Source organism: Schistocerca piceifrons, chromosome 3, assembly GCF_021461385.2.
Source record: "Schistocerca piceifrons isolate TAMUIC-IGC-003096 chromosome 3, iqSchPice1.1, whole genome shotgun sequence".
Taxonomy (NCBI): domain Eukaryota; kingdom Metazoa; phylum Arthropoda; class Insecta; order Orthoptera; family Acrididae; genus Schistocerca; species Schistocerca piceifrons.
The window spans coordinates 268736867-268881045 of NC_060140.1; the positions used below are offsets into that span (position 1 = coordinate 268736867).

The 144179-nt window shown below is 38.4% G+C and overlaps 2 protein-coding genes across 2 annotated transcripts; both read left to right on the forward strand.

Annotated features, from left to right (window-relative positions):
* Positions 1 to 29430: 29430 nt before the first annotated feature.
* Positions 29431 to 105172, forward strand: LOC124789599 (RNA-binding protein cabeza). Its single transcript, XM_047257009.1, has 11 exons — positions 29431 to 29530; positions 49675 to 49887; positions 59483 to 59782; positions 66742 to 66829; positions 78814 to 78842; positions 81549 to 81667; positions 81752 to 81881; positions 81996 to 82196; positions 95860 to 95988; positions 97726 to 97930; positions 104895 to 105172. The coding sequence occupies exons 1-11, from the start codon at positions 29518 to 29520 to the stop codon at positions 104926 to 104928; spliced, it is 1461 nt and encodes a 486-aa protein (XP_047112965.1). The 5' UTR covers positions 29431 to 29517; the 3' UTR covers positions 104929 to 105172.
* A 35642-nt stretch (positions 105173 to 140814) lies between these two features.
* On the forward strand, positions 140815 to 142657 carry LOC124789351 (protein FAM102A-like). Its single transcript, XM_047256678.1, has one exon. The coding sequence runs from the start codon at positions 141344 to 141346 to the stop codon at positions 142493 to 142495; it is 1152 nt and encodes a 383-aa protein (XP_047112634.1). The 5' UTR covers positions 140815 to 141343; the 3' UTR covers positions 142496 to 142657.
* The last annotated feature ends 1522 nt before the right edge of the window (positions 142658 to 144179 follow it).

Here is a 144179-nt window from a genome sequence, read left to right on the forward strand (position 1 = left end):
CCATGCGCTGGCAACAGGAAGGAGAAAGGCTGCGGGTATTTCCAATGTGACAGAAAGTACACCACCACTCCTGCGGCTACTACATGGCTGTGCTGTGAGCCCACCATGTAGCCCCTCTTCCAGTTAAGCACGCACACCAGAGTGAACGTTGTAAGGTGCCTATTACGCGAGGAAGACATTTTTACCAGTTTTAATAAATTATTGTCTCTTATTGATGTATTCACGATAGTTAGGAAGTGCTGTAGTCCGTAGCCAGCCTTGAGTGGGAGAGCATTTCCCACGCTGGCTGGCTACGTGACGAAGCGTCCATATGTCGCGCGTAGTGTGGTGGGGCTCGGCTCTGGACCGTAGCAACAAGCGTCAGTCTGGGAAATATACATGACGGGAAGTACCGTCATCTTGGCGCCAAAGTCACCGATTTTGTTTATTTATATTTAATAATTAAAGTCATTTATGACAACATGAATACTAGGAGGAGCCTCTGGATGTTTAAAACTATTTATCATAATTTTGCCTCGTTAAAATTCACACCCGTTCATTAACAACTGCATATCTTAGTTAAGTACGAACTTGATCGGAAATCCACGAACTGTGACGAAACTAGTAAGAGATACGGCCTGCGCGCCAAAGTCAGCAGTCGGCGTAAGAGCTCTTCCTGTCTTGTTCGATGGTAGCGATGCTCTCGGTTAGGAGTAGTTTGTGACATGAGTGTTTCATTATTGATCTAATAGGAATAAAAGTGATATTACGGCATTCTGAATGTTAATTTCGAGTAAATAGATACCCCAAAGTTGATCGACAACAATTTCAGATAATTAGCTTCCACCGACAGAGACATCCAATGGGCAAACGAAGAATCTGCACGGCACGACATTTACGAGAGCTGCACCGCGCACAGGTAGGAGGAAATCCGACAACACGACCCATCAAGGCGGATCTAGGAAGGTCCAACTTACACTCGCAAATTCCGGATGGAAATGATGACCAGGTATACTGTACGTCACATATACCACCCTCTACGGACTCACGGCTGAGTAATAACAGTATCAGTTTAGAAGCGAGGGGATCTTGCAACGTCTTGCCTCTTGCGCTTCAGAAGACAGAGGACTTTTATCAAATGATTTACAGTTACAGCACACACATTTATCAGCATGTATTGTGATGTGTAACTTCACCTCATCCTGCTGCATCTTCATAATTTGTTTAAGTGTATTCGTCTTCATTGAATATCATTGTTATCGACAAAGTCCTCAGATGCATGGTTACAGTTAATGTACTCGTTAAACTCCTCCTTCTCCAGCACAGACATCTCATCCACTGAAGACAGTACACAATTACGTCCGTCCTGCCAGTCCAGCAGCTAGATATAGACGGAGTCCTTTTCCCACCACTTTTCCCCACAATGCCATCTTGAATTACGTCATGGGAGGGGTGAGGGGGAGTGTGAGCAGCGTCCTTTAGTGGCAGTGTTGTGAACTAGTTCAGTTGGGCTGTGGAAGCCAAAGAGAGAGGGATAGGGGTCTTCATTGAGAGACAATGTTAGTAAAAGAGAAAGAAAGATGGTTGGAGACTTCAAATTGGTTCATCGATGGGTAACTTGCTCTAAATGTTCAGAAATGTAAAATTTTGCACATCACAAAACGAAAAAAATGTAATATACTGTGACTATAATATCAATGAGTCACTGTTGGAATTGGCCAACTCACACAAATACCTGGGTGTAACACTTGAAAGGTGGCTACACTGAGCCACTGCGCCAGAGATTGCGCCAAAGAGTATTATTAAGCCGCCTCCACAGTGCTTGTTGAGAGCTCGTAGAGTCAGTGCCTGTTAAGAACTCGTAGAGTCAGTGCGTGAGCAGAGCTCATAGAAGACAGTTCGTGTTGAGATGTGCTAGTGGGCAAGGCTTGTCGAGATGTTGTAGTAAGGAGTGCTTGTTCCATGTTTTATGCAGTTGTTTGATGGGATAGACAGCAGATGGTTCGAATGGAAACACTGTAACGATCAGAGTGCTTTTTGTCAATATATATGAAGGTAAAATATTGCGTGTTTTTTCATTATTTCCATATTTCAAATAATGCATCATTACAGGTTCAGTCAACAAAGCATCCGGCTTGTGTTCTTGTATTAGAGTGTAATTCTGGTTTTCTTGCATAATTATAGTTTTTCTAATTTCCTTTTATCACGTCAGTATAATGGTATTTAAAATTACTTGTCTTGTTGAAGAAGAACCGTGCCAGATGTGTACGTTGAGTCACACTACCACATACAGAACAGCTACACTTGTGCTTTGTTGGCTTCGTAGATTTTATAGTTGCTGGGGACTTAATTAATTAATTGTGTTAATGAAAATTTTCATTTCATTCTTTGTTGTTGTTCTAAGCAGTCAGATTGCGTAATAATAATAGTCAGGGCCAACCGTTTACGAGACTTGCGTAATCGGACATACAGCTATTAAAAACTAAAAAAAGTATATGCAAATTTATTTAATTAAGCCCCCACGCACACTTTGTAGGGATACGAAATTGAATGAGCTCATAGTTTCAGTCGTGGATAAAGCTGGCCGTAGACTTTGATTTATTGGTAGATTATTGAGGAAGAGCAATTAATCTACCAGTTCAGAATATTGCTCAAGTGGGCGGGACACATACCATATAGGACTAACAGGGGATATTGAATGTATACAGAAAAGGGTAACATGAATGGTCACAGGTTTGTTCAATCCGTGGGAAATTCTGACAGAGATACTGAAGCAACTGAACAGGAAGACCCTTCAAGGTAGACGTAAACTATCCTGAGAAAGTCTACTAACGAAATTTCAAGAACTGGCTGTAAATGATTACTCTAGGAATATACTACAACCCCATATGCATCGCTCACATAGGGGTCATGAGAATAAGATTAAAATAATGGCTACACGCACAGAGGCATTCAAACAAGCATTCTCCCTGGTCTCCATACGCAAATGGGACAGGAAGGAACCCTAATAACTGGTACAATTGGATGTACCCTCTGACATGCACTTCACTGTGGTTTGCAGAGTATAGATGTAGATGTAGAGATAGTTGCAGTGAGAGCAAAAGAGGTGGAGACAATGTGAACGAAAACGAGAGATGAGTGGAGACTGTATGTACGCTTGGGATGTCTGGACTCCTTGTCCAGGCCTGAGAACTTTAATGCGAAAAAATTTGCCCATTTTCCCACATCTCCTGTAAACATGTGTTAAAGTTTTCCGGTCTATGGGTCAAAATCCCTAACAAACCATCCCAACGACATTTATGGAGAGGAGACTGTTGGTTGAAGGGAAAGATAGCAGACTGTAAGACAACAATGGGAGAGAAAAGGAATAGGACAAAGACAATGGCAGTGGGACAGAGAGACAGTAAAAGTGGCAGAGAAGGAGATAGTGATAAGGAAGAGGGAGAAAAAGGGATGCAGACTGACACTGGGAGAGACAGACAGGAGAAAGTTCAACAGGAGAAAAAGTAGACAGTGGGAGAGAGTCATATCAAGACAGTGGCAGTGAGAGGAAGATGTTTTGTATGAAGAAGACTTCACTACATGGAGGTAGACTGGGTAAACGGATTTAGAGTGTTACAGAACAGAAGAGTGCAAATATGTTCGAATGCCAAAAGTTCTGGGGAGGAAGGCAGGATGAGGAAAGGCTGTTGGTTCCCCACTTTTCTGTCAGAGTCTTTTAAAGAGGAGCATCTTCGTTTTTTTGTGCTGCAACAGGAGCCTTTTTCATTTGGTTTCAGAATGAGAGCACTTAATGATTTGCAGCAAACTTTACAAATAATTTGAAACTTCTATGAAGCTTTTTACTTCTGAACCCACCCACAAAATGATAAAAAAAATGTTCATCGCTTAGTGCATTTTCGCTGTTCGTACAATCAGATAAGTGCATAAGGTATGACTTCTTATTCCTTCTTTACTACTAACATGTATTCGAAACACGTTATGCAGACAATATCTACATGTAGCACTGAATGTACAAGCAAAATTATTTCATTTTTCAACACATTTCAGGAGATATGAAGATTTAAACATTAAGATGCTTGGAAAACTAGTCTTTGCTTAAAAGAGGGTAAAATTTACCCATCGTTTGAATTCAGTGATTTCTAACAAACCTTAAACGTAAGTTCAAACCTTTTCTAAACTTTTTCTCGCTAACACACTCAGTGTCAAATATTTAACACTTTAACTCATTTGTAAAATAATCAGAAGTTTGAAGCTTATACGTGACTGGTAGGTTCTTTAAAGAACACTGAGTGTTATTGTGCCCAGAAGTTAGCACATTCAATTGATTTCGCCTTCATCTGAAGAAATGTCAGTTATAACATGAGTTTGAAGCATTCGAAATGCTGTAATAACGCTCTTGTTGACACTCTGAGGCCAATGGACGACATGGAGGTTTCCAAGAAATTTTAATCTTGCCAAACTATATCTGTAAGCTGTATGGATTCTATACTCTGTTTTGTGTCATACAACAACAAACAGTTGTGGTAATATCAGTGTAAATTTTCTAACGGATTCTTACAAGAACAATTATCTTGAAATCCTACTCCTACAGTTTGATCTTAATAATCAGCTTTCCAGTATGTGTGGAAGAAGACTGTAGAACTCTGATCGATAACGTTTTATTTGATGAAGCTTATAGCAAGAAAATAACTGCTAATGCAATACCAAATGCTGTCTCTGATCATGTTGCACAGTTAATAATGATATATAATACAATGTCTTATAGTACATATTTCCCTCAGAAGAAATCAGAGTAATTAATGATTCCAGGACCAACACTTTTAAGATTATTTTAAAACACATGGCATGGGATTAAGTTTACAGCAAACCAAAAGCTGACATAAAATTTAATCTATTACATGACAAACTGATATCAGTATGTGAAAATAGCTTTCCACACAAACGAATCAGAAATGACATTAAACAGCCATGTAAAAGCCATGGGTTACTAAAGGACCTCTAGTATCTTGCAAAAGGAAAACGGAACTGTAGGTCATCTATAAGAGAGCTCCTGCAGTTGTTACCACAAAAAATACACATAATTATCAAGAAGAGTTATTAAAAAATCGAGAAACGTTCGCATTTTGTTGTGGTTTCTAGTAAAAAAATTTATCTACTTCGCACCACGCAAATGAAGCTACCAAGAATGTACATATAACGTTTTAATAATAGTTCAATGGAAACAGTAAACAGATATGGATAAAAGACTAATTATTCCAGTGTGTATCTGTGTCCTTCTCAGCCAAATATTATTCCCTCCTGAGTAATAACACTGATATATTTCTTTGGGAAGTGCATTGTACTACCAGAATGTGTAGTGCATTCGGTTGGTTGATGACACTGGACTTTTGGTGACTGGACCTGGTTGTTTAAATGGAACTGGCATACAAGACCCAGAATTCATATTCCTCAGTAAGGAGGTCAGCTTGAGTGTATTGTAGAGAAGGAGATTAGTGCTTAACGTCCCACCAACAATGAGGTCATTACAGATGGTGCACAAGCTCGGATTAGGGAAGAATGGGGAAAGAAATTGGCTGTGCCCTTTCAAAGGAACCATTGGCAGAAGCAATTAAGAGAAATCATAGAAAACCTCAATCAAAATGGCCAGATGCAGGTTTTAACCATCATCCTCCTGAATGTGAGTCCAATATGCTAGCCACTGCACCACCTCACTCGGTGTGGGTCAGTGGAGACGGTCCTCTGATCATGAAGTGTCTCAGTAACAAAATGTTTTTCAGAGTGTTAATCTGCCAGATATGGTCCATCATACATAGGACGTAGAGATTTCCTTTGTGCATCACATCTTATGAATACATGTGAAGAGGTCATGAGTTCAGGATTGATAAAGACAGATTTTGTACCATGATGTCGTGAAGTCGAACATTAATTGGATTAGATTAGATTAGATTAGATTAGATTAATACTAGTTCCATGGATCATGAATATGATATTTCGTAATGATATGCAACGAGTCGAATTTTCCAATACATGACATAATTAGGTTAATTTAACAACATACTTAAGTTAATATAACAACTTTATTTTTTGTGTTTTTGTTTTTCTTTATTTTTTATTTTTATTTTTTTATTTTTTTAATATTTTTGTTTTGTTTTCTTTTTTCTTTTTTTTTCTTAATTTATATCTAAAAATTCCTCTATGGAGTAGAAGGAGTTGTCATTCAGAAATTCTTTTAATTTTTTCTTAAATACTTGTTGGTTATCTGTCAGACTTTTGATAGTATTTGGTAAGTGACCAAAGACTTTAGTGCTAGTATAATTCACCCCTTTCTGTGCCAAAGTTAGATTTAATCTTGAATAGTGAAGATCATCCTTTCTCCTAGTATTGTAGTTATGCACACTGCTATTACTTTTGAATTGGGTTTGGTTGTTAATAACAAATTTCGTAAGAGAGTATATATACTGAGAAGCTACTGTGAATATCCCTAGATCCTTAAATAAATGTCTGCAGGATGATCTTGGGTGGACTCCAGCTATTATTCTGATTACACGCTTTTGTGAAATAAATACTTTATTCCTCAGTGATGAATTACCCCAAAATATGATGCCATATGAAAGCAATGAGTGAAAATAGGCGTAGTAAGCTAATTTACTAAGATGTTTATCACCAAAATTTGCAATGACCCTTATTGCATAAGTAGCTGAACTCAAACGCTTCAGCAGATCATCAATGTGTTTCTTCCAATTTAATCTCTCATCAATGGACACACCTAAAAATTTGGAATATTCTACCTTAGCTATATGCTTCTGATTAAGGTCTATATTTATTAATGGCGTCATACCATTCACTGTATGGAACTGTATGTACTGTGTCTTATCAAAATTCAGTGAGAGTCCGTTTACAAGGAACCACTTAGTAATTTTCTGAAAGACAGTATTGACAATTTCATCAGTTAATTCTTGTTTGTCAGGTGTGATTACTATACTTGTATCATCAGCAAAGAGAACAAACTTTGCCTCTTCATGAATATAGAATGGCAAGTCATTAATATATAATAAGAACAACAAAGGACCCAAGACTGATCCTTGTGGAACCCCATTCTTGATAGTTCCCCAGGTTTAAAGGATGCCATGTGCTGTTTCAAGTTGATAATGCAAGTTAGAATGTAACTTTCCACTCATGTAGTATCTAACAAATCGACTGAAAATCTAGTTGTCATGCCACAAGTCATTTCTGCGGTGGTCATGTTATATTCTGGAATCACTTAGGTACAGAGACACATTAACATTGTTGGTAAGCTATCAGTCAAGTCACTGGAAAGTCGGGCCCTTAATGCTGTCTTGATGTTGCAATGCTACCATTCAGCTTCGCCTTTCAATGCTGGGTAGTAAACAGTGGTTTTGATATGTATATCTAAGGTCTTTGTGAGGTAACTGAACAATTGACACTCAAACTACCGTCTTCTGTAAGTGATGATGATTTTTGTGACTTCAAAACGTGCGATCCACGATAACAATAGGATGTTTTCTGCAGGGTCGTCTTTCAATGGAACTGCCTCTGGCCAACATGTAAACCTGTCAATCACTGTTAAGAGATAGGTGAAGCCTTGAGAACGGGGTAATGTTCCCACTAGACCAACATGTATATGTAAGAAAGACTGTCAACTTCACTGAAAGCACCATAGACATTCCCCATACATTTTGAAATTTTGGTCACTGACAATGAACACACATTTTTGTCCATGGCTTTAGATCTTGTTTCAGTGAAGGCCAAATAAAGTACTGTCGAATCATGTCTACTGTGCCTTTGATGCCATGGTGAACCAAGTCATGTTCTGCATGGAAGACATGTTATCAGTAGGATGCAGTAAGATATGGCCAGAGCTTACCCGTAGAATTATCACAAAATAGCTGTGATCCATCAGGTAACTATATTGTTACATTTAATGAGGAACAGAAGTTTGAATTCTTCATTTCGATCAGTTCTGTGTCAAATGGTTCAAATTGCTCTGGGCACTGTGGGAATTAACATCTGACGTCATCAGTACCCTACAACTTAGAACTACTTAAACCTAACTAACCTAAGGACATCACACACATCCATTCCCAAGGCAGGATTCGAACCTGCGACCAGAACAGTCGCGCGGTTCTAGACTGAAGCGCCTAGAACTGCCTTTACAATGCTTTCATGTGAAATACTGGCTGGTAACATGATGTCCATAACTGTGGAACATCAGCAGGAATGTTCTTCCTCCAGAAAGGTATTGAATAACTGTGGTGAACTGACTGAAAAGTTCCAAATGGTGCCATTGCCTAGGTGATGCTTTTTCTGGGCTCTCTTTAAATGCACATGTTAATTGCTTGTGTCTGTAAAAATTGTGAACTCTCGGCCTTCCAAACAATAAAGAAATTATATGACTGCCAAATATGATGCCTACAATTCATGGTTGTACATATTACAAACATGACATTAATACATCTTCCATAGATCATGAATACAACATTTCATAACAATGAGGAATGTGTCAGATTAACACAAGTTTTCTTTATACAACATATTTAACGTTTTTTTGCAGTTACTACTTCATGTCTAAAAATTCATCTACTGAATAGAAGGAGTTGTCATTCAGAAATTCTTTTAACTTGTTTTTAAATGTTGGTTGGCTATTTATCAGACTTTTGATGCTATTTGGCAAATGACCAGAGATTTTTCTGGCAGCATAATTCACCCCTTTCTGTACCAAAGTCAGATTTAACCCAGAATAGTGAAGATCATCCTTTCTTCCAGTGTTATAGCTATGCACTTTGCTATTATTTTTCGATTGGGATGGGTTACTAATAACCAATTTCATAAGTGAATGTATGTATTGCGGACGTGGCGTGAATATCCCATGTTCCTTAAATAAATGTCTGCGAGGTTATCTCGGGTGGGCTCCAGCTATTATTCTGATTACACACTTTTGTGCAATGAATACTTTTTCTCTTAATGATGAATTACCAAAAAAAGATGCCATATGAAAGCACTGAATGAAAATTGGCATAGTAGGCTAATTTACTGATTTGTTTGTCACTATAAGGGGTTCAGTCTGTATTGTTGCCCCAGATGATGATTACACGAATATTTTCTCCGGATTTGTAAGCGGTGGGTCCTTGAGGTACAGCAATACACAAACACGCGAAGTAAGTTTAAACAGTTTTATTAACAAAGGCGGATTACAAAACACGCACGCATCACTGTGTCTGACATCCTAACACTGGCTAATTACGGTCGTATCGAAAGGCTCCATGGTGGGCTAAGAAAAGAGACACATTCGCGCCCCAGGCCGCGCTCGTTAATACTGCCCGCTGCGGACGGCGGACAGTTGCGTACTCTCCGTCGCAGTGTGGCCTGACGCGCGTCTATTGACCAAGCGAATCGTCAGCATTCCAGACAGGTCGGCTGGCGAGCGCATGTTAACGTCCTGCACAGCTGCGTGCAACCCGTAGACCCTTACATCACCAAAATTTGCAGTAACTCTTATATCATAAGCAGCTGAATGTAATCATTTCAGTAAATCATCAATGTGTTTCTTCCAATTCAATTTCTTGTCAATGCACAAACCCAAAAATTTGAATATTCTGCCTTAGTAACAGACTTCTGTTCAAAGTCTATATTAATCAATGATGTTATGCCATTTACTGTACAGAATTGTATGTACTGTGTTTTCTCAAAATTTAACGAGAGTCCATTTGCAGAGAACCACTTAATAATTTTCTGAAAGACGTTATTTACAATTTCATCATCTGATTTTTATTTGTTTGATATAATTACTATTCTTGTATCATCAACAAAAGGAACTAGGAACGTCCGGCAGATTAAAACTGTGTGCTGGACCGAGACTCGAAATCGAGATCTTTGCCTTTCGCAAGCAAGTGCTCTACCAACTGATCAACCCAAGCCCGATTCACAACCAGTCCTCACAGCTTCAATTCTACCAGTACCTCGTCTCCTCCCTTCCAAACTTCACAGAAGCTCTTCTGCGAACCTTGCACTTCTCGAGGAAAGGATATTGTGGAGAAATGTCTCAGCCACAGCCTGGGGGAAGTTCCCAGAATGAGATTTTCACTCTGTGGCGGCGTGTGCGCTGATATGAAACTTCCTGGCAGATTAAAACTGTGTAGTGGACTGAGACTCGAACTCAGGACCTTAGCGTTTTGGGGGCAAGCGCTCTAACAACTGAGCTACCCAAACATAACCGATGACCCATCCTCACAGCTTCAATTCTGCCAGTTAAGTTTTAACTACATTCAAACACACCCACATAAACGTATTATAATATTTCTACATTTTCAAAAAATTCTATTGAGCAGGATTTGTCAAGCAAAGAAAGGGGTTCATGTTCATGTTTTTGCGGCGTGAAGACTGTTCCATAAAATTTCAGGTGTGTAGTCACATAAATTAAGCTTCTTCTTTTAATATTTCGGCTGAATACCGTCCAACCATCTTCAGAGTCAGCCGAGGTGACTAATGCTCCATCACTTGCTCCGTCCTCAAGTTTAAAAGCACTTACTCCGTCCATTTAAACCCGAGTACGGAGTAAGTGCTGGGGTGTTAGTCACCTCAGCTCACTTCGAGTCTGGCTGGACAGTATTGAGCGCATATATTAAAAAAAGAAGCTGAATTTATGCGGCTGCACGCCAGAAATTTTATAAACAATGAGTTCAGTTTGTGTCTGAAGTTAAGTCTATTATCCATTAGATTCTTCACTTCAAACAATGGACATGGACATATTGTTAGATTCTTAACTTCGATGATGAAGTTATGAAAGACTTTTGTGGCAAAATATCTTATTCATTTCTGTACCCAGCATTATGGATCATTGATTAGTGTAAAGAATTTATCTTGTAATGATGAATGCTAGCCTACTGTTGTTTTCGAACTTCAATGGATCGTTGAAAACAATTGTGTAACGAGCTGCCTTCAACAAGTTCTAGAGTAGACATTACGTAATATCCTTGTAACAAGTTTCTGTATGACAAACATTTTCTTCCTTTAGGAAAAGTTATCAAAAGCTATGATGCTATTGCAAATTAGCGAACGAAAGTAGAAAAATTAAGTCAGCTCTTTGAAATTGCAACTGCATTTCTGCTGTTACCCATAATGGGATAAGTTGCAGAGGTTGGACGCTAAAGTTTTGTGACCTGCGAATTTCGTTTTCTGTTTTTATCTACAGGCGACTGTGTATTACAGTTTTACTTATAACCACACCAAAATGACAAATATTGTAAGCAGTCTCGATGGCCTTCTCACTGGACAATCGTCTGTTTGAGAAAAACTGTACTTGAAGTGTGCACAAAGCTGTGTCGGTTGTTCTTGCCTTTCGACATTATGCAGAATAAAGCTGTTGAGTACCTGATGCAGCACGTCAACATTTGAATTAAGATTTCGCTCATACAGATGACTGATCGAATCAGTTATAAAAGTTATTGTGCTCCTCACAGATTTGAATGTATAATAGGAGGCACGGTACGCAAATGAATCTCATTCTTCTCAGCACTGACACGGTTTGGCAACGCAGACTTTGTTTGCCTGTCTCTGGCGCCATGCTAACACAACTCTCATCCTTGCTACACTGCCCTACTGCTCTGCCTCTATGTGCAGAAACGCAGCCCTGCGTGACGCCGGCTATAGCTGTGCATCATGATCAGAAAGAACATTCTGAATTGGAAAAGTTTTATTTGATTAAATTTATCTTGGTCTATAAAAACATTATCTATCAGTGTGTTGCTTTCCTGTACCACCTGTGAAGGAAAATCAATAATTGACACTGAATTGAAAGAACCAAGTAATACGTCAATATCAAACTTTCTACTGGACTCTTTCAGAAAATCTAAATTGAAATCCCTGCAAACAATAACTTGCTTTCCCCTACCCAACAGATTGCTCAACAAAGAATCCAAGTTTTTCAAAAATAGCTGAAAATTTCCCAATGGGGCTTATACACAGCTACAATTATAAAAGTACCATTATTTACAAATGGCTCTGAGCACTATGGGACTTAACTGCTGCGGTCATCAGTCCCCTAGAACTTAGAACTACTTAAACCTAACTGACCTAAGGACATCACACACATCCATGCCCGAGGCAGGATTCGAACCTGCGACCGTAGCAGTCCCGCGGTTCCGGACTGCGCGCCTAGAACCACTAGACCACCGCGGCCGGCTACCATTATTTAGTTTACGCCTACATGCACATGCTTCTATATGTTGCTCTACACAAAATTTTTAGTTTCTGAATTTTTCACACTATGACAGATTTTAACATATATGGCAACTCCTCCTCTCTCCATAGTGTTCCTACTTACATATGCTGAGAGCTTATATCCACCTACATTTACTTTTTCCTGATCTGTGACCATATGAAGTAGTTACGTTGCGTATCAGTGAGAGACACAAGTGGTTCAGGCGTTCCTTAATGCAATTCGTGAAAAGAAGCACCTATAGCTTAGTCTGAAGCATAAACCATCAAAATTGAGAGACGATCTGTTGAGGGACAAGCAACCTGAGTTCTTTTAACTTCTTTAACAATTTGAATGTTTGGTCAGTGCATGTAACAGGGCGATTATCATTCCTCTTGGTGTTCGTACACAAGTTAAATGATGATTGTTGGATTTCTGCAGTAGGTGGTAGCATACATCTCCAGAAATTCACCAGTCCTGAAAAACGATGTAGTTCTGCCACTGTTTTAGGATGAGGGAAGTCCTTGAGTATTTTAACTTTTTCTTCCAATGGTGAAATTCTTTAATGTGACACACGATAACCCGAGAATGATATCTCTTTCTCTCCATAAAAGCATTTTCCCGCATCAGTGTTAACATGGAATTTATCCAGCCATTGAAGAAGCTCTTGGAGGTGCATTATATATTCTTCATCTGACGCTGAAGGGACAAGAAAATCATCTTAACAGGAATACACAAGAGTCACATCATTCAAAATGCTATGCATAAATCGCTGAAATATTTGTACTGCAATGTGTAAAGCAAATGGCATCTCAGAAAATTCGAAAAGTCCAAATGCTGTCATAACAGCTGTTTTAGGCACATCTTCTGTCACAGCAGGAATGTGGTGATAAACTCAGAGAAGTTCAATTTTATAGAATATATTTTAGTTGGAGAGTAAAGTTGGCAGTTTAAATCTTGTAAATACAGTATTGGATAGTGGTCTTGCACCATGACAGCATTTAAGTCTATACAGTCTGCACAGGATCGCCAAGTGCCATGTTACTTTGCACCAAGATGGAGAGGATTGAGCAGCAGCTTTTAGAATTTTTGCGGCGGTGTTCGTAGCGACAAACAATTCGCGGTAGAAACGGCTTACGAAGTCACCGCCACACTTTTAATAGCGGGCCGACCGGTCCGCTGGAACAGTGAACAGAAAGATGAAAACCCAAACACTCTGATTAAATAAAAGTCGGTACTTATCTTTATTGGCGAAGATACAGAAACACAATAGTGAACTCCGTGTCTACAGAGATCTGTCTAGTTCGAGTCGGAGCGGCTAGGTCAGCGTCGGCTGACGACAAACAACAACTCTGCTGCGATGAACACACAACTGACTAGCAAGTACACAATTCGGTGGCGAGTATACAACTGAGCGGCGAATACAGAACTGTCCTAGCGCTCGCGACTCCAGCGCTTAAGAAGCCAGAAGCCAGCGGTGGCGCGCGCAGACTTGCGGCGATTTGCTGTCTCGCTGGCGCTGCTTATGCGGACGGCGTCCGGACTTTGATGCTGCCAACCTTTTGGCAGCGGGCTCGGGTGGCATTACTGGCTAGGACATAACAAGAATGATGACATAATTTATCCCAGGGTTGATCATCTCCTGAAATTCAAGTTTTGCTTTCGCTAATTTTTTTGGTGACAGGCGTCTCGCTCATACATCCACAGGAGATCTTGTTTTTGTGATTGTGTGTCGCACATTAACGTCAGAAAAATGGTAATTAGGTTTCCTTGTGAGAGTTTTAGGATATCTCATTAGCAAGTCACCATATTTATGCCATGGTCAACCAAAAACACTTAACTGCCATTAGGCACACCCATAGAGCCTGAACTAGCGATTAACCAAAAGACAATGACGGCTCAAGAAATCGGCATCAGTAATTGGCTGGCGAATATCTGCGATAAAAATGGCCATAGAGATCTTAGCTGAAGGCCTGTTTCGAGGTTCAGTAGTCTTTCACCATAAGTGTGTTATACAGAATATTTTACAGCGTAGAATTGGCGTTTCTGAACATTTTTGTGATCTAATACGTCTGCTCCAGACTCGATCAAGGATCGAAGTGATGTGTTGTCATATGTTATGAACAGACGGCGGGATAATTAATTGTTAGCCTCCGCACTCTGTTCCACACCAAATGATGAGCATCCTAGTTTTCCATCTGAGAGTTCACAGACTATTCTGAAATAAGTGTTCATAGGGATGTGCATTTATTCACCTTCTAATACCAAGAGATGGAATGTTTCTGTGCATGCTGCGATGACTTCGGTCTGCTTCTCGATCATGTCCCAGTTCGTAGTTCCTCAACCTGGGTCGTTGGCTCAGAAAGCTGTATTTACAGATGGGAAAGTCTGTCATCTTGAGATGGAGACAAAACAGTTTCTCGTTTATATACGAATTGGCTGGGGGTCGTAACCTAAACGATTCTATCGGCCATAGAAACCATTGCTTCGAGATTTACATCCTGACTAGCTGCTGGTATAGATGGCGCATTAGTTGTTAGCAGGAGAAGAAACTTAGTTCTTAAAAAGTCATCAGTTCCCCGCGATCCAGCAAGAACACATATCTCTCGGAGCAAAGTAGATTGTTTTTTGTGTTCTAGTTCTACTTTGGATAGCAATTTTTTAACTTTGTGTGATTCTGATTCCTTAAATCCCACTGTAAGACGCGTTTTTAAGTCCGTATATGGGAACCAGGTAATGGTTGGGACATGAAATCTGAAATCAACTCAGTAATATCGTTATCCAGCGATTACAAAATGTAATGATAATTAATGAATTCGTTACAAATATTTGTGGTAATAAATTGGGACTTCATTTGCAAAAACCATATCCTTACGTTTCTATGCCAGAAATGTGGTATTTTCACTGTCACACACGATAATTCCACACTGGTGTCGTTTGATGATGAGTTTTCCATTGAAAAACATATTTAAACTGCCACAGTAAAATTGAAATAACAATTGGAGGGATTCTTCTGCAGTCACTATCACGTCAGGGTTATCAGTTGTGGTTTCTTATAAACATAATTATCTATTTCACATAACACAAATGAAACTACCAAGAACACATATACACATATAACTTCTTAATAACACATAACCGTCCATGGTGGTCGAGCGGTTCTAGGCACTTCAGTCTAGAAATGCGCGACCACTATGGTCACAGGTTCGAATCCAGCCTTGGGCAGGAGTCTGTGTGATGTCCTTAGGTTAGTTAGGTTTAAGTAGTTCTAAGTTCTAAGGGACTGATGACCTCAGATGTTAAGTCCCCTAGTGATCAGAACCATTTGAACAATATTTTTAATAACACATACAATGGAAACAATAAACAGAGATAAACAAAAACCTAATTATTTCAATGTGTAGCTATAATCACAGAGTTCACATTTCACTCTGTCTCTTTCAGCCACAATGTCATAGATCAGTGATTCTGACAACAGAGTCAATTCAGTGTCGAATATAAAGATATGAGAGATGGGAGAACAGGTCACAGAACAGGATAATATAAAGCTCATAGATAGCAGATATCTTAAATGATCATTTACAAAAAGTGGGAGATGTTGGGACAGTCAGTTCAAGAGAAAAATCAAAATAGTGTGTTAAAAAACAGTTCTCATAAAACAAAATGTGCATCTTTGTCACTACCCTTTCTGAAATTCAGAAAATTATATATTTTCCTGAAACAAATGGCACCCTCGGATTTTATGGTGTTTCAATAGTGCAATGAAGTATTGTTTCTACATAATAAGCACTGTTTCTTCTGAAATACGTAATGCACCATTAACTAACTGCTTAGTCTCCCAGAGAAACTGAAGTGTGACAATCTAAGCTCATCCATAACAAAGGTGTTGGGAGAGATATTCATAAATACTGACATATTCCACTATTTACATAATTTTCCAATTTTTTTTAGAAAGTGATTTATCCCAGAATAATACTCTTCCTCTGAAACAATGATCCGTAACAAATCAGTTCATGTTTCAGGATAATTGCTCAATTTAGTTATCAAATTTTATAAGCAAATAAATAAAAAATAGTACATATCAAAGGCATTTGACTGTGTGAATCACAGTTTCGTCCTAGATAAACTTATGTTTTTGGAATGTGAGGTGTTACCAACAAATGGATAATGTCAACCTAGCCGAAAGAATGTAGAAAGTTTTACATAATTCATCCAAATAAGGAAGGGAGATTCTTCATTCTGATAAAAATCACTTATGGGGGCCAGAAGGCTCAATCTTAGGACCATAATTGTTTCTCAGATATGTAAATGACATTTGATACAAAACACAAAATGTAGGATTATTTGGTTTTTGCAGATGACACTACTATTGTCATGAATGTAATCATATATACAGCAACAGAAACAATGTTGAACAATGTTCTTAAAAATATTATTGAGTGGGCTTCTGCAAATGGCCTCTAGCTCAATTACAAAAAGACACAACTTACTTACTTCTGTCCATCTATATGTGCTACACCAGTGATAAATGTAACACTAGTTGGGAAATTTCAAAATTCTGAAGTAACCATAGTGATGAGAAATAAAGCTTTCATTGCTGAGATTATGCTGTAAGAATGAAATATGGTGTTCACCTATAATATTATTTTAGATATATCTTAAGGAATTTGACATTTTGACTACAGCTTCATGGTATATGTGTTCCCTCATGATATGCGCTGTACACAAACGAAATATGTTGCACACAGTTACCATACCAGAAAAAATTTGACAGATGTTACAAGCACAAAAAGTGGTGTACTATGCTGCCAAAAATTTTTTGGTCACTTACACAATGGTATAAAATGTCTGTCAAAATCCATAGTTAAATTTGAAAAGAAAAAGAATTTCTCCTTGGCAGTTCCTTTTATTCGAAACAAGAATTTCTATTGCATAATATGTAAAACCCGATAGGCAGGAATTACTAATTCATATTTACATTAAAAGGAAGCTTGTAAATGTTCAACATGTAGCCATGTAAACATCTGAGTTTGTATATGAAAATAAAATGTTTGTTTCTACATCATTGTGGTACATTAATATATGGAACAGTAAATTAATTTGAAATATCTGTAAATGTAAATTAGGCCATTTTTCTTGTTCTTAAATTGTAATACTATGAAATGTTCAATATCTTTATAAAAGACATCCAGGAATAAAAGAAATCGCTACTATTAGTACTACAATCATCTCTAGAAGCCCCAGTTACTAGAATATGTGGTACATATCACATGCAAATTTCCTGTAAGCAGTGATGTAACACTTGATTAATTCATACAAAACTGTGATTATGTTCAGGATATTTCATAGTGTATTACAATGATTAAATTATTTATTAGTTAAATAAACAAACAAAAATGCCTTCTGAATATTTTTCTCTGTGTAATACTTTGTTTAAGGTAGTTTATTTTCTAACATTCATCTATGTTATTTTTTCTGTGATTGGTTAAATGCTAGTATAAAAGCCTCTGAAGAATGTCAACCAATTTCACCACTGTAGGTAAAATCTTTTAGGATGTTAGGCAATGTTATGTTCTGTTTCTTCTCAATAATCCACATTTCGAGCCCTCTCTAGGGATCCCAACAGAGGAGTAGAAGTGTCAATGGTGTGGAAGAAATCTAGATTTTGACCTTCAATCACAATATCCATGAAAGCCCGTAGACTTAAATATCTTTGACCATCTTGGGGGACAGATTATCAGTAATATTTATAACAATGATACAAATGGTGTTTTCTAATTACACATTAAAAACATTAATTATATTAATGGGCTTTCCTTCCTTTATTCTAGAAAGATATGTTGTAACTTTTCTAATAGTGAATGTTTTTCTTACTATTAATTTCTGAAGTCGTTGGTAATATATCTACTGCTAAAATCTCTTCTACTTCTTTATGGTAATTTCGATTTTGTGCCTGGTTTTTCTGTCTTAATAACAGCTCGTTACTACTCCCTAAATCATTCATTTCCCTTGGGCCTTTTCCCACTTCATTGCGGGGTCGGCCTTGTTACTATGGATTTGGCGGTGTTAATCGCAGAGGGTGGAAGGATGCCCTTTCTGTCGCCACCCCGAACCCCCTGGTATGGAGTTCGAGTACCCCAACTGTTGACATCTAGTCTAAGCCATGAAATAGTGCAAACGTTTTTTAAATGTCTGCAAGTGGTGTAACTGAGGTGGAATGTGTGGACCAGCCTGGTATTCACCTAGTGGGATGTGAAAAACCGCTGGCTGGCATTCCGGCTCTCATCGTTAATCCTCCATGCAGATTCAAAACGGGTCCAGTGTGCATACCGAGTCCAGGAAGCAGCACATTAGTGCTCTCAACTTTCCTGGTGGGTTACTACTCCCTAAATCAAGTCTGGAAAATGGGAAATATAGAGGTTTAACAGCATCATCTTTCCACTTGCATTTCTCAGAAGGATTCAACAGTTCCTTTTTCAAGCCTCTCTTATAATTTTACAGAAGGATTCCACAGTTCCATTTTCAAGTTTCTTTCATAATATACTGAACACATGTAAGCACCATCAACTGAATACAAATCAGCATGTTTACAGTATTTATCAATTTTTGTGTTGTTGCTTTGTTCTTAAGAAATATATGAAACTTGATTCCTAAATTTTATTGTTGTATGCAGTGGTTAGTACAACTGGCCATCACACAACAAAATTGTTTTTCACTGAAATGGATTGAAACAACACATTGCGTAGTGGAAGTGGTAGGCTACTGAATGGTGACAGAATGAGCTGTGCCGTCAACTAACAGCTTGAAATTGTGCATACTCCCCATGAATGTATGTTCTAATAACCATAACAGATCTGGGTTCCCATCATTGTTGCCATACTCTCTATAACAAGAATAATAGAAGCTAGTTCACAAATATTTGGATTCATTCAACTGTAGGACATTATAAATTTATTATCCATTGAAAAAATATTGTAATTTCAAAGTTAGAAAGTCTGGTACTTATTTCTCTTAAGCTGTAGGACAGCACAGAACGTTTTCTAATACTTTATTTATATTTGTTTACTTCTTTCATCCATCTTTAAGCATTGCATTTGCATACAATTGGTATCATTATGAGTAACGTACAATAGCTTTCGTAAAATATGACTGACATGTTATAAAACCTACTTATGTACACTATGATACTACACATGAAATGAAATGATCATATGCCATTAGCAGCTGGGAGACAGCAGCTAGGGTTGTCCAGTCATCTAGAGAAAGTCTTTTTATTTGACGCCACTTCAGTGAGTTGTGCATCAGTTATAATGAAATGACATCAGGACAATGCAACATCCAGCCTGAAAACGGATAAAATCTTCAACCTAGCTGGGATTCGAGCCCAAGACCTCTGCATGCACTCAGCTAGACTGACCACTCAGCTATGGAGGCAGACGTAGTACACGTAATTAAAGTATGTTAAATAACAGAATATACATAATGTAACAATATAGATGATACATAAAGCTTTCCATATGTGATTAATAGATATATATGGAACAAAACGTTGTTAAGATACTTACTAAAGTACAGACAATAAAAAAAAGGGATACAAAAAAAAATTCCCAATATGGTTCACAGTAAAATACTAGCCAAACATTATTTGGTGTCATGCATATTTATTATGTGCATAAGACAAGATACCAGAAGAAACAAAAATGCATAGAAACAAGTTACAACCAAACAGTATTATGAGTTATTTGGTAAATCAAGTGAACTTTTAAAAAGTTATGAAATCATTTAAAAGTGTTTAATGCCTTATTTTTCGGCCATTTTTGGTCTTATCTTTAGGGAAACAGAGAGAGGTAGCATTTGCCTAGACAGGTAATGTGTTGAGGTATTTTATACAGACATATTTTTAACTTTCTTAAAACTGAATTGCAGGTGTATCACTTTTAATTTTCCACAATTATTATGATTATGAACAGACTACTTTTATTTAGAAAAGGCACTTATATATAAGAAGAGGTAGGACTGTCATTATTTATAATTCTTTGAAAGAAGGACTATATGATATGTTACTATTGGTAACTCCAGAGATGCTCCCGCTCACTTTATTTGGTCACATAAAAATTTTCCTGGCCCCTCGGAAATAATCATATGGGAGAATGCCATATCTTAGGTGATAATGAAAAACTTTTAAATAGTAGCTTTTCAGCAACAAATTTGCATACTTTTTTGGTAGATAGATAACTTGTGAAAGCTTTTGGGATATGTAGTCTGTGTGACTCTCTCTAGTTATTTTGGTCTTTAGATATATGCCAAGGAGTCTGATTGCAGTGGCCTCAACATCAACATTAGAAAAGCTGAAAGAAATGTTCATAGTTAATAGGTAACTCACTGCCTTCAAGCCACATATGAGAATACATTAGGTAAATCTTCATTGTGCTCCTTCAGTTCGCTTATATCCTTTCCAGAACTGATGGAAGTTCTATTAGCTTCGTAATGTACAGATTTACAAGGCACGATTCTGGTCAGGTCATTTACAAATATTATAAACATTACTGGTGCAAGCGCTGATTCTCGTGGGACACTGCCAGTAAAATTTAGAAGCTGTGACTTTTGATCATATTAGCTTACACTTTGTTTGCTGTTACTGAGATAGAATTTAATGAGGCAGAGTTCCAGGTTCCTAAAGCCACAATACCGTAGTTTCTCCAGTAATATTTGGTGATTTACAGAACCAAATGCCTTCCTCATGTCCACTATTGTGCTTTCAGCAGATACTTTTGATTCAGAAGAGCACTGCACAAATTAAATAATATTCTCAACAGCTTTAACTGTTGGTAGGTGGGACTTAAAACTATATTGAGACTTAGTCAATAAATTTTTTTGTTTTAGAAAAATACAGGCAAATTTTCTTTTATAAACAATATTCAAATATTGTGCATAAAATGTGTACCAGAGAAATTGGACGATAATTATTAGGATATATCACTCATTTTTGTGTACTAGAATGATTACTCTCTGTTTTAGACATTCTGGAAAAATATCATTAACAATCTTTCAGTTTATAAGTGTGTAAAGAAGGAATGATATTAATTCCATTACATTCTTAGTCACAAAAATTTGAGTCGCCATAAACATAGCTCCTGAAAAATGGAATTACGTTGTTGTATGTAGTGCTTTGTGCTTATGGGAATAAATTGCGAAATTATTTTATCATGTATTAGGTTTTATGTTTGTGTGATAATATCAACTCAAAATTAAACTGTGAGAAATTCATTGAGTTACACTCTACAGTGAGTGCCATATATAGCACAAAGTGTATTGTTATATTTACTGCAGATGAAACTACAATTGCAATGCAAATGTTTATCGGGTGCCTGCAGATTATAATTCCATTTTTTTAACTTCCTCATGTTTCCTAAAGTACTATTTTTTTAAATAAGGTGTGTCTCATTCCAGAAGGTCTTTGAAAATTTTAAGGAGTTCTGTATAACATGCTTCAGAAGAAAGTGGAAGTATGTTAAACACATCTGCTCCTGGAAACTGTCTTCACATTCTGGGTAAAGTTATCTTCTCTTTGTATTCTCTCATACTGACACCATATAGAGACTTTTATTATCATATAAGGGCAGAAATCTGTTCTAGAAAAGAGAAAATTTTGATGCTTTTCAGCATTGATTAACGTGGAATCATAATAATTCCACTAAACAAGAAAACATACTCCTGAGCTATTGGGCTGTTTAAACTAAACAGAACCCATAAGGAGAAAGGTTGGAATAATATACTGTCTGCTAAAAGAACAGGATATGGAAAACGCCTCCAATTTCAGGGAGAATAAAATTAATTTTGGGTGTCCTGTCTAATTATTCTTGAGAGATGAGTATTTTTTGCAGTATGGCTTAACCTGTTATGGTTCTGCTTTTGACACATAAATAAAAATTGCTCTCTAATTCTGTAGCAGTAGTAATACAGGAATACAAAAATTGTGAACTGGAGATAAATTTGAAGTTCTTTCAGCTCCCATTTTATTTACAAAATAGAACTACTCTTACAGAGAAGTGACATGAATGTTTGAAGTAAGAAAAAAAATTAATCCCAGTTAATGTCATGTGTTACAAATATGCCCTCCGCCACACACCGTTGGGTGGCTTGCGGAGTATCAATGTAGATGTAGATAGTAAAGAATGGAATTATGCTGAGACACAGGTGCAGCTCACCAGTCAATCATATGCTAAAATTTCTTACTTGTAAGATTAAAATGACTGGATACAGCAACCTATGGCAGGTGAGATCCATTTATAAATACAGGTTCAATATGTTATTTGAAATAATGTGTCTATTTTTGATTTTCATTTCCTTTTCCAGTCTGCCATTAAGAGGCATAAAATCTCATCACCACTGTCTGATTCTAGAGTTATTCTTTTATGCTCAACAAACTTATTCTTCTGGTCACCTGTCTAACCCAACCCAAAGTCGTCAAACAGCGTATTTAGAGTTTATATTTTAGTTAGATACTATTCCATGCTGGTACAATGTAGATCCCACACTGTTTCGAGAATAAAGGCTGACCAACAGTTTGTGCAACTGGTTCAAATTAACATATGACTGTTTTACTGAATTCATTGTATTTTTCATTAATACCGAGATTGTTGTGTACCTCTTTCCAGCTTGTATTTACCAAATACTTCTGTAATACCTCATTTCGCAATTCGTTTTTCATTTACAACCCCATCAGTTTAATTCCTCTTATTTATGTCACACACATTGATTTTAAACATTTGTAGTTCTTACAACTCCTGTTGAAAATTATGTGTGCAGAGTTAGATGAAATGAAATGACAAAAGGTTGAAATATAACGCTAGAATAGGCATACACTAAAAATTTGAAATTGCAATCTCAGTTTAGTGCCACCACATTTTACTTGAAAGTTAACAAGCTTTGTAATGGGTCAGGCTGCTTAATAAATAATTAAAAATTGTTGTGTGATCCTCATTATTTTCTGTGCACATCTCTGTCTGCTGCACAAGCTCCAAAATGCTGGTTTCTGTGAAATCTGTCAGTTTTTTCGTAATCGTGCTTAATGCAAGTGAAAGCTGCAATTTTTCCCAAGTTTAAGATACAGTGACCAGATGCCTCGATAATATATCAATCCATGTTCAATATTCCTATGTCAGTGGTCAAAAACTACTCAGAAACACATTTTACATCAGCATGACCTGCAAGCTGCAGTTCATTTAAACATATCACAAGTTCATTGACATTATTTTTTAATCACACGATGTTTTCATGCATTAATTTTACTGTAAGATCCTTTTTATCTTCACAGATATAAGGATTAAAATTTTCTATTATGTTTACCACTTTTAATACTATTAGTCTGAATCTGAGTTTCCCTAAAAATGTCCTGCATTTTGCAAACTGATTACTATTACTGAGAGTGCCAATTTTATCAATTTCCCTTTCCCATTCCACTGACATATAGTCCAAGTCTTGTAAAACAGCAATAGTAATATCATCAAAAGCAGCCAGAGCTATATGTACTGTGGTGAAAAAGTCAGATCTTAAATATGAGTATTGCATCCTGTGTCCATACTCCAAACACTAACTTAACACTGCATTTGTACTGCACATTAAAAATGACTGAAAATTTAATATCCATTTGTCAGTTTAAATGAATTTCACATATGAAAAAACCATTACCCCCTCTCAATCGCCTTCGACATGACAGTATTTTATAATATGTTTCACTGATACCTTGAGTATTTACTATATTTTGTGCGAAATTTATCTAGCCATATTGTATCTTTGATCAGTCCTGACAGTTCATAGCTTTACTATTTTCAACAGATGCTGCAGTCTAATATTTGAAACATTCACTAATGACCCGAAAGGCAACGGCCTTGCCGCAGTGGATACACCATTTCCCGGGAGATTAATTGCCATTTTTCGAGGTGCACTAAGCCTCATGATGCCAATTGAGGAGCTACTCGACCGAATAGTAGCGGCTTCGGTCAATAATACCATCATAGCGACCGGGAGAGCGGTGTGCTGACCCTACGCCCCTCCCATCTGCATCCTCCTCTGGGGATGAAACGGCGGTCGGATGGTCCCGGTAGTCCACTCGTGGCCTGAAGACGGAGTGAGTACTGATGAGTCAAAACATTATCACCACTTGCTTAACAGCTTGTTTGTCTGTCTCTGGAACGAAATACATCATCACTGAAACTGCATATCGGGGATCTGATAGTTTGGTGGTAGGTTTGTGGAGGTATGTGGCATTGAATGTCTATACTCAGGTCATATACTTCACATAAACAATGGACCACTGATTTGCGTACACGATGATGGCGTTCGATAGCGATACGGATGTGTTCCATAGGATTTACATCAGGCGAATTTTGTCGCCGAGACATCAACGTGAGTTCAAATGTTGCTTCTCAGTTCAATTAAGCATGGTTCTGGCATCTAGCCAAAGACAGTTATACTGCTGAAAGATGATATCGCCATAGGCGAAGACATCAAGCATGATGGGATGCAAGTGGTTGCAGCTGTCAGTGTGTCTTCGATTGCTACCACAGATCTTATGCAAGTGGAGGAGAATGTCTCCCACTGCATGATATTATTTCCACCACCCTGCATTCGTGGCACACTGTACGTTTTGAGTCATCTTTCACTTCAGTGATGGCATTTGTTTAGACTGTCATTGACCTAGTGTAGAAAAAATATGATTCACCCAAAAAGCCTAAACGTTTCCATTGATTGACGGTCAAATCCTGATAGTCCTGTGCCCACTGCAATCGTAATTGACTCTGTCGTTGGGTGGTCTGCTGTAGAGCTCCATGTTCGACAATGTATGGTGAACGGTGTGCACCAAAACACTTGTGCATGTACCAGCATTGTGCCCTTTTGGCAGATATGCCACAGATCACTATCTATCCTGCTTTACACAGCAGACAAGCCTCTGAACCGTATGTTCTGTGAAGAGTCGCTGATGTCGAACCATTTGGCGCCTAGTGATAGCTTCATTATCCTTCTACCTCTTGTAGAAGATGCGCAGGACAACAGCACGTGAATATTCGACCAATTTCGCCGTTTTAGAGATACTCGTTCATAAGCTCTGCGTAATAATAACCTGCCTTTGTCAAAGTCGCTTATCTCAATGGATTTCCCATTTGCAGCAAATATCTTCGTTAGGGTGATCCCCTTCCAATGTCCGCTCTGCTTACATGCTTTTGTTACTACATCACATGCCCATAACGCCACCAGGTGACATCCAACAGCACAGTCGGCAGTGGTCATAATGCTTTCGCTTATTGGTATATGTATGATAATGTTATGTGTCTGAGTAAAACAGTGACAATTGTAGTGTTTGATAGTGAATTAGCTTGTTAAAATAATAAGTGGGCTAAAATGCAAATTTTTTCAGTTTGGTCTCATGTTGCTTCTGTATTTACTGTGATGGTTCACTGTCAACCATTGTTTTTAAGCAGCTCTCACCCACACAACATTTACTGTTTTACTTCACAGTCACCTCTCATATGTTTCATGCAATTTGATATCAGTCCCTTATCTTTTGTTTTAAATTTTTTTCTCGTTCTCTCAGAATTCAGAAGCAACAGTCTCTCTGCGTAAACACCTGTCCACAACACATTTGCAGTAAGAGATATAAATCACTATCACAATATTAAAAGTAAACCATTTCGTATGGACTCTGAATCCTTATCTAGAGCTGTGAATAGAGTTTTATATTCTGATGCCAAGACTTATTATGCATGCTAATATCATTCAGTCAAAAAATTGCAAATTCCCATATTTTCAGAAATAAAATGAAACATAGCACTCTCATATAATTTGTTAGAATATATGTAGTTCAAAATATGTTTAAAATATAAAAACGTTATCTGTAACTTGTAACAACTGATGTATTATGTAATTCAAATGCTTTATTTGTCTTCATGAAATACTTATTCAGCACAGTTATATAGCTTCTCATGCATCAGGTATTGTTTACTAGTGCTTGTCTGGACATCGCCGTCAAAAATTCCAAATGACTTCTTTTTGTTGATAACAATCGCAATGTCGCTACCAACCTTTGATGTGGCGAAATTACCCTACTCAGACAAGTGTTTTTCCACATTACATGAAGAGTTCAGAGCATCATTAGATAATTAAGGTGGATTCACACTTGACAAAACGTCGCCATCACGTCCGTTGCGTCAAAAGATTCTCCTCTATAGTTCAAATGGTGGCATTCACACACACCATCAATGGAACGTCATCGACACGTCACATCATGTGAGCGTCACATCAAGATTTCTCAGCAAAAATATTGTGACAGGTCATAGTGTAGCCCACTTGCCGAGCAGCTGTGTGAACTAATACGATGTAGTCTCCACTGACTGTTAAGGCGAAAAGGTCTTAATCTGTACTGGATGACAGTACTAAGCTAAATTATTTTATTTTATACACTGAAGGAATCCGCTGCAAAGTAAACGATATACATCTTGTTCAATGTGCTTTACTCACGATTTTTCCTCTGGAATATCGAAAAGAAAAACTGGGAATGAAGCTGATGTGGCATGTGGAAGTTTAAAATAAGAACTGTAATAAATTGATGACGAACATCAGGTAGTAGAAATATATGTAAACATTGTTGAGGTACACAAAACTGTCCATCTATACATACTGTAGGCAAACCATTGGCTTCTGTCAAGGTGATACTGGACGCCTAAATTTTGAATTTCCCTTCGTCATTTTTATTTGTAACTTGCTTGACAGGTAAAAAAACTGTTATTTAGACATTCTGAAATATTTACAGAACGATGACTCCTCTTCTAGCAGTACCTTGTAAAGAGTGTGGAACTCTTATTCACAGTCTCAATTTTTTAACATTTTTATAACCCAGACACATTTTGCTCTCTGCTCCTAATCATCAAGTACAATAGCAATCGTTGCAAACTGCTTTAAACTAAATTTCGACATTGTATGACGATCTACCATGGATTACGAAATATTGCCTCTGGCGACTATGTTATGAATCAGCTGCAGCGTCACGACATTCTTCGACTTTGACATGCCTTGTAATGTGAATGCTCAGGAGTTCCTCAGACCATCGACGTTAAAAAACGTGACGGATACGTGGCGGTGACTTTAGAGCAAGTATGAGTCCACCTTTATGTGCCTCCATGTTCATTTGCTAATAATTTAACCAATCATTGGTCTTTTTTTGTAACCCACAAAGTAATTAATATGTGAAAACTGCCATGACTTAATGAACTACTGTCTTGACTATTTACATTGTCTTTTCTGCCTCTAACAATTTATTTAGATTTTTAAGGTTAGTTGTGAACACAAACCACAGAAGAAATTTTTACATTATCAGTTAATTTCCTGAAAAGAACTGTCCCTCACAACAGAGTAGCTGCATACAAGTGAAAATTGTTTAGTAGACCAACTGTTTGTGTGCTAGCTTTAGACTGAAACTGCATTGTGTAAACACAAGAGATTTTCAGCGATTTATTTCAGCACAGACATTTCTACAGATATTTGAACAGGCAGGTCGTTTAGTGTGGCCAGGCCTTAAGTACTTGAAAGTTCTATTTTTTTCCTATATATATTTGTTCATCTTATTTCTAATCTTAATCCTGCATTAACCTGAATTTCAGGTCTGTGACAATTTTACAAACGCAGATGTCTTACTCATCTCATGATTGCTAGAGTCCGCATACTGGTTTCGTGTTGCATCCAGTGATCTCTGCTGCATCCATCGGGAAATGCTCTCTAAGGGAAAAAAACGACAAATCACGAATGAGTTATCTGAATGGGATGGGAATGTGTAGATATCATGTACATATATGGTACAGGTAAACAAATAATTACAATTTCAGAGGAGTTGACGATTTATTCAAGAGAAAGGGTTTTAAAAATTAACGAGGCAATAACGAATTGGTCCATCTCGGATCCTTATGCAAGTAGTTACTCGGCTTGTCATTAATTGATAGAATTATTGAATGTTCTGCTGAGTGATTTCGTGCCATACTCTGCCCAACTGACCTGTTAGACGGGTAAAATCCTGAGCTGGTTAGCGGGAGCTGCCCATAATGTTCTATACTTTCTCGATGGGGAGAGATCCTGCGACTTGGGTGGCCAAGGTAGGGGTTGGCAAGCATGAAGACAAGCTGTAGCATCTCTACTCGTGAGTAGGCAGGCATTATGTTGGTGAAAGATAAGTTCAGGATGATTTACCATGCATGGTAACAAAACGGGGCATAGAATGTTGTCGACGCATCATTGTGCTGTTAGGTTGGCGTGGGTTACGAGCAATGTGGTCTTGCTACGAAAAGAAAGAGTACCACAGACCATTACTTCTGGTTGTTGGGCCATGTGGCAGATGACAGTCAGATTGGCATTCCACCACTGTGTGGGGCTCAAGTCGAAGCGTGACTTATCACTGAAGACAATTTTATTCCAGTTAATGAGATTTCAAACCGAATGTGCAAGACACAAATGCAAAAAAGCTAATTGGTGTACAGCTGGTAAGGTTACTTTGCATAAAGGGCACTGTGAGCTCATCCTGCTTTCTGCGAGCCGCCTATTAACGGTCCTTGTAGTCTCTGACCACCAGTTGCATGCCGAATGAATGATAAGGATGAATCTGGGGCTCTGAATTCCTCCCCCTCTAACGATTGCACAGTCCTATCGTTCTATCCTGTCTCTAGGTCGACTGCTTCCTTTTCAACACTCTGTTCGGCCATGGACCATTATTCTTGCCAATATCGTCGAATAGTAGCATCGCTCCTGTTCAGATGTCGAGCGACTTTCCGATTACTCTAACCGGTTTCTTTGAGTCCAACTACATGTCCTGTCTCAAGTGCTGACATCTGCGAATATTTTTCAGGCGCCTATCTACGAGTTACTGTCCAGCTGAGTACACGGAATGAAATACTCAAAGCTCTCATATCGACATGTCCCCTGATTACTATCCTTGCCAGCTACATGGTGAAATTACGCTGCAGCATCGCCCAGTGATGTATCGGCCCCCTAAGATCATAATTTTACATTTTCCGTCGATGCCTGTATGAATATCAATTTGTGAACAATTTGGTAACTTCTTCATGGTGCGTCCATTTTTTTCTATCTGTAAGTACATTCCCTATGTCAGAAGGAAGAAATCGCGTGTCTTCTAGTAATTCCACTGGGCAGAAAATTTGTACTCTACGAGTATTTCGATACAGGGTTTCGATTCCCTTTGCTTCTTCCGGTCAGAGACTAATGAAGTGAAGCCCTTACACTGACGCTTCCCGCCTGTGGAAGGACGCCATTCTGTAAAGATGGGTGATAATCGTAAGTAAAATGTGATCATCAATAAAACTTAGATAAATTTACTTTGAAAAGAGTTTTCTATATCTGTATGTCATTCAGAAATATTTTGCTAAGCGTGGAATGTGGTAAACCAGCAATGTGTGTATTAAAGTTCTTGTGTTAACGACGTATTCCGAAATAATACTACTTTTACAACAAAATGGACGCAGTTTTGTATATATTTAACGTTAGGATGTAAATTAAAAGTTGCGCTGGAATGTTTGTATATTTTTCTGGTTGCTGGAAAGTTTTGTCCAAATTTAAATATTATGATCAATATCAAGACAGCCGGTATTAAGGTGTGGTGTCCGTTTACCTTCAAGCTTGTTGGACTTTTTGTATTGATGGGAGAGAAAGTTGATGGTGTAGTTCCCGAAAAGAAACGAATCTATACACTTTTTAACAGTAATGTGTATTTTCTTAAAACTACGCTTATTCCTGATATATGTTCGTCTGAAAACAGTTCACTTATTTTGATGACTTAGTAATTTTTGCAGTTTCATTGAGTAAAACTGCCGACTTATTTTTCATAATTTTGCAAGTATATCGTATTTTCCATTTATTTGTATGTTATTGATGTAAGTTTGTTAAACGTAAGGCCTGTGTCATGAGTAGTTTGCTGGGTGATTGTTCTCAAGATGATTAAAAGTTTTGACGAAAGGTATTTGAAGTAATGGCTTTGTATGTATTAGTGGTATAGTCTTACAGACTTGATCATACGTCGTTTTATCTTTTCATGCATCCTTTTCGTCACCTAACGTGTAAGAAAGATGTAGGGAAGGTTGTAATGTTTCACTGTGTGTATGTGGTTTGGGACAGCAAATTTCTAGCTGCAACAGATAGGGAGGCATGTACATTACCTTCAGTGGGAAGTTGAAGTCCTTTCTGTCTAAAATACTTTTGATTATTGAGGCACATTGAAGTGATTTCAAGTCCATATTATATAATGTAGTCTTGTACTTTGTGTGCTATGTTATGTTGGATAGTAATATATTTGTGTGTGGTGCCGCATGGTAGTTCTAGACTGTTTAAGCAATAAGGAAACTGCATTTGATGTTGTGATTTCTGTAACTTTACTAAGGTGTCATCATCACTTACTTTGGCAAATGTGGTATGCTAATGGTGTAAAAAGACACTGTAAAAAGCAGTTCTAGTTAACCAGAGGTGTCCTTTTTCTCCTGCCCTAATCGAAGATTCATTTTCAAGGCTAGTAAGCTTTTCCTGTTTCAAAGCTAGCAAAATCTCAAGTAGTAGACGATGTTATGGGGGCATTTATGTAAGTCATGGAGAATTAAGTATCTTTGTAAAAAAAAAAATTGTGTACTATTTGGTAACAAAGCAGAAATGAGCCAAAGTGCACTTCTGGTGTTGTAGCTTTTTTTGTGTGCTGCTGTTGACCGTTAGTCACTCATAGCCAAATATGTGATGGCATATGGTAGCCAGTGAGAAACAATCTAATACTCTTTCCCCCCCCCCCCCCCCCCCCCCCCCTGTGAATATGGCTCATTTGGGATCCGGTAACCCATATGAGTGAAACAAACAGCTAGGCCTATAACATCATCAAATTGGTTGTTTTTGTGTAATATATCAAGGTTTATGAGGTTGTGATTAGGGTGGAACTTAGTGGCACAGCTTATATTGTCGCAGGTGAAACCATATAAGCCTATACTTCGTTGGTGAAATGTGTGTGTTTGTTGTGTGTGTGAATGTGTGCTTCTGCTACAGAAAGTTAGTATGAATACTGTTTACATGTTCTTTAATGTGCCACATGTGTCAGCTATTGGTGAGTGGTTGCCTTTCCTTCGTTTTATTTATTCTCGGTTCTTTAAAATCTGCCCTGAGAAAATGTCATGAATCAGTCACATACTTATACATGATCAGGTACACTAACCAGTATATTACACTGTTTCCTAATATGGATGAAGTTGGTCAGCTAAGCCAAGAAATAAAATCCAAGAGACTGTAAAAATTGATACAAACTCTCATCAGACAGGAATCAAAGAAATGGGGTATGAAAATTTAAGGACAGTTAAGTGCCCCAAATGAAATGAAACATTTTATTAGTACACTTACTTATCACATTTTCTATTTGCTGAGGAACACTTGAAGTGTTCCATACCTATATTTCATGAGCAGCTTTCATAAGGATAAGTTTAATCAAAGTCAGCCAAAAAAATAGGTACTTCACTCATTTTACTAAGGTTTGTGTCAGATTTTACTTCATTGTCAAGTATCGTGTAAATTTTGGTGAAGCTCATAGCAGTCTCTTGACCCCCCCTGCCTTTTTGTTTTTGAAAGGATAAATGATACATGTTATGTAGTATTTTCAGCAATTCTTTATTGTGCAATGTTATTGATGCACTTATTTAATTCCAGTTTATAGTATAGTGTGTTTTGTGTTTGCGTAATTTGAGTTGGCTTTCAAAGTGAGAACGAGCATGTCCGTTGCCATAGAGGCCTTGCCCCATAGCTGTACAGCAGCAGCCACATGGTTTCTGTAAGCCTGTTCATGGTTTCTTTACACAGGATCCCAAGCTTGGTATCAGAGGCCAAAGCAAGAAGTTTCCTCTGATCTGAAGTTTATATTTACTTAAAGTACTTAGAATTTTTTTACAGGTTTCATTAATGTGCTGTAGAACGTTGTGAGGAAAACTACAGCCTGCCAGACCATGTCACTGATGGTGCTGGAATAACTGTATTAATGTGCTTTTTAGGAACCCAGCACCTTTCATCCCTTGATGGCCAGTAAAATGAATTTTCTGGGCTATTTGGTTGCATCAAGCTTATTGAAGCACCCTTCTGTTCAACAGAAGTCTCTTATATTTCCAGTCCACCTCCCCTTTTTTTTCTAAATTTAATTTTTTAATACACATATTGTGTTGTGCTGGTTTGAGGTCAGGCATTAATATACACCCTTCACTAATTTTGGCCAGGAAAGGTGATGCATCATTCGAAATCAGAGGCAATTGTCTGCTCGTGTACAGTAGCAATCGGCAACAGATCACTATATTTGTAAAGACCTGATATATTTCTGATATGCATCCTTATTTCCAACACAACAAAAAATAAAATTATGCTTGTTTTGTATCTTAAATTGGGCAACATCCATTCTGAGAAACAAAAACAGTACAAAAATGGCCAGTTTATTGCAGACATTATTTTGTATACTATAATCTGTATGCACAGATTGAATTCTAGGTATGTACTTTCTTTGGAATTAATATTTGATAATGCCGCCATATTAAAATTTCAAAACTTAGTGTGGATTAATTTTGTTATGCCAGTATGTAAAAGTGCAAACTGCACACTCCAAGCGTGTAACTGAATCCGTTTGTGCTGCACCTCTATGTGGATAATGGTAAAACTCCACTGACGTCACTCTCGTCGCTATCACAGGCACTAGAAGTTTCGCTGGAACTGTTGTTGTTGTTGTTGTCTTCAGTCCTGAGACTGGTTTGATGCAGCTCTCCATGCTACTCTATCCTGTGCAAGCTTCTTCATCTCTCAGTACCTATTGCAGCCTACATCCTTCTGAATCTGCTTAGTGTATTCATCTCTTGGTCTCCCTCTACGATTTGTACCCTCCACGCTGCCCTCCAATACTAAATTGGTGATCCGTCGATGTCTCCCGCTGGCACTATTGTCATTTAAAGTGATAATCATCTCTTCCACTGAAGTCTCCAAAGCACCTTCATCCTGCCATGCTCTTTCCATAATGTTATGTGTGTGTCTGACGGCTTTCTTCCAGTCTTCAGAGGTAATGTGAGTAATAGCTTCTTTAGTGCATGCTTCTACTGCGGAGAGCGTAAATATTTGGTTGTTCCTGGCAACGTAAATTTTAATTTGGGCTCATATCAACTCTATAGGGTTGAAGTGGCAGTGAAGATTGCAAGCCCCCCAGTTCGTCGACTTCATATTTTGGAAATTGCTGTTTATGGAAATTTACTTTTTCCATAAGCTCGACCTTTTATAATGTCATGAGATACATTTACGTTACGACGCTCAAGCCAGTGAATCATTTCCTCCTTTTGCTTTGCCATGGTAGTTGCTTCAACAACTACTGAATGATATGAAGCATTGTCTAAAACAATTGTTGACAGTTTATCTAGATTATTAGAGCTTCTACGAACCACTTTGTGAATGTAATGTGGTTCATATCTAAATGATGATCTGTCTTCTTCGTTTTAAAGAGAAGAAGACAGTTTTGTACGAAACCTTGCGAGGTGCCTGCATGCAGTAGAATCAATCTGCCCCACTTACCAGATGGCATCTGCATTGTTCTTTTTATTATTTTTTCCGTTTGTTCCCTGATTAACTATGTGACCAGAATTAACCCACATTTCATCGAGCCAAACAACTTCATTAACATTTATGCTAAATATTTGTCTTAAAAATCGCCATCGCCATGCAGCAATATCCTCCCTTTGCATCAATAGCTTAAGACCCTAAAATTGTTCGTAGTGAAATCTATGTTGTGCAGAACTGTGAATAACGATGTTCGACTGCCCTGAAAAAGTCCTGATTCTTTAAGTGTCACCAATAACTTTGGGAGTGTGGGATATTCCTTTCTGCACTAATAATTGTAAACATGACGATGAATTGCATCCTCTGCAAATGAATCTAAATTCATAACACACCTATCCATAGAACGTTTCTTCCCGGGAGTACGAAGTTGGATGGGTCTCCAACCTCCTTTTCTGTCTCAAACAGTTCCTTCCCAATTTTTACGACATTGTTTTTGTTGATATTCAGGGCTGCTGCTGTTCTGTCTACCACCTTGCTAAGGGAGAGTGGGCCACCATTTAATTTTTTCAATCTCAAAGTAAGCTCTTAACGAACAAACCATTTCTCTATACTGGCCTTGTAAAGCAACTCCCTGTCCACGAGAACGGTGTTGAACTTTTCCACTTCTGTCTTTTTATGTACTTTCTTCTGAGATGTTAAATAAGACACAACAAATAGCTGTCACAGAAACATTACGGTAACTTCTAAATTGCAATGAAACAAACACAGCATGCAGCAATCACAGACTTACTGCAACTAAATCATGGCACAAGCAATAGTGTTGTGGACTGAGATTTGGCAACTCAGGGTGTACGTGGCTGCTCGTCTGCGGCTACAGACATCACGGGATTGGCTGAATCCGAGCCGTGCCTCCAGTGTGACCTTCTCCCTTTCCGTTCCAGCTGTTAGTACTAAAGTAATATTGAATAGAGTATACAGCAGATTTATGAAACCTGTAAAAAATTAAACCATCCTTAAGTAAACATAAGCTTGGGATTGTAAGAAACCTATTCTACCTTTGGCCTGACACTTCAAGAATTGTATCATTCAACTTTGAATCCTGTGTAGAGAAGCCCTAATCAATATCTGGGTTTAAGGAACCTATCTTTAGCAACTTCTGAACTGCGATTGGGCAATGTCCCTATGGCAATGGAGATGCTGGTTTTCTCACATTAAAAGAAATCTGCAGTGCAAAAGCCACCAAGGACCATGGGCACATAGCAATAGATTTATACGATTTTTCATCAGTACACAAATCTTCCGCACAAACTATGCAAGCTCCAAAATGTGCCGTACTTTGAACTGGAATTAAACTAGCACATTGATAGCTTTGAACAGTAAAGAGTTACTCGAAAATTCTCTAACATGAATCCATTCCAAAAATAAGTCAGGCAGACTGCTGTGAACTTCGCCAAAATTTGCATAACATGATAGTGGTGTAAAACTTCAACTTGTGTTGTTCATATATATGACGTGTTACTGCTGTTATGCAGCAATTTTACTATTGTAATCTCTGGTGTCTTGGCAGTACACAGTTAAATTTTGAAGTTTATAATCACTTTTATCCTGTGGTATAGCATAAAAGCAGGCTGAAATGTCATCACAAGTTGTGGCAAAGGACACCCCTGTTTTGAATTTAGTTCTGACTCACTTCCTAATCAGAGCTTCTGATTTAACCTTCCTTGGAAAGCTCTAAACAATTTTAAAACATAAAATATGTCAGAATTAGAGTTTAAGCAGAATCTTGGCACATTTTCAATGACACTACTTTGTCATTCAGTTTTACTTCCCTATATGCCCACATTGCTAAACCAGATAGTTCATGGTTTGGAACCTGATGAAGTGTTTTAAAAGATTTTACTGAAGACTCTTCTGCAAAAGTGGGCTAAGAATATCAATTTTGACATTTTACAAAATTAAAGATATCCAGTGATCTATTGTCCTATATGACAAGTTGTTTATTTAGATAGAAGCCTATGGGGCCTGAAGATGGTAAAATGAAATGCCAAACCTGGTTGCTTTCAAAATAAAATATCTTAAAGTATACGGCTGTTACTGAGTTTTATAGACATTGAAAATCTTCCATTTCTAGTTTACAGCTGCTTCATTGTAGGAAAAAATATGACAGGGAGCTGTAGTGCCATTAAGTCTATCACAGGTGGTACCACCTTTAATCTCCTAAGCAGTTTATCTGCTTTCCCTGAAGAGTTAAGACAAATTATGCAACTTCATATTTTTAAGTTACATGGTACATGAGAGTCTAGCAGCACAGTGATACAGCCACACTTCCGTATACAATTTTCCTGCATTGTTCAACTCCTGGTCAGTTATCTTCAGACACAAAGTACAAATGTTGCCAACTTTTAGAACTTGTCCCACCTCTCCCCAAGCTTTGTATTTCATCTTAATTTCCATTCATGTTAGTTGTTTCTAATTGTGTTAAGTATGAGACTGTGAAATCAGAAACAGCATAAGTGTGCAAATCTTAATTTTTGCAATCAAAAGTAGTTAATTGCTCATTTGTGGATTGGGATTTTTGCATACGGAAACAATGTGTCAGGTGTGTCAATTTTAATCATTATTTTCACTTAACAAAAATGTAAGTAACACAGATCATAACCTTTGAAGCTAACATGAGCAATTAGAATGTCAAAACAAAAAAAATAAAATGATCACTGATCTTATCTTAGCCCGCATCTCGTGGTCGTGCGGTAGCGTTCTCGCTTCCCACGCCCGGGTTCCCGGGTTCGATTCCCGGCGGGGTCAGGGATTTTCTCTGCCTCGTGATGGCTGGGTGTTGTGTGCTGTCCTTAGGTTAGTTAGGTTTAAGTAGTTCTAAGTTCTAGGGGACTTATGACCACAGCAGTTGAGTCCCATAGTGCTCCGAGCCATTTGAACCATTTGATCTTATCTTAGTGATAAGAAGGTGCATTTGTTATAAAACAATTCTACACCCCTTCATAGTCAACATATCAACATAAGAAAGTGGTCAAGCCTTGAGAAAGATTCACCGTAGTCACTGAAGAATTTAGAATCACAAAGTTATTTCAGTTGAAGCATGACATCTGACCTTCCGGAAAGAAAGGTACAGATTCCGATCAGAACATCCATATACTAATTTCAATATGATTGTGTTCGAATGTTCGGTTAGTTTCGTTCTTTTGATGCTGTTTAACAGTGTTTCTGAATACGGCATTGTGCCTTGATTGTGTTATGCTTTGAAGTACTCTGGAAAATCAATTTTGTGAAGTGGTATTTCAGTAATCATGAAAACACAGTTTTTAGGTACTTTCATTTCATATGCTACAGTATAGCTGGGTCAAATGGAATGTGCAGTATTAATCGTCAGCTTTGACCCTTATGTAACCAGGGTTGCCACAACAGGCTGTATACGATCCGGAAAAAACCTGGGAATTTTTCGGAATTCCAGGAATTTTTCATTGTTTCAGTTTTCAGTTTAATTAACTGGTAAAAATTGAGTCTCAAGCAAAGCTACTGGAGAATGATACTGCACCAATAAAATATAAACAAGAGGAGAAGAAATAATAAAACTTTGGTGGCAAAGGAAATGTGCCATTTGCAATAACAAAACACCATGCATGCACAAGCGTTTGCAAACAGCAAAAACATGTCAAAGGCCTTAGGGCGAAGACTATGCAATACTTCGTAACAATAAACTGCTTTCTATGAGCGTGATGACACAACTATTTACATTAGGTTTGTTTAACCAGTTGCCAGCGGGCTCATGCGCATGGACAGTTGACTCTCGTTTGAGTACAGTACGTTCTCTCGCTTCCTGCTAGTTGAAGTGTGGCTGTTAGCTATATCAGCAGTAGCAGCCAGATGCCAACAAGAAACATTTTTCTCATGCGCTGTAGCTGCCAGATTCACGCATGTATAGGGTTGTGTTGAGTTGTAGTGGGGAGGGGGTTAGTCTCCACGTGACCCGTGTTTTTGTCAGTTTGCTAAAGAAATTTGGCTTTATTAATTTTTCAGCTGAGGCAATCAATTTATTTCAAACAAAGTGTTTCATTCCACAGTATTGGCTAGTTCCAACTGTTCGCTGAATTTCAAGTGCACGTTTTCATCTTCTGCCGTGTATGGCATTATGCCATAATAAAGAACCAAATATGAGTTAGTACATTGTTGGTACTCCCAGAAAATTTACGTCCCAAAAACCGTACTGAAAAGCTTATGTAGATGTAGATCATATGGGACCTACTTCGTTGTGAATCTGGAAAAACCAATGTGCACATAAAGCCGAATTATGCATTTTAGTATGGTTACGAAATTCTGATACTCTTGGAGTATCCTCTAATGTCATGTTTCTTTTATGGCGTAATGTAAACTTTCTTAGTGCTTTATACATACGAACAAGCGGGCTTCCTACACCACTGCAGCTGCTCACGCACAATAGCGCCTGTTTTCTGGTGCGCTCTGGCAACTGTTAAATCGAACCTATTTCTAACAGTCTCGGGATAGTGTGGAGATGGTGGTTGGAAAAGCGTCACTTTCAAAGTAAATTTCTTTTTATGCAACATGAATCGTGTTACGCTTGAGAAAGTTGGATAGATTTCTTGAATCAGAGAGTTTAAAACTTATCACTTTGAAGACCAGACAAGAATTTCGAGCCCAGAAGACCAGACATGTATGCCTCTATTTTAAATTTATTGGCACTTTTGTGTGCAAAAAAACATCAATATTACATGTGAAAGCTTAGCAGTTCTTGTTGCTATACCCTGTATATTAATGTGAACCATAAATTTTCCTCTGTGTGTTTGCATTACGTAACAGTGATCTTGCTATTGACTGAATATAACATGTGTCTTATGCTCTGAATATCTGCTGTCATCGGCTGGCGAAATCACGTGGCATGAGATACGACTGGCTTACTAAACGACATCGCAATCTCGATTTCAACGCCCCGGAAACTAACGTAATGTGTTTGCTGCAATTTGAATTTACACTTTCGTAATACGAAAATATGCAGCGTATATGTTGCTGCACGTCAAAAGTTTTTCCAAAACTTCTCCTTTTTCTTCATCATAAGTATTTCCAAAACTTTTAACCATTCAAAGGATTGATAAGTTTTAGAGTTGCAAGGAATAATCTATGGAAAACCTACTGTCACTTTGTACGGAAAAAGTGTATTTTCGCCCGGGAAAAAGTGCCCATTTTTTGAAATGGGATATCAGGGGAAAATTTGGGAATTTTTTTTCCTTGTCCACGTATACACCCTGCACAAGTTCTGAAGATTTGGGAATATCTGGAAAATTTGAGAAAAACACTGGTAAAATCTCGTTTTTGTCTATATAAATGAAATGGTTTGTTTACTGAAATGTATTGCATCATTGCTGGCTGGGCACAGATGAGTATGTGTGTGCTGCTTCCCTACTCCCTCATTCTTATTGCTTCTCCCCTTCCTACCATTCGCCTCAGCTTGCAGTCAGTGCTGCCACCATTTCTTGCCACTGGCATAGCAGCTGCCGACGAGAGGCAGGGAGATCTTGAGGAGTGATGTGTTAAAATCTGATTCTCGGAGGTTGTTGACACAGTGGCCAGACAGTGTGCGTGAGTTATGAGTGACTGTGTGTGTGTGTGTGTGTGCGCGCGTGCACATTCGTTTTCTGACAAAGGCTGCGGCCGAAAATTTAGTTGAGTGTGATTGTAGTTTCTGTGTGCCTATTGCTGGCTCAGCGATCATCTTTTCGATAAGTTGCTACCTATTCTCGTTAGTATTGCTTATTAGAGTGTTTGCGCAAGTTATCTGTTGCATGGGTTGATCACCGTGGACTTGTTTCATCAACGTGGTGTCTGTGACATGAATAGCTGGCCACGTGATTGGACTCCCATGACTGGCTAAAACTGCAGGCCATTTCTGCAGATATCTTTAATGGATTGGTCCTTCTGATCTGAAGCCTGTCATTTCCCACTAATGTGCAAGCCCTGCCCATCGGATCTAGTCTCACCAATCTGCCTCCGTCCAGGTCGGTTTGTGTGTGGCATAATGCAGCGGATTTTAGTGGTGTATCCGAGGACCCAGGACTGCAGGCCAGAGGCTACAGGCGATGGATTTCAGGAATTGCGACTGTCTCACCACCAAGTACATTGTACAATGCGTTGTTTTATAGACATTTTATTTGTTCTAGTACATTTTGGCACATCAAAAATAATTTAATATTTTAGAAAGTATGGAAAATAAGAGGAAAATTTTGACAGTCACTGGTGGTTTGTACGCTACATGCTCATATTTCTCAAAAGAAAAATTGCACAATACCTGTAATACAATAAGACATAACACAGTGGCTAATAACTGACAAAAACGAACATAGTGGAACCAAAATTTTATTGGGGTCGTCTATAGTGTTGGCTTGCACACCTCTTCCTTGCCTTATATACACTTCTTTCTAGAGGCCTACTTTTTTCTGAGGTTATTTCTGAAATCAGTGAATGTATTTTACACACATCTTGCAACTCCAAGGAAAAGTGTATTTTTGTCACCAAATGTGTGTTGTTTTATTGACGTACAATAATAACCGTTGTCTTAATGAAATGCATATACCATTTGGCTTGCTTTCTCCATCTAAAAACAGTTCACTACAAAAGATGTTGATGTTAGTACTTAAGATTTTTGCTCACATGGAGATAAATACACAAGGCTTTACATTTTGTCACCTTATGTTTTTACTTACACTTGAGATCTCAAAATCTGCAGGTGAAAAAAATTTGTCTGAAAATTGGGGAATTTCACTTGGGGAAACTTGCGACAAACCTGGTAATTGTTTTACGTGACTTCCTGGTTGGGCGTACTTGAAATTTACTGTGTTTGAAGAGGGTGTTTTGTAGCCTTTATTTATGTAGTAGCTTTCTCTGGTGTATATTTCGGGTTGGCTTTTGAATAGTGTTAGTGTGATTGGTCTGGTGGAGTGTTGTGACATGTTGTGTATGACTTATGTGCTTCATATAGGAAGTACACATAACAATATCCATATTGAACAAAAATTGCAATATATGAAACAAAATTACATATTATAGAATATAGGGCAATTTGTACATAACATGGCATATGAACACTTTCTTACCTCTAGCATAACCAAACTGTCAGTGTAAGAAAATTTTTGTCTAATATTTAAGCCTTTTGTCAAAGCCAATATTGTCAACACTTCACAAAATATTTTTTTGTATGAGAACCACTTTTTTCCATCATCTTTTGAGGACTCATTGCTCAGAGAATAAGTATGGCTTGTTGCTGTGGTGATATCAACTTCACAGACTATGAGAGAAATATCATTATCAGGCTAATAGAAGGATGGGGATGGTCCATGAGGATGCATAAACCTTACTGTAACATCTCCTTTGCAGTTCACCTTCTCAACAATTCCCAAATACCAAGAATAGTTATATGTACGTTAAACAAAGCAGTTGGGCTGCACAGTGCACTCTAGCATTTGTGGCGGAAGTGCATCTGAGAAATCATGCACTATACTAAAATCCATACCACAGCTCAGTCTTTTTGCTCCAATCTTGGTTGGTGATACTGGTACATTGTGATGCCAAGATCGGTTCCAGGAATTGTTTTTGCACTTGGGAAGTGCTGAAAAAGATGTCTGACTTGTACCATTTCAGCTTTTGAAACAAAGAGAACTGAAATGCTTTGCTGGTTCCCATGACAGAATTCAAATACCTGTGAACCTGGAAGTATTTGATCTTTATAAACTCTTTGCAAACTTGTTCTTGTGACAAGTCTTAACAGTGCCACCAATACCATCACAGTGGGATTTGCCATGGCGGGTAGCAAAAAAGGACCAGCTGCACTTTATATTGAAGTCTTGTTCATCGTAGCAGATATTTCTGAAATTCTTAAAATTTTTATATTGTGCAACACAATGTACGCAAGATGAATTTCTGGAAATTCACACTTTAAAAATTCGGTACTATCTTGAGTCTGGTACACCAAGGCAGCAACATGTTCTACATCATCAGACACAATAAAAATACTTTTGTATAAATGTATAAAAATCATTTTGTGTTTATGTTTGTGTGTCTTATCAACCTGCCAGTGCTTTCGTTTGGTAAGTCACATCATCTTCGTTTATATATATAAAAACAAAGATGATGAGACTTACCAAACAACAGCGCTGGCAGGTCGATAGACACACAAAATTCTAGCTTTCGCAACCAACGGCTGCTTCGTCAAGAAAGAGGGAAGGAGAGGGAAAGACGAAAGGATGTGGGTTTTAAGGGAGAGGGTAAGGAGTCATTCCAATCCCGGGAGCGGAAAGACTTACCTTAGGGGAAAAAAGGACAGGTATACACTCGCACACACGCACATATCCATCCACACATACAGACACAAGCAGACATATTTAAAGCAGACATCTTTTGTTCGGTAAGTCACCTCATCTTTGTTTTTATATATAATTTTTCCCACGTGGAATGTTTCCTTCCATTATATATATATATATATATATATATATATATATCTAAAAAGAAAGATGATGAAACTTACCAAACAAAAGCGCTGGCAGGTCGATAGACACACAAACAAACACAAACATACACACAAAATTCTAGCTTTCGCAACCAATGGTTGCCTCGTCAGGAAAGAGGGAAGGAGAAGGAAAGACAAAAGGAAAGACAAAAATGTCTGCTTGTGTCTGTGTATGTGTGGATGGATATGTGTGTGTGTGCGAGTGTATACCTGTCCTTTTTTCCCCCTAAGGTAAGTCTTTCCGCTCCCGGGATTGGAATGACTCCTTACCCTCTCCCTTAAAACCCTATCCTTTTGTCTTTCCTTCTCCTTCCCTCTTTCCTGACGAGGCAACCATTGGTTGCGAAAGCTAGAATTTTGTGTGTATGTTTGTGTTTGTTTGTGTGTCTATCGACCTGCCAGCGCTTTTGTTTGGTAAGTTTCATCATCTTTCTTTTTAGATATATTTTTCCCACGTGGAATGTTTCCCTCTATTATATATATATATATATATATATATATATATATATATATATATATATATATATATATATAGAGGGAAATATTCCACGTGGGAATATATATATATATATATATATATATATATATATATATATATATATATATATATATATATATATATATATATATAAAATGGACAGTGTGTGCAGAGTGCAGCTGCCATTGTTTCAATGGTACCCCTGTACTTACCTTGAAAAACAAAATTGAGATTTTCACTAATCCATTAAAATCAACACTGATCCTCCAGTGTTTCTGTCTTGATTTTCAGATAATCAGATTGGTTGAGGAATAGCAGTGTGGAGTAAGTTTTTTCAATTTTCTTAGTGTGTCAGTATTCTGAGAAAGAAGTGATTTGAACACACAGTCATTCTATCAGTTGATAACCATTGAGTGTACTGAACCACCTCATTGGGATCATAGTCTTAATGGGTTTGAAGCAATGAACCAGTGGGGCATTTTTCACACAGACAAAGCATACAGGCTTGGTTATTCATGTCACATGTTGTTATGTTTCTTTAGTAGAAATGGAATTTAAAAGCACTTCAACTTTTTGGTGGTAAATGTACACACATACAGTATGTGTTCTTGTTGATCCTGCAAGTATACACTGTTTTGGACAAAGAGAAGCAAATGTTGAGGATCTTTGTATTCAGGATGCTTTTTTTATAGAGAGAATACAGTTCATTTAAATTACTTCAAACAAAATGCTTTTGTTCATAGGTATTTTGCTGGTCTCACTTTGTCTTTTTTCCCCCGGATTATTCTTGTGTTTTTGTCATCCATGTAAACACTTTTTTTGCACTGTATCATGTGGCAGTGTCTTTCCTCTTTTCTGCTCAGTCAGTGATAATATACCCTTCTCCATTATAAGAGCTCTTGCTTGTTCTACCAAATATTCAGAAACCTGAAATTTGGAACTGACTTTGTCGAGATCAAGTTGACTGCACAAAAGTAATTGAATTTCTTCACGATTACTTGCATATTAAGTTTCCTGTTTGATGTTGTCTGTGAGTTTATGATGATGTTCTGCCTTTTCTTCCAGTTCTGTTAAATCACTGTCAGGGATAGTGCTTGCATCAGCAGCCAGCTCAATTCATGTACGTGAAATTTTAGTTTTCAGAGCCCCAGCTGCTGGTTCCAATTTTTGTTTGGCTGCTGCATACCGACTATGCCGAGCAACTAAATGCAGCTTTGCAGGAGATACTACTAAGCTAGTATTGAGCACAGATTTTTCAGGAGTCTGCGCCTTCACATTTGTCATTTATATAGTCTGTTGCTGAGTCGTCACTTCCTTGTTTTTCACTAATAAGTTGGGCTCATTTTCTCCTGAGGTATAATGCTAAAGCCTCTCATTTTGAAGGTCTTTGCCTTTTCTAAACTAATTTCACTAATTCCAGATGCAACAGATTGTTTATGGCGCTTGAAGGGATCACAGCAAATTTTCTTATGTAGAGGGAATCTGGAAAGGTGCCTGTATTTTTGTTTTACACACACACACACACACACACACACACACACACACACACACACCACAACACAACACTTAAATCGTAGTATGAATGACTGTTTCTTCACCATAACAAAAGCCCTTGTTCTTCACTGGTCAGTTCATTGATACAGGGCATTAACATATATATTTTGCCGATACTGTCCAAGAAAACACTACCTACTTGTACTTTCCATACTGCTTCAGTCAGAGAACCAAAATTTTCTGTAAATAATTCAAAAGATGATTGGTTAATTAAATAATGAAAAATCATTCTGTCCCATTGTTTCATTACAAAAGTATTTCACATTATTATTGTAACATCAGGGGACTTAATTTTGTTTTGGAATGAGTAGTTAAAACTGCAACAATTGAATTTTTAACCAGTAATTGACTGTGTACACAACTCGGTACAAGAGCTCAGAACTGCATGCTCAGTGAACACACGACTCAAAACAAAGGAACTGGATGATGCAATACATGTAGTGGCAATAAAATAGTGTTCTCAGATATGATTTGCTCCTTGGGAAATCCAGTGTAGCCAACATCAGCAATTTAGTGGTGACATGGTAGTCATGTATTAGCAACTTCAGTATTTCTTTTACAATAACATTTCTACAAATTGATTCTTTTTGTGTGACATAATGGAATATTTACAATAAGTATGTAAATTTTTCAAAGGTATCTGAGGGGGCAATACCTTAAAAAATTAAAATGTCCTTTCATGGATTTTGTTTAAAAGAAATTATTTGCAATTTTTTCTGAGATGTAGATGATTGATATTCACTACAAGAAGCATGACTATAAAAATATTCATCTTTAAGTTACAAAAATCAAGCTTCCAAACTATTGCATTCTTAAATTATAAAGGATCTTGTCTATGAAACCCTGAATTCCTGACTGTACAACTTCTTTTTAACATAGGTGAAAAAGTAATTGACCTACAACATTTGTTTTGGAAATGTGAATATATCTAGGTAAACTTCCATTACCCAAATATTTCAAGGATTTGCATGACAATATGTCATTTCCTAAAATTTCTGGGTGATGTGATGTAGAATGACCCCTAACTGTTGTGGTTAGTGAGGCTTTTGATGAGTTGAAAAGAGGATTTTGATCTTGCAGAGTTTGTTCTAGCCATAAAAGTGAAATGAAGTTTCGGATATCGACTTTTGGAGCAAGTTGCTGTAATGTACTCTTAATTTGAACTATTTAGTTAAAGTGAAATTTCCATTACCAATGTTGTGTAATGACAGTTTATTGGATTTTTGACCAAGTTTTGTTCAGTTATGTTAGGAATGTTATTTTGTTTGTCCCAGTCAAATCCCACTGATTCCCCCATGGCCTTCCTTTAGTTCCATGTTATTTTTCGAATTTTTTGGTTATAGTTTGTATAGCTGGTTTGTTTTTGTCTGTTTGCTTCTTAAACGAATGACGTGGTAGCCCGATTGTATAAGGCTTAAATGACAGTGTCCAGTATTTTGATAATGTCACAAGTCAAAGCTGACAAACCAGTATCAGATGCTTGTTATTCCAAACAGCTGGTATACTCCGCATTTTGAGGATGTGGCCCTGGTAAACTACCAATAACAATCATGTTTTTCAAAGAGCTTGTACACCTCTGGAAAAGAATGAAGCAACTGCAAGGTTGTTGCTATGGGTTTGACCTCTAGGCAACCAAGCCAACCAGAATAGTAGAATAATTTTTAGTGTGTGTCTTAGATTTACCCAAAACTGTCATATAATGCCTTCAGTGACGTACTGTAGCAGAATGTTGTCATTTGATATTTCACAAAATCCAAAGAACTTCTGGTCGTATGTAAAGGCTGTTAAAGTGGCACCAAAGTCCTTAGGGAATGAAACAGGAACTGAAATTGAGGGTAGCAAAGAAAAAACTGAAATACTTTACTTAGTTTTCAAATGTTCCTTTACAAAGGAAATCCCAAGAGAATTGCCCCAATTTAATTCTCATACCACTGAAAAGATGAATGAAATCGGTATTAGTGTCAGTGGTGTTTAGAAACGCTGAAATCATTGAAATTCAACAAAACTTGATGCCATGATGGAATCCCTGTCAGATTCTATACTGAATTTGCAAGTGAGTTAGCCCCTCTTCTAACTATAATCTGTTATAGAACCCTTGAACAAAAACTGTGCCCAGTTGTTGGAATAAAGCACAGGTCACATCCGTCTACAAGAAGGGTAGTGGAAGTGACCCACAAAACAACTGTCCAATATCCTTAACATTGATTTGTTGGAGGATCTTAGAACATATTCTGAGCTCAAACACCATGAGGTATCTCCTCAATGCCAACTAACTTGGATTTTGAAAACATTGTGTGAAACCCATCTCAGGCAACCAGGTAGATACATCTTGATTTCCGAAAAGCATTTTATCAGTACTGCACCTACACTTACTGCCCAAAGTACAATCATATGGGGTATCAAGTGAAATTTGTGACTGGATTGAGGATCCTTTGGTAAGGAGGACACAGCATGTTATCTTGACTGAAGAGTAATCGTCAGATGCAGAAGTAACTTCGGGTGTGCCTCATGGAAGTGTTGGAACCCTTGCTGTTCACGTCATATACATGATGGTGCAGACAATATTAATTGTAAAATCAGGCTTTTTGCAGATGATGCCGTTAGTAATGAAGTATGATCAGGTAGAAGTTGCATAAATATTCAGTCAGATCTACAATATCAGTGAGTTGCTGTTGGATTTGGCCAACTCGCACAGATGTGTGGGTGCAACACTTTGTAGGGATATGACATGGAATGCACATAGATATTCAGTCGTGGGTACAGTAAGTGTGGTTTATTGGTAGGATAGTGGAAAGTGCAATCAGCATACTAGAGAGATTGCTTACTAATCACTCGTGTGATCGGTTCTACAGTATAGCTCAAGTGTATGGGACCTGCATACAGAGGACAGCATGAATGGTCACAGGTTTGTTTAAACCATTGGAAAGAGTCACAAAGATACTGCAGGAACTGAACTGGCAGACTTTGAAGACAGGCATAAACTGTTCTGACAAAGTCTTTACAAAGTTTCAAGAAGTAGCTTTAAATGTTCACTCTAGGGGTATACTACAGCTCCCTACATATCACTGACAGGGATTGTGAGGATAAGATTAGAGTAATTACTGCACACACAGTGGCATTCAGTCAGTCATTCTTCCCACACTCGAATGGAACAGTAAGAAATCCTAACAACTGGTACAGTGGGGTGTACCTCTGCCATGCTCCTCACGGTGGTATGCAGAGTGTATTTTGTCATGAATAAAGGGAATTATGTTGTACTGTATAACTTGACATGAAACATTAATATCCAGTTGTGTGAAGGATAGCGGAGGATGTCTTAAATTGTGTGAGGCAATTTATATTGTAATTGATAAAGCTAGCCTATAGCAGGCACACTTACCAGAGGAAGCAACTTACCACAATAATTAGAAAACTGACTACTGGTGTAGCAAAACTGGGAAGAATGATTGGGGAAGTACTCATGAATTAACACATTCGACATTCTCATATATGAAAGATTTAAGTTTTATCTGAATTATTTTCTTAGGGTATACCATCTATTAGGTGTACTGTAATGTTCTTGTGCAACCCAACCCTATGTCAAATGTGATATCAATATAGTTTTCTGAATTGTGATGGATTTAAGATAAAGAAATATATTTTGGTTTGGTTGGCACAGCATATGAAGAGTGGAAATGGAAAGCATTCTAAGTGCCTTTTTTTCCCCACAGAATGCATTTTCAGTGCCACTGTGTTTTTTGTACACTGTTGTACATCCCTGGAGTTTGATGTAGGTGCCAAATCGTGGAGAAAGTCCATCAGACATTGTACAGGGTGGCACAGTTAAAAGTAGCCTTCCCTTTGAATGCGAATGCAATATTTAGACTTACAAAATAAACAACTATGACAATGGGCAGTTTTAAACAATAATTGTTAGTGTTCTTCTGTCAGCAGTTCAGTTTATTTCATCATTCTCTAAGTTAAACATTTCTCTTTGTGGTGTGCAAAATGACTCTCGTGTTAGAAGAAATAATTGAAATTGTGAAAGCATATGTGAAAACAGGTTCAGTTAAGGAAACTCGCGAAATTTTTGCTCAACTACGGAACTCCGGCAGAATGTACAACCTCAAATAATTCCTTCAGTTAGCACACCAGAAGTTTTTGCAGACATTTGCCAAAGACTTATTCAGAGCCCAAGGAAGTCTACATGTAAATTGGCCGAACAGATGGGTATAAGGAAGAGGAGTTCCCAGCGGATATTGAAAAGTCTTTTTACAAGAGGATGACAAACATGTAGAGCACTGGACATGGCTTTTGAATAATGTTAATGGTAGTTTATTAGCTGCTTCTCATTACAACATGAAGCACAGTTTTATCTTTCTGATCATGTGAATTCACAGAACATGGTCACTTTCAACCTCTTGCATAAATATATTTTTCATTGTAAATAAATAAGTCCATTCCAGCTCTTCATTTCTGTAATTTCACTGCATTTCCTTTATACTTAAAGACTACTACTATCTGTGCCACCCTGTATTAGCAGATGGCACATGATCTTTGTGCACCAAGCCATGCTTGCCTCGGAGACATGAGGGTGGTTTTTGTTGACTACTGTTGTACCAATAAAAACCAAATGCATGCTGTGTTGCTGTACTTATATTATTTTTATATTATCACAAATAGTCAAACATAATGTTTTAGTATTAACACCACTTGGATAAAAACTTTCCGCTGTTTTGTTGAAAACTGGTGTTACGAGATTGATTCTTGCAAAGAAGATAATGGCAACTGACCACTGTTTTCACACAGAGTGCTGTTACTCATATTGAAATGACAGGTTCATATTCTGACAACTGTTTACATTTATATTACAATATTTTTTTTTTATGTTAGTTATTGGAATAAAACCTACAACTAATCAAGACAATAAATGAGCATCCATGTACAGCTGTCGGAAGTCGAATGTCAGTACTTTACAAGAACCAACTCGTAAAACTTTCTTATTGGCACTTTGAACTGGTCAGTTTCCTGGTATGGCATTTAGAATGTTCTTAATAAAGTATTTACTTTGTAGTTTATCTTACTTTTTGTGATGATGGGGTGAGCAGCATAGTTAAATGATATCAAGAATACAAATGATTACAAATCATTAATGTGCAAACAATATACGTGTAATTTTTTTCTTCCGGCATGTCAGATTTTGAACTAAAAACATTTTCCATTTCCACTCTTTGTATGTTTATAGTCCATTGCTTCTTTTATTGAACATTATGAAGTCATTATACTGAATATTTGAAAAAGGATGTGTACTTATTAAAACAAAACACTTTCTTTGTGCAGAATACGGAGGCTATGGGGGTGGTGGCTCATACGGTGGCTACACACAGGCTGCCCCTCCACCTGCCGCAGGTGGAGGTAATGCTCCAGGCTACCAACCTCCTGGGCAAGGTTACGACCAGGGTGCATACGGCAATCAAGGATCTTGGGGTGGTGGGGGTGGGGGTGGTGGTGGGGGAGGTGGTCAGCAGCAAGGTTATGGAAATTACGGATCAGGTAAGCCAAGATTACTAAAATTTATGTATCAATACTGGTTATATTATTTGTACTGTACATAAGGGCAGTAGTTACTGTAATTAAGACTATACCGTTTTGTAGTTGTCTTTGGATTGTTAGGCATAGGTTGAAAAGGTTGTGTAGAAATCTTTTTAGTGGAGTTTCATTGGCCATCAAAAACATATAGGCTGCTGAAGGTGAACAGCTAGTAAATAATACAAAACATCATTGTGATAACTGATGTATAATGTATAGATTGAAATTTTCATGGGGGTTCAGAAACATCATATATTTAATCAGACTTACCAAGTGAAGTTAGAAAGGTGTTCTAGAATTGCTGATAAAGAAAATCAGTGATGAAGCCAGCATATGGCTATAGTTGAGATGCTATAAGACACGGTGTACACAACCCGGGAGATCTGGGAAAAACCTGGGAATATTTTAGAATTCCGGGAATTTTTCATTTTAGTTTTTGGTTAAATTTTTGTGACTGACTGGTAAGAATCAATACTCTAACAAAGAATATTACTGTATCTCACTACTGCTGAATAATACTGCAGCAATAAAACGTGAACAAGAGAAAAAGGAAAATAAAACTTAAGTTGCAGAGGAAATGCACCATATACAAGAATAAAACACAGTGCTCATGCAAGCGTCTGCCAACAGAAAAATGTGTCAAAGACTTTAGGAAGACTATGCAATGTTTCATAAAAACAGATTGTGTCTTATGAGTGTGACGTCGCAACTGTTTGCATTACATTCGTTTGAGCGGTTGTGAGCGAGCTTATGCGCATGCAGATGAGTCGGATATGAGTGGTACCTTCTCCCGCTTTTGGCTAGATTCACGTATCTGCAACATGCCCGGAACTAGGGGGTAGGGGCAAACTGGGGTATCTGTCCCGGGCGGCAGTTTCATGGGGGAGGGGGGGGGGTGCCAGATTCATACTATTGAGGAAAAAGACATTGTTTCACAGTGCCTAGCATCCAGTGCACATTGGTCTGTCAATTACTCATATGATTTTTATCGCATCCCTGTTAGTTTTTGAAATTTTTGATCAAATTCTAAGTGGATTTCTGAATGAATCATAAGTTGATTTTTGAATGCACGCATAGTGTACACGATTTGTCTGCCAGGGGAATCCCCGTCGCATCTAGAAATAAACTTTCCTGCAGACTGAAGGGGACGGGTCTATAAGAGCTGAGCAACTAAAGCTGAAACGATGAATGACAATCGCTGTTTGTGGTTGACTGGGTTTGCAAATGATCTGTGTTAGAATTATTAGTAAATTCCATAGTTTCAGACTAGCAGAGTGGAAATAAACGACTAACAGGAATAACAGCAACAAAGATTACGTATTGCCTTCTCCGTGAAACTTTGACAGAAAATTTTTGGCCTGTCCGCTACACTACTAAGGGCCAGTTACAGTTCCCGGCTAGCAGCCGCTAAAGTTCTATTCTGGGAGTAGTGCGGAAAATGCGTTGTACAAACAGGTAATAACGCCTAAATGGAGAATAAATGCGGGATAACTGAACCGGTGATTGTGGCAGTGTTAGTTATGTTAACGAGAGAATAAGTTTTGACACTGGCAGGAATAGTTACAGAATTAGTGACAAGATTGTTTGTTAGAACAAGGAAGGAGAAGAAATGGGGACTCTCACAAATTACGGAAGAATACAATGGTTCCAAATTTATATAAAAATTTTGTACTACTACTTTCTGGTTTCATGCTTCAGAAGCCAGAGAGTATGAATGAAATGTGAAACTATTTCCTAACATAAAACTTTTTGCTTGTAGGAGGCCCAATAGGCATTTGATATTGACACTTCGTGAATTATGTTCTGTCGTGTTATAAAAATGACCATTTGTACCAAAACAGTCTTGTTTATTTGGTTTGTTTAACAATTGGTGCAACATTAGGCAGGCAAGCAGACCGAGAAACCACACCAGTCTTGGGTACTATTTGTATTAACAGCTTTTGTAGTATTAGAGAATAACATTTCGTTTTTTCATGTAGCAAAATGTTGACTAACTTTGAGGTAATAGATCCTTTCCCAGAAAGGAAAGTACGTCATATAAAGCTGTGGCAAGATTAGAGAAGAAAAAAAAGCTAGGACTTAAGGATTAAAGAAATGTATACTGTCTTGTTTGTCTCTTGTCTTTAATCTTTTTGTGTATCCTATATTTAATTTTATGTCACACACAACCGCAAGTTATTAGCTAATAGGCAGTAAAGACTGCAGATTCTCTGAAGAGTTCTTGTTATGCCGGTTACAAATAATCGCATCCAGTACTTATTGCGAGATTTTTTAAAGAGGGGCAGGATGTCTAACCGGCCAACTGGGAGCAGGAGAGGCACCACAGGACATTTCAATTTCCACTGACCTGAATATAGTTTGATGGCACCCACTACAGAATATTAAACGTTTGAATTCCAGAGAGCGAAATACAGAGATGTGCAATGGAAGAATTCTGTGTGAAGAGGCATGGCACTGCACTTCGTCACACTTAAGACCAAAGAAAATGTCTTATATTCCCTCGAACATATGTTTTGTGTATCGGACTCTTCAGAAAGACGTGCACTACAAATGAAGATATTTTTGAAAAGTCGATTTTTAAAATTTTTGGCATCCTACCTCAAACGTTCGAGGGAGGGGGAGCGCCACTACCTAATACTGCCATGGTTCGGAAATATCGTTGATCCGGACCTGATGCACAGAGCAGTCAGAGTTGTGGGGAGGTGGCAGTCTCCATGTGACCCGTGTTGACGTTAAGTGATTTTGCCGTTTCCACTTTGTTTATTGCTCTCTCATCAAATGGAAACAAAACGGATTTCTGTGGTCAGGAGCTATCAAGTGAATTAAGATACATTCACATAATTACGGAAGGCTAAAATATGTTATTGGTTTCAGATTTTATTTTGTTTCTACCTTTCTGGCAGACAAGCGTTAATTGCGTTGCAGAACAATGAAGTTATTTTTGTCGGTTTGTTAAATAAATTTGACTTTCATTAATCTTTTCTGCTGAGGTAATCAATTTATTTGAAAAGAAGTGCTTAATTACACACTATTGGCTAGTTTCAACTGTTCGCTGCATTTAAAGTTCACGTTTTCATCTTCTAGCATGTATGCCATCATGCCATAATAAAGAACCAAACATGAGATTATACGGTACTGGTACCCCAAGAAAATTTATGTCTGAATCTGGACATACGAATGTGCACTTTAAGCTGAATTATGCATTTTAGTACGGTTCATAAAATTCCCATGCTCTTGGGGTATCCTCTAATGTCTTGTTTCTTTTATGACATAATGTAAGATCTTTTAATGTTTTACACCTATGAACGTATAGGCTTCCTGCGTCATCGTAGCTGCGCAAGTGCGGTGACGCCTGTCATTTGGCGCAACTGCTGAAACGAATCTATTTGTAACAGGTTGTGGGAAAATATTCTGAATTGTTTGAAAAGTGTTACTTTAATTGAAAGTAAATTTCCTTTTGCACAAGATGAACTACTCTGTGCGCAAATGTCCAGTGAATTTCATAAATCAGTGTGTTTGACTCTCATTCAAAAATAAAATCTTTCAGGACGACCATTTAGAATATTTTCGAGCCCAGTAGATAAAATTTATGTCGTTGCTAAAAAAAATTTACTGGCACATTTGTGTGATGTATCTTAAAGTGTATCACGCGCAAAAAAGATCAACATTATATGTGGAATCTTAACTTCTCTTCCAGCTTATTAACCTTCAAGACCAGTATTATATATGAATGCTATGTATATTAATTTAAACCATTAACTTTTCGTATTTGTATGTTCGCGCTACTTAAGAATGATCTTACTATTGGCTGACCATATCACGTGTCCTGTGCTGTCATCAACTGGCGAGATCATGTGACATGAGCTATGACTGGTCTACAAAAGTGCATCATAATGTGGATTTCAATGCTTCGGAAAGTGACATGCATTGTTTGGCGGAATTAAAGTTTATACCTTCGTAATACGAACATATGTAGTTTACATGTTGCTGCACATCAAGGGTCTTAAAAAACAAGTCTCGTCCCTCCTCCCGTGCTTTTTTCTAAAGTGCCGGGAAATTCTACGTCGGTATATAAAACCATAAACATTCAAAGGATTGATGAGTTTCAGTGCCGAGGAATAACTTAACACTGAAAAGTGTATTTTCACCTGGGAGAAAGTGTATTTTTAACCGGGAAATCGGGGAATTTTTTTTCCTTGTCCACGTATACACCCTGTATAACACTCACAAAAAAGATCAACATTATGTGTGAAAGCTTAAATTCTCTTGCAGGTTATTAATCTTAAGAGACCAATATTATAGGTGAAAGCTTTTCTTTTCTTGTAGCAACACTATGTATATTAATTTAAACCATTACCGTTTCCTATTTGTGTGTTCACACTACTTAAGTGATGTTGCTATTGGATGACTACATCACGTGTCCTATGTTCTGAATATCCGCTGTCATAGGCTGGTGAGATTGCTTGACATGAGCTACAACTGGCTTACAAAAGTGCATCGCTATCTCGATTTCAGTCCTTTGGAAAGTAACATGTGGTGTTTGGTGGCATTCGAATTTATACTTCGGTAATACGAAAATATCCAGTGGGCATGCTGCTGCACATCAGACATCTTTACAAAACGTGTTTTTCCCCTGAGTTTGGTTTTCTAAACTACTGGGAAATTTTACACTGGTGTGTAAAACCACAACCATTGAAAGGATTGATAAATTTTACAGTTCAGAGGAAAAGTATACTGTTACTTAACAAGGAAAAAGTTTATTTTCATCCGGGAGAAAGCATATTTTTAACCGGAAAATCTGGAGATTTAAACAGTAGTTATCTGCAGATACGTGAAAACACTGAGTTATTGCCATAGAGGTGTTTACAGAACCATGTTGCATTATTGGTTGAGGGAGCCATGCAAAGCTACCGTGCCCAGCCTGCTGCAGGTGTCTGGTCAACTTAACATGAACTCGAGCATAGAAGCATGTCATAGGGCAGGGATTGTGAATGTTAAAGACAGTTGTGCGTTTTTGGTTATGAGCTTCACAAAGAGCATGGGGCACTTGGTTAAGACATCTCATTAATTGCTTATATACAGTCTCTCAATATATTAGGTAGGAAATAAAGGACCTACAAATTGGAGAATCCAGAGCACACCTCACACAGTTGTTTGTTGTTCATTTTTGCCAGCATTATGGTGAGCTAGAAGCTTATGCAAGACTTTTATTCCACTCAGACGAAAGGGGATAATTGTCAGTATGACTGCCAGCCATTTGTGATGACAATGTCCTGCATTGTATTCTCGACATCTCCAGTCCTAAATTGGAGTGGAGTGATTGGGCCGTGTTTCAACTCCAGTTACAGCATGCTCTAAGAAACCTTCCTTCCATTAGCAAAGTAATTCCATAGAAACCCTTGCCATATTGGATTGTATGAAATCAGTGCTGTAGGATTTTAACCAATGTTTCTCCCCTAATGACAATCTGCACATACTTACTCCTGTAACTAGGTAGCAGGTAAGTGATTATGTTGGTGGTAATCATTAAAGTGTGGAACAAGTTGAGTTGCAGATTGGTACAGCAGAAAGACTGTCAAACATAGCCTTCACCCAAAGAGGCCTTAATCAGAATTGGACAACATACAAATACACACTCACACAAATACAACTCACTCATACAACAGTCTGGTTGCCGAGGCCACAGTGTCTGTTGTTGTGGGAGGGGGGGGGGGGCTGTGCTTCTGATGAAAAGCTTGTTGACCGAAAGCTTATTTGTTTGTTCCACAGTCTTTTTTTGTACATATCTGCCACTCAACATCTCCGCTATATGGTGAGTAGCGATCTATTCTTTTCGTAATATTGTAATTCAATCCTTGATTTTTCTTAGTGTGGAATAAGGTTGCACAAATCTTAAGATTTCTTTAAAATGAACGTGACATCCTACTAGCTATTTACAGTTAACTGACATCTTTATCCCACCTGGTTACTTTTTTGGCAGGGTGTAACTGATTTTAAGAGTATTCATGATGTCTGTGTCATTTTTATATCCCTGGGCAATCTGCATGTGCTTTGCTATGAGCAAAGGATAATTGAGAAATGTGGTTTGCATTGTTTGCTGCTTTTTCCTAATTTACACAAATACGGCAAAATTTCTGACTGTTGAAAATTGTAAAAAATTCTACATCTGCATATGTACGCTGCAGCCACTGCATAGTGTGTGTTTGGGGTACCTTGTATCACTGTATTTCTCATTTCCTTTTCTGTTTCACCAACAAATGGAGCAAGTAAATAAGACTATCCATATGCCTCTTTATGAGCTCTAATTTCTCTTATCTTTGTGGTCCTTGTGTGAAATATGTAGCATCATTTTGAACTGCCTACAAATACTGGTCTTTAAATTTTCTCAATTGTGCTTAGCAAAATGAAGCCATCTTCCCTCCAGGGATTTCCATTTGAATTTACAAAGCTTCTCTGTAATACTTGTGTGCTGGTCACACCTACCAGTGACAAATCCAGCATCCCACCTCTGAATTTCTTTGATCTCTTCCTTTAGTCGACCTGATAGGATCTCCTACACCTCTAGCAATACTAAAGAATGGGTCACACTAGAGTTTCTTACACTGTCTCCTTTATAGATAAGCTAAATTTTTCTAAAATTCTTCCAATAAACCAAAGTCTGCTATTTGCATTACCTACTACCTTTATGTGCTTCATTTCATAACACTTTGATACGTTACACCTAGATAATTAATGTTACTGTCAAGTAGCACAGTAGTAATGTTGTATTCTAACATTGCAAGAGTGTTTTTCCTACTCACCAACAATCACTTACATGTTGCTGCATTTAGAGCAAGCTGCCATTTGTCACACAAATTAGAAATTCTGTCAATCATCCTACAGTCCCTTAACGACAACATCTTCCTGTGCACCACAGTGTTGTCAGTGAACAGTTGCAAATTGCCATTTACCATGTCCATATCATTTATGTACACAGAGAGTAAGAATACCCCAATCACATTTCCATGGGGCAACGTGGCAATACCTTTGTATCTAATGAACTCACTGTCAAGGACAACGTACAGGGTTCTATCACTTAAGAAGACTTCGAGCCACTCACGTATCTGGGAACAGGATTGATATTCTTGGACCTCGATTAACAATATTTGCGGTTACATACTCTCCGAATAGGACCATTAAGTGCTGCTAGTTGTATCTCTTATTCTTACAGAAACAACTGGCAGGTAGGTTTCTAATGATTCAAAATTCAGAGTGGTTATAATTAAAGAGCAGCTACTCACAGAGGTCCAGTGTGGGCTATAATTATTGAATGGCAGCAAAACTTGGTAGATATACTGTTTGGGTAAGGTGGAACTGATTCATGTTGGAAAACAATTAGTTCCAGTTTTGGCCTCCAGGTGCAAATCCGGCACTGTGAATGTGAGAGGTGTATAGAAAAGTTTCCATACCTAGTTGATTAGGAATGTGATGAGGGCAGAATAGGTCAAACAAGTGAGAAAGGCATAATGTTAATTTTATTATTAACTGGCACCTAAACAATTTGTTCAATATGATCACTGGAGACATTGATGACATACTGCATCCACAAAACAAATGTGATGAACAATGCCTGAGATGCATCTGGTGGTCAAAATTAGAACTAATTTTTTCCACTGGATACGGGTTCCCCATGAATGTGTTAGCATATCTACAGTCTTGTTGTCATACAATACTTACAACCCACATAGGAGCTCCGTGAGTAGCTGCACATTAATTATAACCACCTGGTACGATACAGGGTTGATGTGGCAAATATGATGCTGTACAGTCAGCAGACCCAATTTTGTCATCACATTGGCATACAAGATATGGAAATAGCTGCCTCAATGAACTAGTGCCTTGCAAATACTTACCACATGAAATCTTTAGACTCGTTTGCTGAATGGGTTTAATATTTAACAAAAGTGGTTGCTACTCTGTACTGGTATGGAGGTGTTGTCTCTTACCTGTTTGCAGAATAAGACAATAATTTAATTAGCGTAAACATTCATGGATAGAATCTCGTGTTTCTATTAATTGCTGCAGATGAAATGTAAAAGTTTTCTGGTGCCTGTACACCAATAAAGTCATATGGTGACATGTAGTGCATGGAGTTCATTAGATTATAACTCATTCAAATGCTCTGAAGGTGGCTATATATATGTAGCATAAAATCTGGATATGCGAGAATAGTGAAAAACCAATGGGATTGCAACTTACTGCTGTATACCTGTCCAGAATAATATACAGACACGGTGGACAAAGGGTTTCACACGGAGTCAGAGTTGGTGCTGCAAAACACTGCTAGACATGAAACCAGTTGCTGAAAATAAATATTTGCTGTTCCTCAGATCTTAAATCTTTGTAAGGACATTGCTGTGCGAGGAAACTTTACAAACCTGCTACCTCTGAACATTTTTTATTTGCCCACTGTATTACATAGCCTTCACTTCCACTTTCAGATGCTAAAAATTTTATCTTATGATGATATTAATGTAAACATCTGTATTGCCTTCACTTTACTTGTAGCATACAACATATATGAAGTGGCAGAATTCATAACAATACGTTTTGAAACTGATATTATTGGTTCCACAGTAAATAATATGAGGTGATTAATGTTGCAGGATGTTTGGTTATGTCGGATCAGCTGAACTTAACCAATACCCAGATGTCCCGTAATGTAATGATGTCGTGTGAATACAGAAAGACAATAAAATGTGAATAATATTTCTTTTGTGTTTGTATTACTTTTTGAAATATAGTTTGTGCTGACAGACTATATAGCATATCCCGAAGTCTAGGTTAGGTTGCGAAATGGCTATTTGCTTGGAAGTTGGCGAAACCAATGAATTTGGTGTGGCAACTTTGAACTGTAGTATAGATGTCTGTAGAGATCTGTTAGGTTGAAAGATGGCTATGATTGTGAGTTGGTGAAACACTGTCAGAAGCTTCAGGTAATCCATCATTTCTGCAGTTGCTTTTGCATTAGCACATTTTTATTTTGTCCCTGTAATTGTTTCCACTAGTTGATTTGTGTGTCTTCAGTGCATTGTGTCTGCACTTTTTTGGTGGGAGGAGGTGTTTTTTGGAGATTTGTGTTGTGCAGTTAGTATTGAGTTAAACTGTTTGAACCAGACACATTCCTGGTTTTCTGCATGTGTTAAGAAACAGATCGTTCCAGTGACCCCTTCCTCTGTTGCAAAAATTTTACTTCTTGGTAACTGCCTCAGTTCCTTGGCAGTGAAATTATTAGTCTTTGAACAATTAACTCCTCTGACAGAGGTGTGTTTCAGGATTCTCACCAGCTTTTCAATTTACTTCCTGTTGCTGACATATTGGATTGAATGAAAACATTTTTAAAGTTGTGGCTGTTATGTGGGTTCTTCTGTTAATTAGGAGCAGTAATTCAGTTGCATGTTTCTTCCTGGAAGTTGATTCACTTTGTAATTTGATTCCACTTAGATAAAAGCTTAGCACAATTTTCATACAGCCAGATGGTGAGAACAGTTTGTAGCTTCTGCATCTGATGATGTTACAGGTGGCAGCTATCCGTCTTATGACCAATCAGGGGGATATGGTTCAGGACCGGCTTCCCAACCAGGCGGTGGAGGCAGTGGTGGAGGTGGTTACCAGCAAGGTGGCTATGGTTCACAGCCGCCCCCTTATGACAGTGCAGGAAGTGGAAGTGGAGGAGGAAGTGGTGGGGGTGTGCAGTATCCCAATTACAGCCAGCAGTCCAGTGGTTACAACCAGCCATCTGGTGGTGGAAGTGGTGGTTATGGTGGAAGTGGGGGCGGTGGCAGCAGTTACGGAGGTGGAGGTGGAAGTTATGGAGGAGGTAGGGCTAATCTCTGAACTTAAGTACATTTAATCACCTGTAAACTCCTCTTCAGGTGGATTTCGCTGTCAAGTCTGCAGTAATGCTGTGCTTTCTATATGCAAATACTAGATAATAATTAACTCTGAAACTGCCACTGTTAAATCCCATGAACCTATGTGATAATAGTGAATACCTACAAAACTCTGAACTTCGGGCAATGTTTTGCATACTCCTGCTACTGGCGTTTTTCTCTGTGTGAGGGTCGATGAAGTTATTGTATTGCAGTCCACAGGCTTTCAGCCTTGGCAGCAGCACAGGAAATCTTACTACAGAGCATAATTGCACAACAGTTGAAGGAAATTTTAATTGGTGTACATGGACCATCTCAGTTCTACTTTACCATATAGTGAAATAGGTTTTTGATGTATGGTAGGAAGAGGTACATTATAAAACATAGTATTGCATTTGACAGTGGTAGTTGCCTGGAAAATCTCAAGAAAAAACATTTTTACGTGGAAAGGTTGAAAATTTCAGATGCTTCTTTAATGAAATAATAATGTCATTGTTTCAAATTACTGAGAAATTCTCCATTTTAGAACAGTTTGTAGAGAGGAGATAATGCAGTGGTCCTACTGTTAGTGTTTGCCTTTGACTTGCTTGCCAACCTCGAACATTTTGTTATAGTTGATGGGTTATTGTGCTGCCGTGCATGTTTCCCATGAGAGAGTAAGTTTGTGATTCCTCTGAAAGGGCTGAGCAAGTTTTCTTCCTCTGTCTATCCAACCCCAAGCTTGTACCCGATCTCAAATGATAAACCATGTACTTTTGTTGTTCCATTCATGATTGAGAGAGCAGTACATAAGTTGCAATATATCTCGCATCATCCATGTAGAAACAAATCTGGGGTCGTTGAGTCATTTAAGCTTTTATTCCATTGTACATATAGCTATATATGTTTTGTAGATCAACATTGAGAAATCTAGATTTGTGTTTTTTAATTTGGTAATTCCACTTGAAACGAGGACTTCACCAACTTCATTGTAATGTCATATTTCCAGAGAACAATGATGTTTGGAGCAAGATCTAGCACTGTGAAATGGCAGTTTGTGACACGTTTCTGCAGGGATTTGTCATTGAGTTAAGGTCATTAACACACTGGCAGGTTGGTCCAAAGCAGTGATGGCTGGCAGTAGGATTGGATCTCTTAAATGTGACAGAGTGAAAAAGCTTACCACAGACATAATTGTTGATAAAACTGTGGATAAATTTGTACCTCCAAAGAAGTGTCTTACAGATACTTTGTTCTGCTAGTCTGAAAGACTGAAAATTGTTACTGTGAAATAAATTTCTCATAAAAATCTAGCAATGTTAACTGCATGTTGCCAGTTTGTACTTGAGCTCCCATCAGTTTGTTTTGAGTATTGTGGTCCTGATATTATTCCGAAGTGTAGTTCTATCGGGAGGTTGGAGGATTCATATGTTATCCAAAGAGCAATTTTAATTACTTCGCATATCAAGAAGTTCAAAGAAGATGCAGATGGGCTTGAACCCAGTTTCAAGAGAAGAATAGTAGTCAGCTAGCTAGTGAACCTCTATTTGAAAAGCTCTCTTTTATTCTGTTGGCGTACTGTGCAGAAGTATTACAGTTATTTGTCTGGTACTCCTTTAGCTCTGTTTCTATACAACATGCTTACCTTGATTTTGAAAAATTTACTGGAACCATTTATGGAGCTTGAAATTTTAAAAATGCTGAGTCAATAATGCTTAGCTTTCAGAATTATTGTACTTTTACTCCTTGAAAGTTTGGTTATTTGGTGCTTGAAAGACATTGAGAGGATAAGGCATGGTAGTGAAATATTCAGTGTGACCATGGCTTACCTCCTTCTGACCATGAAGAGCTGATAAAGTACTCTTTACAAAACTTAATGGGACATTGACCTTTGACGTGGCTTTCAAATGCAGAACACAGTCTGCATCCAGCCTGATTGGGACTAATCCTGATTTGATACAGAAATAGTTTATCAAGAAACCTATTTTAATTTTGTGGATGACCATTTCTAACATTGCATAGTTGATGCAGTCATTGCAGGTTCTTTAAACTTCTAATAGGTTCACAAATGACACATTGTAATTAAGGTTTTTGTTTCATTGGATCTTTGAAAGTTTATAATTTTATTGACCTCAAAACTTACATGTTCTTAAATAACATAGTTCGTTAAAACTTTTCAAAATGCCTTCAACTAACCAAATTAATATAGTAATATATGCAAAAATTACATACAGGTAAGTAATGAAACAGTCTTGATTGTGGAAAGTTACAAACAGCTTCAATATTCAGTGTAATAATGTATGGTTTTTCTCCTCTGCTTCTCGGTGTGGGTCACATTCCCTTATCAGTCCTGAGATATTAAAAGTTTGCATTCATCTTACTGCCCTTGGTATCTTTCAGAGTTCTGCAATGTCTTCAGAAAGCACTTACGCTGTTACTCTATCTGCCGTTACTAAACTTTAAACACATTTCTATAATAGGTAGCATACTTCTCATGAATGCATTGTCATGGATTAGCCAATTCGTTTAGGGACTTACCTGATATTGAAACTGAAAATTTTTGTCTCTGGAATTCTTGAAAAAACTTTTTCAGGCGCTCCTCGCTTCTAGAAGCAGAATCTGGTGCCTTGATGAATCAGAAACAGTCGGTATTTCATTTTTACTTCCAGCTGATGAACCCATTTGTAGGCTAATTAAAGCTGTTGTGCCACCACTATGCTTGCTATCCTATAAGTCGTGAAAGTGCATATATTATTTTAGCCACCTTGTAAGCTCCTAAATCACGTGACCAGTTTGGCTTCAACTAAAATTTTCCCACAGGTATTCCATGTGGTTTAGCAGTTGCAAATGATCATTCTGTAACCATCTTGTGTGTTTATAATTGGGGATGGACGATTATGATCATCTTAATCAGTTGACTTTTGTGATTATTTAAACAAATCGACTAATCATGTTGATTGTTCCCTAATATTAGATTATTTGAGTACTTGTTATATGTTTTTATTTTTAGTTCTATTAAGCATTCTCTTAAAATTATTTTTTGTGATAAAAAGATTTGTCCTACAAAGAATAGTGATGTTGTGACATCTACGTATTTACATAGACCTTTGTCATCTCCCAAAATATATCCATGCTGTAGTTGATTTCTTGGTTTCCACGATTTTAGTTTAGCACATATCCACACACAATAAATTGAAAAGTGAACACAGTGATAAGGCTTGATTGCAGATGGAAGTCATACTGGATTGTAGACAGGTGGGGGGTAGAGGAAGAATGACATGGCCTCCATGTGGTGAGGGAACATGGAAAGAGGGAATATTTACTAACTTTTGTCCTGTGTTTGCAGTTCATGGGTCAAAGTAGCTGATATTAACAGCAGTGGCATAATTTATGACAGAGGAAACTAGGCTTGGTAAAAGCATGTCATAGGGATGTTCATGTTCACACACACTTTGTTACATTATGTATTTCTGAATCAACATATACAAGACTTTGCCACTGTTAGATCACTGATGTTGGCAGCCATCATCACAGTGTGTTCAGATTTGTGTCATTACACAATGATTACTAGGGATAGTTGGGATTTCTTCCCATAACCAGACTATAGACAACAAGGCTTTAAAACAAAAAAAAAGAAAAGAAATGGAAAGAAAACAGAAAGATGGTGTAGTGGTTAGCACATTGTACTCTCATCTGGGAGGACGATGGTTCAGATGCACGTCCGGCCATTCTGATGTAGGTTTTCCACAATTTCCCTAAATTGCTTCTGGAAATTGTTGGGATGGTTACTTTGAAAGGGCATGGCAGACTTCCTTCTCTATCCTTCCCTAATCCAATGGGACCAATGACCCTGCTGTTTGGTCCCCTTCCCCAAATCAACAAACCAAAAAAAGAAAAAAAACTGAAATAATTAATTGTGAGGGTAATAGATTGCATAAATTCCTCTTTAAATAAATATTTGATCACTCGTAATAGATTACAAGGATAGTTGATTGCTCAATTAATTGCCAATCCCAAGTCGGAATATTGATGTATTTGTTGCCATTATGTAAGAGAACAGTGTTTAATCTGTCGAGAGCTATTGGAGCATAATTGTGTTAAGATTGTAGGGGAAACCTATTTCTTTGCATAAGGTTTCAATAATAACAGTAGTGGCACATCTAAGCATGAAATAGGGACCTGTGGCTTAGTTCTGTGTAAAGAAATTGGAATTCTCATCCAGGAAGTTCCAGTCTTGGGTTTTTGATGTTTATTAGCTGTAGAACCTGTATTATGCCATTCAGTTCCTGTTTGTTTGTAAAGAGAGATCCTCATGAACTTACATCGTAGTGAAACTTAATCGTCTTCGATTCACTCATCACTTGATTTGAAGAAAATGGTATAATCTGTAATGTAATGTTTTCAGTATATAACTGTGTGCAACAGGCCTCAAACAAATATGATGGAAAGTAGTTGAGCACACATGTCGCTGCATATTTACTTACAGAATACAACGCAACTTATCTTCACAAAGAGACAGAACATTTGGCCAGTACTTGACCCATGTGAGGTGAATACCCTAATAGAGGGTGTGGCAGAATAAATTCAGCAGTTTTGAGGAGTTATAAGTTTAAAATGTCAAGATGGCAGCTTGTAGCAGCATAAACTTTTGGAGACAAACTGTCAAGTTCTGAACAGCTCATTTGTATTGCAGGATATGGCCTTCATGTATTTAATAATCGGCTCCCATAGCTTAACAATAGCTGTCTTTCCTTCCATCGATGTGGAGGTGATGTTAAAACACCCTTTCCTATAGATATGACCAAAAGTCACAAATACTCAAATCTGGTGACTGCACAGGTCACCTACATCAACCCTCAGAGCCTAGAAAAATTCTCTCAAAACAACATATGAATGTTGGGCTGTGGCCCTCTTCTGTTGGAGCCACAAGACCCCCAATATCTCTGCTTCGACAATCTCTCCGATTGTGGACTGCAGAAAATTTCAAACATAATGTCTGGAATTGGTCATGCTTCCTTTCTCAAAGAAGAGTGAACCTATCATGCCAAATTGTGATGTGGCACATCATTCCATTAGTTTAGGGGAGTGTAGCAATCTTAGTAAATAATTTGGGAGTTATTTTCATTCCAGTAAGGTATCTTAACTGAGGGGTTTACATCTGAAGACGCCTAAGAAAGTAGGTTGGTGTAGCCACAATTACTGACATAGTACAATCTGGAACCAGATAGGCTTCCACTCTGCTGACAGATGAACCAGAACTAGATTTACCGGTGCTACATTCCAGATCTTTGAAACTCTGTAATGTACTATTTGATTGCACAAATGAGTGTCATGTGAATTGTAATTATTTAATATAACTAAAACAGTTTTCTTTGAAACATTTACCACATTCCAAAAAGTCCCTGTAAGGTCCAAAATTATCACCAGTCATTCAGACTGGGATACAGTAAGGTTCTAGATTCTGAATGCCAGTCATTTAGCATGTGGGATATGCTATGAATCTAGATCTTGCAGATGCACTTTTGGTTATGCCAGCACACCTACTCTTGGATACGCAAGGAAAGGTATTGCAGTTCCAGTAACATATATGCTACAACAAACAGTGAAATGTGCCTCTTTCTCTGGCAGTTTAGGACACTTCCCTTGAATCCTTTTCAGCAGTAGTTTTGCAAGCATGGTATTAACCTCCTCTTATCCTCATAAGAAGTGGGCATCTATCTTGCTACGGTCTGAGTAACCTGCACTTCCTTTTGAGATAATACTTTTTGATAACAGTGGTATTGAGTTACAAAAGTTTGTGTTTTTCCTGCCTTGTAAGACATGTGGAATCTGTAAAGTCCCTTAAAAAATTGCTTCATTAAGAACTTTGTGCTGCATGAATAACTTTCCATCTTCTGTGGAAATGGATTCTAGATGGAAAAAATGGGATTTACACATACATGATTGTTTCCAGTGTCATCTGTTTGCCTCTCTACTATGTTTTCGCAATGAAAACTGTTTATTATGAACATTTTAAATATTCTCTGTTGGCTTTGCTTCAAAGTTTATAACTAGTCTTTCTTAAGCAGTAAAAAATTTGGTTAGGTGTGTTAATGTGAAGTTTTGTGTAATTACTAAGATATGTGTTAACTCAGGAAAATTATTTGACTGAACGTTGGTAAAGTCAATCATTGCTTACGATAAACAAGAGCAATATTTACTCTCCTGGCCGTGCCATGGCATTATGCTTCTATGAAGAAGCTATTGGCGTCTGCTAAACCTATACTAAGCTTCTGAAGATCACAGATTAATTTGATGAAACCAGTAAATCATAATGACATATTTGCATCTGAATGAATTTTATTGTGAAAAGAAAAAAAAGTGGATTTAAATGGAAGCATTTCAACTGAATAGCAGATGACATAATGGTGAAACATGTAAATAGATCTGATCATTTGGCAATGTAGTATGTAAAATTTATGTGCCTTACTGAGAACTGAACCTGCAACCTTGTCTTCTGCAGATAATACTCTTGCAGACTGAGCCAGTCTGGTGTTACTCATAACCCACCCTTGTAACCACAATTACATCAGTACAGGGTTCCTACTTCCCGAACTTCATCAAAAGGGTCTGTCTTAGATGATCTCGGTGTTGACAGTGCATTAAACCCTAATCTTCCTTCATTTTCACAGAAAGGCAAGATCTTGGGTTCAATTCCTAACTTGGGAACATAGTTTTGTCAGGGAGTTGTTATAAATTAATAGAAAAGTTATACAGGTTGACTAAGAAGTGTTTGATGTCAGTGAAGACTGATCAGGCTGTAAGCCTACTTCCACCATTCTGGTCAGTTCATAAAGCCAGTAGCTCATAACCAAAATAAATTCAGTAATTTAGTTGATAAAACTGAGTTGTGAAAACTTGTATAACTAAACACACTGCTTTCTTTCAGGCCGTTCATCTGGTGGTGGTGGCAGTGGTGGTGGAGGTTATGGTGGTGGTGGCGGTGGCGGTGGTGGTGGCGGCCGTGGAAGCTATGGGTAAGTTCAAAAAATTTTGCATTTTAGTTTTACAGATTTAGTTGGGTTCTTACAGAACAATTTGTTATACACATCATTTGGGAGTCCATCACACCTGTAAAAAAATTTAATCAGTTTCCTGTTGCTCCCTTTGTCTATGAGCCCCCTTCTGTATACTATTGGTCTCATTTGCAGCTTCCATTATAGCGTAAGACATAGAAAACGTTTAGAATCTTCCTTGCTTTTTAAAAAGAAATCCTCAGTGGAAAAAGGGCAGATGCCACATAACCATGTTACTCCATTTCAGTTTTTCTCCACTCGCCTAGTATCAGTTTTTATTAACACAGTGCCATTCTCCTGTAATTTGCAACAGAATAATTTTACCAGTAGTGCAGTATATGTATTTGACAGTGTCTGTAAAGTTTGAAACATTGCTCCTTCAGACAGAATGCACATCCATAGGACCAAACAATGCCAACAATGTACAGCCAAGTGGATACATTTCCAGAATAATTTTAGTTAAATGTCCAAAAAATAGTGGCAGTAGGGATAAAAGAGAGAGAAATTCTAAAGTACTTCTAGCCTATTGGCTTCAGATTTTGAATAATTTATCAGTGAACATAACTGTCTGGCATGTATCGAAAAACCAGATATTGATGTAAAATATAACTTCTCACCATTGTATTCTAACATACTTCCTCCTGGAAAAAATGAGTTCTTTGACGTGCTGCTTATTTTGTGTGGGCCCATTTGAAGTGCTTATTTTTTGTGTGGGCCCATTTTCCACTGAAACTAATAAGACTTCCTAAGTTAAACATCTGTTTTGGCTCAATAATTCGTGATTTTGTAGTAGCATCTTGTTTTGGATTTACTGGTTGATTCTATAAAAAATGACCACCCCCTTAGAAGCATAAGCTTCAAAATAAATAAGAAATTCAGTTTGTTGCTGTTGTTATAAACAAGTTTTTCATTACTGTGCAAGAGAAATAATTGTGATGCAGGCACTGCTCATAATGTTTTGGTTGTGACAAAAAGTAGGAAACTCTAAGATTGGTTTTATGGATTAGATAGCTACTGCATTATGAGAAGAGTAATTGAAAGAGCTGAATACATGAAAAGTCTGTATTGTTTGTGCTGTACACCTTATACTGCTGGTTAAGAGCTGTTGTTGGAAGCAGCTTGCAAAATGGAAATAGTAGACAAAAGATCATTAATTTTTAACAGCTATAAAGACACTTTTTAGACATGATTTAAAAGCAAAGTATGGGCAGTAGCAACTAAACCTCTCTTCCGTCAGGGCTCTGTCCTGATCATCATCCTCTTTGCCATAGCCATTAACCCTATTATTGTCTGTCTCCCGCCAGCATCTCTGGCTCCCATTTCATCAATGATTTTGCAATCTATTGCACTTCTTCACAGACTTGTGTCCTTGAGCAGTGTCTTCAGTGATGTCTCAATCATTACTCATGGAGCATCAACAGTGGCTTTCGTTTTTCCACTGACAAAGGAGTTAGTATGAATTTCCGGTGGTGCAATGGGTTTCTTCCACTGTCTTTCCATGTTGGACCCGTTGCTCTTCCATTTGCTGAAACTATGAAATTCCGGGGGTCATGCCCGATAGAAAACTTCCTTGGTCCTCCCACATATCTCACCTTGTCCCTCAGTGTCCTACATGCCCTAAGTGGTATTTCATGGGGAGCGGATCGGACCACCCTCCTCTTATTTTTACTGATCCCTTGTCTGTTGGAAATTAGACTAAGTGCTTTGTTCATTCATGTACATGTCCGTCCATCTTGTGCCGTCTAAATACAATCCACCATTGTGGAATCCGTTTGGCCACTGGCGCCTTTTATGCTGGCCTGGTTGAGAGTTGCCGAACTACCAGTCATACTGACATGTTCTCATCTCGGTTACCTCCTGGAGTTAATTTCCGAGTATTTCTCTGGCAGCTTAATGTCGTGCTAGCTGCCTCTTTCCCAATGGGTGTGAACCTCTCACAACTTTGGCTTTGTGCGGTGGCCGGTGTTCACTTTGGACCTCATTTGCTTCCTTAGGACACTACTCTAGATGCGATATATTGCTGTACAATTCTTGATATTTGCACGGATCTTAGGAATAATAGCTTTTTGTACACTGATGGCAGTAGGTCTGATGGTGGTGTAGGGTGTGCCTTCATCATTGGCTCAGACGATTTTTGTTATTGGTTTCCGGAACACAGCTCCGATTCTCAGTGCCCTTCAAAGCTTGTTTGTGCTGTACATAGGCCATCTCATAGTGCAATGGGTCCAAGAAAGCTCCCACTTGCTCACTCTTGAGGGAGCCACTGTGATGTTGTGGGTCCCTGGTCACATTGGTCTGATGGGAAATGAGGCTACTGGCAGTGCTGCTACCTCCGCCTGCTAGTTCTTCCATACTATCAGGTAATCTGTGTGTCACTGTGGCATCACCACTGGTCTTCCCTTTATGGGAATACGCTCTGCAGTATTAAATGTCTCCCAGTGACTTGGTGCGACCTATCGTCATCTCGCCGCAAGAAAATCATTTTAGCAATGTTGCATGTTAGGTACTGTTGTTTTAGCCATAGCCATTTGTTAAGTGGTGATCTCCCACCACATTGTGCTTATTGTTGTCAGTGCTCATTGTCATCAGCTGTTGATAGTTCACCATTTCCTGACCAAACACCTTTTTTTAACCTCTTACTTTGTAATATATGTTTGCCATCTTGAGTTATCGGCCGTTTTAGTGAACGGAGCGCGTAGTGTTGTTGGCGTTCTACTTTTCGTCTGTAGTAGCAATATGGCGAAGGACAACATTCTACTTTTTGTCTGTCGTAGTAATATGGCAAAGTACATTTAGTCTTTACTTCGTGCCCTCAATTGTCTCTACTGTGTTTTCGGTGGCCCTTCATCCAAGAGGAAGTCCTTGTTCTTAGCTGTCTTTCCTCCCATCGATTGGGCTCAAACTTGTACTTGCTTTTGACTCCTTTTTCATATCAGTGTTCTCGGGTTCTGACAAGGGTATGTACGACCTTGGTTGTTTTTGCACTCTAAAGCAAAACAAAATAAAAGAATCTTCCATTCGTGTGTTTGGGGGAGGGGGGGGGGGGGGGAGTTATAGGACGTCAAATGGACAGAGTGGGAAAGGAAGGCATCACAGGACATTTTAATTTCCAGTGTCTATACTTTACAAATAAATTCATAAAACTTTGTCAGCATCACCAGGAAGGATTCAGGATTCACACCCACGAAGTGGAAGTTCGAAAACATAACAAATTTTTTTACGTGCAAAATTTCATCATTTTTTCCACTTACTAATGGCAGCATTTGTTGCTATAGGTACACTTTTCTTCACAAGTTAGAGAGATTCTTCGATGAATTTTGCACAGCATACATACCATACTCACAGGTGTATGAAACTCTTGAATTTATTTAATTTATGAAAAAATGAATGAACTGTTATATTTTAAACTTCATGTTTAGAAAAACACAAATTTTATAGTTAATTACCTCAATTTTTACCACAGTTTTTAATAGATTTTGAAAATTCTAGAGTTTCATACACTTTTAAGTATGGTTTGTTTGCTGTGCAAAATTCATCGAAGAGTCTATCTTACTTATGAAGAAAAATGTACCTATAGCAACAAATGCTGCCATTAGTAAGTGAAAAAAAATGATGAAATTTCACATGTAAAAAAAAAAATTACTTCGTCGTGTTTTCGAACTTCCACTGCAATGAGTGTGAATTCTGAATCCTTCCTGGTCATGCTGACTAAAGTTTTATGAATTTATTTGTAAAAGTATAGACAGTGGAAATTAAAATGTCCTGTGGTGCCTCTTGTGCTGCAGGTTGGCCCATTTGGTGTCCTACCCCCTTAATGCACTATGTGGTTCCCAATGCTCCCTAATAATACGCATCACGTATTTTGAGTGTGTGTACTTTGATTTTGACTTGGGAAAAATCCCATAGAATCTTTAATCCATAATGGGAAAATATTCTTGTTTTCCACACAACTGAAAGTATTGAAAATTGTGAATTTTTCTTAATGTATTGTGTTAGAGTATTTTGTACTCTTGGGAAGATGATAGTACTTGGCCATTACCGTATTTACTCGAATCTAAGCCGCACCAGAAATTTGAGACTCGAAATTCAAGGGGAGTGAAAAGTTTTAGGCCGCACCTCCAAATCGAAACATAGTTGGTCCATTGTAATATGAGACCCAATTTAGGTCGAATGAAAGACGATACAGTAGTTTGGTTCGAGTCGTAATCTTAGCAGTTAAGCTTTCCAGGTAGCCATTGCTATGCGTCAGGCGCTCCGTCAGTATTTATACGGGTACCCTTTCTTTTTCACGTGCTTCATCTGGTTTGAATCGATTGCTTATTTTGCTTTGATCTGATAAGTGCCGTTTTCTTTGTTATAGGTGTTTACGTCACTCTAAGCTGGAAATGCATTACTGTACTGCGTCATGCATTGTTTGTCGCATTCTGATAGTGCGTGTTTACGGCGTGTCGCCGCTCGCGGCATGGCTTGCTTTTGTGCGCGCTACCGCCTCTTACAATAAAAAAATAAAAATTAAAAAAAATAAAGGAGAGGAATCGTCTCATTAGCAAAACAATGGCAAGAAACTGCTATTTGTTGTTACTTACACTGCTGCTTTCTTTAATAGTTATCAACAAGAACCAAATAATAGACTGCGTATGATAGAACATGTTCTGAACGAGAGGTAGGCGAAAATTTTTCTCCTTTTGAAAATCTTTGCGGCCGCTTCTTTAATACATCAAATGCTGCACAGAAATTAGTCATCTTCGATTTAAAAATCTAGTCAGTTGCCGTGCTTCATTTCTGACTGTATCACTATTAGGCATAAGAATAATACGAATATAAACATGACACGATACGTATATTCTTCCGCATTTGCTGTTGTCTCACTCAAGTTTCGTAGTTTATTTGGCAGACAGTATTTAAATGAGATAGCAGCAAACACGAAAAAAGAATACACGGCAAAATGTTTATATTCGTATTATTCTTATGGTGAAGATAATGTTAGACTGTGATAATACTGCATGTGATTCACATTTCATCAGGTTCCTATTAGCAACCATCTCTTCTCACAGGTAGGAAAAAAATTCAGAACGTAGAGTTGGCCATATTGACAAGCATCCCTAAAAGTCTTGCCAGTCGGATTTTCGTAGTACATTGAAATTCTGCTACATTCGAAGATGAACAATACAGAATTTGTATTTACTTCGTTGGATAATGCAGTGTCGAAACTCGGGGCGGAGAAAAAAAGCTCATCTTCCACCTTTTTTTATTTATTTACTGACGCAGAGGTTTTGGCGCCAGTATTTATCTCTGTGCCTACAAAGCATGCCTGTGTAGCGCTACATATATTCGACGGCAGAAGTTAGTTGTGGCGGCACCTACCAATATTTTTCAGAACTTCCGCTTTTTTGCATTCGATTCTAAGCCGCAGGCGGTTTTTTGGATTACAAAGACCGGAAAAAAAGTGCGGCTTAAATTCGAGTAAATACGGTATGTTATACATGCTGTTAATGCAAAAAAAAAACCTGCGTCCTAGGGTTTAACAGTGATAATTTTAACTTGTTATGGAAGTTTTGGCCAGGGCACTGATGATAAACTGGACCCAAGTTTGTAAATTTTCTTGCTGCTGAGAAATTTTATTTACATATTTTTAAATGTTTACGTTAATATACCAGTTTAATTAAGAGGTTCCAATTATTGCGTCCTGTGTTCATGATTTTACTATGCTGAGGAGCAATATCTTTTTTAATTTGAAATTTAAACAGTGAGATAAGGTCATTCACATTAATTACTGTCAATGCTTCTGTAAATTTTTCTGTGATTGTTTTAATTACTGGTGCATTGAAATGTCAAAGGCATAGAAATAAATTAAAAATTGGTTCATGTATTTAAATTTAATGAGTGTGGCCATTCTTTATGGAATCAACCTATATCTTATAAAAAAGTAATTTGCATTGAAAGCTTTTTGGTGCTGGACAGAATTAAGGTTCTTTAGTTAAGCTATAGTAGAATATAGTTCTCATTTAAGTTTGTAAAGAAGTTACTCTGCCTCTTCATAAATTTCAGGTGTGTGTTTCTTTATATTTGCTTTCAGATCATCTTGTTTCATTGATTCTGTTCATTTTTCCACATGAAAGCGTACTTTTTTGCCATATGACAAATGATTACATAGAGTATGTCTAAAAGTGCTACGTGTCTCGGTGATTTCGCTTATTGTGAATGGCATAGCTAAAGTGTTGGTTGGTCATAATAGTTTTAGGTCATTGATAAGAGTTTCACTTTTGGTAGCTGAGTGTAGCAGTCCCTAACACATTCAAAATTGTTACTGTGAGAAATCTTTAACTGATACTTGTTGGGTACTCCAAAGATGTTTTTGAGATGCAAGTTACTGAATTTTGTATTTACAAGTGCAGTAACATTTGAACTGCTTGTACTGCTTTGAAAAGAGTGTTAAATTTTTTACTGCTGCTTTATCCATGATGTTTTGCTAGGGGCTTTTATATTGGTTTAAATGACACGCATTCTGCTACAGGTTCTAAACGATGGAATAAGTGCAAAATTTTTGACTGCAAAAATGAGGATTGAGCAGACACTGTGTTGAAAGTAGAGAGAGAATTCTTAAGCTTGGCAGGGAAATGTGTTTAATTTTGTAAATCAGTTGGTCTGTTTTTCAAATGGGTATAGGAATAATTCTGAAAGGTCTGCAAAATTACCCTAACAAAGGCCACAACATATTCATTGGACTCTGCAGTCGTAAATTTCTTTAGAGTTGAGTATAGGTGGCAGTCAGCAGGAAACACTTCCAATGAATAACGTAACTTTCCAACAATTAACATTTAAAATCCCTTTCTTCACCCACAGTTTTGTTTGTAGATGTATTATTTTACACCATGAGGTTTTTTCCTGGCTGCACACGTGCCTCTTGTCATATACCTTTCATCCAAAAGGGCCCAGATATGCTGCTGTACCTTGTGAGTTACGCTTTGCAAAATTATCTATGTGAATAATCCCTTGCATTCCAGTAAATTCTGGTCATAACCTTTCCTGTCACTGTAATATTTTTTATTCAGGACTGCACTTGTTCTCACATTGTATATTGTTTTGTATGACAACATGGACCGTTGTCACTCATTAAAAGTAACAGATGGCACACAAAATCGATGGTATATTTTAGACGGTCCAAGCATTAATATTTGAATTGAAGTTATGCTGGTCAGCATTCAGCAAATGTGGTGCACCTGTTGCGTAAAATTTCTCTAGCTTGATTTTTCATGTAAGGTGTACTATAACCCATTTCCTGATAATGTCATTGGCTAATTGTTTGACAATTGTCCAGTTCAGTTCCGTGCCCTTTGATCTTCTCACCCGTTGGCAGTTTTGGCACATTCAACACATGTATGAGGACAGAGGAACACAGTGTCATTGACTGCATTAACCCTTTCCTGAACTGTTTACTCCTCAGATGTTTGCCAGTGTTTGATAAAAACTGACTAAAACAAGGAATGTTTACAGAAGTATGTTCTTGTTTGGTTGAATGAAACACCTACAGTGCCAGTATTTAAAATAGGTATAAGGATTTTTCTGTAGATACTATTTACTTAAATTATTAAATAATATTTGTCAACTTTTTAACGTGGATGCTATCCCTGAGAGAGTCAAATAAATTTTTCCTGTGTGTCAGTAATATACTGGAATGAAATATACCAAATTGGCAAGATATGAAATATTTAGTGGGATGGCGTGATGGTGTATAACTCCTTTCAAACATTTGCGTAAATTTTGCTTGCTGTGATATGTTGTTTAGCAGGAAACTGCTGCAAGGCCAATCCTATACATTGACATTTCTATGTATCATGAAAGTTGGAGTTTTTGTTTGACTTCAGTGGCTTGCTTCCATACAGTTGTTTGGTCATAAATGAATGACCATAATGGTTCTCACCTGTAATTGAAATATCTTGCCCTTGGCCTGCCTGTTTTTAGTATAAATTAGTCCCAATTTAGTGTTAATGCAGTCATGGGAAGGGTGGTGCCACATGCAAGATGTAGAGAACAGAGAAAATAAGTTTTAAGGTGGTGTAGTGGAGATTGAAATGGTTCTTATATGTCTAAATATAGGTGATCCAGTGTGGTAGCAAAATCTATCTTCATTTAAATGTGTTGTTGAATAGAGCGTGGATAATAAAACACTTTGCTAGTTTGCCATGCAACATGGACACAAAGCAAGCTATATTAAATATTGTCAGATAGCATCTAGTAATGCTATGCAAGAATTCAGATAAACAACCACAAAAATCAGAGTAAAATAATGTTTGTAAGTGGCTTTCAGTTGAATAAAACTTCAGTTTTTACAGGTGTCAGTTTCTGTTGTATGGAATATTTTTACTGAAGTCAATGGATGTTATTAAATTTCTCACATCTTGTGAAGAAAAAAAATCAGGCATACAGGCATCAAAGAATGGGGAGAACACTCTTGAAAGTTATCAATCACTGAGGAAATCCCTTTCTGTGGGAAATTGCCTGAATTACTACCTATGTATACTTACATGCTTTGCCCAGGTTTCGGGTGCAATGTTGTAAAAGATGTTGGGGCTTTGCAAACACGTAATTGCTAAAAGCACTTTATGGGGAAGCTGCACTGAGAGTATAGAGTACAAAGTAGCTTGTTAAGTTCCTTCACTCATTTCTGTTCATACCACAATCTTGGAACAAGGTGTAAAGCTGAAGCGGAAGCTGAACTAGGATAGACATGTTTAGTCACATAGGTTGTGTGTAATGTTCTTCGGAACATCATATGGATTATATTATGTGTCGAACATTTTCATCTGTCTTGCAGATAAAAATTGTTGTGCACTAAGTTAATATTGCTGAACACACTGTTGGAATTCCACAATTGTGAAGTAGATGTGTGTGAAAAATTATCAGCCTAGTCAGCGTGTTTTGATGCATTTCAAATTTTTCTGCCCTATATTGACTTGGCAGTGCTGTAAGGCAAGAGTGAGTGAATAATATTTTACACCTCCCCCACCTCCACACACACACACACACACACACACACACACACACACAAATTCTCGTACTATCCTATCATAACATGACAAACTGTCATAGCGCTTGCCATTGTGTTACTGTATCTGCTCTGATACCTCACTCACTCTTCATATTTTGTCATTTTGTGGTCATAACATGTGGCTCCCTCTCATCTGTGGTCTTGATTGGCCTGCTGAGTGTACTCAGCTTTTGTTGAATGTGTCTGTACTGTGTGTGTGTGTGTGTGTGTGTGTGTGTGTGTGTGTGTGTGTGTGTGTGTGTGTGTGTTTGGGGGGGGGGGGGTTAGTAAGCAGCTTTGTGCATACACCTGTACTGTTAATAACTAAAGGAATCCAGGTTTCATGCACATATGTTTGCTTAAAAATTTAAAATGTGATGGAAGTATGTAGCTTTCTGCCGTAGTCTCCTTCATTGTGTGAGAGGAGTCTGTTGTGTGATCAACCTGTTTTAAAAGTATCTGTGCGATCCATAGTGGTTGTTTTTACATCTGCGATGTATGTCAATTGTTAAGAAAATGCTGGAGTTACTCGAGGAGTAAAATCTTTCTCAGAGGTTCAGTTCACTGGGGCAACCTTGTAAAATGGGATGAAGATATAACACAGAGAAACTGTCTGATAAACCAAAACAGTTTGTGTGTAGATTGAAATTTTAAATAACGTCCTTGACATGGAAAACTGTAAAAGTGAAATGACAAATTTTGTCAGTTTATCTGCCAAAGAGCCTGACCACAGTTCTCATTAGCATTAAGTTAATAAGTAACTGTATTTTTTGTAAATCTGAAAATACTTGCACAAAACAATTGCATTGCGTGAGATGCAATCATTTGTAACTAGTGTATTTGTTTCTCTGCTCACACCATATGTGCATGCTTTATTTTGTTAGGTAACTGACAGTTCTGAGCATTATCCATAAAGGACACTTTGATTATTGAAAAATTTAGTACATGAATTGGTATCACTCTGTAGATGTGTTGACTCTATAGTTATCTTTTTCACTTTTAACTACTACTGATCCCACACTTTCACTTGGCCCCTGAGCAGAACAAGCTGGGAACAGAAGCTCACGATCGATTCATAGTACATTCGCTGCACTCACTGTGCATGACACTGCACATGGATCAACACTATATTGACAATGGCAACCTAATGTTATGGTGCACAACAATGTTACATAGCTGAGGTTGGCAAAGCGCATAAATGTTATGGAATGGCGTGGATGCAGTCAGCCGACTTCCACAGATAACAGAGGGGTGAAGATAAATTGTGTGATTAAGTATTTGGGGCATAATAGGTGGTACCACACGATACATGTGGACATGTGTGTGCATGCATGCATTTATGCACACATAGGCATTAACTGTAAATTTCACACATTTAAACTTTTATGCCATAGAATCAGCATATTGATTATATTGGCTTCATGTTGTAAATTTCCTTTTGTTACTGTGGATCATACCATCCAATTACTCAAGCTGTTTTTTGTTCTCCACTCTTTTAAGAGGAAAATATATAATGAATGTATTGTTGACCTGGGCTTGTGATAGGTGTGATTCTAATTACACACAGCTATATAGTCATATGACTGAGTAATCCACATGTCTCTTGTGTTAGCTAACTTCATTTAGCTGTGTGCGGAATGTTTGTGACAGTTGTTTGGTGTGATTCTCAGCTGTAATTTCTTGGAATGTACTCTGCTGTTAGCATTTATTCTATTTAAACCCCTGAGAAATAAAATAGGTGTGTATGTTCTGAAGACAAATACTAAACTGCATTCTGCTGAGTTCAGTGTATATTGCTTCTGTTCTTTCATTCCTTTGTGTTGTGTAGTAAGAATGGTTGTGGAGAGTTGTGCTACATAAGGAATTTTGTCCCAGTTTGTCTGAAAATTGTCAGATATGCACCATGGAAATTTCTTCATTGCGACTTCCACACATCTGTTCTGTGTGCTTTTTATAACTTTAAGTTTACATAAGGTAACTCATTTGAGCATTAGATTGATCGGTTTTGAAGTAAGACCGATTATTTGCAATTCCGATAGTACTTTTAAGTGTTAAATATAATACTTATTATACTGCAACCCAACTAAATCTGTCTTAAATTGTAAGTGGTATTTAAAATTGCCTTTTCTTGTTGTTGTAGTTATTAATACTAAATGGTGTTTCCTGAGTCTACAGGTTGTCTACGTAATCTTTCAATCTAAAGACGAAAGACCAGAGTTTGAGAATCCATACCATAGTGTATTTGGTGTTGATGCACATGCAGGGTAATTTCAGGATGTGTATTTATGAGTATAATTTCTTTCAACTGAAAGCAAATAAAATTCTAAATAATGGAATAACTATGATTGTTGAGCTCAGTTTACATATAAAGAAAGTAAAGTTCTAAAATGAGGTTGAATGTTTCAATAACTTACATTATGTACTAAATTGGAAGGTAAAAATGTGATGGTTGTAATATCTCTGGTATTTTTTTGAAAGGAATTGTAATTCATATATTTGTTGGGTGTTTACCAGATATGATGTACATAACTGACTGACTGACTCACTGACTTTTACAGGAGCTGAGCCACACAAACAAGCAGGCAGCTTTATTAAAATGGTTTTCATTGTTTTTGGTTCCTGGTAATACTGATTATAATATTACACAGGTATTAAAAACAAAACTACACTGATGCTTGTTATTAAAATAGTATGCATATCTGGAAATGATCCTTTTACGTAGTTTTATGTGATCAGTAAAGTTAATTGTTTTGTGATGGCTCAGTACCTAACAGACATTTATATTATGAATATACAAGCTGGACATAGTAAAACAGGTATTACCTTGGAGTGCAAGCAATTGGATGTTGGCCCTCCTCTACGCTTGAAGCAAGTGATCGCAACTCGTACTGATACAGTCTTTATGCTTCTGTTATAGCAGTGGCGGCAGGGGTGGTTTTATCAAAGGTAAAAGCACCAGGACATCAACCTGGTGCTATTCATTTGTTTTATTTTGTTATTGAGTACGTATTAATTGGTTGCTGGTGTTTGGTTACTTGATATTTAAAATGGTTATAAGTGTGTTTTGGCATAAAGAGCGAATCTCCGTCCTGCATTGTCAGACACGTATTTTCTTTCTTAAAAAAGTAGAACCAAGCACCAGTAAGGTATAACTTATATGGAAAGGCTGCTTAAGTAATATTGATAGTGCTACAGTTGCACTGATATTGGTTTTTGCAGCCATTTCATATTTACTTACTTAATTTGTGTGTTTGTCAAACCACCATTAGCCCATTCTCACAGCAGCTAACCAGACCCATACACAGTATTTCTTTCACTGTGAGGGATGTTGCATTGTGGTACTATGATACTTCATACATTGCCTCTAATCAGCCATCAGGCACTGGTTCCGTTCAAAATACTGTATTAAAATGGTGATGCATTTCACATTATAATGCTATGTATATGGTTATCTTAAAATTTTACAACATGTAAAGTGTATGTGGGTCTTAAAATTATGGTTCAAAGGCTTTAAACTTGCACATGCTCATACATCTGGTATTTTATATTGCCTATGGATGAAGCTCTAGAGACTGGTAGCCCTTCTTCCAAATACTCTTTACGTTTAAGTTCCTAGGCGTGGTTGTATTGCACATATGACAAATAGTTAAAGGTTTTTGCCCTGATAATGTATTATGAGTAGATGTGCTATTTGTTGTATAGCGCAGAGGTTGGTCTTAAAATGCTCATTGGTATGTCAAATGACATGTGGCATTTAAAACTTGTGTTACCAGCGGCTATGTGGTTCAGATGGAATGGACTATTTGTTTTGTTGCCATGGTAAACTTTGTTATACAAGAAAAGCTGCCTGCGAAGAACTGAAGAAAGTGAATTGTTCTCTTTACTGCATTGTCAAGGGTTATTTTACATCTTTGGTGACATGGTCAGTGTTTAAAAGACGTTTCAAAGTGCTAGGTTGTCTGGCCTTTTGGTGGATTTGTTTATAGCATAGTATTTGCATGATAGTAGATTTTTAGTGAATCAACAGAGGAAACTCATTTCAGTAATGAAACAATGTGTCATATGCAAATCTGGCTGGATTTTTACTGTATTGGATTCTATTGGTGCTGCAGGTAGGATCTTAAACTGTCAAACTGGGCACACAGTGTTGAGGGAAGCATACAGAATGCCTGAAGGTCATCATAATTAATTATTATATTCTTCTTTTGAAAGTGCCTACAAACATCGCATAAGTGTGTTCTGCGATGTGTTTTGGTCATTATTGATTGGGCGTGAAATAAATCTTGGTATGGTTTGAATGTTCTTTTATTCTAAAAAGAAAGAGATAAAGAAACAGTGAATGTGGTGTATGATGTATAAATTAAACTTCCACTAAGTGGCTTGGGTGACAGTCTTTCATATGTGGTAATGTTTATTACATTGTTCAGAGTGCAGTGCTGAAATGAGTTTCTCTAATAATTTATCTGTGTAAGATGTGTTTACAGTAAGACAGTAATTAACTGAAATAGTTAAGCTTCTGAAATTTTTATTGATGCAACATGCAACATGTGTATAAATTGATATTTGCTACCCTATTTTAGGGATGGGACGATGATTCTGAAACGCTTTGATAGCATGTTTTCTTGTCTTCTTCAGTGCTGTAGTCTGTACTGATGTAGGTCAGTGGCACAATGCAGATGTTTCTAGCTTTTCTGTGTTGGGTGTCAAACATGACAAAACCAGCAAAATTAATGCTGACAAAATTATGTGTAATACGTGGTTTGCACGAGGTGGTGATAGTGGTGACAGATTTTCGCAACATTATAGGATGTCCTATCATGGTTTGAGAATTTAATTTCTTATGGTGTGGTTCTTTACAGATATTGGTTGAAGTGCACTCCCACACTGAGGTATTGTTATTGAACTTCTGAAAAATTTAGTTTATAGTATTATCGGCATTTATGAGTAAACTGTGTGTGAAAGAAAATTACCAAGAGATGTGATGACATAGATTTCTGGTTATCGACTGTCGGTTGGTTGCATTGAATACCAGTGGTGGTAAAATAAAACCTTGAAAGAAGCCTAAGTACTGGCATTGGAAGTAAACTACTTTGGTATTGGTTATGATACAGTGGAAGCAGAAGCAGCTGAACTTAGTGTCTGTAGACTACCAGGTCTTTTATTCATCGTCTTGTGTATGGTGAAATGTGATTAAATGAGGAGTATCACATGCATGGTACATTCTCAAGGAGTTTGGTGTATAGTTTACAAAAAGTGTGTAATATGCCATTCGACTGTAATTGCCACATGGTTCATGGGACTGGTAAAGAGTACTGTAATATAGCTGTATTTACATTAAGAAATCGGTTTCATTGACTACAAAGTATCTACGGAAGAACAACATATGCATCATTATCTTGCCAGTGGTATGGCACGACTGTATCAATGGTGTCATCGGCTTGCATTTTGAAAGTCTGGATAACGACTATTGCAGGTGATGCTTGTAGGAACCACTGAAACATCCCAGGTTCGTCCCATCTCTAGGCTCACAGAAACTTCAGCTATCCCTGTTTATAAGTGTTCATGTGTAGTTCATCACCTGTAGAATAGTGATGTTACAAAATTTTATAGTATCTTAATGAGAGAAAAGTCCTAATAAATTTTGAATTACAGGCTACGGTGACCGTGGTGATATGATTGTACAAGAGGACACAATATTTGTGTCTGGAATGAGCCCTGCATTGACAGAGATCGATATAGAGGAGCATTTTGGTTCAATTGGAGTCATAAAGGTAACTATCTACAAGATGTTAATTTGTATATGCCATATGGCATTCCATTTAGCATTCCATGTGGTAATGTTCTGGTTATTACAGATTGACAGGAAAACTGGGAAGCCAAAAATATGGATGTACAAGGACAAACTCACTGGAAAGTCGAAAGGAGAAGCAACTGTAACCTATGATGATTCAAATGCTGCTAGATCAGCCATAAGCTGGTTTGACGGTGTGTGTTCTTCATTGCAACTGGTTTTCATAATCTCTGACAGTTTAAATTTATATTGGAAATACATATATTTTACATTTTGCACCGTGACATAAATATTTTTCTTAATCACAGGAAAGGACATGAAAGGAACCACCATTAAGGTGCAGATGGCACAGCACAAAAACAACTATGCTGGTGGGCGAGGGCGCGGTGGCGGTGGTGGTTCAAGTCGTGGAGGTGGCATGGACCGTGGACCACGTGGTGGTGATGGTGGTGGTGGTGGTGGTGGTGGTGGTTCTCGTGATGGACCACCACGAGGTGGAGGTGGAGGAGGTACTGGTATTGTCAGATCTAGATATTCTTGCTTTGCAATTACTGTATTACCTAACTAAAAGACAGCTTCCCTCCTTTCTTCAGAGGCTATTTGAGAAGTTTTTAACATATTATGAATAATCCAAATTACAAACTATTTTATTGATACAAAGTACCTGCTTAAAGAAATAGCCATACTTACTCAAAAAATATGAATTTTGGTGACAAAAGCAGAAATAAAAAAAGAAATGGTTTACTTCAATTTTTTTTCTTCAGTTCCTATTTTGCTTCTTATCTAAGTGAGCAGTCAGCAGCACTACTATTTTTAATTGTTATATGTATCTTCATTCTTAAGCCTTATCCTTCTTCCTGGAGCACCTCCCAACTGTGAAGATGATGATGTAATGATGTCATCTTCTGAGCCATCTGTAGCATTGGATATGCAGCAGTTTTTCAATCCTGTCATTAGAGATTCAGTTGAGATTTTGCCCCAGGCAATAAGCCTTCAGTGGCCCAGTGCAGATACTTAGGGTTTCGTTAAGTTACCTCTGGAATAGGAGCTTTGTCTTCTTGAAGAATTCACTGTCATAGATGTATCGCAAGAATTATATTCACAACGTCCACTACTTGAAGTTTAGGTCATCCCAGAAGGAATTATTTCCAGGGATGTATTATTTGATATCGTATCCTTCACTTTCTGCGTGAGCTGTCCCTGAAAGAATCCAGCCTCAACATTTTCTTTCTGTTAAGGGGACTAGTCTATGAACACCAGGGGGAAAAAAGTTTAAATATTATTTTCAAAAATTTTGGAAATGAATTCAGGGCTTTTCTTCAAAAAGCATTTTATTTTAAAAGTTAAAAGTGTAATCTACTTTTAGTTAAGCACATTTTAAGATACTGTACAAAATTTCAGCTCTCTATCTTTAATAGTTTTTAGCCAAAGTGCACCAGAACATGAAATAATTTAACTTTCAGGAAATTAAAGTTAAAACTTGCTTCTTCTATTAAACTTGCATGGCACGAATGCATCCCAAGTCCATATTCATTTTGTTTCCTGTGTTGGTTTTCCTTCTTTTTCACACTACTGCTTCTTATTCTTGCTTCTTTGGTGGCTTCCAATGTTGATTTTTCTGCTTCAGAGTGTCCTTCGGTCAGTGACTATTAGAGCTCTATGCGTATTTGGTCCCGTAGGCACTCCCATCAGTCTCATAACATTAAGCCCTGACATCGAACTGTCATTGAAACATAGAACAGCATCTAGCACACAAATTGTCTAAGTATTTAGTCCTACTAGAACAGTTTTTTGTGTAAGTTTTACAACTTCAATTACAGTAAATGACAAAGAATGTTCATGGTTGTAGGTCTCACCTTGAGTAACAGCCCTCTGGTAGCCACACAGTGAATCATTGCGGAGTGCGACATAGTGTCATCTGTGGAGGATTTATGAAAGAAGGTAGCCCATACAGCCTTTTTCATTCCCTCAAGGTCATTTCTGTCTTATGGTTTGTCCATAATAATACTTCAACCTGTCTTTCTTCGTCTGCAAGCCGAACACGTCCACTAATGCACTTACCACCAGTTAATTTCTTTCCCTTTAAATTCCTCTTAAAGTTCAGTCTTGTATGTAACCTTTTCTGGATGTGTCCAACCGTACCATTTTTTCAATTTTTCTGTCAGTGTAAGGTTTGGAGTTGCAAAGATTTGATACCCTATTGAGTCTCCATCTCTTAGGTAAGATGTATAAATCACACCAGATATCACCACTGTCCTGTGAAATATCATACCACCACCTTCAGATTCTTCCTCCACTACAAACACTAAAAGGTTCGATTAATTTATGATTTTCAGCTCCACTAGTGCAGCCATGACAGTACTTGGTAATACATACATCAGTGACTTCACCATTGTCCAAGGAGGTAGCTGTCACTACACCATTAAGGGAACTATGGCCTCTTCATTGCCATGATGCATCCAGGCCTGCAGACAAATGTGTATTCCTGTCATTCATGTCTACACTTTCCTGAACAGCGTTTTTTGTACTATCATTTCCTACTTCTTCTAAATCAGCATAATAATTTTATTGTACCTGTCAAACCTTTTGGAGGGAGGTAAGTCCATAATAGCACCGAAAATTCAAGCAGTTCTGTACCTTTTGCCTATCACCTCATAGCGTAAGCAAGTTTAATATTTGTTAAACTCTCTCTGTTTAGTTACGCAACAAGTATAACCACATTCAATTAATTCACAGAAATTGTAAAAAAATTCTTAATTTTGATGCACAACCTCTTCTAGGACGTATCTCCTCAACTATGTTAACGCCACTATTGCCACATTCCTTACACTGCAAAGCTTTATTAGTTCAGATAGAGCAGAGAGTTCAACAATAACACAACTTGAATCAATAGTTGGTGTCTGTGTTATCAGCATTAATAATGTCAAGCGTGTTGTTCAAATATTTCAGTCTTAGGGGAGTTCATCCGTTTGATGAACAGATTTCAAGCATAAGATTTACATAGTTTAATACCGAACTTCTTAATTCTTCCCGTTGCTTTCAAGTGGAATAAGAAACTTGCACACACAATTACTTCACTGTAAACACAATATTTGTGCCAAAGCAACAGCAAACAATGACTAAATTCTCTGTATAAACAATAGATAAGCGACTGTAAAGCTTTCGCAGGTTAGCCAACTTAAGGGACTACTAAGCCATAAAAACGAAACAAATGAGAGCAAAACTTTTTTTAACAGAGCTGGCTGCGTGCCATGAGGATGTCGTGGTGCATGCAGCCACTTTTGAATTCCTCTAATTTTGGTACTGTCTGTGGCACATTTTCCGGGAAGTAAAATTTTTTGCTCAGAAAACTACAGAGAATTTAAGACAAAAATTAAAAAATAAATTTTTTGGCAGTTATTCATGTAGAAGTCCCCTTATGGAAAGAGCCTGGCATTATGTTCCAAACAGCCATCAACCATTGTTTGTCATCCACCCTTTTTCTTGACGTCCAAAGAAAAACTATGCAGGCAGTTTTTGTTTTGGTATGGTCTTATTTGCGAAGAATTTCGTTTTGAGGAGCTTCCTTTCATGTACTACAGCAGGCAGCATTACTCTTCTCTGGCCTTCTCATTGCCAGAGTTTCTTACATGAACACTTTTAACACCTGTCTTGTCAACGGTTAACATTTGATTGCATATCACATTGGAGGCATATGATCAGTGTTGCCCGTGTGGTGTAGCAAATTGTGCCATTTTCTTGGGTTCATTATATTACATCGATATGCAAGTAGTTTTTTGTCAAAAAGCCACAGGAAGTCTCTTAGCTAACAGTGTTCTGTGTAAGATTTCCAGAGTACATGAAGTTGGAAAATTCCTCTTTAACTTCAGCACCTTCATTTGGATAATTTCTTGAGTAATCGAGAAGCTGTCGTTGTGTTTCAGTTGTGTGTAGTGAGCAATTTTCCCTGCCTGGTTCCCCTGAATGTTAGGTGTGTAGAACTGGCATTTTATTTATTTATTTATTTATTGGCGAATTTTCCCTAAAAGGAAATCGTTAAGCTTATGACTTTGAAGGCTTGTTCTTCTTGTCCTTCCAGTACTCCTTCATTCTCTTGGAGAGGGCCTCTTTTCTCTCCTCAGACCATTCTTGTTTGGTCCGCTGTTTTAGCACTTCTGACTTTACTTCCCAATTGTCTATGTGTTTTCGGAAGGTGCTTCTGTCTGTGGTGCCAATTGCTTGTAGGTCTTTTCGGACTCCTTCCATCCAGGGTGTCGAGACTTTAAGTGTCTTGATGTGTTCTAGAATTTTCTTGGTGAGTCTTGTTTCAGGGAGTCTATCTAAATGTCCGTAGAATTTAAGGCGCCTTTTTCTCATATCGTTCTCGATGTTCGAATATGCTTCTACTGTTGAGTTCTTCTGTAGTCTGTAGCCATCTGGTGTGGGTCTTCCTCCTAAAATTTTCCTCATGATTTTGCGTTCTTCTTTTTTGATTTCTTCAATTTTGATTTTCCTGTTGAGTGCTAGTGTTTCGCTGGCATACAGTACGGCGGGTTTGATCACTGTGTTATAGTGTCTGATCTTGGTGTTTCTGGAAATGCATTGTTTGTTGTAGACGTTTCGTACCATGCCTAGTGATTTCCGTGTCTTCTGTTGTCTGTCTTCGTAAGCCAGTTTCTCTGTTCCGGTCGGTTCGATGATTTCGCCTAGGTATCTGAAGTGTGTGACCCCTTTAATTTTGCCGTACTTGGTTGTGATGTCGTCGCTTTCTCCTGTTAGGACATGCGTTTTTTCAAAAGAGATTTGTAGGCAGACTTTCTCGGCGCATTCTTTTAGGATTTCGATCTGTGTTTTTGCTGATGTTGGGTCATAGGTCAGTATCGCTAGGTCGTCTGCGAATGCTAGGTAAGGGATTTCCAGTCTTTTCCTTCCTAATGTGACTGTCTCCAGGTGTTTTGTCTCCTGACTTCAGCTTCCCATTCGCTCATTACTTTGTCCAGGACGATGTTGAACAATAGCGGGGATAGTCCATCTCCTTGTCTTAGGCCAGTGTGGATTTCAAAGGGGTCCGAGATTTCGCCCATGAATTTGACTTTGGATTTTGTATTGGTTAGTGTCTGTTCGATTAGTCTTCGGGTCTTTTGGTCTAGGCCTTTTTCTCTGAGGATTTGGATGAGGGACTTTCTGTCGATCGAGTCATAAGCCTTTTTGAAGTCGACGAAAGTGCAGATGATTTTTTTGGGGCTTGTCATGTGGGATTTTATGATTGATTTCAGGTTGAAGATTTGTTCGGGGCAGGCTCTGTTGGGTCTGAAACCCGCTTGGTATTCCAAGATGGCGGGTTCCAGTTGTCCTTGCGTTCTGGTGAGAAGGCAGGTTGATAGAATTTTGTAGATGACCGGTAGCAGGGAAATTCCTCTAGAATTGTTTGTGTCTGTCCTGTCACCTTTCTTGTGTAGCGGGTGAATGAGTGCGGTCTTCCAGTCGTCAGGTATGATTTCGGTTGTCCAGGTGTTCTCTATGATTTGTGTGATTTCGTTTAGCGAGTTTGGTCCTAAGTTCTTCAGCAGTTCTGCCGTTATTCCGTCTGCACCGGCTGCCTTGTTGTTTTTCAGTTTCTTTATGCAGTGGAGGATTTCTTCTTTTGTTGGTGATGGTGAGTCTTCCGGTGCGTTGGCCGGTTCTCGGGGTTCGAAGGTTGAGTTAGGTTCCGGGCAATTTAGTAATTTTGAAAAGTACTTCGCAAGCTCTTCACAGTTTTCTTTGTTGGTAAGTGCCAGTTTTCCGTCTTCTTTTCTGAAGCAGAGGTTCTGCGGTGAGTATCCTTTGACTTGGTTGGCGAACGTCCTGTAGAAATCCCGTGTGTTGAAATTTCTGAAGTCTTCTTCGATGGAGTTTAGCTGATCGTTTATGTATTTGCGTTTCTCTTGTCTTATTGTTTTCGATGTTTGTCTTCGAATTTCATAGAAGTTGTCCTGTGTTTCTTGTGTTTTGTTGCTGTTGTAGTTTGTGAAAGCTGTTCTTCGATTTTGTAGGGCGATTTCGCAGGTATGTTCCACCAAGGGTGCCTGGGTTTTCTAGTCAGCGGGATCAATTCTTTGGCTGTGTTCACAATTTTTTGTTTAAAGCAGGTCCAATCTTTCGCCTCTCGTTTTTCCCAGTGTTCCGTGATGTTCGATTCTCTGATCTTTCTTGTATCAAATTTTGGCGAGGTCAATTTCTTTTTGTGTTGTCTTCTTGGTGTGAGTTTGATTTTGATTCTTGTTAGGTAGTGGTCCGAATCTATGTTGGCGCCTTTTCTCACTTGGACGTCGTGGATTTCTTTCTGGTATTCATAGGAGATTGCCACGTGATCTATCTGGAATTCACCTAGTGAGTGGACTGGTGATCGCCACGTCTTTTGTTTCTTGGGCTTTTTCATCAGGGAGGTTGACATGATTTTGAGGTTGTTTTGCAGGCAGAGTTCGATCAGTCTGGTGCCATTTTTGTTGGTGAATTTGTGTGCAGGGAAATTTCCTACTGTTTTTCTGTAGCGTTTTTCTCGGCCGATTCGTGCGTTGAAATCGCCTAGTAGAATTTTCGCGTTGTCTTGGGGTATTTTTGCCAGGGTGGTTTCGAGTTTGTCCCAGAATTTGTCTGTTTCTTCTGGTTTGTCCTTGTTGTCTGCGTTCGTGGGGGCATGTACGTTGATGAGGGTGTAGTTCTTGTTGGCGTGTTTGATTCGCATGGTCATGAGCCTGTTGTTGATCGCGTTGACTTCTTTTACTGAGTCTAGGATGTTTTTGTTTACTGCGAAGGCCATGCCGAGGAGTGCTCCTCCTTTGCCGATTTTCCTGTTGGTTCCACTCTTGAAGAATCTGTAGTTTCCGTAGTCTATTGTGTCTGAATCCGTGTATCTTGTTTCTTGTAGCGCTAGGATCGAGATCTTTTGACTGGTGAGTTCCGTTGTTAGATTGTGTAATTTTCCCGTTTGTATTAGTGTCTGTATGTTGAAGGTGCCAAAGTATGTGTGTGTTTTCTTGGGTAGTTTGCCAGAGCGCTCCGACTCGCCCTTTAGTACATCTCCAGGTCCCCCAGAATCCGAGTGCCTGGTTGCTGTCTCGTGACGGGTGGATCGTCCACCTGGGGTAATGTTGTTTTTAGGTGTACTTGCCATTATGCTTGTCATTCGTCTGGCTTGCGCCAGTTTGGTAGAACCAGGGATTTTTAGTTCCTGGAGCTCGTATCAGCCGCACCATTGGTGACAGACGCTGGCCAGAGTACCGGTGGTTACCCCACTGGCATTATATATATATATATATATATATATATATATATATATATATATATATATATATATATATATATATATATATATATATATATATATATATATAAAAATACAAAGATGAGGTGACTTACCGAACAAAAACGCTGGCAGGTCGATAGACACACAAACAAACACAAACATACACACAAAATTCAAGCTTTCGCAACAAATTGTTGCCTCATCAGGAAAGAGGGAAGGAGAGGGGAAGACGAAAGGAAGTGGGTTTTAAAGGAGAGGGTAAGGAGTCATTCCAATCCCGGGAGCGGAAAGACTTACCTTAGGGGGAAAAAAGGACAGGTATACACTCGCACACACGCACATATCCATCCACACATACAGACACAAGCAGACATATTTAAAGACAAAGAGTTTGGGCAGAGATGTCAGTCGAGGCAGAAGTGTAGAGGCAAAGAAGTTGTTGAAAGACAGGTGAGGTATGAGTGGCGGCAACTTGAAATTAGCGGAGATTGAGGCCTGGCGGATGACGAGAAGAGAGGATATACTGAAGGGCAAGTTCCCATCTCCGGAGTTCGGATAGGTTGGTGTTGGTGGGAAGTATCCAGATAACCCGGACGGTGTAACACTGTGCCAAGATGTGCTGGCCGTGCACCAAGGCATGTTTAGCCACAGGGTGATCCTCATTACCAACAAACACTGTCTGCCTGTGTCCATTCATGCGAATGGACAGTTTGTTGCTGGTCATTCCCACATAGAATGCGTCACAGTGTAGACAGGTCAGTTGGTAAATCACGTGGGTGCTTTCACACGTGGCTCTGCCTTTGATCGTGTACACCTTCCGGGTTACAGGACTGGAGTAGGTAGTGGTGGGAGGGTGCATGGGACAGGTTTTGCATCGGGGGCGGTTACAAGGATAGGAGCCAGAGGGTAGGGAAGGTGGTTTGGGGATTTCATAGGGATGAACTAGCAGGTTACGAAGGTTAGGTGGACGGCGGAAAGACACTCTTGGCGGAGTGGGGAGGATTTCATGAAGGATGGATCTCATTTCAGGGCAGTGTGTGCGAGTGTATACCTGTCCTTTTTTCCCCCTAAGGTAAGTCTTTCCGCTCCCGGGATTGGAATGACTCCTTACCCTCTCCCTTAAAACCCACATCCTTTCGTCTTTCTCTCTCCTTCCCTCTTTCCTGATGAGGCAACAGTTTGTTGCGAAAGCTTGAATTTTGTGTGTATGTTTGTGTTTGTTTGTGTGTCTGTCGACCTGCCAGCACTTTCATTTGGTAAGTCACATCATCTTTGTTTTTAGATATATATTTCCTACGTGGAATGTTTCCCTCTATTATAACTATATATATCTATATATATATATATATATATATATATATATATATATATATATATATATATATATATATATATATATATATATATATATATATATATATATATATATATAAAAAACAAAGATGAGGTGACTAACCGAATGAAAGCGCTGGCAGGTCAATAGACACACAAACATACACACAAAATTCAAGCTTTCGCAACAAACTGTTGCCTCATCAGGAAAGAGGGAAGGAGAGGGGAAGACGAAAGGAAGTGGGTTTTAAGGGAGAGGGTAAGGAGTCATTCCAATCCCGGGAGCGGAAAGACTTACCTTAGGGGGAAAAAAGGACAGGTATACACTCTCACACACGCACATATCCATCCACACATACAGACACAAGCAGACATTGAAAATATATATATATATATGATGGCGCCTATGAACATTCACTTCTATTACACCAAAATTTCTTCCTGCGGGATAGTTGTTTGTGGCCTCTGCTTCTCGCATCATTGCTAACTTAAAATTAGTGTCATATTGTGTGTGTGAACTAATTGCAAACTATGAACTCTTAGCTCCAAATTTCTTAAGTCGTGGTTGTAAATTGAACCCATTATCGATTGCTTTCATTTACGTTGCTTACAGCGCACACAAACTGACCATGGCAGTACCTTGTCCTCTTGGCTACTTAACAGCTGAACCAATAGAAATTGTAACACTTCTCCCACTCCTCAGAAATGCAATGTAAAAATATTAGCTAGAAGAACAATTGTTTTATCTGCAAATGTAAGAGGACCCTGTATTTTTCAAGTGACGGATTTGGAGAAAATCTTATCTCACAGTTTGGTAAATACAGTATTTTAATATGTGATTTCCTTTAGAGACAGTTTCAGAAAAATTCAGATTTGATTTGAATGTTTTAAAAATATTTGGCAGTTGAAAATTTTGCCTAACTGGGGCTCTTACCCTTTCCCAACATTACCTTAAGGATTCCTTATACTAAATGCTGTAGTTGAAATGGCATTTATTGGTGCCTTTGAATCACAGGTTCTTGGTATAGAGTTGGGCCATTTCACTCACATCGGCATTCTTGTTTATCCATACCATTAAGGTGGTTTGCGTCCTGAAAGGGGTTATAAGATGATCAGAGAGAAGTCTAATGAAGTGTAGCCCAATGTGATTCTGAGAGAATTCTTTGGAAATGGTGCTAATGTAGAAACCTTGGTGTTTGGCCAGCAAAGCAACTGATAGTGGCTAAAGTACAGAAGATATAAAACGTTGGCTGAAAGTAGCAATATTAACCACATTTGAAAAAGTTAAATTTGTTGACATTAAATATAAATTTGTGCTGGGAAGTCCTTGCTGAGACAGTTTGTCTGGAGTGTAACATATGTAGATGCTTACGTAACAGTATATACAGAAACAGATGGAAGCTTTTGCATTGTTGTTACAAAAGTATACTGTAGGTAGATTGTATATTTAAATAAGCACTGAATCAGATGGAGAGAAAAACTTTATGGCACAATTAGTGATAGGTTGACAGGTTAATCTGAGTCATCATGGAGTAGTTGATTTGGTTATGGTGGGATATTTGGGGGGGGGGGGGGGCAGTGAAAATTTTATGTGAGTGCTGTAAACCGTTTCAGATAGATGTAAATTGCAGTAGTTACTAAGACTTGCGGAGAATAAACTAATTTGGAGAGTTGCATCAAACCGGTCTTGGAACTGAAGACAAGAACAGCCATCGTCACCTAACCAAAGTCCACATCTGAGCCATCACATTGAGGTGGGCTGATAGCAGAAGTTGCTACCCTGGGTATAATAGTCAGCTTTTTGGACCTGCCACTGGAAGTGAACCCTATGTCACATACAAACAGCAAATCAACCGGAGCATAACCTAATTAAAGAGCTGTCTCAAGAAATAGAGTTTGAGTACCTGTATGGTAGAACTTCAAAAGTGTCACTCCATATTCAGTGGTTTCATCCCTTCTACCCATTTATTTCAAGTCAGGTGCCAGCAACACTTTGATCGTGATCTTTCGGTAGGTTGTGAGTGATTATTTGGTAGTTTGTGTGAGTACTCAGTGTAAAAAAATTGTTGCAAAAAATGACAAAATATTTTTTGTAGCACTGAAAATGTGTGCTCAGTTAGTCAAAAGTTTCTTCTATTTGTCATCTAGCATGTAGAAGTGGTACCAACATGTCTTGAACATCTAAAACTGTGTTTGTTGTACCTGTTCATGTTTCTTTCATTAGTTCAGTCAATTGCTGCACAACTGATTTTTCAATTCAATTATGAGTCCAGTGATGCAACAGGCACTGTTCAGTTGCCAGATTTTGTAAGGAAGACTATTAATAATGTGAAGAACTTTTGAAAGTAATTTCTTTGAAAGGCCATGCAAGAGGAGAAGATACATTTATTGCTGTGAAGCAGCAATGCCTATAGGAGAAAGTACTTTTCCATAAACTAAGCTTCAGCACAAATGGAGCTCCAGGCTTAAGTCATTCTGAAAATGGTTGTCTTGCTCAGGGCTGAAGAGATGGGTTTCCACAGTTTTTAACATATTACATTGTTTTATGTCAGCTGTCTGTCTAGAAAGTTTTTAAATTTGAATGCAAATATCAAAAATTTTCTGAAGATGAAGATGTCAACATAATTAGAATGTCTTGAAATACTTCCAAAGATGTGACTGATGAACTGGAACTGCAATGTGGGGATTCACATCTCCATTCTGAAGTGTGTAAGTTCAGTAAGGGAAAAGTTAATAGTTCCCACAATCTCTAACACATGCAAAGAAACCAACAAAACATCATTGGACATATTCAGCACTATTGTCCCACAGCCTTTACTCACCTGTTATTGTTAAGAGTGATGATAAAAGAGAATTTATTAATAATGTAATACTGTCACAAAAGTATGCAGTACTGTTCACAGTGCAGTCGTCATTAAACATCATCTATGCAGCTCACCAATAAAACAGAACAAATATTTTCAAAGATTGAAACTGTCTGGAGAATCCACCCACCAGTGGGAGCACATATGCCGGCTCACAATTAATTACATGCAACAAAATGTAAAAGAATTGTCATTGGACATAATCAGTGTATTTGTTACACCTAACATTTTTTCATATGAGCTACAGATGAATGAATAAATTGTAATGAGGAAGGAGAGTATTAAAATACCTACTACATTAAGTAATTAATGGTATAGTTACGCACTGCAGTTGATAATAAAAACACCCCGGTCTGAAGTCCACCAGTGAATAAAGCCTCCATTTATACTTACTCTTGCATCTGTGGCTCATACAGTTGGATGATAAGATGATATTAGTGCTGACTATGTCCAGTGACATTTATTTTTCTATTTTGTTGTATATTACAGTAAGTGTGTGTGGGGGGGGGGGGGGGGCGGGCGGGGGGGGGGGGGGAGATTGTGCAGGCAGAACCAGTCCACTATAAAATCTTTGCTTTACTTCAGTAGAAAACTGCAAATTTTGGATTGTGTATTTTATGTAATTTGGAAATATAGCAATACAGTAAATCAGACTCTCTCTGTGTGTTTTATTATTTTTAAGACTGAAGATGATCATTGACTAAAATTAGTTAAGTGATTAATAATCTTTGGTTCGCCACAGCTGGATTTATAATAAAATAAAATTGTTCCATTGAAATTGTTTTTGCTGGATGGGGCTGTTGTTGAACTTGAAATCATATCCTTTACAGAAAAAATGGTTTGTGGCTTTAGTGTTGCAGAATGCAAAAAACTGTTGACTCCTGATATTTCAGGAGAAATACCCTATATTACAGTGAAATCTCTTTTCAACAAATCTCTGGGGGACCTAAACATTTCTTCCCGTATTAAGGGTATTTCCTTAAATAGATGTTTTGCCAGAGTAGGAGTGATGCAGAATCATAATCAAGCATGTGTAGGTGACACAGGTACTATTTATTTACAAAATTTCCAATATGGTGTCCTGCAGCTGCTGCTCCTCTCCCCACCCCTTTTTGCAGTTTTCCTACACAAGCATTTTACACATTTCACGTGCATTGGTTTAATGTGTGGAAGGCAGGTTTTCAGCCTCACGACAACGTACAAGGATGTCACTTTTCCAGAATTATCAGTGATCCTACTCCTTTCTTCTTCTTCTGGAACTATGCTGTTTTCAACAGTTTAACACAGTCTGTCGTATTACAGAATTTCAGATGGCAGCAAACATGCGTAGCCTGTACAATAGTGAGTCTCGTCACTTCCTTCCTCTCGGGGAATGAAATTGAGTTTTCCACAATTACTTCTTTGTGTTTGGCTTCATTGGAGTGTATTATGCCTACATTCTGGAGCTGCAGCTGATTTAGTGCAGTTCAGAGGAAGGAACAAAACATTTTCATTCCATTTCCTGTTAAATGAGGGTTCGTTCATTTGGGGTTTTACTGTACTTAATGTTTTACTTGCACTAAAGACCATGTTTGCTGCCCCCTTGCCTCTGTTAGTCACTGTTTTCAAATATGAATTTTATTGATAACAACCACAGCACAAGGCTGACTGGTGAACAGTTGGACACCTGTCTGTGTGACAAATTATACATCAGATACCAAGTTCTTCTTTAACAGAACATCAACTCAAGTTTCACATCAAATGTGAGACAATTCTTGGGTTATGAATATATTTCTAAAATTATGAAATATAATTTTTGTTTTGAACAAATACTGAAGATGTTAAGCTTTTATTATTAAACAGTTGTTTTACAGTATTTGAAGATTAAAAATTATTGCAACTTTAAAACGAGTAGATTACTTCGGTAAGTTGGTATGAAATAGTAGATCACGATGTTCCTGGTTGCCTATCCCTGATTCCTTTTTATACACAAGGTTAAATAAAAGGCTACCTCTCTTGGGTGTCCAGGTATAAACTGAAAGATTGATAAGTCTTTTTTAATACATGTCACTGGTATAGAAGAATTAACCATGTTTTGATTTCTGCACAGATTAAGAATTGTCAGGAAATGAGGAGATAACAAATTTAAGATTAAAAGTTCAGGTCACCCTCTTTGAGTATTAGTATTTTACGTTATTGTATTCAGGCAGTATGAAGTGTTGCACTCCAGATTTGAAGTCAGTGAAACTTACTTTCTTAAATAATTTATTTTTCTTCAATGACTGTCATTATATAGTTGCTTGAAGATTTCAGGTTGCTAAATACTCAGTTCCTCTTAGTGTTAAAGGTTCACAGTTCACTTCATATCAGCATTTTATACTTATTATAGTAAAGCAATGGAAAGTGAGAAAGGCGGCTTTTCTGCACTAACGAAAATAAAATGGTACACATAAAGTTCAGTGGCTTATGTGCAGAAGAATATAAACCTTTAAAATGCCTTAAACACACATTTTTAATGGAATGAAATTGGAGAACAACACATTCTATAAATAAATATTTAAAATTTTTCTCTGAATAGACCGATACCTAAAAGAGAATGTATCTGGAATTTTGCTTGGTAATTCAGAACCTTGTTCAAACACAACCTGAGAAATCAATTGAATGGAATGAGTGCAGGTGTAAAGACATCTTTGTCAAGCTTTAGTTTTGAAATTTGTTCTTATGTTCAAGGCTTCGGCCGTGATGGTGACTGGAAATGCCCCAACCCTGATTGTGGGAACACCAACTTCTCATGGCGCACAGGATGCAACCGTTGCCATCAGCCAAGACCAGAAGGGGTTGGTGGGGGTGAGCCACCAGGTAAATATTGGAAATTTTCATTCAGCATTGTGATTTCACATGTTTATATTCATTGATTAGTTTCTGCATGCAAAATTTAAAAATAGTGAGACCACTCATAATACATGGTTATTCATAGTAGGGACCAGAAAATGTAGCAACTATTTTCGACAAAATTCATGTCTAATTTTTAGAAAAATTTATCTATTTTTATTGAAATTTTCTTTTCCATTTTATTATTTTTTTAGATGCACTAATTTAAAATGTTGTTACGCTACATGTTTAGACAAAATCTTATTGGTTTCAAACTGATTGTTAGAAAAAAGTGCTGATTATAAACTGGAACTTTTTGACTGTAATGTTTGTTTTTGCAAAATGTTTTCTTTCGAAATGAACTTTGTTTGGCTGTATTTAAGCTTCCAAAAATGGTTCTGAATGTGTCAGATTTAATATTTTGGATGGTATTTCTCACCTGCCCAGTGGTTAAGAATACTGCACACGGTTAATTTAGACGTTTCTTGGGAATCCATATTTGTGCAACCCATGCTTGAGAACACTACAGGTAGGACTGACATACAGCAACTCTGGTTTAGTGTTAGGGAAAGAACTTCAGTGCAATTGAAAAAGTTATTTTGTTTCCCAACTGCTGTAGCATAGCCAGGGCACTATTACCATAGGCCAGGCACTATGGGATATAGTTGTGGATGGCCGCAAGCATAAACAAACTAGAATTTTAATTGCCAGAGGTGACAGGAGCTGTGCAACAAACCAGCCCTGCCTCCCTTTCACAGGGCAGCAGCCTACAGGAGAACTGACACTTCGTTAGAGATCGTTAATCTCTTTTGGTACAGTGAGTGTCATAATTGAAGTTCATGATGGACCAGGATTGGTTGCTTCAATTACTTCAAAATAAGAAATGAAAGCAACGAGCAATGCACAACAGAATGCAGTCGGGGATGGCTACTGCACAATTTTCTATTGCGGTTAGGGGGTTATTGTTAATGACATAGTTCAAGCTCGGCCTCTAATAGTATTCACTGCAAGCACGGTTCAGGACTTGAGACCTAATTTGCCATCTTGAAAGCATCCACATTAAACCATCTTTTGAGCTTTAGCTAACAAACAAATGTACACTTCGCTTTGTTATAAAATGCTAGGTCCGACAGCTGGGTACTACATTGCATTATGCAGCATGTATCTTAAATAGACCATTCAGCCGCCCCCATTTGGCATGGTACCAGATCATTGACTGCATCATTATGTTCGTACACTTTTTATTTTGTAAACAGGTCCTTATGCACATTGTTTTCCAAATGACATTTTGGCAGACAATGTCCTATACCAATAACTGAAAATTGGACACATTTTTATATGTAGTTCATTTTGATACAATTCATTGTGAAATAGCATCTATTAAGTAATATTGCCCTCCCCCCCCCTTCTTTTTTTAAATTTTAAAGCAGAATACCGATCGGTCAAATTTATCACAGAACGTTAACTATTCCATCCCTTACTCATAAGGTAATTTTATCGCAGGCTTTGCAGTTATTAAATCGCAGTACAGCTGCAAAGTGTAGTAATTGGTAAATTTGCTGACAGCTTTTATTATTATTGTAAGCGATTGGTTTAAATCAGTCAGATTATTTTGTCCCTTATTTAAGTTACCATTAATTTGATAAATCTGTTAATGCTGAACTCACAATTTATTGTAGTCCAGGTGAAAACTTCACATTTCTCTGAATTTGGTGCGCTTTTCAGGAGGCCGAGGTGGTCCTAGAGGTGGAGGTGGTGGAAGAGGTGGTGGCGACTACCGTGGTGGCGGTGGTGGTGGTGGTTTCAGAGGAAGCAGGGGTGGTGGCGACTACCGTGGTGGTGGCGGTAGCCGTGGAAGTTACAGTGGTGGTAGAGGTGGAGGTATGGATCGTGGAGGACGTGGAAGAGGTGGACCAATGAGAGGTGGTGGGTGAGTATTCGTCAAAATGCTAATATTATGTAATTCAGTTTTATTATTATTATTTTTTTTAATTGTCAGTGAAGTGACGTTTTTCTGTGTATCCAGTTGAATAGTGTCTTGTCAGTTAGAGGTATGTGAAATGTTTTATTATATCCCTTCCTTTTTAATAAATGAAACCTGGGTCTAAGTGTTTTACTGCCATATAAAGGATTCTCTGATTAACCTTTAGTATCTCTGAACTAGTTCTTTGGCTTTTTGCTGCCTAGCTTTTCTTGTGAACTATGGACACTTTATTTCTGTAATTTGCTTCTTATGAAGCAAGTGATAAGAAATGAACGGATTCCAGAATTTTCTTTGTGGCATTCTTCTAGATTATGTCCAGCCTGTCCCTACCCCCCCCCCCCCCCCCCCCCAGTTATGTAGCTTTTGCTTTTCTATAACAGGCACACTGAAGAATGTGAATGTATGGTATTGCTTATTGTGTAACCCATGTCCTTGATTTTTCCATAAACATTGATTCTGCTAATCGGGATCTTTTTTGTGCTGTCTTTAGTTCTTTCACGACATGAACATGTAAGCTGTGTTAGTTAACAAGTTCCTAGTTTCAACTATCATTCATTTACACCATTTACCTAGATCTTTTGGGTAGATACAGTGTGTAGGATAGGAATAAAGTTACTTCTCTGATCTTAAGATTGTCACATTTTTGCAACTGCTTCAATAGAACCTCCAATTTAATTGGTTGTTCATTTTGCTGTACTTGTCCTGCTGTTAAGTTTATTATTGCTGAGAAATGCAAGAGCAAGAACTGAACATCAAAAAATCAGTATTTGTCACAAGTAATTGTTGACCCTATAGTTACAAAATTTATTAATACATCACAGTCAGAAATCTCGTCTGTATTCTAAATCTGAAGATTGGTCGACAGTTTTTTCTCCACCTCACTCTGTGTTCCTTTGTAATCAGTTGATTTCCTTGTACAAACCTGCACCTATGATACCTCTGGTCCATGTGGAATATTCCTGTTAATCTTTCCATTACAGGGTTCTCCACCTGTCTTCGTGCTGTGCTATCCTTTTATCTCTGGTGTATATACATACAATTTCTCTGTCCAAGTATCTCCTCTAGGTTTTTCCCACGTCTGTGCTTGTATTTATTCCCATTTTTGTTTAATATGCTGTTATAGTGTCCATTACTTTTTAATTACTATTGGGAATTCAAAAAAGTCTAAATTCTATAGAGCTGAGTATGGTTTCTTAAAGCACAGTTAGTAAAGCTATTCTTAACCTGAATGTTGGTTTGGACGCCTTATTAATGTACTAGTCACATTTTTTGTTAGAGGTGGTATACAGTTGCCTTCTGTTGACATTTGAACTAACTTACCCAGCCAACTACACGAAGACGCCAAACCATTATGCAACTTAGCAGTTTTCACATTAACAAATCATTGCTAGAGGTGAGAGAGATATTGTCATAAGAAGCAACTGAAAGGAGTCCCACACAGTTCGGCTTTTGTGTGATGGTCTCCTGTAGGGTTTGACATCCATTTTTTAAAATTTTGGGGAAGGGTGCCTTACATGGTGCATTGTGTCATCATGTATTGAGATCCTTAGCCCACTTTCTCATCGTCGCATTTCAGTCCCTCTCATTCTCCATTTCTTGTGCGAGGACACCTTCCTGGGTGTGTTTTCCACCATGCACTATGCGGTGTCGCTATGTGCATCGATCATGGCCATGGACTTCTTTGCACCTGATAGCCAGCCAGTCTGTCGTGGTGGGGCTGCCACGTACCCTGTTAGTTGTAGCCCCCTGACCACACAGGGATCACTCTTCTGATGCCTGCGCCATTAACTTCCACATATGCCAAGGGGTAGATGCCATCCCCCTGGAGTGTCGGGCTGCCCGGCAATGGCCATCCTGCCAGGTGGCCTTTGCTGCGGCTGGGTGGCGCCTGTGGGGAGGCCCCCTTGTTGGAGTGGGTGGCATCAGGGTGGATGACATGCGATTAAGCGTAGTCCATCATCTCTTGCTTGTGGTGAAACATCAGCAGTATCTTAAGTGTTCATGGGGTCAATTCAACGCACAGAAGTACAACCCCAAATCGTTACCCTCCGTGGCCACACCATGGTAGGAACATCAGGCTAAGGATGGCAGTGGATCTTATTCTCCCCAGTACCTTGTATGTTAGAGAGCTGATGGGGACTCTTTCATGATGATGAAGCCTCAGTTTCTTGTTGAACATTTAGGGGACAAGTTTGGGGAGATGGATGGTTTGTCCAAAATGAGATCTGGGTCAGTCTCGATCAAAACGGCATCCTCTGCCCAGTCACGGATATTACTCGCTTGTGAAACTGGGGCAATGTTTCTATAACCATCACGCCCCACAAGAGCTTAAATTTGGTGCAGGGTATCATATTTCACAGGGACCTTCTTTTGCAGTCTGATGATGAGCTGCGCACAAATTTAGATCGGCAAGGTGTACATTTGTCCGGCGTGTCCACCAGGGTCAGAGGGATAGTCAGGTTGCCACTGGTGCCTTCACCTTGGCCTTCGAGGGTGATACATTGCCCAAGAAGGTCAAGGTGAATGCCTACTGCTGTGATGTAAAGCCCTATATCCCTCCCCCGATGCGGTGCTTTAAGTGCTGGATGTTCGGCCATATGTATTCCTGCTGTACTTCCAGCATCACTTGACGAGATTGTGGACATCCATTACATCCCAATATTCTTTGTGCCCCGCCTCTCATATGTGTCAACCACGGAGAGCACCATTTGCCTTACTTGCCAGAGTGTAGGATTCTCCTGAAAGAAAGGAAAATCCTGGAGTAAAAGACCCTGAACTGACTGACCTACACTGGGGCTAAGAAAATTTGAACTCCTGCATCCTGTATGTATGACATCATCTTACGCCGCTGCAACAACAGTTCTGGTACCGTCAGCTCTGCCAACCCCAATCACCTTTCAGAGCCGGAAGACTACACCTGCCCCCTTGATGGTGGAGGGCATTTCCCTTCCTGTTGCTCCTGCACCACCTACTTCAGGAGCAACACCTCCCAACCATCGGGGACAACCGTCCCCACTTCTAAGCCTGAGAAGCGTAAGTCTACTTCGGCTTCTCTCGCTTGGAAGGTGTCCCTTGAGTCAATCCCTTCCCAGGTTTCTGCTTATGGGAAAGATGACACCCACCAGTGGCTGAAGAGCTCAAAAGCAACTGGTCGGAGGACTTCATGCTCATCCTCAGTCCCGGAGACTGAGCCAGTGAAGCCCTCACAGCAAGGGAAACCCAAGGAGCAGCAAGAGAAATCCAAAAAGACCACCCCTAAGACAAAGGAAACTTGAGGTGTCATCCACACCACCACTTCTTACAAGCTCTGCGTCTGAGGATGGGGTGCAGATTCTGGCATCCACTGTGGACCTAGATCTCGCCAGACCCTCAGACACAATGGTTACAGGCAATAATTCGGTGGCAGCAGGTGACTGAGTCATAAACTACCTCATTGAATGCTCCATGCCTTCCCAGTCTCAAGACGACGTCATCCTCCAATGGAATTGTGATGGTTTTTTCTTGCTGAGCTACGGCAACTGTTAACCTTTACATGTGCTGTCTGCATTGCCCTCCAGGAAACCTGGTTCCCAGCAATGCGGACCCCTGCCCTATAAGGGATATTACAGGAAGCATAGTGACTATAATCATGTGTCAGGCGGAGTTCGTGTTTATGTCCTAAACTCTGTCTGTAGTGAAACTGTACCCCATCAAACTCTTCTCGAAGCTGTGGCTGTCAGGATACGGACAATGCTGGAAATAACTGTCTGCAACTTAAATCTCCCTCCAGATAGTGCAGTACCCCTCAATGTATTGGCTGCACTGATTGATCAACTCCCTAAACCTTTCTTAATTCTTGGAGATTTTAACATCCATAACCCCTTGTGGGTTGGTAACGTGCTTACTGGCTGAGAGAGATGTCGAAACTTTACTGTCTTAGTTCGACCTCTGCCTCTTAAACACTGGAGCCACCACACATTTCAGTATGGCTCATGGTAGTTCTGCGGCCATTGATTTATCAATTTGCAGCCAAGGACTTCTCCCGTCTATCTACTGAAGAGCACAGGATAACCTGTGTGGTAGTGACCATTTCACCATCTTCCTGTCACTGCCCTGGCATCAGGCCCACGGATGTGTGCCCAGGTGGCCTTTAAACAATACGGACTGGGAAACTTTCACCTCTGCTGTCACCGTTGAATCTCCCCAACACGGTAACATCAATGTCATGGTTGAGCAGGTGCTCAGAACAATTGTTTCTTCAGCAGGAAACGCGATCCCTCTCTCTTCAGGGTGCCCCCAGCGTAAAACAGTCCCTTGGTGGTCGCCGGAAGTCGCTGAAGCAATTAAGGAGCATCGGTGAGCTCTACAGCGGCAGAAGCGGCACACGTCCCTGGAGCACCTCATAGCCTTTGAATGGCTCGCCCTTGAACGGCTCCGTGCCCGCATTTGCCAACTCTTACCAAACAATGGAAGCAGGAGTGTTGGAAGTGATATGTCTTGACCATTGGGTGCCATGTCACCTTCCCAAGTCTGGGCAAAGATCAAACGTCTTCTCAGGTACCAGACCCGAACAGGTGTTCCCGATGTTACCATGAATGGCACGTTATCTACCTACGTAAATGTGATTACCGAGCAGTGTGCTCGAGCCTCTCATTTAGAGTGGGAGCTCCTCAGCGCCCTTGCACATTGTCCCGACACAGTTCCTGGGACTAATCAGATCCACAGCCACGTGATTAAACATCTGTCATCTGACTAAAAGTGACATCTCCTCATTTTCAATAGGATCTGGTGCAATAGTGTCCTTCCATTGCAATGGCGGGAGAGCACCATTATTCCGGTGCTCGAACCCAGTAAAAACCCGCTTGATGTGGACAGCTATCGGCCCATCAGCCTCACCAATGTTCTTTGTAAGCTTCTGGAGCGAATGGTGTGTCGGTGGTTGTGTTGTGTCGTGTCCTGGAGTCATGTGGCTTACTGGCTCCATGTCTGGGCGGCTTCTGCCAGGGTCACTCTACCACTGATAAGATCTTGTGCCCCTAGAGTCTGCCATCCGAACAGCCTTCTCCAGATGCCAACATCTGGTTGCCGTCTTTTTTTACTTACGTAAAGCACACGACATGACCTGGCGACATCATATCCTTGCCACATTGTATGAGTGGGGTCTCCGGGGGCCCGCTCCCAATTTTTATCCAAAACTTCCTGTCGCTCCATATTTTCCATGTCCAAGTTGGTGCCTCCCATAGTTCCATCCATATCCAGGAGAATGGAGTCCCACGGGGCTCTGTATTGTGTGTGTGTCTATTTTCAGTGGCCATTAAGTCTAGCAGCAGCTGTAATGCCCTCGGTCTCACCTTCTCTGTATGCAGACGACTTCTGCATTTCGTACAGCTGCTCCAGTACTGGTGTTGCTGAGCGGCACCTACAGGGAGCCATCTACAAGGCACAGTCATGGGCTCTAGCCCACGGCTTCCAGTTTTCAGCCGCAAAGTCATGTGTCATGCACTTTTGTCGGTGTAGTACCATTCATTCGGACCCGGAACTTTACCTTTAAGATCATCCACTCACTGTAGTAGAGACATATCGATTCTTAGGTCTGGTTTTCGACGCTCGATTGATGTGGCTTCCTCATCTTCGTCAGCTTAAGCGGTAGTGCTGGCAGCACCTCAATGCTCTGTTACCCTAGCAACACCAGTTGGGGTGCAGATCGCTCTACTCTGCTGCAGCTCTACAGAGCCCTTGTCCAATCACAAATTGACTGTGGGAGTGTGGTTTATGGTTCGGCAGCACCCTCAGCATTGTATTTACTCGGCTCTGTGCTCCACTGCAGGGTTCGACTTGCGGCAGGAGTTAAGGATGAGTCTGGTGACCAGCCTACTAAACCACTTCTGGAGATGGGCGTCTCCGAAGCTGACCTATGTTCTGTCTTCGCTGTAGGGTTTTCAGGCTTTGGGAGACGGAATGGCATAAAAGAATGCACAACAAGCTGTGTCATTAAGGTGATGACAAATCTGTGGAATTCTTGCATGCCGCCCTCTTGCAGGGAATCAGTTGTCCTCTGCTGGCTCCGCATATGCCATACATGGCTATCGCAATGTTACCTACTCCATCGTGAGGACCCTCCTCTGTGTTGCTGTGGCTCCCAAATGACAGTCGTCTACCTCTTGCTAGACTGCCCACCTTTAGCCGCTCTTCGGTGGACTTTTAACTTTACCAGCTTCCTACCTTTGGTGTTGGGTGATGATGCCTCAGCAGCAGCTTTAGTGTTACATTTCATATGCGAGTGTGGGTTTTATACTTCTATGTAGGTTTTAGCATATGTCCTTTGCCCCTCTGTGTCCTCCACCCTAGTGCTTTTTGGGTGGATGTTTTAATGTGTTGCAGAGTGACTGTCTTTTCCTTTTTATTCTCGTGTTGGCCAGCCACTGTAATCTGCCTTCTTGTTTAACTCTCTTCTGTTTCTAGCATGTCTGTTATATTCTTGTCCTCTTTTGTTCCTTTTACTGTTTGTTGCCTTTCCTTCGTACTTGTGGTTTTTCCTTTCTTTCCATTTTGTGTTATGTCTCATCCGTTTTATTCTCACACTTGTGGCCCTTCAGGCTAATTGTAACCTACCAATTACACTATGTATAAATGTTTCCTTTAGAAACAATCTCTCTCTCTCTCTCTCTCTCTCTCTCTCTCTCTCTCTCTCTCTCTCTCTCTCTCTCTCTCTCTCTCTCTCTCTCTGTGTGTGTGTGTGTGTGTGTGTGTGTGTGTGTGTGTGTGTGTGTGTGTAAGCGAAGAAGAGTGATTATAGTTAGGCAGTCCTCTATTTAATGCTTTTCAGACTTTTTAATGTTGAATTTAGTTGACGGTAATGAAAGAGAGAGAGAGAACCCAGAGGGGGAAAATGTGAAAATTGTCTTATGAAAAGGTCAAATTATGCTTTCAGGGACAGAGGACGTGACCGCCCAAAGCCATACTGAGGTGCTGCATGAAACTACAGATAATACAGTTCATATAAGTTACTTCAATTGTGTGTGTCTGTGTAACAATGTTCATTTTTTATTAAATATCACTGAGTTGCTATTCAACTCTTTTACTGTCTTTCAGAGAAAATTAAGTTGTCGACTCTTAATTTTTTGACATTTGTATTGATGTAGGGAACCTGTTTCTGTATCCCCTGAGAAAGGATGTCTGTGGATGAAATAAATGTGTGATATGTCTTTATTTCTGTCTCATTACTCTCCTCCCTCCCCTATCTTCCTATAAATAAAATTATGCACTTATGTATATCCTTACTCGTGAGACTTGACTGATACAGCATAAGAAAAATCATGAAGGATTTGCAGGATTACAGTATAACCCAACCCCCCACTTTTACGTTCCCGGAACTAATGTTTTCCTGCAGTTCGACATTTTTTATTGCTCCTGTCAAATTTCTTATGTTCACAATGTTAATTTGTACCCACACTTACGTTAACATAACAGTAATTTTTCTGCAATTAACATTGTATGAAACAATGTTCGTGGGAAAAATACTGGTTTGATTGACCCAAAATGACTCTGACACTGTGTTGGCCTTCAAGTAGTGTTTACAAAAGTTACGCGATCAACGTTCTTGGCACCAGGGTGCTGTACCCAGCAGATTTGAATCGGTAAAAGTCTGAACAAATCACGATTCATATACTGCCGCTGCCAACCACTACTACTCGTTGTGGTTGGTGGGAGTAACTGTTTCTATAGAAGCCAGAACAAAGTGCGACTTCTGAGGAACATTTATTTATTTAGAGTTAATACCAACTTCGTCTTACAGTACTGTGTGCTACAATAAGTAGTATCTTTACATTATTGTAGCCACATCATTTCGGGATTAACTTCACCCTCTGGTAATGATCATACACAGAGAATGTGCACTTCCCACAATCTGTAGCTTGATAATACGTAGTAGTTCCCTTCATGGTTTGTATACGCATGATACGTAGTGTCGTTTGCTAGCCAAGGTTGGCACCGTTGGCAATGCTGATAAACCTGTTGCTAAAACTGCAGCGAGACAATTCAAATCGATACAGCTACTCTCGGCAACTGCCAAGAGTTTGTGTGTACTGTGTAGCATGTCCGTATCCTTTTGTCGAGTGGTTGAAGTGTGTTTTTTGTTGTTTCTTGCACATTGTTGTTTTCTGTCGCAGTTGTAAGATAGAAAATGCAGGTATTGCAAAACGAAACGGGAAAACCTTTTCTGTGGGGAAAAATGGAAAAATTCTGAAAAAGTTGAAGCTCACTGTGGAACACGCATTGCATTAGCACAGAGTATAAGAATACCCTTGTCCGCGTTGAACACTATCTTGAAAAGAAGACTATTTTGGAAACTGCAGATAACAGTGGGCCAAATTCCTAAAAAAAAAGAAATATGCCAGTTACTCAAAATATACGGGCTAGAAAAGATTATGAAGAACTTGTTTCAGGCAGCGTTTGCATCAAACATTCCAGTAAATAGTGATGTTAAGCAAAAAGGCACTGAAAGTCACCAATGTGCTTGAGATCGAGGACTTAACTGAGTTAAGAAGCGGTACGATGTAGTGTATAAAGCTGTCTGTGGCAAAGAAAACAGTGTGAATATAGTGTCAGAAAATTCTCTTGTTAATGGATTGTTGCCCTGCACATCCCAGAAACATAAGTTTACATAACGTTCAATTAGTTTTCTGTCACGAAACTGCATAAGCAAATTATAGCCTTTGGATTTGGGTATTATCTATGCCTCCAGGCCATACTACAGGAAGACTATTGTGCAGAAGGCATTAACTTTGATGGAGGCTGGGAAAGACCCAGCCTCCTTTTGCGTTTTATTGTGAAGGCATGGACAGAAGTTAGTGGCCTGGCCACTATCACCAATCGCTTCTGAAAAGCGTGATTGATTGAATCCGACAAAGGAAATAGATCTGACACACTAGGCCTGAGGGTTAATGACGATTGTGAAAAACTGCTTGGATCATTGTGGGAAAATCTGCAGCTGCAGCAACAAGTTTATGATTTCGTGCACATTGACGACAATGTCACTGTGGAAAGTGTTTCTGTTGATGATATGTTCAACTTTCACACACAAGGAAACACTGAAAGTTGTAGTGATGACCGTGAGGTTCCCTCAATTACAGTTGTAAATGCACCAGTGAAAACAATTGGCATAATCTATATCACTTCAGGCAAGGGTGTTACCTTCATAGTCTCGGATGTAATTGAATTTAGCATATGGTAAAATTCAGGGGTAAAGAAGAAATATGTATTTTTTGTGTTCTTCTAAAAACATCTTGCCCTGAGACACAGGCCTCCAAAGATGACACTGCAAACACCATTTTGAAGATGCAAAGTTCAGAATTTTTTTTAAATTCTGGATCTCTATAATAGTTCTAGATATTTTGTTGTTTTGTTTTTTCTTTTGTTTAATTTGAAAGATAGTTGCTTTATGATTACAGTAGTATCCTCTGTTTGGACATATCAGTTCTTTTACTGTCACCTTTTGAATTTTTTATAATTTCCAGAAATTTTTTTATAAAATGCAAATCCAGAAAAGTTAGATTTTTCTGTTGATTAGTATCATGTAGTACTATATTATCTGTGAAGGAGAGCTTCCACTTTTTAAGGTTGACAGGTTTTATTTTTAAAAATATTTTTTAAACTTTCAAGGTAATTTATGTCTTCACTGAAGTTGTTTCTTACTAATTTCTTTGCTACAGTGTTTATTTCTATTGTCTTTGTTGCAGTTATTTCTTACCACTTTCTGTTTAAAGTTTACGGCCCCTTTTTCTTCTGCGAAAAAAACGTTACAGGACACGTGTATCTGGACATGCTGGAAAATTGGCTCATGCCACAACTGGAGACCGACAGCGCCGACTTCATCTTTCAACAGGATGGTGCTCCACCGCACTTCCATCATGATGTTCGGCATTTCTTAAACAGGAGATTGGGAAACCGATGGATCGGTTGTGGTGGAGATAATGATCAGCAATTCATGTCATGGCCTCCACGCTCTCCCGACTTAACCCCATGCGATTTCTTTCTGTGGGGTTATGTGAAAGATTCAGTGTTTAGACCACCTTTACCAAGAAACGTGCCAGAACTGCGAGCTCGCATCAACGATGCTTTCGAACTCATTGATGGGGACATGCTGCGCCGAGTGTGGGAGGAACTTGATTATCGGCTTGATGTCTGCCGAATCACTAAAGGGGCGCACATCCAACATTTGTGAATGCCTAAAAAGACTTTTTGAGTTTTTGTATGTGTGTGCAAAGCATTGTGAAAATATTTCAAATAGTAAAGTTATTGTAGAGCTGTGAAATCGCTTCAATCATTTGTAATAACCCTGTATATGTGACATGGGAAGAAAATTAATTAGAAAACTGTTACCTTTGACAGTTTCATTGATAAACTTGGTAGATGGTCAGTGAAAGCAGTAACACACCAGCATCTGAAGAAATCGCAACACCACATTGCAGAAGTGTTTACAGGCTGAAGAACTACATTTAGTGCTTCACTGTGATTTTGCTGAGAACTGGTCTGTAATTCTCCCACAAGAAGTACAAGGGGATCATTGGAGTAGTAACCAGGTTAAATTTTTGCAGGAGTGACATATTTTCAAAACAAGACCACATGTGTTGCAGTTATGAGTGATGACACAGGACATGACTCGGCACGTGCTTTGCTAACAATGCTCAAAATTCAACTGCAAACAGGGGCAGAGAAGAAGATCATTATTATTTCTGATGGTGCTCCTAGTCATTTCAAAAATCGTTACCAGCAGTTTGAATTGTGTGCCAACTGACTAGGTATTAAGTGCTACTGGTAACAGGAAGGGGCCTTGTGATGGTGTAAGAGGCCTGCATAAGCACCATGCTACAAAACGTAATCTTTCCAGACCAAATACATCTGTGATTCAGAATGCTGAGGATTTTACAAAAGTCGTGAAATTGTACACATCCACAGCCCTTATTTTTTTGTCCAAAGAGGAAATCGAAGAATTCTGCGAGCAGAAAAAAGAATGGTCCAAACAAATACTCCTGTGAAAGGAATTCGGAAGACACAATTTTGGACTCAGAGTGATGGGCAGACTCATTGCATGCACTTGAAGAGCAAGGAAGAAGAAATTTAGTTCGTTTGGCCAACACCTGAGAAACAGCAGGATGATATTCAGTTTCGCAACCTGAGAAGGGGATGTTTGTGACGTGTGTACGACTGTGACTGGTGGATTGCAGAGATTAGACACACCAGTTAAGAGTTAAAGGAAATTGTAGTGAACTTCATGCTACCACATGGACCAGGTGCTGGATATAGGTTTCCATCTGAAGGACAGCAACAATGCTATCAGTGCTCACTTTCTGGTCACAATGTTTTGAAGATTGTAAGAGCTCCAGTTCCTATTGGTTCTACAAGAAGGCATCACTCTATATCAGAGAAAGATACTGAAACAGTGGAAAACATTTTTAGTTCATTGACTGGCTAATTTCAGTACAAAACAGAGTGCACAGAAGTATAAATTGAAACCTTTAAGTCTTTGGACCTTTCACATACATTTTGGAAGCATTTAAAATGCTTGAAAAATGAATCTCTTATTCATCTTTCAAAACAAAAATTACATTGAATAAGGCAAGGTTTTGATTTTTATGAGCCTGTTACGTGATAAAGTGGTAATACAACAGGTTTTATGTATGGCAAAAATTTCAATAGTTTATAATACCTGTTCAACCTAAAAGTGGGAAGTGCTCCTTTTAAGGGAATGTAGAACTGTATGGTACTAATCAACAGAAAAATCAAAATTTTATGGATTGCCATTTTTGGAAAAAAAATTCCATAAATTAGATAAAGTTCAGAACACTACAAGAAAAGAACTTTGACAGATAAGTCCGAATGGAGGATTTCTTTGTAATCATAAAGTAATTCTTTCTAATAAAAAACCCTAACAAAATATCTACAACTGTTCAAGAGATACAGCATTTTAAAATTTTTTCCAAAATTCGCATCTTCATAATGATATGCGCAGTGTCATCTTTTGAGGGCTGTATCTCAGAGCAGAAATTTTTTTGGAGGAAACAAAAATACATGTTTCTTACTTAGTCCTTCATTTTAGCTTTACTAAATTCAGTAACATCAGAGACGATCAAGGTGAGGGTTTTTCCTAGTCTGCCTGAATTTATATGGACTACTGCCAATTAAAAAATATATTTCAGCTGCAGATGTTGATGACGAAGTTTTCCATTTTATTTATGAACTCGAAAACCACATTGAAAGAAGTCATCAGAGAAAATTGAAACAACCAACAATTTTGGATTTTTTGCTAAGTAGTAGTAGCTACTCTACCAATTTCTTGACATCGCATTTATAGACCATCCAAACTAAAGGTCAGTATATTAAATAAAAATTGCTTATTTATGTTTTGTAAATGTGTATTAAAATGATTTTGTAGTATGGTACCCTTCCCTGTAATTTGGCAGATTTCTATCGTAACTGTTGTCAATGTTGATATGAAGGTGATAGTTGGGCTGCAAGCTGACGAAGCCAGTGCGTGAAATAAAGGCTGCGTGACAGATTGGTCTGTAGTGTAGTGCTATATTTAATGCACTTTACAGTATTTCACGTACCTATATTTACCAAATAAAATACAAAAATACTATGAAAAGGAAAGTTGCTACATGCCATATAGCGGAGATGCCGAGTTGCAGATAAGCACAACAGAGACTCATCCTCTGATGTCACTTTTGCAGGAAAGTTATACTAAAAATGATGTGGTTGGGAGAGATTTTTAATGCTGTGTACACTTGGCCTGCAGTTTTCATAGGCTTCAAGTATAAATAGTAAAACTGCTTGGCTTGCGTTATTTTTAATGCAATTTGTTATGCTAATGTGTCAGTAAATCTCACATCATCTGCTAAACATAGCATAAAATTCAGATAACTTTATTAAATAATAAACAATCCCTGATGAGTAAGTTGTTACCTATATATATTGTGCAAAACTATGAAACTATACTTAACATGTAAAACTTAATTTCCTGCTATTTACACCAATTTTTTCAAGTCCAAGTGGCATTCTACTGTATCTCATTCCTGATTCATATCAATTAGTCAAAGAAAATTCATACACAAGTAGCATTTCTATCTTGCCATTGTTGTAGTAATAATAATAATAATAATAATCATCAATTGAGGCCTTTGTTTGATGGAATGTAGAGGAGAAAGTAAGGGCAAGTGACTCTGAACCCAGGATGAGAGATCTGCCTGTGGTGTAAAAAGGCTAGGGAGCCTGCCCTTGCCCTCAACTGCAGGGGGTCTTGTCCTGAGGTCTAAGCAATCTGTACATTTTATCCTTCGTGACATGCTACGGTGTATAGTTTTTTTTTTTTAAGTGCAGTACTATACATTTTGCATCATGATGGTAAAATACTGTCCAGAAACATTGTCTTGTAATTTTTCTCGATTGAATTTTCGTTTGATACAAGGAAAATAAAGTATCACGTCTCCATAGCTCAAACACTTCATGCATTATCTTTCTAAAGCAAATGTTTGAATTACTGGAGTGATGAGAGCTATCAGTTCTCTTAATGATTTGGATAGGCTTGTTCACAATAAACTTGCAAGTTTTTTGATGGCCCCCATCTCCACTTTAATATCTGTTCTGATGAACAGGAAATACTGTTCTTATACTTGGGGATAAGGACAAAAGCAAGGAACAAGCTACAAATGACTCGGTTACTTCAAACTCAATAAAAAAAAAATTATCTTGTACTATGTAGTTCCTGTAGGGCTGCTAATTTTTGAGTGGTTGGGGAAATGAATTGTCTGCAACATAAATTTATCTGTCAAACTTAAGCATGTTAAAGACAGGCATTTCAACAGTTTCAAGAACATGCTACTGTCAGATATTGAAGGTATCATTCTTTTGCATATTCTAATGTTGCGTATTCTTATTGCAGTGTGTGAGCATTCTGGTGAGATGTAACCACACCAGATGTGAGAAACTGTTCTAACAACAGAAGCAGTTGTCTGATGTGGCATAGATAATCTTCTTGAGTTGTAGATTAGTTCCAAGAATTGCACGGAAGAGATTAATCAGACTTCATCTAAAACATAAGATGGTGCACATGTTTGCAAGTAAACTCCACTACTTGTTGAAACATGGCTTGCTACTTGGATGCCTTAGGGATGGAAGGACTAGGCAAAAAGGGCTTTAACATTGTTCATGTCACAAGTTTTAAACACACTTTATTACAATGACCAAGTTTTGTGACAAACATATACAGCACAAAAGTCAACTGACAGCAAATGGAATAAGTTTCGATTCAGATGCTACCAGCTATTTGGATGCTTGACATGCAAAACTGGTCAAGGAACTGAGACACCATCTCATTCTAAAACAGATGTAAAATAACGTTAAAGTCCTGTGTCATCCTGATCTTTATTTTTTATATTTTTTAAATTGGAATTGAATATAGTCAGTACTTGGTAACTTTCGTGATATGCATGTTCGAAACGGCAAGCAAAGTGTGCACATGAAGGTAATTACCAACAAAATCAGATGGTACAAATGGACATGCACCAGAATTTGACAGCAAGGTGTGACCATATTCAACGACATCCACGCAGTTAAACAAGAACTGAAGAAACTCAATTTTGATCTCTGTAAATGAGCAAACATGTTCGAGCAACATCAAAATTAATAGCTTAGTAAAAAATAGTCATTTAACAAGTGAGATAAATGCCAACACTCGTCACAGGCAGCGAATCCAGTCCTCCATATAAACAATAGTTGGGCTTCCTGCACCCCCAAGTTATTGTGCCAAGCAAAAGGCAGCTCTCAACAACACACCAAAAGAGAGCAGAATGAATTCACAAATTTCTTTTACAAATAGCCTAGATCAGACAGCCCATTCAGATGAAGCACAAATGGGGACTGCATTGTGGAATTGTTTTATGAACCATGAAATTTAAAAGAAAATAGTTCTTTTGCCCTTTAAGCACAGGGCCCGTCATATGATGGACCAACGAGAACGTGCCCTCGCTACGAGGCCCATCATACGATGGGCCAACATCAGTGTGTGTTGACTACGAGGCCCGTCATGAGACGGATGAATGTGAGCGTCGCCCCACTACAAGGCCCGTTTTGTGATGGCCACTGATAGCAGTTGTTCGTAAATAGACAGTATAGTGTTGTCTCCATCACTTCTTGCTGTTCGTGCTAGCTGCCCGTCCTGTGGATGACATATAGACAATAACTGAGCATTTAGCGATCTGTGTGATATGCTGCGTGTTAAACATGATTAACAATGTGCAACTGTTTAGGATTGTGAAACGACCTCGCATGTCTGAGCAGGAGTTACTGAATATGTTTAACAGAAGTGATACTGAGGATTTGTCAGACGAAGAGGCCTTCTTTGAACGAAGACCCATGTCGCCTCAACTGTCAACCTCAACAGTTATTACACATGAAACCCCAAGGCGTGACATTTCGGAGTCGTCTTCCGATGACGATGAAAGTGATAGTGAATGTAAACTTTCAACGAATACGACGAAGCGTCCACATGCTGCATGTTGATCACAACAAATTCCATCCAGTAGTGCATCCTTTCAATGATGCGAATACAGGAGTTACTTGTGATTTAGATGCGGGATGTTCAACCCTGAATTCTTTTCAGTTATTTATGTCACTGTCGTTTGTGGAATTTATTGTATAAGAAACCAATAAGTTTAGAACTACTCTATGGAAAAACGTCCTGTTCTTTCTCATATGACTATATGGGAAGATATAACATGGCATGAATTTTATAGTTTCTTCGCGTTGTGCCTCCTTATGCCTCGCGTAAAGAGCTTTTCACTACGTGAGTATTGGTCAAGAGATTCATTGCTAACAACACCTATTTTCGGAGAAGTGATGTCGAGAGACTGATTTCGTTTGATTCTTATTGTACTTCATTTTGCCGACAACACAATGGATACTGGTGATCGACTTTGAAAAGTAAGACCTGTTGTTGATAAAATACATCAGGCATTTGGAAGTGTGTTTTCCCCACACGAAAAATTATGTATAGACAAAAGTTTGCTTCTGTTCAAAGGAAGATTAGTCTTCAAGCAATACATTCTTTCCAAGAAAATTAGATTTGGAATAAAGTTGTTTGTATTGTGTGATTGCAAATTCTACGTTCTGGATTTCATTGTTTGTGCAAGGGGCCACCAGTGACATTAAAGAATATGGTCTGGGGAAATCGGGGGATATAGTGGCCACGCTACTACAACCGTATCTTCAAAAAGGACATACCATGTATGTGAATAATTGGTACTCGAGCCCTGCATTATTTACGTGGTTGTATGACAGAAGTGCAAGAGCTCGTGGCACTGTCTGCAAAAACAGGCATGACATGCCAAAAATGGACACACACTTGAAGAAAGGAGAGGTGCAGTGCAGGTCATCTCACATTTTATTGGCAATGAAATGGTGCGATAAGAGAGAAGTGTGGATCCTAACAACGTGCAACACAGCGGAGTTGATAGCAAAAAAACGGACAACAAAACCGGGAAGGAAGTCCAGAAACCGAAGTGTGTTCTTGACTACAATGAGTCAATGGGAGCTGTAGACAGAGTGGTGTGATACTAAGTTCGATAGAATCTATTCGAAAAACCATTAAATGGTACAAGAAGTTCTTCTTTCATATTTTAGACATGTCTGTCTTAAATGCTAACATAATATACAAACTTAAAACTGCAATAAATTGTTCAGTGGCTTAGTTCTACCGTTGCCTCGAAAGAGAAATTTTGGAAATGTATTGCAAAGAAAAGACTAAATCTGTCATCAGCAAACTGTCGGTAAGTGCGTCACCCTTATTGGTTAACGCAATGCCATTTTCCTATTACCCTTTTGGTTAACGCAATGCCATTTTCCTAGTTCAAACTTTTAGGGGGCGAAAACAACAATGCAGATGTGTTGTGTGCGTGAAGCAAAAAAAAAAAAAAAAAAAAAAATTAGGAAAGATAATAGTTCCATGTGTAAAATGCGTGGTGTGGGATTGCATATTGAGCCCTGCTTCGAAATAAACCACAGGGAACAAAATTTTTAAACTATGCAGTACAATCAACACTGCCAGTCTACCTCATTTTCTTCAGTCTTTTATTTCATCTATTGAAAAGCACAGTTTAGCTCATCTTCCGTTAACTTTCTCTTCTGCTTCTACACGGTTGATTGATGATGAAACCATAGCTAGTTTAGATAGACCAATAGGGTAATCCCATATAGGTGACAAAGCACAATAACCACCCATCACATACTATGGAAAAACATAAAGTGATTAGTCAAATCAAATGTATTTTTATTGATGAGCATAGCTGGATGTTTGTTTTCAGAAATTATTAATTCTATATTTCACCTAAACCGTGATGTGTAATAATTTACAATTAAACATTGTGTATTTCTAACTTAGCCAGTGACGATTCAAAGCCCGGGCCAAAAGGAGGCTGGGAAACATATTATTTGTTTCTTCCCGTCTACTCATTTTGCGCTCCGTACCACGAGACCATGCCTTGCGGCTATCTTTGGCATTAAAGGGTTAAAAAATGACAGAAATACTAAGGGAGGCTGAGTTGTATTACTATCTAAAGCTTGCGTGTCCAGTCCCAGAAAATCAGCTCTACACCAGTCAGTAACAAAGGGATGGCACCAGGAAGAATTTCGGCGATGAACCGTGGATCCAGAATATGAGGCCACTCATACTAACATGGGGTGAAATTGCAGCCCCACTGCCCAGCGCTGCACCTCAACCAATCTCATAGTGCCACATCTGAAGTTGGAGAGTGATGCTGCTGCTGCTGGCATGGCCTGTCAGGCTGCCAGTCATGCCCTCTGGTCAAAGATGAATACTATTGACACCGTGACGCGACTTGTTGCTTCACCGCACAGCTCACTCATGATTTGCAAGGCGATATCGAGAGGCGTTTTTTACATCAGTCAGACCTCAAGTAGTTTGACAGCACACCAGCACCCAGATGATATGTCTATTGAGTAATCACACAATTGTTTTAACACTTAATGATACAGAAGTTTAGATATCAGTAGTATATATGGTATGCGATACTGGGTAAATGCATTTCCTGCACAAGTAGGCCTTACAATATTCTATGCAGTCTTAACGCACAATTGCTCAACAGAATATATGCCAATAATGTGTGAAGCAGCTCATAGACACAAGTGTAGTTTTTTTCTGTATATCTTGATTGTTCAGCAAAAATAACTGTAATTACCTGAATAACATCATCTTAATAATCTATCAAGAGCATTTATAATGGACTAGATTTGTCAAACTCATTTATGACAAATGTTTCTGTGATTGTTTAGCTGTGGAATGTGGTTTTAGCTTGAGTGGTTCTCTCTCACATTACACGATTATCTGCAGCAATACGTATGAAGTGAAGATTTAAGTTGTACACCATTAAACACTTTCTATATAGTTCATTAGAGAAAAATGTGTATAAAGTTCATGATAATAGTCTTACATTTATGCTTGATGTTAATTGGAGTATATTTATGTGTATAGTATTAAGTGTTCCAGTCATCAGCACTTGCAAAATTTCAAATTGTGAAAAAGTAGGCATAGACAGGTTCTAAATGTCTGATGTATTATTAGCTCATTGATTTTGAATATAATCTTAAAAAAATTTGTGTGGACTAGATCTTGCAGAGATCTCTGATCTGATGTGATGTGAAATCAACCTGTGTCAAAGGTGAAGTAAGTTTAGACAAGATGTGTCAAAATAGAATTAGTTTTTCAGATACTGTTTAATGGGATTCAGAAAACTGTACTGTGAGAAACATTGACATACTCCGCAAGCCACTGTACAGAACACAGCAGAGCGTGCTGCGTACCATATTATATACGTTCTTGACTATTCAGTTCATATTTCGAGCAAGTATGCAAGTGACGGTATTTATGCCTCTGCATGTGCCCTTATCTTGTAATCCCTACTCAGCACACTGAGCGTGGTGGCGCAGTGGTTAGCACACTAGACTCGCACTTGGGAGGACGACGGTTCAATCCCGTGTCCGGCCATCCTGATTTAGGTTTTCCGTGATTTCCCTAAATCGCTCCAGGCAAATGCCGGGATGGTTCCTTTCAAAGAGCACAGCCAACTTCCTTCCCCATCCTTCCCTAATCCGATGAGGCCGATGACCTCGCTGTCTGGTTTCCTCCCCCAAAACAACCCAACCCGAACCCCCTACTCAACATATATGAAGTTGGCAGCATATTAGTCACAAGTTTCTTTGAATAGAGGTTCTCAAAACTTAACCAGTTTTGTGAGAAGCTCTCCAAGCATTTCTGTTGAGATAAGTAGAGGCTATACTAATTTCTTATGATCCTAGCAGTGTGTTGTGAATTTGTTATGCCTACTTGTTAAGGACTCCACGCATTGGAACAGTACTCGGAATTGGTCACTCTAGTGTCTTGTACATGATTTCCATCACAGGTGCATTGCATTTTCTTGAAACCCTTCTAACATTTTAACTCTTCAATCTGCTTTCCGTAATACTAGTTTTATGTGAAAGTCCCATTTTTAGTGCTTCTTATTGTTAATACTAAATATTTATTTCTTGTGACATGCTGAAATGTTTGCCACTAATCTGAACGTAATTCTTAAACACACATAAAATGGAAGTTTAACTGAAAGAGCAACACTGACATGCTGATCCAAAGAAATGGAATGAAATACATTCATGTTTATTTGGGTCATTGGCGGTACTGTGGTCCACCTCAGTAGATAAGCAGTCAGCACTGTTGCCTGTCATGCACAAGGCCCAGGTTAAATTCCCAGTATGGGAGTTCATAGTGGAAGGAGTGGTACAGGGTGAATACAGTGCCATTTGAGGAGCTATTTGAATGAAAAGTAGTGGTTCCAAGGTTTGGAAGGCTGATTGGCTGTAAGAGCAGTGTGCTGTAGGTCCTTTGGGCATGATCATATAGTATGAGCAGCCTTTGAATGTAGGAGCTGTGGATAATTGGTTATCAAAGTATTTGTAATGTGGGAATTAGCAATTAGCAAAACTGGGGGGGGGGGGGGGGTGAAAGGAGGAGTAAGATGCAGTAGCGTCATTAGATGTCTTATTTTAGTGGTATTTTCAGCTGACATAAGATAAAAATGGTGGTTTTCACTCTGAAAAAATGCTAACCAAACATAAAATTAGTTATTAAAACAAATCAATAAATTTGAATTTTGGCATATTAAGACTATTTTGTAAGAGAAAATGTGTTCTAAGGTAAAATAACCAATCTAAGACAGCTTAATGCAATATATTATGCAGAAAATATTGTAAAATAACACAGAGGTTGGACAAAAGTTTGGCAACACCACATGAAATGCGTGCTGGAACTTAAATGCAAATGCTAGCCAAGCCCAAAGATTGTGCCATTGTATTTCACCACAAGTGGCACCTATGGAATATTCTCAATATACAGCAAGTGTTAGCTGTGGTCAGAAAAGTGATCTGTGTAGCTTAGTGCATTATGTCAAAGATAGTGAATTCAAACATGGGAAGATTGGGTACTCATATAGTGGGTGCTTCCATAACCACGGGAACTGAAGTGCTAGGTGTTTAAAGAGGCACCATATTGAAGATTTATACTACATACAGGGAAAGTCTAAGTAACAACATGGACAAAAGTGTGTAGAGTGATCATGACTGTAGAGTGATCATGACACAATCATGGAAAAGGATTGTGATGAGACATAAAGAGAACAACAGCTGCACAAATCACTGCAGAACTGAATGTTGCAGTTACGAACCCTGTCAACACAAAAACAACAAAAAGAGAACTGTGTTAACAGGCAACTGTAGGGCAGGCAGGAATTCCAAAACCACTCATCAATGATGCAAATGCCTATTACAAGATAACGTGATGCTGAACCCATAAGACCTGAGCTGCATGGTAATGGGAGTCATTTGATCATTCATGTTCCACACTGTTTCCAATTACTAGCCAAATTTATGTCCCAAGGGTAAAACGGAGGAGGGGAGGGGAGTCGGAGATAATTCAGGCAGCCATAATATCGTGATATTCCATGGCCCCCATGGTCACTCTGCAAGGTCGCATTACTACCGAGGATTATGTAACTATTTTGACTGATCAGATCCATCCTATAGTATAATGTTTTTGCACCAATGGTGATGCCATGTTTCAAGGCGACAGAGCCCCTCTTCACACAGCTTGCATCATTCAAGACCAGTTTTGTCAACATGGATATGAATTGTTGGATCTCCCATGGTCAAGACAGCAGCCAGAACTCGATATTATTGAAACTTGGTGATCTACTTTGGAGAGAAGGATGCATGCTGACTATCCACCTCCACCATTGTGCCACTATTTTGCAAGAAGAATGGTATGACATTCCCTTGAAAACTGTATAGGACCTGTATTTATCCATCCAGGGACAACTGGAAACTGTTTTGAATGCCAGTGAATTTCTTACACCGTATTAAGGATGGTAATATGTGACTGTGAACTTAGTCTGAGAAACTGTAAATATGAGAGTTGCATTACCATGTGGTCTTTTTGGTCGTCGTCATCATCATCGTTCTTGTCATGTCATTGACTCTATTGTGACTTTGGGCTAATGTGGTGGAAATTTATAATTTGTTGCGTTGCAGATTAAGTTTGACTGCCACAGACATACCCGCTGCATTTCGTGTTGAATGCAGCTTTGTCATCACCCTATATACCTGTGCTAAGAGACCGCACTTCAGCCACTACCTTTGTACTGTTTTGCTGCAGGATCCGACTTAACTGTGCTGCATATTCGTGGAGCATTGGGCGTGACAATTTTGTATGCTACTGGTTTTCACCACCCATGATACATTATAAATACACTTACCCTAACAACTTAAATTCTTCTCTTTAAAACTCCTCTAGAAGTGACCCACTATGTAGCCAAACACACAGGTATGTCGATATTGTGACATATTAAGAATTACATCATTCTGGGAGTTTTACTTACGATGTTCGAAGCTTATGTCAAAAGCGACGTGTCATTTCAGATTAATCTCGGTAACTTGGTGTTCCTTCAGAATTACTCTACCATAAACCTGCTGTCCTACACATACTCATAGCTATAATAACTCAAGTAAAGAATGAATTTATCAGTGATACCACTCAGATATATTGAGGGTCATTGGTAACCACAGTAATACTGTTTTGCTCCATGTTCATTGATTCCATTCGCAGATTTTCATAAGTGGTCGAATGGATACCGCTAACGAAGTACTCAACATCAGATTTTAAGAAAACATTTTGGTGATAAAATTTGTTTCACATCTTACACTGTTATCTACACCCGATAAAGGACTCCTTTGTTTTTGTCTTAGTTGCTGTGCTGCATCCAATTAAACAAAGCATTGCACAAGACTTAAAATTTTTGCAGAGGTAAAAAAACATTGTATAGACATTGTGTATGTTTGCTTTAGGACACTGATTGCTGCGTATGAAATGTAGGTAACATTGAAATTGTATTTAAAGTTGAGAGCAGAGTGATATATATTACTATTCTCCAGATACTGGTTTTATATCTATAGTAGGGCTGCGTCCATTGTTCTGTCCATGCGCAACATGAATTGTGTGGTCATAACCACATTCACATTCTGTAAACAGTTCAAGATATTGAAATGAGCTTTTTCACAGATGAAAGCATGCAAAGAGATGTGTAGATTGCTATATAACTAATACTCAAAACTTTTATCTATTGAAATATAGATGGATCCAATTTTTTTTAATGGAATGATATACTTTTGGTAACTGCATTTAGTATCTGGTCAAAAAAGAATACTGTGGCGTTACACACATTAATATTTATGATATTCTTTGTGGGATACTCAACTTTAATCAAAACCTGTGTTTGTGATGTTACAATATGTAATCACTAAGCAACTAAATGTTTTAATTATTTCAGTTTCCATCAAAGCCTTTTGTATTTTTACAACATTTAAAATGCTTTATACCTACATGTATTGATAAAAAGCTTGCCAACTAATCTCTTCAACAACGCTGTTGTAGTGGTCTTTACATGGAGGTGTCCGACACTCTTCAGCTTCTTTCATCCTGTGATACCAAGTACAAGGTATTATTAATTGCCTGTCACCATCTCCACGATTTCTTCTGCTGCACAACCATTTTCTCAGTAAAAAACAAAGTTGAAAATGGCAACACGAATAAGATTACAGTAGCAACAGCTCACAGACTGAACGGTGGAAAGCTCCTGAGCACTCAGGATGGAAACATGGCTACCTGGCTGCTAAGTGGCTTGCATGTTAATGCATACGGAGCACACATGTACCCGAGTGGCCGTTTGTATTAACACACAGGGAGCACAAGGGCACAAGAAATGGAGCATAAGTTTAAACATCTAGAGCACCTAACAGAAAAATGAAAGGTGCTCAAAAAAGGAACCAAAACACCCCTGGACAGTAGCAGCAGTGACATCCAGAGCAGTAAGTGGGTTAAATTACAAAATGTATTGAAAAGTGTCTTCTTCAGGTATTCTGTGTACCAACACATTCTGATACGTAAGGTAAGTATTTCAGAATTACCTGCTATATTTCTGCCCCATCACCTTCATTTGTGCCAAAACTCACCTTGATGAATAAATTATTTTGAAAATTACTAATTTTTGGATAGACACAACCTGACAAAGTGAAGCATCCAGAAGGGGAAGAGGATATGAAATGAAACTTTACAGTGTTGGAGGGTATGAGATGTCATTTAATTACAGAGTTGAGTCAAATTTGCAAATAACTTAGCCAGATGAGCCCACTTATCAGTTTATGTTGCACCCCCTCTGGTCTGGGTGCATCCACTGATTGGTTTAGGAATGGTGTCATAAAGGCATTGTATTCCCTGCTGTGGCATGCTCCCCACAACTGTTGTAACTGGTCATTGATATACTGCCACTGGGACGGAGTTGACATCCTAAATTCTATGGTTTATGTTCTATTGGGAGAGATCTGGGGATGTTGCCCTTGGGAATACCTCATCATCACTCTGGCATTTTTTAGAGATTGTATTCGCCATTGACTGTAAAGATTATTTATGACACGTGATGAATAATCACTGCAGTCAGAATTGAACATGATAATCTTTAAAAAATTTTGCATGACTGTGGACTCTTAACCAGGAGAAATTAATAACTCAGACATTTCATAGAGACACGTCCAGTGTGTGGATAAGTGTTGTCCTGTTGAAAAACAACACTACCTGATGCAGAAACAATCTGTGGGACACTGTTGCACTGTCAGAGTTCCCTCAATCACTGCCAACTGTGATCTGAAATCATAAATGATGGTGCCCATACTGTGATGCCATGAGCAACACTACTGTGTGTCCAAAATATTGATAGACTGGGAGCTCTCCCCAGATCACCATATTACTAGCCAATAATGATTATCTGGGGTAGTGCATAACTGAGATTCATTGCTGAACACCATGTGATGCCATTCATCAGCAGTCTGTAGTTTTTGGCTACAGCACCACTCCAAAAACAGTTGTTTGTGTTGTGTTAATGGCAGCCTCCACATAGGACAGTAAACAGTTCTGCTGCTGCCAGTCTCTGACCAATGGTGCGGCATATCAGTATTGCAGGCAGTCCATTACTTTTTCTCGGATGACAGGTGCAGATGTGAAGGGGCCATGATATGCTTGGTACACATTATTTGATCCTCTCTTGTGCTTGGAACCTTGACAACAAGTATGCTTGCAGTCACATTCCCATGCAGTCCAACATTGGGCCACTGTCACAACCAAATGTCGCTTATTTACCCTACCAGGCCTAGTAAAAACACGAGTGTACTCTGATGCACACACTACCTATCCTTTACACCCCTGTCAATGGTGTGCACATGTACAACTGAGTCTTGTGAGTGCTTCAGCTTTTTTGTCAGGCAATGTGTATTTACATCAGGGTAGTGGTACAACATGTTAGAACATTACCCATAAAGTCTGTGTCCCTTTGTGTAGTTCCACAGGCATGTTGTAGTATCTGTTGAAGGTCGATGTCAGAAATCTCTCCTCCATAAACTGGAAATTTTAGATGGCTTCCTTAAAAATAAAACAGCAAATTGCCTGGCAGTCTGTTACAGGGCCCCATGATCAACTGTATTTTGAATGTTCAGTAGGTATCCAGTGTGATGCAGAAGTGAATGGAAATGACACTACATGTTGACTACAATTTTATATGATAGTCTATTAATTTCAGTCATTAAGTATGCTGGAAATGCAAATATCACTCACCCTTTAGTTTTGGTGATTACACAGGTGAGATAACAATTGATAGTGCGACACCAGGTTTTGGAGTCATACTTTTGTTGGTACCTTTATACTTGGGTGCTGTGGGAATTTTCTACTGCCTATTCATACGTACTATTAAAATTCGATAACCTTCCTCTTCAGATAGGCTTTGTCTATGAAAAGGACTGTTCTTTCAAAGTTACTGGTTTGTCTGATGACTCATAATGAAGTCCAGTCTCTCTTGGTAGTCTCATGGGAACAACCTTTGTGCAATCTGCATGTGAAGTTGATGGAAATGTTTTATTTGCATAGTAGAGCTTTGTGTTGCTTTTAATGTAGTACCATGAGACCTGATGCTTATTCTTCAATTCCCCACAATAGTTTGCAATAACTTCTGTTTGGTACCTTGATATGGTTGTCTTGCAGCTGCCAGTCTTCCATATGTAAGCACATAGAGGAGTGCATGTTGACCTATTCATTTGTGAAATTTGCTATGGAAGTAACTGTTGGTGCAGTGTGTGTACACTGAAGTGAACTACACATATACTCTTTCTGTTTACAGTTCTGACTTCAGTTGACATGAACCTATACACTCTGTTGGTGTTCTTGTTGTGGTGATGGTACTCGCAACTCCAGAGAGTACCGCACCACAGAACACCCATAGCGCAGCAGCTGTATGGGGTGGCAGTACGGACTAGACTGATGTCCGCCAGGGGCCGCAGCTGCCAACCAATGGACATCAACCAATGGATAGCAATTGGTCGATGCCTCGTTAAATACCGGAGCACTGAGCTACAGCGGACAGTTCTCTTTGCTGCGCCAAGTCGCATGGTCTCCAGTTACTGCCAAGTCCACAAGTGCAGTGTTCGTCTGTTGTCTCCAAGTCTTAGGCTCCAGAGGCATTGTAGGCCAGCTCTGGACTCCTACATAGGCATACACAGAGGCACAGTAGCAGAACTTTAATATTTTAGAGGACTTTTAATAATTTCAAACATCTAATAGTGCTGGACATTTCATAAGAATAAGTGTCAATTGAGTATTTCTTCTTTCTGATTGAAGATAATCTATGCAGTCTCCCTATATTCCCAACACATATTATACAATGTTTTTCTCCATACCTTCTCATTGCAGGCTGATTCAAATTGGGAGAATTGTGTCATGTGGTTTCTTCAGTGTCTCATTAAATGTTTCTTTTTAGTTTGGTAATCAGTAAGTACAGGAGGAAAAAATCTTTTTAGTTTGGTAATCAGTAAGTACAGGAGGAAAAAAAATATAACTGTTTCTTGACTTGTTCTTAGCAACAGGTGGTGCTTGAATATTATTCCTCATCTACAACTTGTACTATATAAGCAAAGAAAACGCACACACATTTCCATATATGATTTGTGCTCTCTTAGAAGACACTTGATGCAGTGGCTGATAGGGACTAGAGGAAATAATAAAAACTGTAGATAGTGGACTGGCACTGACAAACTTCCTCACAGCCAACCTAGCCTTTCTTTGTTAGCTAAACTAAGGAATTTTAGCATATTGTGTTCATTTGTGTGCGAGGTGACAACGTTGGCAGTTTTCACTGCATTGTATGCAGGGCTAATACAGTCTTATGACTTCTTTTTATTTTGCTATTCCTGGCAGCCATCACAATGAGTGTACTTCTTATATTACAGCCTAACCAAGGAAATATGTATGAATTTCTTTTTCAACTGCCAACATTTTATAATGGGTTGCTGTTTCTGTTGAACATCTGTGAGCTTGTGCAGTTTGTTCTTTGAAGTTCTTGTTGAACTGTCAAAGTTTTATCTGCAACTATGTTACTGCTGTCAGTGATCTAACAACCCAGCAAATCAGTGTGGCCAAAGTTGTTTGCAGCTGGACAGGATGGCATGCTGCTCTACTAGTAGTGTGTGGCCAGCTCTCAATGTGATTGTAGCTATATGATTTGTTTTTTTTTTTTTTTTTTCACACTCTGCTGGATTTTAAAATTCTTCCCATGCTTTGGTTAACAAGTCCAGGTTAATGGAAGCAATAGCCTCTTTAATTCTGTGTCTCAGCTCTGACAAATCATTAAGTAATGGCGGAACATAGACACAATCTTTTATAAAACCCCAAAGGGTAAAAACCACGTAGCATGAGGTCAGATGAACATAGGAGACCAGCAGAAAAGAGCTCTGTCGCATTGACCATTATGACCAATCCAATAGATTGCCACTTTGATATTCAACTACTCTCATACAAAGAGTTTGCCAATCCATAGGGGCACCATCTTGCTCCCATCTTTTTCAGGTTCACCTTCTAATTGGGGAAGGAGCAATTCTTGCAACACATCCAGATAAGCCACTCCTATTACAGTAGCTACAGTGAAAAATATGCTTCATACACTTGACATCGGGACACAGTGCAGAAAACATTTAATTTTGGGGAGTCTCTTTGATATTGTACAGGTACATGGGGATGATATGACCACCAGATGACAAACATTAAGAGTATTTACCTTCCCAATTACATAAAAAAATTGCCTCATTATGGAATACCACATGATCAAGAAAGTCATTTTCCCACTGCAACAATTCGCTTGCAAAGTTATAACATACATCATAATCATCTGGCTTTACAGCATGTAACAATTGAAAACTGTGTTGATGCATGCGTAAACATTTTCTTAAAACCTTCCACATTGACGTCTTTAGCAGCCAAAATTCAGGACTTGTTTTCCGAACAGACTTTTTAGAGCTATGAAGGTAAAATGCACTGACATGGTCAACATCCTTTCTGGAGCCTTTTGGTTGTTCTGTTCTTTTTGCTCACATCCAGTCATTTCAGATTGCCTATACCATTGGCACAAACTTTAAACAAAATGCATGTTAAACTGAAATTACAGATTCCCTCTCAGCAGACTGCAGAACACACAACTCTTTATGCTCAGGAGTTGCCATTTTACATATGTGGTACTGCAAGTGGGGAAACAACAAAGCAGTACTTGTGCATGCATTTATCTAAAACTGTTCGAGTTAGTTTTTCATTGTGAGGATGAGCCAACACTGCAATGCTTACAGTTGGTACAAGTAACATTTATAACTGGGACATTCTTTTATTGGTACCCAATATTTTTTATTCTGACTTGAAATCTGAGTTTGGTTCTTCTGTATCACATCAGATTTTCATACAAATCATGTCAGAAGTTGTAGCTGAAATCTTTTTTTCTAACAGGAATTTTTGTGAAACTTCCTGGCAGATTAAAACTGTATGCCGCGCCGAGACTCAAACTCAGGACCTCTGCCTTTCGCGGACAAGTGCTCTACCAACTGAGCTACCCAAGCACGACTCACGCCCCGTCCTCACAACTTTAATTCGACCAGTTTCATATCAGCGCACACTCCACTGTAGAGTGAAAATCTCATTCAGGAAGTTTTGTAATTGCATTAAAAATAAAGTATTTCTTTTGTAACATATAGAACTATGGTTATCCCAAGCATCAGCAGTAAAAACCATGTCAGTATCTTCTGTAAAATTTTCCGGAGATAAAATAGTCCCCCAATTGGATCTCCAGGTGGGGACTGCAAAGGATACTGACAATGTGAGGGAAAACAATCCCAATTTTAACATAGCCACTTCGAATGTGAGAACACTGCTTCAGTGTAGCAAGCTAGAAAATGTAAAACTTGAAATGGAACGACTGGAAATCGATATCCTAGACATATCGGAGATGAGATGGCCCCAGCCAGGTGATTTCTGGTCTGGAGAATACAGAGTCATTCACACCAGAACTGACAAGATAGACCAGGAATGGGAGGAGTTGCAATAATTTTGAGGAAAAACTATGGCTCATGTGTCAAGGGATATGTACAATATAGCTCTTGAATAATACTAGTCAAACTTGAAACTAAACCAAAGGACACTGTTATCATACAAATATACATGCCAACATCCAAAGAAGAAGATGCAGTCATTGACGAAATATACGAAGAAATAAGTAATGCGATGAGAAATGTTAAGGGAGGTGAAAACCTGATTGCCATGGGGGAGTGGAACGCGATTGTGGGTGAAGAACCGGAGGAAGGAATTGTTGGCATATATGGACTTGGAAGAAGAAATGAAAGAGGGGATTGGCTTATTTAGTTCTGCTCGAGGAACCAATTAGTTGTTGCAAACACACTTTTCCAACACCACAAACGAAGAGAATGCACATGGAAGGCCCCTGGAGACTTGAGGAGACAACAGATTGATTACATTCTAGTGTAAGCACATTTTAGGAACCAGATAAAAGATTGCAGGAGCTATCCATCTGCAGACTTATGCAGTGATCATAACCTGGTCCTGATGAAAAGTTCCCTGAGATTCAAACGTGTGAAGAAGAAGCCAGTAAAACTTAAATGGGAACTAGAAAAACTGAAAACTGAGGTACTGGCAAAGCGCTATGCTCATGAAACAGATAACATAGCCACGATTTTTCAATGTGGTGAAGTAAATGAAGACTGGGATCAAATTAAATCTGGTATATACAAAGTAACACAAAAGATAGCTGGAAGAACTGAACCCAAAAACAAGAGGAAATGGATTACAGCAGATATTATTGAGCATATAGAAAACAGGAGATTATACAAAAATTCAACTGATGAACAAGGAAAAGCTGAATGCAGAAGACTAAGGAATTTATTTAACAGAGAAGCTAGGAAAGCAAAAGAAAATTTTCTTGAAGAAATGTGTAGAGAAGTGGAAGAAAATATTCAAAATGGAAGAACTGATTTAGTCTACAGAACAGCAAATCAATTTTTTAACGAACGTAAAACAACATTCTCAGTCACAATAGAAAATAAAGAGGGGAAAATGCTGTTTGGCGAAGACATGAAGAAAAGATGGAAAGAATACATAGAGGAGTTGTATGCCGGAGCACCTCTTTCGGAGGAAGTAATAGGAAGAGAAGAGCAAGTAGATGAAGATGACAAGGGAGATGACACTGTGCAAGAAGAATTTGACAGAGCTCTAAAAGAACTACAGGACAACAAAGCAACGGGTATTGATGACATCTCTGCAGAACTAATAAAGAATGCTGGCGACAGCATGAAAATGATGCTGCTTAAACTTGTTAGGTCCATCTATAACACAGGAGAGATACCGACAGACTTCCAGAAATGTATCATTGTTCCTATACCAAAGAAGGCAGCAGCTACAAAATGCGAACAGTACTGAACTCTAAGCCTAATATCACATGCATCAAAAATTCTCATAAAAATAGTTCTGAAGAGAATTGAAGAGAAGGTGGAGGATATGCTGAGTGAAGATCAGTTTGGCTTCAGAAGGGGATTGGGAACAAGAGAGGCGATTCTGGCACTGAGACTCGTTATCGAAAAGCAATTACAGAAAAATAAATCAACTTATATTGCCGTTGTACACGTGGAAAAGGCATTTGATAATGTTATCTGGCAAGAGATGTTCACATTGCTGAGAAAAAGTGGAATACAGTACAAAGACATCCGTGTGATACTCAGCTTCTATAAGAATGATGAGGCGGTGATTAGGAACTGTCACAATGAACAAGAAGGAAATATTAGAAAAGGGGTAAGGCAAGGATGTGCTCTCTCTCCTCTTATATTTAATGGTTACATCCAGGAAGCTATAGACCAAGTTCGAAAAACTACTGAGGTGGGGATCAAAATTAATGGGCAGAAGATAGATATGCTACATTATGCAGATGATATTGCTATAGTCACGGAGATAAAAGAAGATCTAGAGGAAGTCCTCAGAACAATGGGAAAAATTCTATGCAATCAGTATGGAATGAGAATAAACAAGAAAAAGACTAAAGTGATGGCATGTAGTACAGGAGCAGAATATGAACCTTTGAGAATGAGAATTGGAAGAGAGGAGCTGGAAGTGATAGAGGAATTTACTTACCTGGGAAGCAAAATCACAAGAGATGGTAGAAGCCAGAAAGAAATTGTGACCAGAATGCAAAAGGCCAAAATTGCATATAATCAGAGAAGGAACTTACTCATCAGCAACAAAATCAGTCTGGAGATAAGGAAACATATCATGAAATGTTTCATTTGAAGTGTGGCCCTATATGGATGTGAAACTTGGACGATTGGAAGAGAAGAGAGAAGACGGCTAGAGGCCCTGGAGATGTGTTGCTATAGAAGGATGATGATGATCAGCTGGAGAGACAAAGTAACAAATGAACAGGTGCTTAGAAGAGTACAGAAAACCAGATCTCTGTGGAGGCACATCCAAACAAGAAGAGACAAACTTGTAGGGCAAATCCTACGACACAACAACATCATTGGAACAATAGCAGAAGGAGTTATTGAGGGAAGGAATCGACGGGGGTGACCAAGGATATCATACATGCAATGTTAACTGTACAAAAACAGCAATCATATACATGATTTTGCAGCTCCCTCCAAACCATCAGCATTGCTAGTAGCATTGATTTCCTCTTCTCATTTTTCCATGGTCTTGGTCTCTCAACACATGTACGGCATACTTCATGCAGAGCCCAGCTTTTGTTTTGACCACCAAGTCTTTCACTAAAGAATGTGTAGCAGATATTTCACAGAATTATTAATTTCTGTATTTGGTAAATAATTATGTAGCTAGCACAAACATCACAAAATATATTTGGGTTATTCAGACACTTCAGGAAATCATTTCTAAGAAATTGCAAAACTATATTTAACTGGACAAATGTAAACTCACAGAACTGTAGCATGTCAACAGTGAACTAAAGTTTCCAACCTAACAGCCAGATGGTGTGACAAGGGTGGACAAGTATTCCATCATACTAAATAAAATTTCCTTTACTTGCAATAAAATTTCTCTCTCTGGAACTAAGGTTAAATGAAAACTGAGTTTACTTTACTTGTGAGAAAACTGTACATGATAGAAAAAAACTAACAACAGATCTTAAATCCGCACAAAAAAATACTTCAAGGAGAGTGAAAATTACACAAACATAACAAATCATGTTGCATATTGTTATTTGTGAGTTTTTGTGTTTCTGTGAAGTATTTTTCTGTTATCATTGACTTATATATGTAGAAATTTATTATAAAAATTAGGGAGAGCCCTGCTGTGTGACAGAAAATAAGTAGGAAAGGACTATGATGTTCAGTTGACAGCAAATGTTTTTTGCACCACTGTAGAATTGAAACACACTGTGTAAGTTTTTTATCTTTATTTCTAATTAATTAACACAAGATGTATATAGAATTCAGTGTGTGTAATCCAACTGCCATGACAGTACTGTCATCTACAAACCAATCTTCAAATACATTTCTGTATTGTGAACATATTAATTGTAGTATATCCTCATGAACTGAAGGATATTCATACAGTGTATCTAGAAATTGTATACAATCTAGGTTTTGTACACAGATGTTTGCCAGTACTAGTTGTCAAATGTCTTCAAGGAGTGCACGAATCGTGTACGGAAATGATTTTTCTTTTACATAGTGAGAGTCATACATGACGAACATATAAAATCACGATCTGTTGCCAAACACAATTAAGAACAATTGTTATTTTTTTCCTTCTGTAATTATAGATTACAAAACAGAAAGTTAACCATTTAACGAGCCATTGAAGAACCTCAAGATTATCTCAGACACATCACATGACTTACCAATTCAGATTTGACTCATCCTGCACTGAGAAGATATGGGGAAAATTTCGGCTTTATAGGATATGAACCCATGTATAAGAACACATTGCCAACAGTGATGTAGTGTATAGTCTTGGGAGTCAATTTAAGTCAGAAATTTAAATGGAAAGAGCAGCTGCACTGTTTCTTCTAGCAGATACGTCGTGAACAAGCAGCTGCTAATGGATGGTTTGTAAAGGTTATAGCAAAATCTGCCTACATGCAAAGGCCTTTGCAAAATCCTCCAGTTACTTGGAGTTATCCCAAATATGTACCTATGCAACATCTGGCTGAACAATGACAATTAGTTCCCCCAACCCTGTACTAAATCATAGACCAATGTATTGACAAATTATTCTATGAAATTGTGAAAATACTTCATCAACAACAATACATAAGGCACTGGTATTTTGTTTACGTCTAAAATATGATTGGCTCTAGGAATGTCCATGTTATTTGACAGATTTTCCTTACAGAACACTGATTATTAAAATACTGAGTCAGCACATTAACCAAATGTTCCTGCAGTTTCAGTGACAAATTTATAGTTTGCACTGCAGCCATTACAAGGATAGAGAAGCATTTATTACAGTTAAAGAACGCTGGTGCACTGTTTACTAATTTAATGAACTGCACATTCTTTCCATCAGCTGCATCAAAACAGTTTGGGCTAGTCAGTTGTTATTGGTTGGGTGTACAAACAGTTCTCATTGAGGGTGATACTGATAACGGTTGCATTTGTATGTCAACCATCCATGTTGTTATGTGAGGGTACACACCAGAAAAAAGGCCTACACTACAAAAAGTAAAAACAGGAAGTATTTGTTTATACTATGGTGTGAGGGCTTTCATATAATTGTAAAAGACATAGCCTTAATTATTTTGTGAGGGCTTATCTAGCTGACTTTTTCAGTGACTGTCTGATGTGAGTTAAGACAACATTCACCCCTCAGATTCCCAGCTACCTTGTGTCAAATTCCCAGTGGCATCTAGCCAAATGTACAGCATTTCAGTTGGCAAAACAACAAAGATGAGAACAAAATTTCTAACATAGACATTCTCATGTGAAATATTCTGAGTTTGCTCCTGAGAAAGTCAAATGGAGATGATCAACAAAGGCTTGAGTATTTACTCTGAATAAACATAGCAAGCAAACAGAATATTCTGTACAAACATAATATTCTGTACAAAATAACAATTTTGGCAGTTTGAGTTTGTTTAGTGGAAAACTGATTTCCTCTGTGCCCCATTTTATACCCAAACAGGTCCATAACACTTTTTAGTTCCTGTTGCCAGACATGGGTTCTTGAGACCTTGTTGGTGTAAACCATTTTCAGGTAACTTTATTTGTTAATGAGGTACTAATGGTAACATAATTGTCAGTATGCCTATTACTGTATAATGAAGACTGAGTTTTGTGTTGACATGAATCTCAAATTCCTGGCCCGATATTCTTTTCTTTTTGCTGCAGTGACATTAATAAATCATATTAAAGATTTCAATTATCTTCATTTTTAAATCATGTCAGTTCATTAATCATAAATTATAGAACAAAATTTAATGCAATTAAATATTAAATTTGTGTTTTAGGCTTTCAATTTGAAAAATGTTTTAAAATGGTATATATCTGAAATGCAATATTTTACGATTTATCATAAAATTTCCACTGCTAAGACCCACAAAATAGCTTCAGCCAGTTGGTCTATAGATCCCAAATACAGCCTTGATCCAGATTCATGAACAAATACTTCTAAAAAGTTGTCTTGATTGTTGCTACTTCAAGTCAAAAAGTGTAATGCAGATCAATGAATGTACTTCCGTTTGCTGGGTATCTGAAAGGGAGAAGATGCTAAATTAATTCACACAGGTTAAATTTCAGGTAACTTTCTTCTGAGCACAATTTTTTGAAATTTGTTGCTAAGATAATCTAATGAGCACAGATATTCCTACCTTTGTCGAAAAAATTAGTCTTTGGCCCATCAATTTCTACCACAGTTCAATACTCCCTTATACATGTAAATAACTATGTTGTGTACTACTGGTTTCATAACAGCTTGTGTCATGCCAACCACACATTGCTTTTAAAACTGTGTGACATAAAGTACGTGTGTTGTAACCCAAGTATGTGCATTTAACAGGATGTTTTACACTTTAGAATAGCTACACAGCTGAAACTACATAATAGTGAACAAAATAAAAGGAAAGGAATGTTAAATCCTGACAGTAACAACAATTTGATATCAGTCAAGGAATGGACCACACTGCAACTAAAATATTAACAAAAAATTTTGGTAGTCATGCCAGAGTTCTCACAAGCAAACAATATATTGCCCAGTTAGTGCAGATTTCCGTTGCTATCTCTCCTTGTATCACCGACAAATTGGTAGCCACTGTGAACAAGTCACTAACCAGTATTCATACCTGATATCGTTTAGGCCTTGAAAATCTCCACCACATTCCCAGCCATGCCATGACTTCTAATTGTGACATGAAATGAAAGGGGCCCTGTCAAAAACCCTTCCTTAATCACCCAAGGTGGAGTAGTATTCAGTCATCCAGCAGAGTTACGCAAGGATGTCAAAGGAAACACCTTTCAGCCATCAAATCTCCAAATTTATTTTATTTGGCTATCAGTTTCGGCAATTTACTAAGCCATCTTCAGACCCCATACCAATGTACAGGAAGATTCCACCTCGGTTCTTGTCAAAACAGGGTCCAGCATTCGAATACTGGCATTTGTAGATTTCTGCTCGTTACAGCAATCATTTCAACCATCATAATGGTTGAAGTGATCACTATAGCAAGCAGAAATCTACTTCAGCCATCATGATGGTAGAAGTGATCGCTATACCAAGCAGAAATCCACAGATACCAATATTCGAATGCTGGCCCCTGTTTTGACAATAACCGAGGTGGAGTCTTCCTATACATCAGTCAGGGGCCCGAAGATGGGGTAGTAAATTACCGAAACTGGTCGCCAAATGAGATAAGTTTGGAAATTAAAAGGCTGAAAGGTATTTGATTTGACATCCTGTAGCGAACAGCCAAATCCCACAACCTTCTCTGAGAAGATGGACATACAGAGACAAGCTGTGCCGTGTCCTAGTTGAAGCCTATGCCAACCCTATTCCTATTCTGCTCCACAAAGATAATTACCCTGTGGCCAACCCAGTTGGAAGACTTCTGTGCACCCTTCTACCATTTCCTACCCCAGTCAGTTATTTCCTACACCATAAAAGGTAGGACCACAATAAAAGCAGCCATGTTATGAACGTGATGCACACAGCAACACTGATGACATTAGTAGCTACTTCTGCACCCATGCCATTTCTGTTGACTCCCACGTCCTCTACCCTTTACCAGCTCCTCTGAACTATGCAGAAGGGAATGTTTCTCCAGATATCTTTCAATCTCACAGTGCCCCTGGTATAAACTACTGTTAGTCTCTTACCTGTGTTCTCATTTTTGCTCTCCTGTCAGTTTTCACGCTACTCCTTCCCTATCCAAACCCCAAACTTCACTTCCTCCTCAAACCCCACTCTACTCTCTCTCTCTCTCTCTCTCTCTCTCTCTCTCTCTCTCTCTCTCTCTCCCTCTCTCTGTTTTGTGAATGCCACTTTTTCAGTTCTCATTTTGCTGCTTCCTGCTTCTGTTGAGAGCCACAAATCTCCTTCTCCTCAATTCACATTGCCTACTGACTCTTCTCTTGTCCTTTACATTTGACCTCTTCCCAGTTAGCATGCATCTTTCCTCCCTCCGCCCCCCTCCCCCCCCCCCCCCCCGCCCTTTCGTTGCCTCACTCATAAGCAGTTAGTGCCATTGCAAATGGGTTCTTGTGTGTGTGTGTGTGTGTGTGTGTGTGTGTGTGTGTGTGTGTGTGTACTTGCACTGGAAAAAGAGCTCAAAAGTTAGTTAAGTCTGAGTTCTTACAACACACATTGACCAACTGTAAATGAGTGGTTGATTTCCTCATTTTTGTTTATTGTATCCATTCTGTTATTGTTATGTTATGCATTTATGTTCCATATTGTTTATGAGGATAAGATTGTTGGAAAGGAAGAAGAAATTATCAACAGCCTATTTTTCCAACCAATTACACACATGACAATCCAGCACAAATTACAGACTGTAGTAGCTGCATCAGAAGACATTTGCTGTTTTCAGTTTTCTGGTTTTTGCAGTTTGTACATTCAGCAGTTGCAAAATGCCAAAGAAATTTCATTATACTCGGGTACCAGCTTAAACTATCGATTATGGAACTGAATTTCTTTATGTACTGCTGGCCAATAAAATTGCAACAGCAGGAAGGATAGCAAATAACAAAATTTTACACACAGTGTGTGTACAATATAGTAGGAAAAATACATGACGAAATTTGTAGATGATTTTTGGGTGTATAAAGTGTGAAATTTGGTACATAGAGATGCCAGCTCTGGTAGAAACAATGGCTCTAACCCAACTTGGATGACACATATTGGATTTGGGGACATCGTTACACAGTGCTTCAGCTCAATGTCACAATTCATCAATCAAAGTGGCTGGTGAGTGACCATGTGCCAGTCTCTTGGCAGTGCATGGCCAGATATTTTCAATGGACGAGAGATCCGGAAGATGTGCTGACCTATGACAAGACAAGACCAAGACACACTCCCAGGCTATGCGCTGTTAACACCCCCTGGGCAGCGTGCATTTAGACTGCTGCTGCTGGCCGAGCTGTCTCGGTCAGTCTCTCAATCTCAGTACGTAACATTGGGACTCAGTTCACATTGCACCTAGTGGTAGTTGTCACCTCACACCTTAGTTAGCTGTGAGGGAACATTAGTGATTGTACAGGGCTATTACAAATGATTGAAGCGATTTCATAAATTCACTGTAGCTCCATTCATTGACATATGGTCACGACACACTACAGATACGTAGAAAAACTCATAAAGTTTTGTTCGGCTGAAGCCGCACTTCAGGTTTCTGCCGCCAGAGCGCTCGAGGGCGCAGTGTGAGAAAATGGCGACAGGAGCCAAGAAAGCGCATGTCGTGCTTGAAATGCACTCACATCAGTCAGTCATAACAGTGCAACGACACTTCAGGACGAAGTTCAACAAAGATCCACCAACTGCTAACTCCATTCGGCGATGGTATGTGCAGTTTAAAGCTTCTGGATGCCTCTGTAACGGGAAATCAACGGGTCGGCCTGCAGTGAGCGAAGAAACAGTTGAACGCATGCGGGCAAGTTTCACGCGTAGCTGCGGAAGTCGACGAATAAAGCAAGCAGGGAGCTAAACGTACCACAGCCGACGGTTTGGAAAATCTTACGGAAAAGGCTAAAGCAGAAGCATTTCTTAAACAGGAGATTGGAAAACCGACGGATCGGTCGTGGTGGAGATCATGATCAACAATTCATGTCATGGCCTCCACGCTCTCCTGACTTAACCTCATGCGATTTCTTTCTGTGGGGTTATGTGAAAGATTCAGTGTTTAAACCTCCTCTACCAAGAAACATGCCAGAACTGCGAGCTTGCATCAACGATGCTTTCGAACTCATTGATGGGGACATGCTGCGCCGAGTGTGGGAGGAACTTGATTATCGGCTTGATGTCTGCCGAATCACTAAAGGGGCACATATTGAACATTTGTGAATGCCTATAAAAACTTTTTGAGTTTTTGTATGTGTGTGCAAAGCATTGTGAAAATATCTCAAATAATAAAGTTATTGTAGAGCTGTGAAATCGCTTCAATCATTTGTAATAACCCTGTATATAGTTGTGATATTGTCATGGACAAGATTCAAGAATTAGTATGTTAGTTGATTGCTGTTAACCACCGAACTTCAGATTGAACATCCTTGAAGTTAAGTACTCAACTGGTTTCTGTGATAAAATGTATTATAACCATGGGTGCATTTTGTGTTGTAGTGAGAGGAAACCAGTCACCCACCTATCATACCAGCCTCTCCTCATCCAGCCAAGAACCACAAAACATGACAGCCACAAGAGATAGCATGGGCAATATGCAGTCTCGCATTATCTTGTTGAAAAATAAGAGTACAGAGGCCTCGAAGATGGGCCACAACCATTGGCCTTGTATGTATTGCTTGTGGTCCAGCTATGTGAATCAGAGGTGATGGTGTTGTGTACTCAGTGGCATCCCAGTACACATCACACCATGTGCTGGGTCCATATGATGGTGACAAATTCAGTCTGACAATGTTCATTTTTCTTGGATATATCGACCGTGATGCTGTATGCAAAACTGGGACTCATTGAAAAAGATGACATAATGTCACTCCAGTGCCCAGTTTTGTTGTTGGCAAGCCTCTCTGCTGTCATGTCAAATCGAGTTACAACACTCACTGTCATGCTGGGAGTCCACAGTTTTTCATACATCATCACACTATTGGCGTGGATATTTGTCTTACTGCAAATAGCAAATTTTCTTCTTCAAGGTACATGGCTGTACAATCTTGTATGGCTGAGCAAACAACATGGCTGTCCTCTTGGATGCTATTCTCACAGGAGGCAGAGAGCAGGACTGTGGAATGATAAAACACACACACACACACACACACACACACACACACACACACACGCGCGCGCGCGCGCACTTTACGTATCCAAGCCTGTAGTACAAATCAGGCTAACATCATATATGTTAAATGGTGGAATTGCGCTGAAATCTAATCATTTACATATCAAACCATGTAGTACAAATCATTCTGACTTGATGTGTATTACATGTCAGTTTCATTGTGTTGCAGTTTTAATGGTCAGCAGAGTAAATAAAGCTTCACAACTGCCTTAAATTCTTGGCAATTTACTGGACAACCTCGAAAACAAGCTATTTTTTCTGTGCAAATTAGCCATCTCCAGGCCGAAGAAACAATGTCATAACTACTAGAGGTGGTTTCCTATTGTGTCATTTTGCAATGTATGCAACTGGAATGCCTTCACTGTAAATCTTACACAGTGCATATTTCAAACACTTGATATTCTTTTGATTTTTCTTTATGTGGCTGTATAATAGCAAACACCACTTGAGATCTTAATTTAGAGAAACTTTCATGTATTGATTTCTATGCATCAGTACCTGTTCCATGGAAAAGGTAAGATAGGCTACTTATTGGAGATATAGTTCTTTCACACATATAGTGTTTGAAGTTTGTTATTAAAGTATATAGAATGTCTCATCCTTTAATTTTCTAAGTTTCCTATCTTTCTATCAATGAAAGAGTTTTAAATAACGAAACCTGGAAATTTGTGCATGTTTTAAATTCGTGTTCTGGAGCAGTTGTTTGTATTCATAACTAGTAAGAAGATGCTGCTTTTGTGTTGTGCATAACCAAAACAGAAGTAGTCCACACAGTGTTGTTGGCATTCATGAGAACACAATATAAGCAGCAAAGAGATCACTATAAAATTATCCAAAGTAAGTCCAAACACCAGGAAACATTTCTAAAGTGAAGACAGCTTTTTTTTTAAAAAAAAAAAAAAAAAAAAAAATCACAGTGCCAGTTAGCTGTGGAAATGGAACTTAGATGATTGTTGTGTCAGAATATTATTATAGAGCATGTGGATCTTTATCTTTACAAATTTTATATGGTGCTTAAATTACAGCTTTCCAGACCAACATGTGTGAATTCAGTCCTGCCAGTAATTTCTGAATGAATAGGTATCAGGATACCTGCATCCTCGATTTTTCATTTCTTCAGATGATACCTGTTTCAGCCTTTTCCAAGAATATACCTGTCTTATATGGGCCTAGTATCACCAATTGTATTAACCAAGGCCAAATTATACAGCATGTATTCTACAAAGGAGAGCAGAAGGCCTATTCAAGAATGATTTGTATGACAGATACTTGTGTGGTCTCCCCAATATGTATTCTGGGTGGATTTCACCACGGGAGTGAAATTCTGAGGAGGCAGGTGTGGGTTACTCAGTGCCATGTTTCATAGATCATTTATTCAACTTTCTACTGAAATTGTATGGAATCAATCGGTTTACAAGATATTTACAGGCTTGAGTGTAATAGTGGATCCAACACCAATGGTTTTCATGAAAGATTGCTTTTATAAAAACAAATTGTTTGTAAGATAGAAGCTGTCCAGAACAAACAAGTTGAAATTAAATTTGTTATATTGTTTGGTAAATAATTAAAGATTTTGTAGCTGCATATTGGATATCTTTCTGGTCTGCTGAAAGCTTCAGTAATAAAGGTCATTTTTTTCTTCTTGTTTTGTTTCTGTCAATGTAACTATTCTCAAATTGTGTTGGATTATTTATGATGAATACAATTAGCAAATTTATATATCTCTTGCTGCCTGCCAAGAAACTAGCTTAAAACTCGTAACTTTCTAGCAAAGTATCCTCTACATGAACCATTATTGAATTGGTATGGCATATGCCTTCATTAATGAAGAAGAAACAGCGACAGCTTGGTATTAAAATACTGCATTATACTGTATTAGTGTCTGGATGACAGTGCTACACTGTCATCTGGCAATGAACACCTGTGAATCATGTCACACTGGTGACAGTCTACACTTTACTTTATGGTATTGTAGAGAGGTATCACTTCTTGATAATGGGATTGTATCTGTGTTCCAGTGGAAGGGTCATCTCCTCCACATTGAGCAGTTGGATTTCACAGAAATTTATCCTTAATATTGAGTAAATTGTTAGTCATTGACAAGGAAGTTACTGAACAGGTCAATGAGACTAAATTCCTGGGGCTCTGGATAGCCTACACACTGCAGTGGAATAACCTCAGAGGTAAACTACTGTGTAAACTCAATGGCCTCTGCTGTGTCTGTAGAGTTCTCAGTCAAAGGTGTGACTTGACTATCATTAAAAGTATGTACTTTGCACTAGTTTACTCAGTCATCTCATATGGCATACTTTTCTGGGGACCATTACACAAGCAAATTTTGTTATGCAAAAACAAATTGTCAAGACCATGATTCATGTACCATCGCATGCACCTACAAATTTATTCTTATTTATAAATAAGATTCTCCATCTCTTTAAACCAAACACCAATGGTGATTGAAGCACTCATCTGTCAAATATGAGACTGAGTAAACACCGTGACAGTATGAGGCACATATGCAGCATACTCGATAACTAATTACCTTGCTAAGTCAAACATAATAATAACTCAGAAAGAATGTTACAGGTGTAATGGTGCAGTGCTGTTTTTATTCTTTTGATGAATTTATGGAAGCTAACTTATGTCATTTGTAACATTAATTCTGTCCACAACTATTAACCACGATTGTGAAGGTGGTTAAATAGTAACAACTCTCAAGGTGACTACTGTAATGTAAATGACGCATGATTTCATGGATTAATAAATAAATATTAACTTCGCAAATGGATATTTATGCTAGGTTACAGGCATGATGGAATGGATGCGCCAAGTGTTAAGCGAGCAAGTTCCTTTATTGAATCATGACGCTGTGTTATACAACCTTATAATCAAACCGTGTGCGCCTTATTGTTGGACTCTGCGACATGTGGTATTTATCTCATGTAATTTTAGAATATGCTACCCGACAATTGGAACAGCAATTGTTACGATAACGAAAAATCTGCACGGATGTTTTCCGTTGCGTACGAGATTTTGAGAACCCTTCTTTTTTGTGGTGGAACTACAAGCTTCAGTGGCTTAATACAATCTGTAACCTGATTATGTTGTATGTGTGTGTGTGGAAGGAGCACAAGTTATTTGACATGGGGCAACAGAACTGTCGGTTTAATGAACTTGTTCGCAAACCAGCCGCCGTTGCTGACGTCTCCTTCTGAGAGAATGCAAAAATATTAAGTATAAACATTTTCATTGTACTTCGCATTTTTGTCATGTATTGTTGCAGTTGCAAGCAAACTCCTCGAGACCTTTCGTAAACAGTTGTATCTTTGGCCGCAGATAAAAATGTATGTCTCATAAAATTAGAGACTTCGTAATTTAGTGCGCAGCATTTCATTCAATAATTGACATACAATACATTCTCTTGAATACATATTTTGTGTTTCACGTAAATTAGCACATTCTGTGACGTGTACCTGCAGTGAGGATATCTTCGGCCTTTAAAATGGAAGTTATCTCAGATATTAAAAAGTTACGAAGCCACAGGTGTATGTCAAACACCAGTTACAGAAGCGCCTCTGATAAAATGTGTTAAAACTGGTGTGTACGTAGCTCGAGATTGAGTGACGTCGCTGCCAAGGTGTTAATTATTACGTTAAGCGTGATACGCGTGATCGGCAGTCTCTGCGGAGCTGCTGTCGGATGTGTTAGTCGTGTGTCATTGCGTTATTTGAGGTATATGATCAGCTGTTTGGAGTTTCCTGTCATCGGTTTTGTTAGCTTCTTATACCTGTTACGTCGTATTACGTGTGTGTTTGTACGCTGTTGTCCACTGTTTTTCGAGTTTGACTGATCACAGTGCACTGATAGTACTCCAGGTGACATCAATGAAATGGCATTTATGCTGCAAAGGAAAAAATATTACAAGTTTCAGGTAGAAATCTGTGTAGAAGAACTGACTGCGGTACCTTTCATCAACGCAGTACTGTTTGCTAAAGTGAGACTACTAAATGGGGGAGGCTTCACCGAAACTTCTAGCAGGGAGGAAGTACGCGAACATACTGTGCAGTGGGCTGCAAAATTTCAGTTTGACTGTAAAATGACAGCTAACGCGTCTACTGGCGTACTTAACCCGTGTATCCTTCGAATATCTGTTCGCAGAGAAGTGAAGGGTGGTCGCTCATTTCAAAAGCTTGGTTTTTGTAATGTAAATCTTGCAGAATTTGCAGGCTGTGGTGAAATTGCAAGGCGGTATCTACTGGAAGGATATGGTACACACCAGAGACAAGATAATTCAGTGCTTGGTGTTTCCATAAAAATGAATTTGCTTTCAGGTGATATTCTGTTCAAGGTACCATCTGCATCAGCAAAACCCAGTCCTGTTACAAAACAAGACAACAATGAAGCTGACAGCTGTGAAAGAGGAGCTACTCTTTCAAGTGGCCCCACAGCTAAGTCAGTAACAGGTGTAACACCAGCTAGTGGCAGCTTATCCAGAAAAAGACTGGGATTAACTTCATGTGAAATTGCTCCAAATGTTGAGCCTGTAGTTAAAGAAGGAGACAGGCAGATAGAGATTGTATCGAGCACTGAAAATGGTGAATACTCTACAGCTCGTCTTGAAAGTGGTTCAACATCAAGCAGTGTGAACAATAATACTAACTTGCATACTGTCAATGGCTACAGCCATCATCGATGGCACAGCAGCCCCAAGATATATAGACATGCAAGAAATTCCAGCACTGGTTTTTGTTTCAATGAAACTTCAGGACTTGACGAGACATCATCTTTAGATAGGCGGAAGAAGGCGGAGCATGGAATTATTCGTGATAGTAATTCAGGTAGTGGAATTGATGCTGATAGTTTGATTGATGAACTTATTAGGTCAACCATACATGATCAGCCAAATGAAAATGATGAAAATTTGGGGTTGCAACTTTTTATAGCTAAAGATGGTTCAACTACCCTGGGAACTCCTAAAACCAGAAGTCAGGTACTTTCAGGAAGTTTGAAAGAAGTTGTAGTGAAGTCTAATCAAAATTAGTCTTAAAAACTGATAAATGTATTTGAACAGTGTTTCATTAAGTGCCTTATAATGTGTGCAACACATTTTCACAAATGTGAAGTGTATTTTTGGAAATGTGAACCATATTTCAGCTTATAGATATTGTCATATAGTTCCTTAATGAAAAGTGATTTTGCTGTTTTCTGCCTTTGCTGTTATTTTGTTGAATGTGTTTTGTACAGTTAGTACTTCCTTCCAGAAAATGTACAAAATTACATTTTGTGGTTCTAAGTAAGTCTCAGTAACAGAAAATATTCCTGTCCTGTACTTTCCCAGCATGAAGAATGTTCTGGGAGATGTTTTGAAGCGGAATGAAGACATTTAGACTTTACTGTTAAAATGTCAGACTCTGTTTTAACAAATATTTATTGTCAAAATTCTGTGCAGTATTATCAATTATTTATGGTCTGTTTTTATTAAGTAACTTTTGTTACAGAATATTCATTTAGGTGAAAAATATTAAAATGTTCCTATTTCATACACTAGGTGTTTGGTTTGACTTTGTTTTGGCATATTTTGTAGATACCTTTTTATACATTGCAGCTATAGTTTTCTTTCAGCTAATAATGAAGTGAAATGAATGCATTGTTGTTCCAGGTATTTTAATCGTAAAAGATTGTTTGTATCTTGAGGATCATCATATTTGTTTTGTTTAAAGTGAGAAAAATTGAGTTTCTGGGTCAGTGAATTTCTCAAATCAGTAAGTGTGAACATGCCATAGGTTGCACATATACAAAGCTTATTTGATCACAAAACAACGGTGATTTAAATACTTGTGTGATACTGCTACCTAAGTAGAACTGTGAAAATCATCTGGTCTGGAGTAGGAACCAACCTACGCCCTCATTATTTGTATATTCAGTAGCCTATTTGGTTGTTATAACAATGACTAGGTAAGCAGAGACAGTTGAAGGATATTTTTCCACATGAGCGACTTGTTATTTTTGGCTCCGTATCCTACCCCATCTCAGTTTTTCCTAACTGTGCAATGACTCATGTCATACCTAAGAAATCATGGGCAGGTAATCAGTTGCATTGATTACTTTAATTACAGTTCCAGAATTTAAGACCTGTTAATGTATGGAAATCTTTAAGATTTCCACAAAACTTCTGAATGTCTGTTTTGTGAATTTGGGAGTGTCTGGTGCTTGTGATTTACTGACAGTGCGCTTTTCAGCTGTGAGTCATTGTGAAGCTTACAGAAGGTTGCACTGCTGTTTGAAGGTGATAATATCTTATTTATGAAAGGAGTGAAAATCTTCTCTATGGCCTATGCTGCTGTGTTGATGGTCAGCACTCCTGTTTGGTGAGTTGTCAGTCACTCTCATGTACACAGTTATGTTTCATATTAGATCGTCAGACAATTTCTTTTTAAGGAATTATTTTCCAATGGCTGTTGCCTTTAAGCTGTGGTTTTTTTTTTTTTTCACTATATATTGTTTAACACATACGTACTTGTGAGCTTCAGAAACTAAATGATGATAAAGAAGAAACAAGTACTACATGTAGTTGAAATTCAAGCTTTTGGTAGAAGTTAAAGTAAATATAGGAAAACTGAAAACATAACTTGGAGAAGTCACATAAGATCAAAATACATGGTAGAGAATGTGAGGAAACAATGAAAAATGCATTTTCTTCCATTTACATTTTTCGTGTGGCTTCT

Coding starts and splice junctions, on each gene's coding strand:
- LOC124789599 (XM_047257009.1), top strand. Junction 66,830..78,813: donor GGCGGCCGTGGAAGCTATGG/GTAAGTTCAAAA, acceptor CTTCTGTTATAG/CAGTGGCGGCAGGGGTGGTT. Junction 78,843..81,548: donor CAGGGGTGGTTTTATCAAAG/GTAAAAGCACCA, acceptor TTTGAATTACAG/GCTACGGTGACCGTGGTGAT.
- LOC124789351 (XM_047256678.1), top strand. CDS start 141,344: ATGGCATTTATGCTGCAAAGGAAAAAATATTACAAGTTTCAGGTAGAA.